The 144,179-nt window shown below is 41.3% G+C and overlaps 2 protein-coding genes, 1 long non-coding RNA gene and 1 other non-coding gene across 8 annotated transcripts; all 4 read left to right on the top strand.

Moving 5' to 3' along the window:
* The first annotated feature begins 35,857 nt into the window (after positions 1-35,857).
* On the top strand, positions 35,858-55,047 carry Hsc70-5 (Heat shock protein 70 cognate 5). Its single transcript, XM_067113466.1, has 14 exons — positions 35,858-36,305; positions 41,486-41,544; positions 43,770-43,915; positions 44,493-44,616; positions 45,137-45,338; positions 45,558-45,664; positions 49,239-49,401; positions 50,002-50,157; positions 50,913-51,059; positions 51,217-51,444; positions 53,269-53,491; positions 53,656-53,843; positions 54,008-54,148; positions 54,588-55,047. Exons 1-14 carry the CDS (start codon positions 36,225-36,227, stop codon positions 54,654-54,656), a joined length of 2,034 nt encoding a protein of 677 aa, XP_066969567.1. The 5' UTR covers positions 35,858-36,224; the 3' UTR covers positions 54,657-55,047.
* Positions 46,848-46,972, top strand: LOC136844509 (small nucleolar RNA SNORA79). The gene has a single exon (XR_010854903.1). It is a non-coding gene; the product is annotated as a small nucleolar RNA SNORA79 (small nucleolar RNA).
* An 839-nt stretch (positions 55,048-55,886) lies between the features above and the next one.
* On the top strand, positions 55,887-61,652 carry LOC136844383 (uncharacterized). 4 transcript variants are annotated; one of them, XR_010854856.1, is made up of 9 exons: positions 55,887-56,338; positions 56,450-56,502; positions 56,804-56,855; positions 57,288-57,341; positions 57,704-57,759; positions 58,296-58,337; positions 58,964-59,024; positions 59,618-59,685; positions 60,958-61,652. It is a non-coding gene; the product is annotated as an uncharacterized lncRNA (long non-coding RNA). The 4 variants fall into 4 exon arrangements; XR_010854858.1 differs by having other exon boundaries at positions 56,210-56,338; positions 56,791-56,855; XR_010854859.1 differs by lacking the exon at positions 55,887-56,338 and having other exon boundaries at positions 56,364-56,502; positions 57,704-57,763; positions 58,300-58,337; positions 60,958-61,093.
* A 3,626-nt stretch (positions 61,653-65,278) lies between these two features.
* On the top strand, positions 65,279-139,947 carry LOC136844381 (uncharacterized). 2 transcript variants are annotated; one of them, XR_010854855.1, is made up of 13 exons: positions 65,282-65,421; positions 79,974-80,054; positions 94,879-94,945; positions 101,684-101,765; positions 102,354-102,487; positions 104,735-104,825; positions 106,553-106,668; positions 107,617-107,715; positions 112,731-113,453; positions 122,604-122,711; positions 129,645-129,789; positions 129,914-130,101; positions 139,203-139,947. XR_010854855.1 is itself a non-coding variant. In XM_067113465.1 (12 exons), exons 2-12 carry the CDS (start codon positions 79,996-79,998, stop codon positions 139,429-139,431), a joined length of 1,896 nt encoding a protein of 631 aa, XP_066969566.1. In that variant the 5' UTR covers positions 65,279-65,421; positions 79,974-79,995; the 3' UTR covers positions 139,432-139,947. The 2 variants fall into 2 exon arrangements, 1 of the variants encoding a protein (XP_066969566.1); XM_067113465.1 differs by lacking the exon at positions 129,645-129,789 and having other exon boundaries at positions 65,279-65,421.
* Positions 139,948-144,179: the final 4,232 nt, after the last annotated feature.

Raw genomic sequence — 144,179 nt, 5'->3', positions numbered from 1 at the left:
CGACGCTGGTCACGTGTGTGATTTTGTTGTCGATCGAATCATGCAGTCACAGGACAAAACAGAGCGTCTCGTTTTAAGTCTACAGAACTGATTTCAACCATACAATATTTCAAGTTCTTTATCCTAAGCATTGTTCTTTGGATCATTTCGTCAATCACCACTTTCATTTTGATCAAGCGCACTAATCATGTAAGCATCTTGCTTTCGAATCTTCTTTTAAACTGGTGTTTCTGTTTGTGAAGACGATCTCTCATTTCACATTTATTGAAATTGCATTGTATCCATTAATCTGTCAGAATCTCGTGCAATTGGCCATATTCATTCCTGACCCTTCCCTGATGTATGTTTCATCACCATATGTTAATCATGTCTCTTGATATCGCCATCTGTTTGGCCAAACACGTCTGAACCTTTATCCGTTTTATATTGTCTGTGTGTAGATGACATTACCATCGCACGCGCCTAACGTCTTCCAAGATTCTGTACATCTCTAGGGGCAATGAAACAACCAATAAAACCAGTTAACATTTCAGATATTATGTCGCTCATTCCCCAGTCCTTACACTGGTGACCTGGGTCGAAAACAATAAACAATTTCTTGTGAAACAGTTTTTCTACCCGAAACATACAGAGACACAATATAGATACAGTCTTGATGCCTGTGAATGAAAAACATGTGATACACAACTGGTGACATTCGTATAAATGTATAAAGTAAAAATTATTAAAATGTGTGACCTGTACGTTTTATAAACTAATTTAGCAAAGAAACATACCAAAACAAGCTCAGCGGTGGAGACTTGGCCACGGCGCCGCCGAAACACTATCCTGGCGCCGAATTGTGACTTTACAAAAGTAAAACGAGGGACGCGCCTGTTAATAGCCTGGTGGGACGCTGGAAGGTGCAGCGGCTCCTTGAGGGATAACTGAGGGGACTGTGAGGCTGCTGTTTGGGCACTTCTGTCAAACCACGCTCTCAGTGGTGAAATGCTGGATTGCGGAAAGGGGTGCTACTGCCGGGCTCTCCAACAAAGGCGTATTACTGTGATGGAAACTATCGCATTTGGAAGTGAGCCGAAACGCCTTGCTACAGTTCCACGCGGAAGGGTCCTGTAGGCTTAGTTAGTGGTGGAAGATAAATGTCGGAGCCTTGAAAAGAGTTTATGACGCTGAGATCTTCCAAACACGGTGTGTTCAGGTGCCCATGATATTCATTTGCTTTTGGGAGCATCCAGAGGACAAAACAGGACCCGTTTTCTTGGATAAAGGATACTTTCCAACCATACAATCTCTCTCTTTCTCCCTAAGCATTCTGTCTTCTCTAATCACCACTACTTGTTGTTATGCAAGCATTCTAATCATGTACTCATAATAATGTTCCAACGAATCTTCTGTATCAAACTGTATGTTTCTTTTGTCAAGACGCCAAAGGTCTCTAAATTTCAATTTATTATGCTGTGTATTGCATCCATTAATTCTTTTGAATCAGTGCAGTTTTATGAATATGTAGAATTTTATTCACAATGTTGTTTCATCACCATATGTTAATCATTTTTCGAAGACACTGACAAGCACCATATCTAGCAACAACTTTATGCCGTTTTACCTGTCAACAATAACGCCACATTAAAACTGGCTGAATCAATAACGCTCTTCAAGATTCATAATCTCTCAACGTCGTAAACTAATAAACAGTTAACATAGACATTATGTCATTTTTGTGTCCTTACATTTATTGTAAAGAGATAATTCCGTAAGAGGAAGTGTTTCAATAAAATTAAGTCTCCCGCTGAGCTTGTTTTCTTTTGGTGACTTCTAAGTTCTTCATGGCCAATTAGTCTGGTTTGTAAACGTGCCAGGTCACTGCTTTTCATAATTTTTCTTTATGGTATTTATACGAAATGTCACATTGTGTATCACATTTCTTCATTCAAGGCATCAAGTTGTAAAATTTGTGTAAAATCAATATTGTAATTCAGACGCTGATTCTCTGAAATATTATTGTTTATTGTTTAGCCTCAGGATGAAGGACTGGGGAATCGAGCGACATAATGTCTGGGTGTTAACTGGTTTATTCAGTTTGTTCCGATTACGAGATGTACAGAATCTTGGAACCTCGTTATTCAGGTGAACCTCGTTAGCGTCTACACACAGACACTAAAGCATCGTTCAGAACATCTGACTTTGTTCAGATTTTCTTTTCTTTTTAAGAGACATGATTGAGATGCGTATTATTTTTTTATTTCAGTGGGGATGATATAACGTTTCCCTTTTGATAATCTCAAGACAGATTAATGGATACAATGCAATAGCATAATAAATGTGAAATGGAAAGAACCACAGATTAACAGAAACTTTCAGAAAGTTTGATACAGAAGATTAGCTCTGGAACATTATGAGTCATGATTAGAATGTTGCATGGCTTAATGCAAAGTAGTGAACACTGGACTTTGCTATAGTATTTTATAGACAATTCTGCAATGTTAGGGAGAAAGACTGAAATATTGTATGGTTGAAATCGTGTTCCTGTAGAGAAAGAAAACGAGACGCCCTGTTTTGTCCTGCGGTCGACAAATGATGACGATCGACGAATTTTCGAACACACACGTGTTTGGAAGAGACAGCGTCAGGCTCTTACAGGTCTACGTCCATTTTTATGAGCCTGTTATTTCGAAAGAAGATAACGTCCTTAAGAAAATTCTCAGCAAATTATATCCAATACTGTTCGTACATTCTATTATACTGTAAAACTTTATGTTAACCATAGTCATATACAGGTTTTGTAAAGTGCAGTCACTGCTTGTCATCCCTCCAAATGTGTAAATGAGTGCAATGAAATCGATTTTATGACTGTTAAAATGTAGTAAAATTTCCTGAAATCAATATGAAATATCAGTCTGCATAGGTCTGAGAAAATCTGTGTTTAAATTTAGAATGGATGAACACTCTTAACAATATCAGACGGTATTATCGTGTCCAGTGATTCAAGTGCACCGATTCACGCAGACATTCCCTGTGTCACCTCCGTATTCAGGTGAACTCCTTTACGAAACACAACACAGCAGTATGTTGGAACACTCTTGACTTCATTCATATTTTCCTTTTTTCATTTTTATTGAGATGCATATTATGATTTTATTTCAGGGGATAATATAACGTTTCCTTTTGATAATCTGCAGAACGTAATTTAGTTCCGGTACAGCAACCATTGCAATATTAATGAACATGAAAAGAAACTACACAGATTAACCAGCTTTTCGAAACTATTGCAAGCCAATTAGTTTCTAAGGGATGGTCATATATATATATATATATATATATATATATATATATATATATATATATATATATATATATATATATATATATATATATATATATATATATATATATATATATATATATATATATATATATATATATATGTATATATATATATATATATATATATATATATATATATATATGTATATATGTATATATATATATATATATATATATATATATATATATATATATATATATATATATATATATATATATATTGGCCTTTAACCGCTGGTCGTCGCCATTCCCGGCCGTGCGTGCCTCTCCAGGTTGTGGCAGCAGCTCCTTTTGGCTCGGTCCTATTGGTGATGTGGCAGTTCCAGAGAGCGGCCAGCGGCCCCCCAACTGCTGGTCGCTCTCCCTTCCCAGCCATTGCGTGCCTCTCCAGGTTGTGGCAGCGAATCTTCTTGGCTTGGCCCTTATCAGTGGTGTGGCAGGTCTGAAGAGCGCCAGCGGTCCCCAACCGCTGGTCGCCGCCGTGCGTTCCTCAAAGGTGTGAGGCGGCTCCTCTTGGCTTTCCTATTGGCGGTGGCAAGTCTGGAGCGCCCAGCGCACCTCAACCGCTGGTCACTCACCCTTCCGGCCATTGCGCAGCATCTTCAGGTCATGGCGGAAGCTCCTATTGGCTTGGTCCTATCGGTGGTGTGGCAGGTCCGGAGAGCGGCCAGCGGCCCCCCAACCGCTGGTTGCTCGCCCTTCCTGGCCATTGTGTGCCTCTCCAGGTCGTGGCGGCAGGTCCTCTTGCCTTGGTCATATCAGTGGTGTGGCAGGTTTGGAGAGCGGCCAGCGGCCCCCGAACCGCTGGTCGCTCACCCTTCCCGGCCATTGCGTGGCCATCCAGGTCATGGCGGCAGCTCCTCTTGGCTTGGTCCTATCAATGGTGTGGCAGGCCTGGAGAGCGGCCAGTGGCCCCCCAACCGCTGTTCGCTCACCCTTCCCGGCCATTGCGTGGCCATCCAGTTCATGGCAGCAGCTCCACTTGGCTTGGTCCTTTGGCTGGTGTGTGGTCGGTGAGCGCCAGCAGCCCCCAACTGCTGATCGCATTTCGCCCTTCGGCCGTTGCGGGGTCTCCACCAGGTGTCGGCGTGGCGTCTCTTGGCTTGGTCCTGTCGGCTGGTGTGGCAGGTCCAGTGCCGGCCAGCAGCCCCCAACTGGCTATCGCCGCCCTTCCGGCCGTTGCGTCTCTTACCAGGTGTCGGCGCGGCTACTTCTGGTTTTGGTCCTGTTGGTGATGTGGCGGGTCAGGTGTCGGCCGCGGCTCCCCTTGGCTCGGTCCTGTCGATGGTGTGGCGGGTCCGGTGACCGGCCAGCAGCCCCCCAACTGCTGTTAAGCTCACCCGCTTCCCGGCCGTTGAGTCTCCACCAGGTGTTGGCGGCGGCTCCTCAGGCTTGGTCCTGTCGATTGGTGTGGCGGGTCTGCGTGACCGCCAGCAGCCCCCAACTGCTGGTCGCCGCCTTTCCGGCGTTGCGGTCTCCACCAGGTGTCGGGCGCAGCTCCTCCGGCTTGGTCCTGTCGGGTGGTGTGGCAGGTCCGGTGACCAGCCAGGCAGCCCCAACTGCTGTTCGCTCGCCCTTCCCGGCCGTTCATGGTCTCCACCAGGTGTTGGCGGCGGCTCCTCGTCTTGGTCCTGTCGGTGATGGCAGTTCCGTGACCGCCAGTGCCTCAACTGCCGCTTTGCTCGCCCTTCGGCTGTTGCTGGTCTCCACCAGGTGCTGGCGGCGGCTCCTTCTAGGCTTGGTCCTGTCGGTGGGTATGGGTCCCGGTGAACGCCAGCAGCCCCCAACTGCTGGCTCGCTCGCGCCCTTCGGCCGTTATGAGTCTCCACCAGGTGTCGCAGCGACTCTCTCGGCTTGGTCTGTTGAGTGACGGGTCTGATGACCGCGAGCAGCTCCCCAACTGCTGGTCGCTGGCCCTTCCCAGCCGTTACGGGTCTCCACCAGGTGTTGGCGGCGGCTCCTCTCGGCTTGGTCCTATTGGTGTGGCGGGTCCGGTGAGCGACCATCGGCGTTTCAACTGCTGGTCGCCGCCCTTCCGGCCGTTGTGGTCTCCACCAGGTGTTGGCGTCTCGCTTGGTCCTGTCGGTGGTGTGGCAGGTCCGGTGAGCGCCAGCAGCCCCCCCAACTGCTGGTCGCCGCCCTTCCGCCGGTGGGTCTCCACCAGGTGTCGGCGGCGGCTCCCCTAGGCTTGGTCCTGTCAGCTGGTGTGGCAGGTCCGGTGAGCGGCCAGCAGCCCCCCAACTGCTGGTCGTTCGCCCTTCCCAGCTGTTGCGGGTCTCCACAAGGTGTCGGCGGCGGCTCCTCTCAGCTTGGTCCTGTCAGTGGTGTGGCAGGTCCGGTGACCGGCCAGCAGCCCCCCGACTGCTGGTTGCTCGCCCTTTTCGGCCGTTGCGGGTCTCCACCAGGTTTCGGTGGCGGCTCTTCTTGGCTTGGTCCTGTCGGCTGGTGTGGTGGGTCCAGTGAGCAGCCAGCAGCCCCCCAACTGCTGGTCGCTCGCCCTTTTCAGCCGTTGCGGTTCTCCACCAGGTGTCGGCGACGGCTCCCCTCAGCTTGGTCCTGTCGGCTGGTGTGGTGGGTCCAAAGAGTGGCCAGTAGCCCCCCAACTGCAGGTTGCTCGCGCTTTTCGGCCGTTGCGGGTCTCCACCAGGTGTCGGCAGCGGCTCTTCTCGGCTTGGTCCTGTTGGCTGGTATGGCGGGTCCGGTGAGCGGCCAGCAGCCCCCCAACTGCTGGTCGCTCGCCCTTCCCGGTCGTTGCGGGTCTCCACCAGGTGTCGGCGGCGGCTCCTCTAGGCTTGGTCCTGTCGGTGTTGTGGCGGGTCCAGTGACCGCCAGCAGCCCTTCAACTGCTGGTCGCCACCCTTCCGGCTGTTGTGGTCTCCTCCACCAGGTGTCGGCGGCGGCCTCTAGGCTTGGTCCTGTCGGTGGTGTGGTCCGGATGAGCAGACAGCAGCCCCCAACTGCTGGTCCTCGACTTCCCAGCCGTTGCGTGGTCTCCACCAGGTGTCGGGCGGCGCTCTTGGCGTGGTCCTGCCGGTGGTGTGCGGGTCCGGTGACCGGCCAGCAGCCCCCAAACTGCTGGTCACTCTCCCTTCCCGGCCGTTGCGGGTCTCCACCAGGTGTTGGCGGCACCTCCTCTAGTCTTGGTCCTGTCGGTGGGGTGGTGGGCCCGGTGAGCGGCCAACAGCCCCCAAATGCTGGTTGCTCCCCCTTCCCGGCCAATGCGGGTCTCCACCAGGTGTCGGCGGCGGCTCCTCTCGGCTTGGTCCTGTTGGTGATGTGGCGGGTCCGGTAACCGGCCAGCAGCCCCCCAACTGCCGGACGCTCGCCCTTCCCGGCTGTTCCCGGTCTCCACCAGGTGTCGGCGGCGGCTCCTCTTGGCTGTCCTGTCGGTGGTGTGGCGGGTCGGTGACCTGCCAGCAGCCCCCAACTGCTGGTAGCTCGCCTTCCCGGCCGCTGCGGGTCCCCACCAGGTGTCGGCGACGGCTCCTCAGGCTTGGTCCTGTCGGTGGTGTGGCGGGTCCGTGACCGCCAGCAGCCCCAACTGCTGGTCGCTCGCCTTCCCGGCCATTGCGGTCTCCACCAGGTGTCGGGCTCGCTCCTCAGGCTTGGTCCTGTCGCGGTGGTGTGGCGGGGTCCGTGACCGCCAGCAGCCCGCGAACTGCTGGTCGCCGCTTTCCCGGCCGTTATGGTCTCAACCAGGTGTCGGCGGCGGCTCCTCTAGGCTTGGTCCTGTCGGTGGTTTGGCGGGTCCGTGACCAGCCAGCAGCCCCCAACTGCTGGTCGCCGCCTTTCCCGGCCGTTGCGGGTCTCCACCAGGTGTCGGCAACGGCTCCTCTAGGCTTGGTCCTGTCGATGGTGTGGCGGGTCTGGTGACGCCAGCAGCCCCCAACTGTTGGTCGCCGCTCTTCCCGGCCGTTGGTCTCCACCAGGTGTCGGCGGGCTCTGCTCTAGGCTTGGTCCTATCGGTGGTGTGCCGGGTCCGGTGACGCCAGCAGCCCCCAACTGCTGGTCGTCGCCTTTCCGGCCAATGCGGTCTCCACCAGGTGTCGGCGCTCCTCTAGGCTTAGTCTTGTCGGTGGTGTGGCGGGTCCGTGACCAGCCAGCAGCCCCCAACTGCTGGTCGCTCACCTTTCCCAGCCGTTGCGGGTCTCCACTCAGGTGTCGCGACGGCTCCTCTAGGCTTGGTCCTGTCGGTGGTGTGGCGGGTCCGGTGATCGACAGCAGCCCCAACTGCTGGTCGCCGCCTTTCCGGCCGTTCGGTCTCCACCAGGTGTTGGCGGCTCCTCTAGGCTTGGTCCTGTTGGTGGTTTGGCGGGTCTGGTGACCGGCCAGCAGCCCCCCAACTGCTGTTCGCTCGCCTTTGCCTGCCGTTGGGGATCTCCACCAGGTGTCGGCGGCGGCTCCTCTAGGCTTAATCCTGTCGGTGGTGTGGCGGGTCCGGTGACCGGACAGCAGCCCCCCAACTACTGGTCGCTCGCCTTTCCCGGCCGTTGCGGGTCTCCACCAGGTGTCGGCGACGGCTCCTCTAGGCTTGGTCCTGTCGGTGGTGTGGCGGGTCTGGTGACCGGCCAGCAGCCCCCCAACTGCTGGTCGCCGCCTTTCCTGGCCGCGGCGGGTCTCCACCAGGTGTCGGCGGCTCCTCTAGGCTTGGTCTTGTCGGTGGTGTGGCGGGTCCGGTGACCGCCAGCAGCCCCCCCAACTGCTGGTCGCCGCCTTTCCCGGCTGTTGCGGGTCTCCACCAGGTGTCGGTGACAGCTCCTCTAGGCTTGGTCCTGTCGGTGGTGTGGCGGGTCCGTGACCGCCAGCAGCCCCAACTGCTGGTCGCCGCCTTTCCCGGCTGTTGCGGGTCTCCACCAGGTGTCGGCGACGCTCCTCTAGGCTTGGTCCTGTCGGTGGTGTGGTTGTCCGTGACCGCCAGCAGCCCCCCAACTGCTGGTCGCCGCCTTTCCGGCCGTTGCGGTCTCCACCAGGTGTCGGCGACGCTCCTCTAGGCTTGGTCCTGTTGGTGGTGTGGCGGTCCGGTGACCGGCCAGCAGCCTCAACTGCTGGTCGCTTGCCTTTCCCGGCCGTTGCGGGTCTCCACCAGGTGTCGGCGGCGGCTGCTCTAGGCTTGGTCCTGTCGGTGGTGTGGTGGGTCCAGTGACCGGCCAGCAGCCCCCCAACTGCTGGTCGCTCGCCTTTCCCGGCCGTTACGGGTCTCCACCAGGTGTCGGCAACGGCTCCTCTAGGCTTGGTCCTATCGGTGGTGTGGCTTGTCCGGTGACCGGCCAGCAGCCCCCCAACTGCTGGTCGCTCGCCTTTCCTGGCCGTTCGGTCTCCACCGGAGTGTGTCGGCGACGGCTCCTCTAGGCTTGATCCTGTCGGTGGTGTGGCGGGTCCGGTGACCGCCAGCAGCCCCCCTCAACTGCTGGTCGCCACCTTTCCGGCCGTTGCGGTCTCCACCAGGTGTCGGCAGCGGCTCCTCTAGGCTTGGTCCTGTCGGGTGGTGTGGCGGGTCCGGGTGACCGCCAGCAGCCCCCCCAACTGCTGGTCGCCGCCTTTCCGGCCGTTGCGGGTCTCCACCAGGTGTCGGGCGACAGCTCCTCTAGGCTTGTCCTGTCGGTGGTGTGGCGGGTCGGTGACCGGCCAGCAGCCCCCAACTGCTGGTCGGTCGCCTTTCCGGCCGTTGTGGTCTCCACCAGGTGTCGGGCGGCTCCTCTAGGCTTGGTCCTGTCGGGTGGTGTGGCGGGTCCGTGACCGCCAGCAGCCCCCAACTGCTGGTCGCCGCCTTTCCGCCGTTGCGGGTCTCCAGCAGGTGTCGGCGACGGCTCCTCAGGCTTGGTCCTGTCGGTGGTGTGGCGGGTCCGGTGACCGCCAGCAGCCCCCAACTGCTGGTCGCTCACCTTTCCGGCTGCCGCGGCTCCACCAGGTGTCGGCTCCTCTTCAGGCTTGGTCTTGTCGGTGGCGTGGCGGATCCGGTGACCGCCAGCAGCCCCCAACTGCTGGTCGCCGCTTTTCCAGCCATTGCGCCGTTTCCAACGGTGTCCAGCCATTGGTCCTGTCGGTGGTGCTTCGTCCGTGACCGCCAGCAGCCCCCAACTGCTGGTCGCCCTCTGTCGCTTCGGTCTCCACCAGGTGGCGGCGGCTTGGTCCTGTCGCGGTGGTGTGGCGGTCCGGTGACCGCCAGCAGCCCCCCAACTGCTGGTCGCCGCCTTTCCCCCGGCCGCTTTGGTTCCAATTGGTGTCGGCGGCGTCTCCTCTATTCTTGGTCCTGTTGGTGGTGTGGCCGATCGGTGACCGCCAGCAGCCCCCCCAACTGCTGGTCGCCACCTTTCCCAGCCGCTTCGGGTCTCCACCAGGTGTCGGGCGGCGGCTCCTCAGGCTTGGTCCTGTCGGGTGGTGTGGCGGGTCCAGTGACCGGCCAGCAGCCCCCAACTGCTGGTCGCCACCTTTCCCCGCCGTGCGGGTCTCCACCAGGTGTCGGCGCGTGCTCCTCAGGCTTGGTCCTGTCGGTGGTGGCGGGTCCAGTGACCGGCCAGCAGCCTCAACTGCTGGTCGCCACCTTTCCCGGCCGTTTCGGGTCTCCACCAGGTGTCGGCGGCGCTCCTCTCAGGCTTGGTCCTGTCGGGTGGTGGTGGCGGGTCCGGTGACCGCCAGCAGCCTCAACTGCTGGTCGCCACCTTTCCCGCGCCAATGCGGTCTCCACCAGGTGTCGGCGGCGGCCTCTAGGCTTAGTCTTGTCGGTGGTGTGATGGTCCGTGACCAGCCAGCAGCCCCCAACTGCTGGTCGCCACCTTCCCAGCCGCTGGTTCACCAGGTGTCGGGCGACGCTCCTCTAGGCTTGGTCCTGTCGGTGTGGCTGGTCCGTGACCGGGACAGCAGCCTCAACTGCTGGTCGCCGCTTCTTCCCCGCCGCTATGGGTCTCCACCAGGTGGTTCTAGGCTTGGGTCCTGTTGGTGGTTTGGCCAGACCGCCAGCAGCCCCCAACTGCTGTTCGCCGCCTTTCCTGCCGTTGGGGGTCTCCACCAGGTGTCGGGCGGCGGCTCCTCTAGGCTTAATCCTGTCGGTGGTGTGGCGTGGTCCGGTGACCGGACAGCAGCCCCCAACTACTGGTCGCCGGCTTTCCCGCCGCTTGGTCTCCACCAGGTGTTGGCGACGGCTCCTCAGGCTTGGTCCTGTCGGGTGGTGTGGCGGGTCTGGTGACCGCCAGCAGCCCCAACTGCTGGTCGCCGCCTTGCCTGGCCGTTGCGGTCTCCACCAGCCGGCGACGGCTCCTCTAGGCTTGGTCCTGTCGGTGGTGTGGCGGGTCGGTGACCGCCAGCAGCCCTCAACTGCTGGTCGCCGCTCTTTCCCGGCGGTTCGCCGCGGTCTCCACCAGGTGTCGGGCGACGCAGTTCTCAGGCTGGTCCTGTCGGTGGTGTGGCGGGTCCGTGACCGCCAGCAGCCCCCAACTGCTGGTCGCCGCCTTTCTGGCACTGTTATGGTCTCCACCAGGTGTCGGCGGCTCCTCTAGGCTTGGTCCTGTCGGTGGTGTGGCGGGTCCGTGATCGCCAGCAGCCCCAACTGCTGGTCGCCGCCTTCCCGGCCAAGATGCGGGTCTCCACCAGGTATCGGCGACGGCCCTCTAGGCTTGGTCCTGTTGGTGGTGTGGCGGAGTCCGTGACCGCCAGCAGCCCCCAACTGCTGGTCGCTTGCCTTTCCGGCTGCCGCGGGTCTCCACCAGGTGTCGGCGGCGGCTCCTCAGGCTTGGTCCTGTCGGTGGTGTGGTGGGTCCAGTGACCGCCAGCAGCCCTCAACTGCTGGTCGCCGCTTTTCCCGGCCGTTACGGTCTCCACCAGGTGTCGGCAACGGCTCCTCTTAGGCTTGGTCCCATTGGTGGTGTGGCTTGTCCGGTGACCGCCAGCAGCCCCCAACTGCTGGTCGCCGCTTTCCTGGCCGTTGCGGTCTCCACCAGGTGTCGGCGACGGCTGCTCTAGGGCTTGATCCTGTCGGTGGTGTGGTGGGTCCGTGACCGCCAGCAGCCCCCAACTGCTGGTCGCCACCTTCCCGGCGTTCTGGCGGTCTCCACCAGGTGTCGGCAGCGCTCCTCTAGGCTTGGTCCTGTCGGTGGTGTGGCGGTCCGGTGACCGCCAGCAGCCCCCAACTGCTGGTCGCCGCTTTCTGGCCGTGCGGGTCTCCACCAGGTGTCGGCGACGGCTCCTCTGTTTGGTCCTGTCGGTGGTGTGGCGGGTCCGGTGACCGGCCAGCAGCCCCCAACTGCTGGTCGTGTCACCTTTCCCGGCCGTTGTGGTCTCCACCAGGTGTCGGCAGCGGCTCCTTCAGGCTTGGTCCTGTCGGTGGTGTATGGTCCGGTGACCGCCAGCAGCCCCCAACTGCTGATCGCCGCCTTCCCGCCGCTATGGGTCTCAGCAGGTGTCGGCGACGGCTCCTCTAGGCTTGGTCCTGTCGGTGGTGGGCGTGGTCGGTGACCGCCAGCAGCCCCCCCAACTGCTGGTCGGCCACCTTTCTCTGCCGCTGCGGTCTCCACCAGGTGTCGCGGCGGCTCTCTAGGGCTTGGTCTTGTCGGGTGGTGTGGCGGATCCGGTGACCGCCAGCAGCCCCCAACTGCTGGTCGCCGCTTTTTCAGCCACGCGGGTCTCCACCAGGTGTCGGGCGACGGCCTCCTCTAGGCTTGGTCCTGTCGGTGGTGCTGGAATCGGTGACCGCCAGCAGCCTCAACTGCTGGTCGCTCACCTTTCCGGCCGTTGCGGGTCTCCACCAGGTGTCGCGCGCTCCTCTAGGCTTGGTCCTGTCGGTGGTGTGGCGGGTCCGTGACCGCCAGCAGCCCCCAACTGCTGGTCGCTCGCCTTTCCGCCGCGCGGTCTCCACCAGGTGTCGGCGGCTCCTCTATTCTTGGTCCTGTTGGTGGTGTGGCGGGATCCGTGACCGCCAGCAGCCCCCAACTGCTGGTGGCCACCTTTCCCCGCCGCTTTCGGTCTCCACCAGGTGTCGGCGGCGTCTCCTCTAGGCTTGGTCCTGTCGGTGGTGTGGCGGGTCCAGTGACCGCCAGCAGCCCCAACTGCTGGTCGCTCACCTTTCCCGGCCGTTGCGATGGTCTCCACCAGGTGTCGCGGCTCCTCTAGGCTTGGTCCTGTCGGTGGTGTGGCGGGTCCGGTGACGACCAGCAGCCCCCAACTGCTGGTCGCCACCTTTCCCGCCGCTTGGTCTCCACCAGGTGTCGGCGGTTAGGCTTGGTCCTGTCGGTGGTGTGGCGGTCCGTGACCGCCAGCAGCCCCCAACTGCTGGTCACTCACCTTTCCCGCCGTTGCGGGACTCACCAGGTGTCGGTGGCCTCTAGTCTTGGTCCTGTCGGTGGCGGGTCCGGTGACCGCCAGCAGCCCCCAACTGCTGGTCGCCACCTTTCCCGGCCGTTTGGTCTCCACCAGGTGTCGGGCGGCGGCTCCTCTAGGCTTGGTCCTGTCGGTGGTGTGGCGGGTCCGTGACCCGGCCAGCAGCCCCCCCAACTGCTGGTCGCCACCTTTCCCGGCCGGGGTCTCCACCAGGTGTCGGCGGCGGCTCCTCTGAGGCTTGGTCCTGTCGGTGGTGTGGCGGGTCGGTGACCGCCAGCAGCCCCCCAACTGCTGGTCGCCACCTTTTCCGGCCGCTTTGTGGTCTCCACCAGGTGTCGGGCGACGGCTCCTCTAGGCTTGGTCCTGTCGGTGGTGTGGCGGGTCCGGTGACCGGCCAGCAGCCCCCCAACTGCTGGTCGCCACCTTTCCCGGCGTTGGTCTCCACCAGGTGTCGCGGCGGCTCCTCTAGGCTTGGTCCTGTCGGTGGGTGGCGGGTCCGGTGACCGCCAGCAGCCCCCCAACTGCTGGTCGCCGCCTTTTCCCGGCCGTTGCGGGTCTCCACCAGGTGTCGGGCGACGGCTCCTCAGGCTTGGTCCTGTCGGTGGTGTGGCGGTCCGGTGACCGCCAGCAGCCCCCAACTGCTGGTCGCCACCTTTCCGGCCGCCATGGTCTCCACCAGGTGTCGGGGAGGCTCCTCAGGCTTGGTCCTGTCGGTGGTGTGGCGGGTCCGGTGACCGCCAGCAGCCCCCAACTGCTGGTCGCCGCCTTTCCCGGCCGTTCGGTCTCCACCAGGTGTCGACGGCTCTCAGGCTTGGTCCTGTCGGGTGGTGTGGTGGTCCGTGACCGCCAGCAGCCCCCCCAACTGCTGGTCGCCGCCTTTCGGCCGTTTCGGGTCTCCACCAGGTGTCGTCCAGGCGGCAGGCTCCTCTAGGCTTGGTCCTGTCGGCGGTGGTGTGGCGGGTCCGGTGACCGCCAGCAGCCCCCAACTGCTGGTCGCCGCCTTTCCCGGCCGTTTCTTGGTGGTCTCCACCAGGTGTCGGGCGTCTCCACAACTCCCTTCTAGGCTTGGTCCTGTCGGTGGTGGTGGGTCCAGTGACCGCCAGCAGCCCCAACTGCTGGTCGCTCGCCTTTCCCGCCGTTCGGTCTCCACCAGGTGTCGGGCGGCGTGCTCCTCTAGGCTTGGTCCTGTCGGTGGTGTTTGGGTCCGGTGACCGCCAGCAGCCCCCAACTGCTGGTCGCCACCTTTCCCGGCGTTTGGTCTCCACCAGGTGTCGGCGGCTCCTCCGCCAGGCTTGGTCCTGTCGTGTGGTGTGGCGGGTCCGGTGACCGCCAGCAGCCCCAACTGCTGGTCGCCACCTTTCCCGGCCGTTGGGTCTCCACCAGGTGTCGTGGCGCTCTCTAGGCTTGGTCCTGTCGGTGGTGTGGCGGGTCCGTGACCGCCAGCAGCCCCCAACTGCTGGTCGCCACCTTTCCCGGCCGCTTTGGTCTCCACCAGGTGTCGTGGCGGCGGCTCCTCTAGGCTTGGTCCTGTCGGTGGTGGGGTCCGTGACCGCCAGCAGCCCCCCAACTGCTGGTCGCCACCTTTCCCGGCCGCTTTCGGTCTCCACCAGGGTCGGCGGCGGCTCCTCTAGGCTTGGTCCTGTCGGTGGTGTGGCGGGTCCGGTGACCGCCAGCAGCCCCCAACTGCTGGTCGCTCACCTTTCCCGGCGTTTGGGTCTCCACCAGGTGTCGGGCGGCGGCTTCTCTAGGCTTGGTCCTGTCGGGTGGTGTGGCGGGTCCGGTGACCGCCAGCAGCCCCAACTGCTGGTCGCCACCTTTCCCGGCCGTTTCTGGTCTCCACCAGGTGTCGGGCGGCGGCTCCTCAGGCTTGGTCCTGTCGGGTGGTGGCGGGTCCGGTGACCGCCAGCAGCCCCCAACTGCTGGTCGCCACCTTTCCCGGCCGTTTCGGTCTCCACCAGGTGTCGTGGCGGCGGCTCCTCTAGGCTTGGTCCTGTCGGTGGTGTGGCGGGTCCGGTGACCGCCAGCAGCCCCCAACTGCTGGTCGCTCACCTTTCCCGGCCGTTCGGGTCTCCACCAGGTGTCGCGGCGGCTCCTCCAGGCTTGGTCCTGTCGGTGGTGTGGCGGGTCCGGTGACCGCCAGCAGCCCCCAACTGCTGGTCGCTCACCTTTCCCGGCCGTTTCGGTCTCCACCAGGTGTCGGGCGGCTCCTCTAGGCTTGGTCCTGTCGGTGGTGTGGCGGGTCCGGTGACCGCCAGCAGCCCCCAACTGCTGGTCGCTCACCTTTCCCGGCCAAGGCGGGTCTCCACCAGGTGTCGGCGCGGCTCCTCAGGCTTGGTCCTGTCGGTGGTGTATGGCGGGTCCGGTGACCCGCCAGCAGCCCCAACTGCTGGTCGCTCACCTTCCCGGCCGTTTGGTCTCCACCAGGTGTCGGCGGCGGCTCCTCTAGGCTTGGTCCTGTCCGGTGGTGTGGCGGGTCCAGTGACGCCAGCAGCCCCCAACTGCTGGTCGCTCACCTTTCCCGGCGCCGGGTCTCCACCAGGTGTCGGCGGCTCCTCGGCTTGGTCCTGTCGGTGGTGTGGCGGGTCGGTGACCGCCAGCAGCCCCAACTGCTGGTCGCTCACCTTTCCGGCCGTTTCGGTCTCCACCAGGTGTCGGCGGGCGGCTCCTCTAGGCTTGGTCCTGTCGGTGGTGTGGGCGGGTCCAGTGACCGCCAGCAGCCCCCAACTGCTGGTCGCTCACCTTCCGGCCGTTCGGTCTCCACCAGGTGTCGCGGCGGCTCCTCTGAGGCTTGGTCCTGTCGGTGGTGTGGGCGGGTCCGGTGACCGCCAGCAGCCCCCAACTGCTGGTCGCTCACCTTTCCCGCGTTTCGGTCTCCCACCAGGTGTCGGCCGCGCTCCTCAGGCTTGGTCCTGTCGGTGGTGTCGCGGGTCCGTGACGCCAGCAGCCCCTAACTGCTGGTCGCTCACCTTTCCCGGCCGTTGCGGGTCTCCACCAGGGTGTCGGCGGCGGATTCTCTAGGCTTGGTCCTGTCGGTGGTGTGGCGGGTCCGGTGACCGCCAGCAGCCCCTAACTGCTGGTCGCCACAGCACCGGCCGTTTTGGTCTCCACCAGGTGTCGCGTGGCTCCTCTCAGGCTTGGTCCTGTCGGTGTGGCGGGTCCGGTGACCGCCAGCAACCCCCAACTGCTGGTCGCTCACCTTTCGGCCGTTTGGTCTCCACCAGGTGTCGGCGGCGTCCTCCAGGCTTGGTCCTGTCGGTGGTGTGGCGGGTCCGGTGACCGGCCAGCAGCCCCAACTGCTGGTCGCTCACCTTTCCCGCCGTTCGGGTCTCCACCAGGTGTCGCGGCGGCTCCTCTAGGCTTGGTCCTGTCGGTGGTGTGGCGGGTCGGTGACCGCCAGCAGCCCCCAACTGCTTGGTCGCTCACCTTTCCGGCCGTTTGGTCTCCACCAGGTATCGGCGGCGGCTCCTCCAGGCTTGGTCCTGTCGGTGGTGTGGCGGGTCCAGTGACCGCCAGCAGCCCCTCAACTGCTGGTCGCTCACCTTTCCCGGCCGTTTGGTCTCCACCAGGTGTCGGCGCGGCTCCTCAGGCTTGGTCCTGTCGGTGGTGTGGCGGGTCGGTGACCGCCAGCAGCCCCCAACTGCTGGTCGCTCACCTTTCCCGGCGTTGCGGGTCTCCCACCAGGTGTCGGCGGCGCTCCTCAGGCTTAGTCCTGTCGGTGGTGTGGCGGGTCCGGTGACCCGCCAGCAGCCCCCAACTGCTGTCGCCACCTTTCCCGGCCGTTCGGTCTCCACCAGGTGTCGCGGCTCCTCTTAGGCTTGGTCCTGTCGGTGGTGTGGCGGGTCCGGTGACCCCGCCAGCAGCCCCCAACTGCTGGTCGCCACCTTTCCCGGCCGTTTGCGGGTCTCCACCAGGTGTCGGCGGCTCCTCCAGGCTTGGTCCTGTCGGTGGTGTGGCGGGTCGGTGACCGCCAGCAGCCCCAACTGCTGGTCGCTCACCTTTCCCGGCCGTTTCGGTCTCCACCAGGTGTCGGCGGCGGCTCCTCAGGCTTGGTCCTGTCGGTGGTGTGGCGGGTCCGGTGACCGGCCAGCAGCCCCCCAACTGCTGGTCGCTCACCTTTCCCGGCCGTTTCGGGTCTCCACCAGGTGTCGGCGGCGGCTCCTCTAGGCTTGGTCCTGTCGGTGGTGTGGCGGGTCCGGTGACCGGCCAGCAGCCCCCCAACTGCTGGTCGCTCGCCTTTCCCGGCCGTTGCGGGTCTCCACCAGGTGTCGTGGCGGCTCCTCTAGTCTTGGTCCTGCCGGTGGTGTGGCGGGTCGGTGACCGCCAGCAGCCCCAACTGCTGGTCGCTCACCTTTCCGGCCGTTTCGGTCTCCACCAGGTGTCGGGCGGCGGCTCCTCTAGGCTTGGTCCTGTCGGTGTGTGGCGGGTCCGGTGACCGCCAGCAGCCCCCAACTGCTGGTCGCCACCTTCCCGGCCCGTTGCGGGTCTCCACCAGGTGTCGGCGGCCTCCTCTAGGCTTGGTCCTGTCGGGTGGTGTGGCGGGTCCGGTGACCGCCAGCAGCCCCCAACTGCTGGTCGCTCACCTTTCCGGCTGTTCGGTCTCCACCAGGTGTCGGGCGGCGGCTCCTCTAGGCTTGGTCCTGTCGGTGGTGTGGCGGGTCCGGTGACCGGCCAGCAGCCCCCCAACTGCTGGTCGCCACCTTTCCGGCCGCTTTGGTCTCCACCAGGTGTCGCGGCTCCTCAGGCTTGGTCCTGTCGGTGGTGTGGCGGGTCCGGTGACCGGCCAGCAGCCCCCCAACTGCTGGTCGCTCACCTTTCCCGCCGTTTCGGGTCTCCACCAGGTGTCGGCACGGCTCCTCTAGGCTTGGTCCTGTCGGTGGTGGCGGGTCCAGTGACCGCCAGCAGCCCCCAACTGCTGGTCGGTCACCTTTCCGGCCGTTATGGTCTCCACCAGGTGTCGTGCAGCGGCTCCTCTAGGCTTGGTCCCTGTCGGTGGTGTGGTATGGTCGGTGACCGCCAGCAGCCTCAACTGCTGGTCGCCGCTTTCCCGGCCGTTTCGGGTCTCCACCAGGTGTCGGGCGACGGCTCCTCTAGGCTTGGTCCCGGTGGTGTGGCGGGTCCGGTGACCGCCAGCAGCCCAACTGCTGGTCGCTCACCTTTCCCGGCCCGTTGCGGGTCTCCACCAGGTGTCGGCGGCTCCTCTAGGCTTGGTCCTGTCGGGTGGTGTGGTGGGTCCAGTGACCGGCCAGCAGCCCCCAACTGCTGGTCGCTCGCCTTTCCCGCCCGTTTGGTCTCCACCAGGTGTCGGCGACGGCTCCTCTAGGCTTGGTCCTGTCGGTGGTGTGGCGGGTCCGGTGACCGCCAGCAGCCCCCAACTGCTGGTCGCCGCCTTTCCCGGCCGTTGCGCGTCTCCACCAGGTGTCGTGCGCGGCTCCTCTAGGCTTGGTCCTGTCGGTGGTGTGGCGGGTCGGTGACCGCCAGCAGCCCCCAACTGCTGGTCGCTCGCCTTTCCCGCCGTTGCTGGAGTCTCCCACCAGGTGTCGGCGCGGCTCCTCTAGGCTTGGTCCTGTCGGTGGTGGCGGGTCCGGTGACCGCCAGCAGCCCCAACTGCTGGTCGCCGCCTTTTCGGCCGCTGGTCGGTCTCCACCAGGTCCGGCGGCGGCTCCTCTGAGCTTGGTCCTGTCGGTGGTGTTGGCGGGTCGGTGACCGCCAGCAGCCCCCAACTGCTGGTCGCTCGCCTTTCCGGCCGTTTGGTCTCCACCAGGTGTCGGTGGCGGCTCCTCTAGGCTTGGTCCTGTTGGTGGTGTGGTGGGTCCGGTGACGACCAGCAGCCCCCAACTGCTGGTCGCCACCTTTCGGCCGTTTGGTCTCCACCAGGTGTCGGCGGCGCTCCTCTAGGCTTGGTCCTGTCGGTGGTGGTGTGGTCCGGTGACCGCCAGCAGCCCCCAACTGCTGGTCGCTCACCTTTCCCGGCCGTTTCGGGTCTCCCACCAGGTGCCGGCGCGGCTCCTTCTAGGCTTGGTCCTGTCGGTGGTGTGGGCGGGTCCGTGACCGGCCAGTTGCCCCCCAACTGCTGGTCGCTCACCTTTCCCGCCCGTTTGGGTCTCCACCAGGTGTCGCAATCGGCTCCTCTAGGCTTGGTCCTGTCGGTGGTGTGGCGGGTCTGGTGACCGCCAGCAGCCCCCAACTGCTGGTCGCCACCTTTCCCGGCCGTTTCGGTCTCCACCAGGTGTCGGGCGCGCTCCTCTAGGCTTGTCCTGTCGGTGGTGTGGCGGGTCAGTGACCGCCAGCAGCCCCCAACTGCTGGTCGCTCACCTTTCCCGGCCGCGTGGTCTCCACCAGGTGTCGGCAGCTCCTCTAGGCTTGGTCCTGTCGGTGGTGGTGGGTCCGGTGACGCCAGCAGCCCCCAACTGCTGGTCGCCTCGCCTTCCGGCCGTTTCGGTCTCCACCAGGTGCGGCGGCGTCTCCTCTAGGCTTGGTCCTGTCGGGTGGTGTGGCGGGTCCAGTGACCGCCAGCAGCCTCAACTGCTGGTCGCCGCCTTTCCTGGCCGTCGCGGTCTCCACCAGGTGTCGGCAGCGGCTCCTCTAGGCTTGGTCCTGTCGGTGGTGTGGTGGTCCCGGTGACCGCCAGCAGCCCCCAACTGCTGGTCGCTCACCTTTCCCGGCGTTTCGGTCTCCACCAGGGCCGTCGCGGCTCCTCTAGGCTTGGTCCTGTCGGTGGTGTGGCGGGTCCGTGACCGCCAGCAGCCCCAACTGCTGGTCGCCACCTTCCCGGCCGTTCTGGTCTCCACCAGGTGTCGGCGCGGCTCCTCTGGCTTGGTCCTGTCGGTGGTGTGGCGGGTCCGGTGACGGCCAGCAGCCCCCAACTGCTGGTCGCCACCTTTCCGGCCGCTTTCGGGTCTCCACCAGGTGTCGCGGCGGCTCCTCTAGGCTTGGTCCTGTCGGTGGTGTGGCGGGTCCGGTGACCGCCAGCAGCCCCAACTGCTGGTCGCTCACCTTTCGGCCGTTTGGTCTCCACCAGGTGTCGGCGGCTCCTCTAGGCTTGGTCCTGTCGGTGGTGTGGCGGGTCCGGTGACCGGCCAGCAGCCCCCCAACTGCTGGTCGCTCACCTTTCCCGGCCGTTTGGTCTCCACCTTCCTCTAGGCTTGGTCCCGGTGGTGTGGCGGGTCGTGACCGCCAGCAGCCCCCAACTGCTGGTCGCTCACCTTCCCGGCCGTTGGTCTCCACCAGGTGTGGCTCCTCTAGGCTTGGTCCTGTCGGTGGTGTGGCGGGTCCGGTGACCGGCCAGCAGCCCCCCAACTGCTGGTCGCTCACCTTCCCGGCCGTTGCGGGCTCCACCAGGTGCCGGCGACGGCTTCTCTAGGTCTTGGTCCTCCACCGGGTCCGTTGCCAGCAGCCCCAACTGCTGGTTGCTCACCCTTCCCGCCGTTTGGTCTCCACCAGGTGTCGGGCGGCGGCTCCTCTAGGCTTGGTCCTGTCGGTGGTGGCGGGTCCGGTGAGCCAGCAGCCCCCAACTGCTGGTTATTCACCTTTCCGGCGTTCGGTCTCCGCAGGAACACTGCAATTACTCAGGCTTGGTCCTGTCGGTGGTGTGGCGGGTCCGTGACCTTCCAGCAGCCCCCCCAACTGCTGGTCGCTCACCTTTCCCTACCGCTATGGTCTCCACCAGGAGGGAGAGCTCTTCTGGGCTTGGTCCTGTCGGTGGTGTACGGTCCGTGACCGACCAGCACCCCCAACTGCTGGTCGCTCACCTTTCCCGGCCGTTCGAGGTCTCCACCAGGTTGCCATCCTCCGGCTCCTCTGGCCTCCACAGAAAACACATTGAAAGCCCAGAGAAAGAGAGAGAGCCCCAACTGAAATGAAGAGGCTCACCCAATTTCCAAAATCTTGCATACTCCACCACCTTCCATCCTCTTAGTGGAGTGGGTTGTGGCCCACCTTCGGTCACCTATACCCCCTCATACACGCCTTTGATACACAGCCTCCACCATACCGTCCATGATTTACATTATTACAAGGATGAGGAAAAGACTTCATGAAGAAAGAACTATTTTGAGAGAAATGGATTATTGGAATGGGTTATCATACAATACTCACAAAATCTTGCAGTGCTCGTGGGTCCGCTACGACGCTGGTGATTTGCCGACGAGAGTCAGCACCCTCTGAACGCTTCCTACTTGTTACCCAGCCCTCATATAGTCCGTTAGGGCGTGGAGTAGTTCATAGAGCCAAGACTAAGTCGCCGTCTGAGTCACGCTAATGGCTCCGGGAACCACTCTGGGGTCACCACTTTAAGAGGTGCAAAATAATGAGCAGGAGGAAAGTTAGTGCTGATTTGTTGAGGATCTTCTTGATTTGAGGATCTTCTTCCCTTCTTTCTGCTTCTCTTTCCAGGGGATTCTGGCCTGTTGGCGCTGGTAAACTTCGCCGTCTTTCCCCAATCCCTTCCTTGTTTCACCATAGCAACTTTCGTCTGAGCAGGATCTTGTGCTTAACAACCTTGGTGATTGATGTATCACGGTTTTAGTTTTCGAATATGCCTCTGGTTCTCCCTGAAGAGGGTAGGAGAAGGAGGAGGGAGGAGGAGAAGATTCATGCAGTCTCAAGTAGCAACAAGCTTGGTGATTGAGCTTCACAGGTCTGGTACTCCCTCGTTAGTGTTATAACTTATATGAAGGGATCCTGGCTCGAATCCAACTTCATGGGGGCTTCAGAAGACCTCGCGTTAGTATAGTAATAAACTGAAGACGTGAAGGATTCTGGCTGAGAGATAGAGAGAGGGGGGGTCGGTTGCCTGATGCGCCTTTTCTCCACTGCCTTCTATCAAAGGCATCATCCTCCACAAACCTCTTCTCTTCATATCTTCCTTCACTTTATCTCGCCATTTAATTCTCTGTTTCCGTCTCGATCTTCTTCCTCTAACAGGTTCTTCCCAAGCTTTCTTCACTCCCTCCTCGTCATCTATCCTTAGCACATGCCCATACCATCTTTTGCGTTCATTCTCTGATATGTCATCTCGACCAGCCTAACCAACTTTTCTGGGGCTTTCCTCTTCCTCAAACACCAAAACGTCACTTCCTGCTTTCTCCAGGTCTATAAATGCACAATAAAACTCCTGGCTTCCCTCCGGCCTCTTTGCCTGTAGCTCTTCCTCCCTCATGAATCCATACTGCTGTTTCCTGACCTTTACAATTTCTCTTCATCTCCCATCCAGTATCCTCTCTTAAAATTTTCAATCCATGGTCTGTATTCGTTTAATTCCTCTGTAGTTGCCACATGACATCTCCCTTTTGCTTTTATATATACACCATTAGTCTCCTCACAGTCCGCTGGCATTTCTTCCTCTTCCCATCTCTCGACCTAGTTTTTTTTTATTGAGATGGAAGGTCGTTTAAAGGAGACTGTGTCTTTGATCGATTTTTGTGTACTGAAAAAATGCAGCAAATAAAAATGTGACTAAATTATTGTAGCAACACACGGGAAGTTTAACAGGGAAATTTCGGACTTGTGGTGGACCACTGCGCGTTAACATCATGTGACTTTTAATTCTAGGGTAGTTTTAATTATTCTGAATTTACGAATTGTCTGAAAGACAGAAGTTTTTACTATTTTGGTCTAAATTTTTGCTTGACACTTAACAGACTTGAATTCTCAAAATATTTCCTTTCTTTGAATCCGGAAAAGATTTTAAGGCTATAGGGTATTGTAAACAACGACCGGTCTTAAGGAACGTTCGGTTTATGGATCTTGTAATCCGTACAAAATATAGAGGAACAACCACTTGCATAACAGTTGTGGTATTCTTCATTTGAAATATAATGACCTTTTTTCAAAAAAATTAAGCGACCTGCTTATTTTATCCTCATTAGCTTACAAATTTTTCTATAATTTCAAGTCTATCATGTGCCCGATTTTACTAAGGATGATATTAACTTGCTAAGAATTTAGGAAAAGAATAATTCACTGATTATTAGTCATTCCAGAACAGAGAGAGTACATTGATAAAATGTTTAAAATGTTATCCTTAATGACTACTAAATTTAAGAAAATGCCACATGCAGACCCTACCCCAGGAATATACTGAATGAGGATAAAATAAACAGGTCGCTTAATTTTTTGAAAAAGGTCATTATATTTCAAATGAAGAATACCACAACTGTTATGCAAGTGGTTGTTCTCAGCTATTTTATACGGATTACCGAAGATCCATAAACCGAACGTTCCCTTAAGACCGGTCTTTGCTTACAATACCCCATCATATAATTTAGCGAAATTCTTAGTAACATTTTTTGAGTACTATAACAGACACTACTTATTCTCTAAAAAAATCACATGAATTAGTAAAATGACTTAAAGCATTTGAATATACCTCAAAATCATTTTTTATGCGGTTTTGATATTGAATCTGTATTTACGAACATGCCTCTTAATGAAATCACTGACTTAGCAGTGAATGAAATATGTAAGGGATGGGAACACTTCCTGAGATTTGCCTAGGAATAAGTTCAAAACACTTGCAAGCAACATGTAAAGATACATACTTCATGTTTAATGATGAGTTGTATTTACAAGTAAATGGGGCAGCAATGGGTAGCCCAATTTCTCATGTACTTTTGTTAATTTGTTTTAGGTTTCATGAGGAAAGTGGTTGGAGGATTGCCCATCACATTTCAAACCTTTGCTCTGTAAGCGATTTGCAGATGATACTATTTTAATTTTGAAAATGAACACCAGGCTAATAGTTTTCTTCACTGCCTAAATAGCAAACATGAAAATATAAAATTTACTTTTGATAGGAGATGAATAATAAGATGCCATTTTTAGATATTTTCATTGGCAAATCCGAAAGTTCATTCTATGTTTACAGAAACCCACTTTTTCAGGATTAGGTTTGAGTTTTTAGTCAGTCCAAACATTTCAAAGTAAATGCAGTTAATACCTTAATCTACAGGGCTTATAATTTATGCTCAATTTCACTTTGTTTCATGAGGGAGATGGAATTTTTGGTAAAATTTTTCATAAATAATGGTTATCCAGCCAATTTGGTCTTTAAACATATTAGGCTGTTTCTGGAAAGGTGTTTACAGTCCCTAAAATGCCAGTTGTTGCAGTTCCTAAATTAGTTTTTTATTGCAAATTACCTTACATTGGTGTACCAATGAAGCAACTTGAGAGGGTGAAATACTGTTTTGACAGATTTTGCCACGGATTGCTTTTAAATTCATTTTAGTAATGATTTTACAATAAAAGCTTACTACCTTTCAAAGATAAACTGCGTGATTTATTGCGTTCTAGTATTGTTTATTATTATACATGCCCCAACTGCCAAGTTGGGTATTTGGTAGTTCCATAAAGGCGCTCAAACGAGATACTGCCACCATGCAGGGATCAGTGACAGGGCGTGAGAGACAGCATCAACAGCAGTCTTCCATCCCGGGAACATTGCAGTAGATGCAATCAGGCAAGACTAAGTATAAGGGATTTTAAAATTTGTAGATTCTGGTTCAATAATGTCTGATTTAAGGATTTTAGAATCTATATATATTCACAAGCTTAAGCCACAACTCAACCAAGATCAGTCTTCCTTTCCTTTATCTATAATCTGCTGATTTCTATCAGCTTTCGCCTTCAGTCATTTAGCAAATTTATCTATTGTGTAATTTTTTTTGTGTTGGTCTTTTTTCATGTTTCTTAGTTTTGTGTTTTATTTGATTTTATTTTATCTCGTCTTGAGCTTGTTTTCCTTAGTTTTATTGGCTATTGTAATTCATTGAATTGTATTAGTTTTAAGTCACTATGTTTTCTTTTTTGAGTAGTGTTTTTTTATGGTAGGGTAGTTTATTAAAAATTATTCTCGGGTGTGACCTTTCTTTGATTTTGTATTTTACTAGTATAAAGTTTTATGTTTTGGTGTTTTGCCTCTATTCTAGGTCGAAAATGGCTTAGTGTGGTAAAGCCGAAACGTCCCAGTGGAATAAAAATGTTGAATGTAGCGCTTATTATTATTATTATTATTATTATTATTATTATTATTATTATTATTATTATTATTATTATTATTATTATTATTATTATTATTCCACGAGATGAAGCACTTAATACTGGTTCTTGGATATGTCAAAAATATACATTTCTTGTTCGTCAAAAAGCCTCTAAAATTGATAAAATAACAAACCCCCCAGCTGTAGGGGCTCACTGCGCTCGCCTGGTTTATCTTCCACAAAAGCGAACCCCTCACTAAATTTCTGGATACGCCAGTTAATCTATCAAGTTAAAATGTCTGTTCAGGTTATGCTGTCTGTCCAGTCTAAGCTGTCTATCCAGGCTAGGCTATCTTTTCAAGTTAGGCTGTCTATTCAGGTTAGAATATCTATTCAGATTAGATTGTCTATTCAGGTTAGGGTATCTGTTCAGGTTAGGATGCCTTCAGATTAGGATGTCTGTTCAGGTTAAGCTGTCTATTTAGGTTAGGATGTCTATTCAGGATAAGCATTCTATTAAGGTTTGGAGGTCTATTCAGGTTAAGCAGTCTATTAAGGTTAGGATGTCTATTCAGGTTAAGCTGTCTATTTGGTTAGGATATCTATTCAGGTTAAGCAGTCTATTAAGGTTAGGATGTCTATTCAGGTTAGGGTGTCTTCAGATTAGGATGTCTTCAGTTTAAGATGTCTATTCAGATTAAGATGTCTATTCAGGTTAGGATGTCTATCCAGTCTAAGCTGTTTATTCAGGTTAAGATGTCCTCAGATTGGGATGTCTATCCAGGTTAAGCTGTCTATTCAGGTTAGGGTGTCCATTCAAGTTATATATCTATCCAATCTAAGCTGTCTATTCAGGTTAGGATGTCTATTCAGGTTAGGATGTCTATTCAGGTTGTGATGTCCATTCAGATTAGGATGTCTATTCAGATTAACCTGTCTATTCAGGTTAGGATGTCTATCCAATCTAAGCTGTCTATTCAGGTTAGGATGTCCTCAGATTGGGATGTCTATCCAGGCTAAGCTGTCTATTCAGGTTAGGATGTCTATCCAGGCTAAGCTGTCTATTCAGGTAAGGCTGTCCATTCAAGTTAGTGTATCTGTCCAATCTAAGCTGCGTATTCAGGTTAGGCTGTCCATTCAAGTTATTATATCTATCCAATTTAAGCTGTCTATTCAGGTTAGGCTGTCTATGCAGGTTCGCGGGTGTCAATGTCACGCTCATATACAGTGCGTCTCTTATTTTCCGTGAATAGATCGACCGTCAATCTCACACTGTCTGTAGTCTGTCTGCTTCTGGTGTCTTTGTTCTGGGTTTCCTTGTTTCATATATATATATATATATATATTTATATATATATATATATATATATATATATATATATATATAGCCTATATATATATGTATATATATTGTATATATATGTATATATGTATATATATATATATATATATATATATATATATAATTATATATATATATATATATATATATATATATATATGTATTGTGTGTGTGTGTGTGTCTGTCTTTGCGTGCGCGCGCGTCCATGTCCTCGCTTGCATTTGCTAATACGTAACCAAGTTTATCAAGTAGTGAACTGAGCAGGATTGCGCTTGGAAGGGATAACATATTATTACTATTGTAGTCGACAAAAGACGAGTGCAATTTTATTACAGCCACTCGCCATCCTCTTTTATCGGAAGCGGAGAGAGAGAGAGAGAGAGAGAGAGAGAGAGAGAGAGAGAGAGAGAGAGAACAAAAGCCATTGTAAAAACTTGTCGACCCAATCAATGAGATTGGATTAGGGTATGAATCGGAAAAAAATAACAAGAAATAGGGGCAGTAACAGTAGAAGCCAGTAAGGTTAGGAAAGGGTCCTTTGTAGGGCCTGAAGGCCATTCTTCCAATTTTATGCCTCCATAAAGACGTTAATAAATTCCTCCTCAGTTAGTTCTTCGTTGGGTGAGTCCTTAGAGTTGTGGGCTAGCACTCGCTAGGCCCGAGTTCGAGTCTCCGGCCGGCTAATGAAGAATTAGAGGAGTTTATTTCTGGTGATAGAAATTCATTTCTCGCTGTAATGTGGTTCGGATTCCACAATAAGCTGTAGGTCCTGTTGCTAAATAACCAATTGGTTCTTAGCCACGTAAAATAAGTCTAATCCTTCGGGCCAGCCCTAGGAGAGCTGTTAATCAGCTCAGTGGTCTGGTAAAACTAAGGTATACTTAACTTTTTCCTCCTCAGTTGCCTTTCTCCTGTCTGTTCTTTGTTCGACAGACACGAGAGAGAGAGAGAGAGAGAGAGAGGAGGAGGACAGCATAAAGTCTTGAGAGAGGGAGAGAGAGAGAGAAAGAATAAAAGTCTCTTTGCAGATCGAACGAGAAAAGAAATTTTGGAACCTAATTTTTATAAGTGGCACTCGCAGTAAAAAGATTGTTTCTTTATTTTTTCTTTCTTCTCTTTCTTTAGTTTCCAAGTAACTTTTTTTGTTAATGGAAAAAAGTCACTATCAGGAAATGATTTATGTTGATTGATTCATTACCATCTGCCTGCATAGGAGATAATTTCTTATTCATCTTTTTTTTATTGAAGATGTCGATCACAGAAATTATTTCTATTGAAAAGACTGGTCAACCTTTGGGACGTTTCTTACCCTGGACATTCTGAAGTAATTTAAATCAAAACTTAATTATAATAAAGCTTTGAGATATAAAAATTATTTTATATGCTTTTTCACACTCTTCATATTTTATCTATAATGGAGACTTGACTTGATTCTCGAAACAATTATTTTGTTGTCTCCTTGACTTAGAGCCTTCGCTATTACTATTTATTTGTTTATTTATATATTTAATTATTATTTATGTTTACATAAAAACAGCCCCTTCCCAACACTTTGATGTTCACTGATGAAGCTTTTGAAGTCAAATACAGTTTTATGCAAATCATGTGTCTTGTATGTTGGTTATCCGTTGATGATGCGTTCCACTAAGACATAGTTCTCTCTCTCTCTCTCTCTCTCTCTCTCTCTCTCTCTCTCTCTCTCTCTCTCTCTCTCTCTCTCTCTCTCTCTCTCTCTCTCAGGCTTGAGTTACATTATTTATTGTGAGCGTTAATTAGGTAAAATTTTAGCGTGCTTGGGGAAGCAACAGTGTAGACGGAGAATTAATATAGGCGCTCTTAGTTACTAAACGCAGGTTCTTAGACATGTATTTTAAATACAGTCATTTTAAATCTTTGTGCATTTTTATTCAGCGTCTTTGAAAAAGTAATGACATCATTATGATGTACGGTATGTGAGATAAACACACATATGTGTGTGTAGAGAGAGAAATAGAGTTTGTGTGTGTTTGTGTCAATTGAGTTATACTTTCATACAGTGAATTCAGACATTAAATATTACTCCAACTGTCTACCACCCACCCACCCACCCACCCACCCCCAAAAAAAGAGAAAAGTTATTTCTTGTCTATTTTCTATATTCCCTCAGTCTCAAACTCTTCCAACCCTCTTGACCATTGTTAATGACGCGAGGAAAATTCTGTATTTGACCAAGAACGACGATGCCCTTGCAAGCGACTGACAGAGATTTTTCGCAATGAGGCGCTACCCAAAACGAAACGAATTATAATTGCGAACCACCACCTCATTAGCAGCGAGGCTCAACTGATTTATTTTTTCTTTTTTTTCTTAGGCGGATTTTCAATTTAGCTTTGTCCGTCGCATGCTCATCCGTCAGTAGTGTAGCGCCCTGGCTGGATTTGTTTCCGTTCGTTGGCTCTGTCAGATGAAAAATGGCTTGTTTACATTCCTTGAGGGCCCTTTGCAGTGAGTGAGCTCCCTGGTTTTGCCCTTCATTCTTAGGAATGCATGACCATAATTAAATTCTGTTGGACTTCATGAACTTTTGTTAGACTTCATGAATTGAACTGAATATAGAATTTAGGCCAGGCACCTGGTCCTATGAGGTCATTCAGCGCTGAAACGGAAATTGACAGTAAGAAGGTATGAAAGGTGTAACAGGAGGAAAACCTCGCAATTGCACTATGAATCAATTGTTAGGAGAGGCTGGAAAGTAAGATGGAGGAAAGAGAATATGAAAGGAGGACAGTAAAAGGAACGAAAGGGGTGGCAGCTAGGGGCCGGAGGCATGCTACAGAGAACCTTAAGTAATGCCTACAGTGCACCGCATGAGGTGCACTGATGGCACTACCTCCCTACGGGGGTTAGACTTCATGGACTTCTGTATTTCATCTGTATTTCGTAACAAATAATCTCATCTTTCACTCTGGTGGTCGTCCCGCCATTAACTACTTTAGGTGAAGCCTAGCATTGAAAACAAATATTTTTGGGTTCATTGATACTCACACCTTTCTGACCCTCAGTATTTCGAGATTTTTTGTCTGTGTGCGTAGGAACATAAAAAGATTCATGATTAAAGCCATACATAGGATCTACGTTCATGTGCGTTAAAGATGGTTACCAATGTATGATTTCACCCAGCTACTATTTATGAATGCTGATTTTGAGGGAAGCAGAATCTGTTCAAGATATTGAAGTAGATCTTTTTTGTAGGTGTGTAAATGTTGGCCTGTGTACCCTGAATTTATTTTAGACGGGAAATTGGTTTATATATGTATGTAATTCGGATGCTTCGACGCATTTTCATTGAATGAACGAGATTATTTTGTCGGGCTGTTGAAATATTTTAATGACACTCTCTCTCTCTCTCTCTCTCTCTCTCTCTCTCTCTATTTATATATATATATATATATATATATATATATATATATATATATATATATGTATATATATATATATATATATATATATATATATATATATATATATATATATATATATATATTTATATATAGAGAGAGAAAAGAGATAGATAGACAGATAGATAGATATTCATTCCCTCTAAGATGAAATAATATTGTTTCTTTTAGTACCAGAGTTTTCTTTCCGAAAATATGTATGTAAATTTGATGCCCAAAGAAAATTTGTACTTAGTTAACTAACCTCTCAAATTTAAACAGATTTTTATGCTAGATTTATCCCCATGATTTGTTTTTCTAGGCGTCTTTTCTAAGGCGGTTGCTGTTTTGATTTCTGTTGGGTTGGTTATTATTATTCAGAGGATGAACCCTATTCATATGGAACAAACCCACAACAGGGGACATTTACTTGAAATTCAAGCTTCCAAAGAATATTATGGTGTTCATTAGAAAGAAGTAACGGAAATACAGAAAGAAGAGATCACTTATTAAAAAAGAAAAATTAAATTGATAAATAGAAAGAGAAGCCTACGTCAGATATGAAATGTACATTATTATTATTATTATTATTATTATTATTATTATTATTATTATTATTATTATTATTATTATTATTATTATTATTATTATTATTATTCAGAAGATGAACCCTATTCATATGGAACAAGCCCACCATAGGGGCCATTGGCTTGAAATTCAAGATTCCAAAGAATAGTATGGTGTCATTAGGAAGAAGTAGCATATTTTATTAAGTTCATTTATTTGGCATTCTTTAATTTATTACAGTTAAACAAAATAATCATGAAAATGTCAATTTTCGTAACTGGTTCTGTGAAAATAGAAAGATTTCGTTTACCTTGCATCCAGGTGGTCTCTGAAAGATATTGTTGAATTAGTATTCCATGAGGAACATGTTTGAAAATGTAAAAATATATATTTTGTTGATTTTCGCTTTTCTGAAAGTAATACATGACGTGCGTCACGGAAAAAAGTGTTTTAGAAGTATCATAGAACATACGAACAGGCTGAAGTTAATTCACTGTAGACTGAAAACAATGGATTAGAATACAAAAGATTGAATTTTCCCCTCATTTGAAATGTGAGTAGATGGTATTACTCGTCATCCCCTCTTGTCAATTCTGCAAATCTTACTTGAGTTTCATTCTTTTCCTGTGCCCCATAATATTCCGCTTAGCGTCGTTTGGTAACCATAAACCTAGTATTCCCAAACTTCGGTATATGCCAAAGCACCCACACCCCGTAGGGAGGATAGTGCCGTCAGTGCATCTCATACAGTGCACGGTAGGCATTACTTAAGGTTCTTTTGCAGCATACCTTCTGTCCCCAGCTGCAACTGCTTTCATTCCTTTGACTGTACCTCCGCTTATATTCTCTCATTTCCATCTTACTTTCCTCAACCCTCTCATAACATTTGTTTCATAGTGTAACTGTGAGGTTTCCCTCTTGTTACAGCTTGAAAACCGTTTTACTTTCAATTTCCCTTTCAGTGCTGAATGACCTCAGAGGTCCCAGAGCTTGGCCTTTGGCCTGAATTTTATATTCCATTCCATTCCAAAGCAACCACAGTCTTGTGATTGCCAGGGTCCTCCAATTCCCGGAGGAAACGGGTCTTCGTCCAGCCCGTCTTCGGGATACAAGAATAACATTCCCCTGAGCGCAGCTTGGTAACCATAAACCCAATATTCCCAAACTTCGGTAGATACCAAAGCACCCACAGTCTTGTTATTGTCAGGATCCTCCAATTCCCGGAGGAATCGGGGTCTTCGCCCAGCCCACCTTCAGGATACAAGAATAGTAATATTCCCCTGAGTGCCGTTGGTAACCATAAACCCAATTTTTCCAAACGTCCGTATATACCAAAGCACCCACAGTCTTGTTATTGTCAGGATCCTCCAATTCCCGGAGGAATCGGGGTCTTCGCCCGGCCCACCTTCAGGATATTACAAGGAATAGCGGAAAGTGTTCCGTTCCAAAGGAGGCGCCTTTCGATCGTATTGTCTTATTGGACAAGAAAGCTCGTCATCGCTTTGCAGTCTGCATTGTGGTTTAAAGTGAAGTCATTTTCTTTGTCATTTTCTTTCCCTTATCTCGCGTCCTGGAAAACTGTCAGGCTGCTTGTGTGATTTTTCATTTTTTGGGAGGAGGGGGGAGGGACAATAACTCAGTCCCAGATACCGCATGTTTCCTTTTCGAAAGCTCCGTTACAGGAGAGCTGCTGTGTCGGCCACTGCTTAATTTTTTATTCTTTCATTTTTGGCAATAAAGACGCATTTTTTAGAAACTTTTTTTTTTTAATTCTCAAAAATTCCCCACTGGAAAAACCTCAGAATAACGTTTGGATACTGCTTATGTTTTTTTTTTTCCCCTTTGCAATAAGGACGCAATTTTAAGAAACTTTTTGTTCAGTTCTCAGGACTTCCTCATTTATCGTAATGACAGATCTTGAAAAGACTCAGAATAATAAATTATATATATATATATATATATATATATATATATATATATATATATATATATATATATATATATATACTACATATATATATATATACACTTCATACACACATATACATACATATATATATTATATATATATTTATTATATATATATATATATATATATATATATATATATATATATATATATATATATTTGCAGTAATACCTGGATAAATGAGACAGTCGGAACAGTAATATTTGGATAAAAGGGACAGTTAGAACAGTAATATCAGGACAAAAGGGACAGTCAGCACAAGGAGGTGCAGGAAAATATTTTGGAGTCCTTCCAGAGTTTTCCTGGACAGTGCTGGGTTAACTAATATATATATATATAATATATATATATAATATATATATATATATAAATATATATATATATATATATATATATATATATATATATATATATATATATATATATATATATATATATATATATATATAAACAGGAATGGTGAATTCCGTGATAAACCAATTTGATAATCATTCATCACCCACACATCAAAATAGTGAAACTCTGCCCCCGTCAGGTTTACCCCGAGTCATTCAGTTTGCAGCTTTTCAAGAGGCTAACGAGTCATCACCTGAGAAATACTGTTCCTTAACTTCCTTCCCTTCTTTTCTCCCTTTGCTTTCACAGAGCTGAGCTATAACGTGGACATAGCATTGCAAGTCTCAGTCTCTTAGCTTTAAAAAAAATAAGTAACGGCTAGGTACTTACCTTGAGGGAGTGCTTGTTATTTACAGGCTTTCTTTGCTGTTTAAGCAATAAACGTGAGATATTTGTTTAAATATTTTGGGTTAATTAGGTTACCTATGACCCTTCAGTAGACGATAGGAAAGCAAAATATAGTAAACAACGCTCCTGAAACTTCTCCCGGGGACGAGATGCCATAGTCTGCTGAATGGTCATTAGTAATATCATTTGCCTTTAAGATACTGGTAAGGACTAGGAAAAATATTAGCAATTAATTTTGTCGTGAATCGTCACAGGACATTCTCGGGTTGTTTTGCCCAACTCTTCTTTTGACATGCATAGCAGCTAGGTCCACAGGTTTATCATGTATATGAAGGAGAGTATTAATGACAGTAGTAATTAGTAGTACCAGTAATGCTGCAAGTGATACTGGTGATAGCGGTAGTGATGATAGTACTAATGACAGTTACAGTGATAGTAGCGTTAGTGTTACTAGCAGTCATAATAGTGTTAATGACTGCAGCAGTTAAATATTTTCCATTTGTATAAGTTTTGGTAATAGAACTGATGGCAGTTTTAATGGTATTAGCTTATATTTCACTAGTAGCGATGGTAGTGCTGTTAATTGTGGACGTATATAACAATTACCATTACTAGTACAACTTTCATTATTACCACTTACTACTTCAGATTTAGCCAGCTTTGTGCTGGCACGGGCTCTGTCACAGCCCGTATATTACCACTTGATAAGAAGAATGTTGAATCCGCGAGACAAGCTAAAGCGTACGTCCAAGAGATCAGGGAAAACAATCGAAGTATTTATGTCCATTTTAGGTTTACAGCAAAATGATGAACTACTGTAAAAATTTACATCTGTTCATGTACCCTATCCAGTCTCTATAAAAGCAAGCATAGTTCCCTGAAAGTATCATTTTGAAAGTTTTTACCAAAGCAAAAAAATTATATATCTTTCCAAGGGGAATTTGTAAGCAAAAATTTCTGATGTATTTGATAATTCACAAAATTGATCAGAAAACTCATGCAAACACGTTTAAGAAACAGTTTATATGTATATATATATATATATATATATATATATATATATATATATATATATATATATATATATATATATATTATCACACACACACACACACACACACACACACACACACACACACACACACACACACACATATTCACTAATGGATGACAATATTGTATCTGTTCAAAGTAAAGCCAGGATGTCAGCAGGTAAATGCTTTGTGATGATTAGTGCACTCTCAATAGATTCTTGATATACCTGAAATTACATGATTTTTAAAGCTTGTTTACTATTTTAAAGTTTATCATACCAGCGGAAGAGAGTTAATGTCTGTATGATTAGACCTAGTACTAGTTTTAGGGTAGAGTCTACCTGTATTCAGAAGCTATATATATACTTTATATTTCACTTTCATGTATGCTAAATGTCATTATTAATAATGTATAATTGCAACATGTAGAAGTTTGTTATTTTGTAGTGTCCCCGCGAAGCGGGTTTTCTGTGGTGGCGACCAGTTTTCTTTGCCTCTCCTAGGATCGCCGCTCCTGGGACAACGGATCACGCAGATTCAGCATACCCAATCATTTAAATTGATTTATGTAAATATTTACCTGCTGCCAACTTGTATGTTATGTGTTTCTTTTTCTCAGGTATCAGAATGTATTCAACTCTGCTATTGTCCATTTGTGTAACTCAAAGTGTGTTTGTTTATTGTATTTATTGTCAAATGTTATTGACCTCAGGTCACCCTATATAGTTCTCATTGTATTCCTCGGCGTGACGTCAGTCCGCCGCTATATAAACCGCCTGTGTCCTTAATAAAGTCCCCCACCAAAATCACTTTTATGCATCATCATAGAGTTTTCATCTAACCTATCCATCTCACAGACTCATCATCAACATAGAGTTACGGGCTGCTCTAGGAGCAAGAGCCCGTGCTGGCACAAGGCCAGCTAAATCTGAAACAACAACATCAATAAAGTATTACGGGCTGCTCCAGGAGCAAGAGCCGGGCCAGGCTGGTACAAGGCTGGCTTAATCTTAAAACAACAAATCAATAAAGTAGCGGTAACCTTATCCTGCTAGTTTCTTTCGCACCTCTTAAAATTTCATCAATAGTCACCAATAGACTAATGCAAATATTCAACCTAGACTGGCGAGTCAGTACATAACTGGTATCCAGTTATTGTTATGTTTTAAATAAGATTTTGCAATACCTAGAAATAAATAGATTTCCTCAACTTGACCATATCAACGACAGAAGTATATTTCGTTTAGAGTTACGATTAGACCTAGTGCAGCTATGCTCTACAACGACATGAGAATCATGAGATTCGAACAAGGCCATATTAATTATAATGTACACCATAAACCTCCTCAATTTACTCACGTTTATTTTCAAAGGCCCCTTCCAAGAAATCTTACTGCGTATTCTCACTCTCGCCCCACTACTCTGCAGATTTTCGTCGTGGCTGCAGCAATCACTAGAAAACACCAGCTCTAATGGCCTTGTTTGAATCTCTTTCATCCCATCGAAGACAGACTAGCTTTAGGATGGAGGCTAATTGCACTCAAAAGATACGGTACACATTTCATCCATGCTAAATTCCGTTACTAAAAATGCTCGATATGATGTCGTTGTCAATGCTAGCGAGTGACTTTTCTCAGAACCGAACTGAACCGAGATGGTTAACTGATATTTCACCAGAATTCACACAAGCGCTACACGAATTGAAACTCAGTGTCTTATTCACAAAGTACCTGTACAAGTTGAGACCTCACGTAAAATAATTCCATTATTAATGATGTTTCATAGAGGCTTATGAATGAATGGGTTAAATATATGAAAGTACGATTGCCTTACCTCATAGAGGTAGGGTATCTGGGAAATCGGCCACAGACAACAAGGTTTCTGCCTCGTCAAATTTTCCGCCACTCTCTCCAGGCAGTCAGTGAGTGATGGCCCAATTCCAAATGTAATTCACTATCAGTAAACCATTCATAAATGTAGAAACAGTTAAAAAAACTCATACAAAATTTTGGTATAAAAATTTCATTCTGCAAGTGCTATTTTCCTTTCTTGCCATGTGAATATCCATGGCGGAAAAAATTTCCGTCATTTCCGTCATCTTCGAAGTGTGTGACGTCATCATCCGTTTTTCGGACGAATTTCTGCCAAAATCCAGCACTGGATGAAACATTTCCAGTGCGAAAAAACATCTTAGTTACGTTACAAAATCTCTAGGTTACATAACGTAATTTGTATTTCCCGGGCAATTGTGTATGATAGAAAACGCCTTTATTGATACCATTCGCAATTTTAGTTCCATAAATGTTTTAAAAAGATTAAGAATGCTAAAAGACAGTCACGCCAGTGTATTTATTGTCGAAAATATTAGTATTATAGCACCCCGAAATATTTGAAAGAACCAAAAGCATTTTGTAACTGAGAAGGTTCTCGTAGCCGCGCCAGAGGTCTACCGTGCGACGAAGCCCTCTGCGAGTTACATCAGCGGTTCCTTTCCCACACGTGTTTGGTGGAGGCAAACGTCGCGTCTCCTCTCTAACGAAAATGCTGTCGAAAGCAAGGTTTTTGGCCACGAATTTGTGCGCCGTTAATGGAAGAAAGAGCATAGCCCAACTACTTCAGCAGGTCAGTATTAGTACGCTGTAAATATATCCCGAGATGTGACGTAGGTCGTTGTTTCGCTGCAAGTTTATGAATGCAGACGATGCGCGTCCCGAGCATGGCGCCGGCAACTCATGCAGACCTTAAGTCGTTAGAATAACCTTTAGCTTTTCTCGTTTTTGGTTTCTGCCATGCCAGTAATGCGCCAATTAGGCTGCAAAATTAATGTGTAGTGGTTTATTGTGGTTACAAATGATTATCCTAGTCTTAGGCTTGGGGTATCAGGTCGTGGGAGTCCGAAGGTCATTACTAAGCCGTGGCCGCCCAATGCACTAATATACCCCTATAGGTAGTCAATGTCTAGGCTGTTAGGCTACAAGAGTTCAAAGGTCATTTCTAGCCATTAGATTCATTAGATCTCGTAGAGGGTTATTGCTGTCGGTGCACTTGAGGCATTGCTAAACTGTGCTTGCGTCGTCACTTGAACATTTTGCCACTCATCCTAATATACATCTAGGCCTTTTTACACGTGTTTTCGTCAATCTACCATTCCAAGCTCTCTAATTATTACTTATTAGTGCAAACAAGTTTTTTATTTATCAGGTCCACCTTCAAATCTAACCTCATCTCGGTTTTTCTGTATTTTTTTTTTTATAATGCTATCCAACCACTTTTAGTTTTCTGTAAAAGAAAACTATTGAGATGGCTTTTTATCTGTGTGCACTTTTTTTCTGTCTGTGCTCTGATGTGAAAAACTGAGGCCAGAGGGCTGCAAATTGGTATGTTGATCATCCACCCTCTAATCATCAAACACCAAATTGCAGCTCTCTATCCTTGGTTCTTTTCATTTTATTTAAGGTTAAAGTTAGCCATAGTCTTGCTTCTGGCAACGATGGTGCCAAAAAAACCCACCACCAGGCCACAGCGGTGAGTTTCATTGGGGCTGGTGGAATGTTTTGTACAGCATTGTACGCTGCACAGAAAACTTGGTTGTGCTGAAGAAACTTCAGCGCATTTTTTGCTTTTTGTTCACAGTCTGTTGCTGAATGGCTGAAAGTTCATCAGAATTGACGAAACCCTAGAATGCCTCATGCTGGATTAGCCAATCGTAGGCTATAAAGTTGATTTATTTCATTTAGGTAATTGAGCAGTTGGGTATTACACAGATCTAAGTATAGCCTAGTATGGCAGCTATACCCAATTAGCCTAGGCCAGGCATTTTATGGCATTTTGAAAAGCCTTGGGTGGCTGCCCAAGCAAACTCTTACCCAAAGTCTGGGAAGGTTAGTTGGAGCCTTACTAAGCTACTCATTATTTTGTAAATTAAGGCTGTATAGGCTAGGTTTATTAATATTTTTCAAATGTATGATTATTTTCTATAATTTAGTCTTTGCATAATGTAGATTACCCAGTGTTTTGAATGTTCTTGATTCATTGTGTTATGTAGCACATCTTGGGCATGTCTTCCCTTGTGGTGGGGTATTGGTGTAATGCCAGTTCTCTGCTTAATGCTAAACTTGAGTTACAGTAAAGAGAGTGGTATTCTTTCTGGGTTGTATTTCTTGCTTCAGTGCTCAATTTGAAAAAACTTTGTTAGGGGGGCACGAAAGCACAACTGGTAAAGAGCTAGGTACCGGGTTTATAACCAGTCTAAAGTATATTGATTAGCACATGATGACTTTTCATACCGACACTGATTGTTATGGTTTTTATCAAATTCAATGTTTTATTCCTTTCATGTAATGCTCAAGTTACTGATATTCCTTTCACAATTCTTAGGCTATTATTTAGTGTATGTATTCTGTGACCGTGAGGCTTGGCATGTAAGGCCTGTGTAACAATAATGGGAAGTACATTGGAAAACTGGGAGAGCTGCACACATTGTGAAGGGTACAGGGTAGCTGCTAAGATTATTTCTTCCAAATAAATTCGAAATATTAAGGATCATTTGGGAGGTTAAGGGTAGGTGCTAAATTAAATGAAAACTCAGCAATAATATATATAATGTAAAGTAAAAATAAAACTGAGAAAAATTGTATTGATATAATGTAGCAAAAATAAAAGTGTAAAATGTATTAAGGGAATAAAGCCATGACCATGAAAATCGTAGTGTGCCCATAGCAACTGTGTTTGTGGAGTGAGCGCTTTAGAACCAGGAAACTAGCAAGGATAAAATTAGGAGTGGTTAAACACTTGGGGGAATATGGTTTTAAAAATTTCAAATGGGATGTGGATGAAAAGGTTAGTTTTGAAGGGTGTGATAATGATCTTTTGGTAGTTTTACAGTCTGACCATAATTAGTTCAAGAATTTTGTATAACTTGCTTTTTCAGTAATGTGGGAGCTTTTCTTTTGAAGGGGTTTGAAATTGAACTTTAGATAGTTTTGCAGTCTGCCCATACAAGCAGAGTTTTACAATTTGCCCACCATACAAGCAGCACCGTCAAACTTCTCAGTTCCAGAGGTCGTTTATTCCTCACACCGTTGGATTGTGGAACAGCCTCCCGGAGGATGTCGTGCTGTTGGAACTAAAGTAGTTCAAGCGAAAATGCTATGCATTACTACCCTAATACTATTCTTGAATTTTAATATTTTTTATGTTCATCTATTTATTAATTTTTTCCTTTTTAATAAGTGGGATCTCTTCTTTCTGCATTTCCTTTTGCTTCCTCTTCTCCCTAATGAACACCATATTCTTTGGAAGCTTGAATTGCAAGTCAGTGGCTCCTGTAGGCTTATAATTATTATTATTATATTATATTCAGTAGATGAAACCTATTCATATGGAACAAGCCCACAGGGGCCATTAACTTGAAATTCAAGCTTCCAAAGAATATTGTGTTCATTAGGAAGAAATAAGAGGAAGTAAAGGCAAATACAGAAAGAAGAGATCCAAGTTTGACAGCGAGGCACAATTACTGCACATTGGTACTGCAGTTCAGCGAATCTGGGATCAGGGATCAATTGTGAACGTTAAAAGATTCATTGAAATACAACTTACGAAAAAGTGACAAACGAGACCATCATTCGATGGTCCAACTCATAACTGCTACCATTAAGAAACAGAAACCTACCACCACAAACCACTCTGTCCGAAAGAGATAAATCTCTGCAGAAGTAGACATTACGCTGGAGAACAGTATTCCAGTAAAGGGAGTACACATGAGCGAAAACAGGTTGCATTGATTTTATCACTGTTATAAATACATGAGGACTTACGAACAATACCTAGCTTTCGTGTGGCTTTTGCTGAAACTTTCATTATCATTAGATGTTTCCCAAAAGTTAGATGTGAGTCAAAAGTTACACCTAGAATAGTTAAAGCTTCAGACTCAATCAGCAAAGTTCTAAGGCTGTGCGAGATCTACTAATCAACAGTGTTTTGTTTTACTGGTGTTCAGCCTCACACCACCGACTACACCTTTCCCTGATCTGGTCCATGTCCCGATTGAGGCTGAGGGGCAGCTTCGTTTCTCATAAGTGGAGGCTTTACTACACCGACAAGTGTTGGGTCATAGGCATATTGAACATGTTTCCCAGGCTAACAACCATACCACTTGTATACACTAAAAATAACAGTGGACCAAGAACACTGGCCTGTGAAAGTCCAGACACAATATAAATAGGTTTCATCTACTGAATAATAATAATGTTTAATTAGGTCATACCTTTAGTAGGACTTGTTTTGTCAATAATTACACGACCTGTTTTACAAAAGAAGTAAGTTGGATGCAGAAATTCAAACTAGTTATGCTTAGTTTGCATAGATGATCATATTTAGGGGTCTTAACTCCCATTTTGGGGGGTTAGTGCTGTCAGTGCAACTTATGCAGTGCAACTGTTGGCGTTATTTAATTTTCAGCACCCCTTCTACCCCGAGCTGCAACCTTTCTCATTCCTTTTACTGTACCTCTGTTCATATTCACTTCCGTCTTACCTTCCAGCCTCTTGTAACAGTTTCCATAGTGCAGCTGTGAGGTTTTCCTCCTTTTACACCTTTCAAACTATTTTACGCTTTCCGTTTTAGTGCTGAATGACCTTGTAAGGTCCAGGGCTTGCCCTTTGGCCTAAATTCTCTATTCTAATCTATTCAACTAGAGGGTCTTTACACTTAACATGAAAGAACTCTAATGAAAAATTTTTAAATTACAGGGCGCTGAGGACAGTTTAAAAGAGAATGAAATCTTAACGGTGCATGTTTTATGTATCTGGCTTTTTTAGTTGCATTTTTTATGGAAATGGTTGAGAAGAAAACTTTACTTGCCACAGTTATTTAGATTAAAAACAAAATCATATTAAATGAATGACCCAAGTAAATATGGCTATATTGTAAAACTACCAATAGATCAAATGTGAACCTTCCAGAACTAAAAGTCATGGGAGGAAGAGATTAAAGGAGACGGCATCTTAAAAATGGAGGAAACTTTTTTTTTTTGGCTTTTAGCATTTGTTTTCTAGCTGGGTAGCAGCTTGCTTAGTGATGTTATGTTAACTACAGATTTATCCTTTATTCATTCATTCCTAACCCCTTTTTTTTTTTTTTCTTTCTTTTTAAGTAGTATGCTTGCGTATAATGTAGTAGGAATGCCAGTCCTTTAATTTTGCTTTTTAGCATAGCAGTACTGTATATACTGATAAAGCCCTCACATAACTGTTGCCAGCTTGCACTTCTGCCATCGGCAAACAGACTGCCTCTTAGTATTTTTCATTAAAAGATGTTTATCCATATAATAGACAATTTTGAAAATGCTTTATTTTTTCATAGATATAGAAACCTGAAGTCTTTATTGTAATCCCACCTCCAACCGACCTGGCTTTTGTTCCTGATGCCGAAGGAAAACGTGGCATTATATACAGTGAGTGGATGGTTCCCCACCCCATCATTCGTCTGCCATGGCACTAGTAAACTACCATGTTACCAGGCTTCCCCAACTTAAAAGGGTATTCTTGAAAATGGCCAGAGGGCTACAGTTCCAATACTTGTTTTCAAAATCCATCACTGTCAAAATGAACATTTTTTTCAAAATCCATCACTGTCAAAATGATGAGTACCAAGCGGAGGCCACATACTTGTGCTTCAGAGCATTTACTGTGACATTGTTGCGGATGCCCCTCTGTCTTGATGTTTTCATTATATTTTCATTTATTTTTTATTCCTTTTCCAGTTCTACCACTGAGGATTAATGAGATTTTCTTTCTTTTCAGGGATCTGTACAAGGAATCCTCTCCCAGAAAGATGTCTTCAGCGTTCAGTCAAGACAAAAGTATGTATATTTAGTGCATACAATAATAATGTCTCATATGTATAGTTTGCTGGGCCTTAATTTTATTTTTTTACAGAAGCTAATCTCAATTTTTGACGATAAACAAAATTGAGTACAGGTTTATGATGTCTTATCCGTAATTCTAAAAACCAAAAAGCTCTATAAACTGAAATATTTTTTTGAGAAAAGTAATCATTTGCAAAAGTTAAACAACTATATTTATAATGATTTGAAAAAGGATCATGTCAGATTAGCGAACCCAACATCTCCATGTCAAGAACAGCGAACCCAATGGTCCCTATGTAAAGAATGGCTAACCCTTTCCGGTCCGAACCCCAATTCCACATGAGGGCTACTACTAAACACAGCGAAACAGTGATCTACACTGTTTCACCATGTTTAGTACTAGCCCTTGGGGGATCAATTGTCTGATACAGAAGTGTTCGTGTCTATATCAGCGAACCAAGCTATTCCCATGTAAGAATAACGAACTCAATAATTTTCTTGTGAAGAATAGCTAACCCAATAATCTTTTAAAGAAAAGCTAAACCAGCTGTGAGTGGGATCGCTAATCTTGACATGATCCTTGAAAAAAGTTGTTTGCTTGTGGTATCCAGTTACAGTATATTGCATGTATTATGTTCACAGTTAACTTTATTACAAAATATAAACATTGTCATCGAATGCATTTGTATTTGATATTGTTTACATTCTCAAAATCTTGACTGATTGAGTACTTCTGACATCTTCATTGCCATTAGTTGCTAGAAGGAATATAATTCAGAGATACTTTTTCTTGTAAATTAGTAAAGTTGGGTTTAAAACATGCACATTACTTGAGTGCATAAGCAGCAAGTGTGATTTTGCCAGTTCCGGACATAGCTTTCGCCTGCCCGTTACAGTATTCATTTATTCAGCCTCGGCTATAACCTGCAGCTTTAATTTACTGCTATTGTGTCTTGAGATCGCCATTGTGTGAAGGATAAATAATAATTTTTTAATCTTTACATATGGAAGCCATCATTGGGAATCGGCAAGTGTTTAACACCTTGACTACTTGATAGCCACAGTAAATGATTTTGGCAATCAACTGTTTCTCGATTCAGTTGTTTATGTTGGTACGGGTTGACAATGGCTTCATTTGGAATTCTAAAAACCAGTGTTTTTTTAGTGGAGGATGGAGCAACATCATAAGTATTATGGTCGGTGAAATGGAGAGAGAGCGAGAGTGTATGTTTTGTTTACATTCGTAAAATAACGAGCTGATTGTGTTTTACCATCATCATTCTCTTTAGTTGCAAAATGAGACTTAATACAGAGATACGTTTCGTAAATCATCAAAGCTGGGTTTAAAGATTGCAAATACATTATTTATAAATGCTTTAAATTAAGTAGAGTAAGCATGTGTGATTTTGCCAGTTTCAGGTCTTGCTTTTGCCTCCAAAACATTTTGGAGTCTGCTCATTATTTTTTTCTTCCGCCACAGCTATAGTAACTGCTGCTTAAAATTAGCAGCATACTGTCTTAACACCTCCACTGGGTGACGGATGAATAAAGTTGTATTTTATTTTTATTTATGGAATTACATTAAAATAAGCAAGTTTTTAACAAGACAACTGTAATACAACTCTTATTAAACGTGTTAGTTATGGTAATTAACGTTGGCAAACAGCTGTTTGTAACTCTGTTGTTGATGTCAGTACTTTGTTGTTTATTCCAGTGTTTTGCATGCAATAGCAAGTGGTTGTTAATTGTAAGAAATAGTAATGAATTCTTACACAAGCCACAGATTTGATAAGCCTGGTTAAATGTAAGATGATTTGCACTTAACCTACTGAACTTTTGCTCCTAGGCCTATTAATTGGTTAAAAGCTAACATAAGCTTTATCAGCGAAATCTGTGAAAATGGAACAGGCACAGGAAGCCTATCCTAGTATAATCTAAAAAAAAAAAAAAAAACTTGTGGGAAAAAATTTAAGGCGTGCATGATACTGGAGATCAGATGATATGTTATTATATACACAAATTACAGCTCTTTTTGATGCTGTGTATTTTTTGTTTTACATAATGTTATTGTTGGAAATGACATATGCTTTTGTATTTAAGAGCAACCTTCAGTTCTGAAATGCAAAAAAAATCCAAAAACCAAAACACAGCCTGCCCTTAGGGTTTTGGGGAAGGGATTGTGAACCTGTATAATCCAAACTCGATCTCAATTTTACCAGGTCAGATGGCGTCAAGGGTGCTGTCATTGGTATTGATTTGGGCACAACAAATTCTTGTGTTGCTGTCATGGAAGGAAAAGCTGCCAAAGTTATTACCAATGCTGAGGGGGATCGTACAACACCATCAGTAGTTGCATTCACAAAAGGTGAAAGGAATTATTGTGTTAATAAAAATAAACTGATTACAGTAAACCCCCTGTATTCGCATTCTCACGATTCGCGGACTCACGTATTCGTGAATTTCTCTGTGGAACGTATCTACCCATTATTCTTAGAAAATTCGCTCATTCGCAGTATTTTTCACGGAGAAATATTCAAGAATTATGTTATTTTCATATTTTCATGACTAAATGCACTTTTTGTGATAAAACTATTAAATGCTAGGGTATAAGCCTTTCTAGAGGGTTTTTCTTGTGTTTAAACTGTCAAAATAGGCTGTTCTAAGTATTTTAGAGGGGTTTTAAGTATTCGTGGATTTTAACTTCGCAGGGGAGGGGGAGCAAAGGGTTGGTACGCATCTCCCATGAATACGACGGGTTTACTGTACTTCTTTACTTTGACTAAGAATTTTGAGTACTGCACTGTCAAGGATCAAGTCGTGAAATGTGAGTGGTTAGATATGAGAAAATCATGCCAATTGCAAAATGTATCATTAAAGCAAACAGTTTAAGGTTTGTCATAATATAGGGTATAGTGTCAATTATCCTGATTTTGACATTTCAGATGGGGAACGCCTTGTTGGTATTCAGGCCAAAAGGCAAGCTGTTACCAATGCAGGGAACACATTTTATGCCACAAAACGACTTATTGGTAGGCGATTTGATGATGCAGAAATAAAAAAGGACAGGTAAATTTTTGTGACTGCTGTTTTGTTTTATAGGTTTTAAGGATCGTTAATAAGAAAATCTCTAGATAATTGTTTTATCAAACTAAGTCTGGCCAAAGATAATTTTTTTTCCGTTCGGTACAGTTTTTAATACTGTTAATAAATACATTAAATAATTCATCCATTAGATTACCATGGATATCAGTGGCCATTGCTGTTAGTTATTACTGCCAAAAAATCTCATTCAGTAGAGTGAGGCATTCTTATTTCTTTTTGAATTAACCACATGTATATACTTTTTTTTTGAAAGGTCTGATAAATATGTAAATGTGTTATTTTTTACTCTGCTTGTTGGCATTAAAATGAATCTTCTTGAACCCCAAATATCTCATATGCACACACACACCCAAAATTTTCATAATGATGACTTATTTTTCGTCACCTGAATTTCTTTGAGGACTCCTTGAACTGATTTTAACCATTTTAACTTTATTTACTGTCATATACCCTTGTGAATTACAACGGAAATTGCTCATTTCAGGGAAACTGTGGCTTACAAAATCGTTAAGGCTAGTAATGGTGATGCTTGGGTAGAGGCAAGTGACGGCAAAGTGTATTCTCCATCGCAGGTTGGTGCTTTTATCCTTGGTAAAATGAAAGAAACTGCTGAAGCTTATGTGGGCACTTCAGTGAAGAATGCCGTTGTTACCGTCCCTGCGTACTTCAATGATTCTCAGAGACAGGTGTGTTTTAATGGAGTGTTCTCTTTGGATGCATTATTCTTTTTCATTTTAGTGTTTGGAACACTGAATGTTCTCTTTGGATGTGTTTTTTTAATTTTTAATTTAGTATTTTAAACACAATGTTCTCTTTGGATATGTTTTTCATTTTTAATTGAGTGTTTGACATAATGACTGGTCTTGTTTCATGTGCATGCCATTAATTGCTTTTCTTTCCAACAGGCTACAAAGGATGCTGGTCAGATATCTGGTTTGAATGTTCTGAGAGTAATTAATGAGCCAACAGCTGCTGCATTAGCATATGGCATGGATAAAACGGAAGACAAGGTGTAAGTACAGTATAGTATGTGGTATTAACTTACTTTTGACAAGTATTTTATTAATCCTGTTGACAATAACAGCTTGCATTTGGTGGTATGGTTCCCAGTGGAGGTGAATGTGTCATGTTTTTCCTTTTATTGTTCAGTACATACAGTACTAAATAAGGAACAAACACATGAAGGCAGGGCTCTAAGTGGCTTACACGAGTGATAGGTGGGTACAACTCTGCATGAGGCTAGAAGAAGGACAATAGTGTCATGCAAAGGCCCAGGGTTGTGGATACTGTTGAGTACCCGGTGGAGGAGACTGAAGGGGGATGTTGGCATGCATCTTAGATTGCTGCCCATGGGACTGGTGAGAAGATGGGAAGCTTCCAATTCAGTCTGGTGGCGAACAGATTAATCATTGGCTGTTCCCATGATTGACCAGTCTCTCCTCTCCTAGGTGTAAGGATCACTCCATTCCCACGACCTGGTCCTGACGGCTCAGTTGGTCTGCCAGTTTTCTTTTTGCCTGTGATGTACCTGGCTCGATCCCTTGCATGGATGCCCATTCATCATCTGGATGGTGAATTGGCACAATGAGGGCGAGAATTTTTTTTTTTTTTTTTTTTTTTTTTTTTTTTTTTTTTTTTTTTTTTTTTTATATGTAGGCTACTATGGTGCTGTTGTCACTCTCCCCAATTTTCGCATGGGTACTTCCCTTGTTTAGTCAGTACATGGTTGGTCTAATGCATGTGCAGAAAGGTATTCCAAAAATTTGCCATTTATCCTAGGTATACAAAACCAGCCTTTCAACATATTACCTACCTCATCTACCATGATTTGCCCCTGATGCTCTGAAGGAAAAAGTGCTTGATGATGGTAGGTGAGGGAGGCTATTCTTGCATGCATCCCCTTAACCACAAGGCATATACCTTGCTACAGAGTTTAAATGACCATTTTCAGCTTTAGCTGAGGAATATTTGTAAATTAAAGGCTCTTGTTTGTAAGTATCAGAAGGGAAGTCCACTCGTGTGAATGTTTTGAGTGTTAACCCTTCAGCACGGGAGAATTAAGGAAGTCTCTAAGGATGTCAACAGTAGCCTGGTTGGTGGGTTTGATCCCAATTGACCTCTCAGATGTATGCTGCACAGCCAGGGTGAAAGGGTTAAATTGCCCTTGTCCACAATTTTTGGGATGTTGAACTTACTGATGATTTTTCCCTGCCTCTTAACTTACATTTATTAGGCAGTTTTTATTCATCAGAGAGTATAATTGAATTCTTCACCTGAGTATTTATTATTAGGTAGCTTAGTTTTGCGGATTCAAACAATTGAAGTTTTTTGGTGATGCATGTGCTGTTTTCTATCATAGGTGTGAAATCTTTTCTGGCATTTTACCCCTAGTAATTTTTGTGGTAACACTGCCCCAAACTAAAGGAAATATATTTACGCATGGTTTTTTTTTTATATATATATAATGTGAAGTACAATAGAATTAATTGTATGGAAGTTAGGTTAATTCTTCGTTTATAAATTAGAACGTGTGTGTGTGGTTGCTGGGTGTAGGTCTCTTTTAGGTTTTGTGCAGCGTGTTTGGTTAGACCAGCACTAAGCAAATAAAGAATTTCTGCAAAGTTGTGTGATTGAACTTCTCTTACTAAGCACATCAGTAGTTTTTCCTTAGATTTTGTGAAAAAATACATCTTTCCATGAAATAACACAAGGTAAAGAAAAAGCCATTAAACGAAGTGAGTGAACACTTTCAACAGAATGGTTGTGTAAGCAATGTTTCCTCCGATTTACATGAGGAGGTGATCATTGTGGCCTTAAAATTTGTCTAAGTATTTTTTCCTAGTTTTTAGAAATAGGTAAAATTCAATTTTCATTCATGTTCTTATTTTTATGTCCCATCTGAATTACATTCATCTTTATTTTCCATCTGTTTCATCGTTTTCCCCACACACTTAGCCACTCTTTTCAAGAAAAATTTTATTCACTGAACAAATCTTTCGGACAAACCATCAGTGTAGAAATCACCCAGTTGTCCCGCCACTCTTTTCAAGAAAAATTTTATTCACTGAACAAATCTTTCGGACAAACCATCAGTGTAGAAATCACCCAGTTGTCCCATAGTGAAGTAGTTTTCACACTATATTGTAGGTGCTACTTCAGTACACACAATGTATTATTAATAAAATAAAATGAGTAATTTCTTGTACATACACTCCCACATACAACAGTCATGGTCTGCAAAACCAGTGCAAGTTTGGGAGGTTTTTTAGTACAGTTCATTGGTACTGCACTGCCTACGAGGTTTTTTTTAGTGCACTGACTACTGTCATTTTGTATGAAACTGCTAAAAAAAAAATATAGTTGAGACAAAGCTGAAACTTGTCATTACAGTTCTTATTGAAATGTTAAGAGAAAAATAAGAATAAACTTCCTGAAAATAAAAAGTAAAACATACTTGATTCAGGCAATTTGTATTTTCCTTGTATTGCATGGTATGGTTTTCAGCATAAAAAATGACAAACTGGATTAATAGAATATGGAAGCTAAATGCTTTCAAAATGCCTCTTTGATGCAGAACAAATAAAGAGCGGGCCCTAGTGCCTAAAGTCAAGCCAAAATAACTATGAACACATGCATTTTAGATGTTGCCACTTTTCCTATGTATGATTCTTAAAACCTTGACCTACATTAGGATGTTATGTAGATGTGGCAGAGACATTTCCAGATCTTTTCTATACCAGGTACTCTATTCTGTGTATTTAACTGTGAGGACATAAAATGAATGAAAGAACTGAAATGGAAAATGCATAAAAGATGATTTATGGTAAAAAAAAATTTCTGTACTGTTTTGATCACATCAGTAGAGGGATGGTTAGTTTCTCATCATCTAAATGAATTTTATACAGAAACCTAAAATCTATCCCAGGCTCACAAATAATAAATGTTATAAACAAAAAGTGTTACTGAATCCTCAGATGATATAAAAAAAAAAAAAGTCCTATTAACTCCTCAGGTTTGAGTCAGCCTTGTCCCAGAATGGTCTCTTGCCTCTTGGCAGCCTGTGGAAGGGATAAGTAGGATTTTATGACTAGACTAAAGAATCCTGAATTGAAGGGGCCAGATTAACTAGTCAGATTGTAAGTCTGGAAGAAATTTGGCGATGTAGCGAGTGACATCCATCTTAATCATTTTGGTTTGACTGAAGCAATAACTTCGTGGCATGCTAATGTATACAATGATGATGAAGTAGTGACAGTAGATATCTTAAATATTATGAAATTTTGTTTTTAGTAAGAGTAGTATTGATTTATAGTTTAATTTTGTTTTTTAATTTAGACAGCAAATAATTGTGATGATATTTTCCCTGTCCTATAACAATTTATTGGGCAGTTTTAATCATCAAAAAGCAATATTGAGTTCTTCACCTGGGTATTTTTTCTTTTTTTAAGTAGCCCAGTTTTGCGGGTTCAGACAATGCTAAGTTAGATCAAATATCTTATACATTGGTATGATGTGGTAAGTCAAATTCCTTCTATTCCCAATTTTATCCATAGAGAATCTTTGTGATTTTTTTTTTTCCTGTACAGGATAGCTGTATATGACTTGGGTGGTGGTACTTTTGATATATCCATCCTGGAAATTCAGAAGGGTGTATTTGAAGTCAAGTCCACAAATGGTGATACTTTTCTTGGAGGAGAAGACTTTGACAATCATCTAGTCAACTTTTTAGCAGGAGAATTCAAGAAAGAGGTAAGAATGGGAGACCTGATTCTTTTCTCATTTGTCTTGTAAATCTTTATTCATTTGCCATGTAAATCTGCTTGATGTTATTGTTAAAAATTGCATGTATTTTTCAGTAGATTTTGATAAGTTCATGGAGGAGGGTTTTAGATGAGTACTTGCATCCAATGGTGATTCTAGAATACAAATACAGAAAGAAGCAATAGCCTACGAAGGGATGCTTGGTGGAAGAAATATGGTGATAGATTTATTCAAAAAGATGTGGTTTTTATTTATAAGAACAAAAACTTCAGGCCAAACATTTTGGGTTTTTGGTTGTTTATTGATCTAGTAGAATAGCTTGATAATTTTTTGCCATTTTTTTTTTAATCCTTCTGCGTACCTGATCTGTTGCTTCAAAGTTTTTTGAGTGTTAATATAAAGTAGACCACCTCTTTATTTTTATTAATTCTATTAGGTGTAAAATACTTTTTTCTTGGTTTTTTTATAATGTTTCTGCTGCCCATTTGCATTGTATTGTTCCTTTTTATTATTGTAAGTTGCTTTAGACATTTTAAATTCTTAGCCAGTATACAAAAGTGGTAACAAATCAATTCATCATATCTCTAGCAAGGTTTGGATGTTACCAAGGACAACATGGCAATGCAACGATTGAAGGAGGCAGCTGAAAAGGCAAAGATTGAATTATCATCGTCTACGCAGACTGATATTAATTTACCTTATTTAACAATGGATGCCTCTGGCCCCAAACATATGATGTATAAGGTAAGTTTTTGTTGATTTTTTATTTTTATATATTTTTTTTTTTTTTCTTTCCTTGCAGTAGCTTTTTGTTTAAATGAAGTAATTTCAGTTTGTAACCTATTTTATTGTTCACTTTCCTTGCCAAAGTTCCAAATTTCTTAAGTTTAGCTCATGGGAGTATCTGGTTTAATAAATCTTGAGAGAGGTGGGGGCCGTTTTGATTTTCATACTAGGTTACAGTGAAGATGATAATAGTAATGTCAGCACTACTGCATTGAACATTTTATTGAGGTTTAAAGGTGTCAATATGGGAAGTGACACTAAGATTTTACGAAGGATAAAAGAAGTCATTCAGTTTTTTCCCATAGATACTGTAGACAAATTGGTCCTGCTTTGTGTATTCTAGGTTTACAGTAAACCCCCCATATTTGCGGACTCACCAATTCGCGGATTTCTTGATGGAACATATATACACAGTATTTGCGGTATTTTCCACCGAGAAATATTCACAAATTACTGTATTTTCATGACTTAATGCACTTTTTGTGATAGAACTTTAAATACTCCACTATAAGTTTTTTTGAACTATCAAAACGGGCAGTTCTAAGTGTTTTTAGAGGGTTTTAAGTATTCGTGGAATTTAGCTATTCGCAAGGGGGTGTGGTACGCATCCCCCACAAATAGGGGTGTTTTACTGTATACCATTTATATAGTTTTATTTTTATGCAAGTTTTCTTTGGAAGCTTCAATTGTCATTCTGATTTCTTACCCAATAGCTCACACGTTCGAAGTTTGAAAGTATCTGTGAAAAGCTAATCAGACGAACTGTGGACCCTTGCATTAAGGCACTGAAAGATGCTGAGTGTTCAAAGTCTGATATTGGTGATGTTATCCTTGTTGGTGGAATGACTCGTATGCCAAAAGTAAGTTTTATTTGTTTTTTGGGAAGTCCTGAGAATCATGAAATAAATATTGTGCCTTTAATGTTATTTGATGTACTTAAATGTCTTGAAATTATTATAGAAATGTCTTAGATGGTTGCTACTACTGCAACATTGTCCTTTCTCTTAATTTTATTAGGTGGTGTCAACTGTGCACGAAATATTTGGTCGCACTCCCAGTAAGTCTGTAAATCCTGATGAAGCTGTAGCAGTTGGGGCAGCAATTCAAGGTGGTGTACTTGCTGGTGATATAACAGATGTGCTACTTTTGGATGTTACACCACTTTCTCTTGGAATTGAGACTCTTGGTGGTGTTATGACAAAGCTTATTAGCAGAAACACGACTATTCCTACTCGTAAATCACAGGTATGTCAAATAGAGAATGAGTATTTATCAGTCTAAAATGTAGCTGCAGTAATCATCTTTGGTACTGCAACTAAGAAAGTTGTCATAATTTTACATTTTTGCCCTATTTTGTATTTGCAGTAACTTTTTATCTGTTTGTTTACTACAACCCTGTTGAACTTATTGCTTGTAATGAAATCTGTCATCACTGCAATCCTATTAGTACTAAGTTGACTGGCTGTCAACATGGTCAGTCCCCAATTTTTTCTCCACTGCTGCCAATATTGATGAAGTAAATTGTAGGACTATATTGGCATCCCCATATGTTAATATCTGTTGGAATGAACTGAAACAATATAAAGATGTAGTTTTGCTTTAGTATATATGCTATTTTGATGCTCAGAAAGATCTACCATTACACAGAAATAATGATGTAGCAGACAAATTTTGGTAATAATTATATATGATAATGACTGCTGCTTTGATGGGTGATTGGTTTACATGCAAAGAATGCCTTAGTAGAATCTGCATAAATTTCTCTGAAGTTGTTGACATTGTCAAGCTCTATGAGTGGATGGTTCACTGACCTGTTGGATTGAGTCACAGACAAACCCACAGCTCTCTGGAAGTCCTTTATCTTCTTATGTGGCGTTTATCCAGCATAGGCAGAGAGATTTATACTCTTTAGAGGATGCAGCAGCTGCAATTCCATCCCCTTTCAGAAAGTTGTCTACTAATCATTACCTGGAAAAATTAGCAGATATTGTTTCTCTGTAAATGGAGTTTTCTATTTCTCATTTATAAAAGAAGGTCGTCCTGTGCTTTATGGGGATAGACGAGTCCCTTCTTACTCATGTACTGTACATTACTTGGGTTCTGACGAAGACATTATGGACTTGTAATTTTGGACAAATTTGCACTGTTCATTCTTAATTCTTCTGTGAAACCACCTAGTTGGTATCTGGTGTAATTTTACAGGGTTTGGGTAAACCATACAAGTGTTATAGAATTTTCCTTACTGGACTTGACCCCTGAAACAGTTTCTTTTAGCTCTTGTCTCCTTAAAATACATCCACAAGCTCCATGCTTTATCATTTTCAGTCCTAACTATCCGCTGTTCTGACTTTTCAGCTGGACAGCTTTCTTTTCATTCTCCTTACCTAAATTGCTCTACAGTATTACTGTTTCCTGTGTATGAAACTTATGATTAATAGGCGAAGTTGTATGCTAAAAGGTCACAAGGAAGGAATTCCAAGCACCTCTTCATTCTTCACAAAGGGGATTCACATGCACATTCCCTCCTCCTGCATGATGTGCCCACAGAATAAGGTTCTACTGCAAGGGGAGCAATAAATCAACTACACAGTTGACCACGACCCTCACAGCAGTGTTGGTCCTGTTATTCTCCTTCTAAATAACTGGTGAAAAACCCAAACATAACCTTAAAACACTAAACACAATGAAGCTCAGCAAAAACAGACACTGGCAGTATTAACCTCAAAGATGTATTTTTTTACATACTGAATTTAGGCTAGAGAATGCTTCAAGTGTTTTGACAACCTAGTTTTCATTCTAGAAGGATACACAATCAAAGTTATATCCAAAGTACAGATTTTCTATCTGCAGTTTCTTTATGGCACACTTAAGGAGACATTCTATTGTAATATCCCACATAGGTGTCAAACTAAAAAGATAAACTTGTTTCAATCTCTACATTACAGTTGTTCAAGTAAGCCTCAGTTCCACATGTATACAGACCTTTATAGACTAAACCCTCTCCTAATACTTGAGATTTTGTTAATCTAATTTCCTTGTAATAAGTCATATAGAAAAATTCTCTTCCAGGTATTTTCAACAGCAGCAGATGGTCAGACCCAAGTAGAAATTAAGGTGCACCAAGGGGAACGAGAAATGGCAGCAGACAACAAACTACTTGGTCAGTTCAGTCTGGTTGGAATCCCACCTGCTCCACGTGGTGTTCCACAGATCGAAGTCACTTTTGACATTGATGCTAATGGCATTGTACATGTTTCAGCTAGGGATAAGGGCACTGGAAAGGAACAGCAAAGTAAGTAAAGTTTCAAGTTCTTAATGAATTTTGTGTTAGAGTTGTCTTCTATTGTTCAGTACCAAATTTTTCTTTTTAAGGGTGTTGAAGGCAATTTCTGTAGTGGTAAAATGTACTTGTTTTATAGAAAACTATTACTCTACTCTTCATTTTGTTCTTTGCAGTTGTCATTCAGTCTTCAGGAGGTTTAAGCAAAGAAGAAATTGAGAACATGATCAAGAAAGCTGAACAGTTTGCTGAAGAAGATAAGAAACGCAAGGAGGTCGTTGAGGCTATTAACCAAGGAGAGAGTATTATTCATGACACTGAAAGTAAAATGGAGGAGTTCAAAGACCAATTGCCTGCTGAAGAGGTAAGTAGAATGAAAAATAAAATAGTGTGAGAAGAAACGGAAAAAAAAAAATCACCAGTGTTATGTTCATGGTCAGAGATTTGACCTTATGGCTTTCATTTTTGCTTGCTCAAGTCATTTTGAAACAGCTATACAATACATACATTGAACTGTTGTCATTACAGAGTGAGAAACTAAAAGAGAAGCTGGCTCAAGTCAAGGAACTTCTTGCCAATAAGGACAGCACAGAACCTGAGGAAATCAAGAAACAAGTTGGTGATTTACAACAAGCATCCCTGAAATTGTTTGAAATGGCTTATAAGAAGGTCAGTTTTTCATGGAATAATTTGAATGTTGATGAATTGAAAGGTTAAATATTAAGAGGATTTTCTATTCACTATATACAGTACAATATTTTTGAGCCCTGAAGGGGGCTAGTACTGTCAGTACTCCTCTCTCGATGCACTGTAGGCATTACTTAGGTTCTATGCAGAGTCCCCTCAGGACCCAGCTGCAACCCCTTTCATTTCTTTTACTGTACCTCCATTCATATCTTTCATCTTTCTTTCCAACCTCTCCTAACAATTGTTTCATAGTGCAACTGCAAGGTTTTCCTCCTGTTAAATTTCAAGCCTTTTACTCCCAATTTCCCTTTCAGTGCTGAGTTACCTCTTAAGTCCCAGCGCTTTGCCTTTGACCTAAATTTTATATTCCATTCCATTCTGATATTTCTTGAGTTACTTAATGGCTTATTAATATCCACAGATGGCATCTGAAAGAGAATCTAGTTCCTCTGGAGAAAAAGACAAAAAGGAAGGCGAGGGCCAGCAGTGAGTTGGTTTTAAATGTTAATGTATAAATGGAATAGGTATGTAATGCAGTCTTTAATTTTTTTTTTTTTTCCAAGGAAGTATATTTGCTCATATATTGAATGAATGGTTAACTATTATGCTGAGATATGAAAACATGTTTTATTAATGAACAGTGTTCATGTATAGTTTGTATCATTGGCTAAATAGATAGTGGTTACCACGTATGAATGATAGTTTTTTGTTGTTGTATAGAAGAATAATTAAGTAGTACTGATGTAAATATATATATATATATTTTCCATATGTAAATCAAATATTCCGACATAGACGTCTATGTATTAAGTTAAGGTTTGGTTTGAAAATTTTGTAAAAAATGAAGTGTAAATATCGTTAACAATAAACTTGTTTTGTTACATGTTTGTAACTTGCCTGTATAACAAGGATACCAACATCATAATTGAGTTTGTTTCAAGTGGTTTACCCCAGAGTTGCAATACATTATTGATCTGTTGATCAAAATATATACTGTACAGTACACTACTGTCAATTTGGGGTGTTCCAAAAGTTGCAAAATATCAATAAAGCATAGTTATTAGATTCTGTAGAAACAAAAATATAGCTATTTGTATTTCAACTTGTATTTAGTGATATTAAGTTTTAAGTTATAACCATACTTATTCTTGTATTTTATGAAAATAACCTAGAGAGGATTAGTTAACTAGTGATATTTTTGAGTTGCAGTGTCGAGTACAAATTAGGTTATAGATTGAGGAACCATGTTTGGTAAGGCGTGTCGGCGTGCACTCCGTCAGCAATGTTTTATTTCTTAAGTTGGTGGTTGGTAGATGTTATGTAATTTCATAATGAAGTATATTAGAGAGCTTCATGGGACCATTGTGGAAATACGAACTTCACGGAAGTAGAGATTTTTTTAATTTAATTCTTCTTTTGATTTTTTTACCAAATTCTCTTAGGAATGAGAATGGTCAGTTGAACATTTCAGGATCTGATGATGTCTGATATAGAGGCCTCTCTTGGGAAACTTGGCGCGAGTAAGTACTTAAACACTTGCCATATCCAGAGCATTTAATTTAATTGATGTTTCACTACATTTACGTGGAGAATTTTTAAAGTAAAAGAAAGAAAAGATGAAACTAGAAATTTACAATCCAGAGATATACATAAGTACATTGAAAATATATACTGCATACATATGTACACCTCTGGATAGTAAATTTCTACCTTTTGTAACTTTTTCTCTTTTTTTTTTTTTTTTTCGATTGAAAATGACACTTGTAAATCAAATGAAATACTCTGGATTGTGTTTTAAGTACTAATCCATGCTATTTTAGTCAACAAATATTGCAAGCAGTCGCCCATTTTGAATTTATATATTTGATGATGAGCAGTAAGTTTTACTTGAGGATGAGACAAAGATTTGTTTTGTACTTTAGTTTTGATGGTATTTAGTAAACACATCAGGGTATAGGTACAGTGGTGATTTTGTAAATTTTACAGTTTTAATAATGTCATTAGCTGAAATGCCAGTCTGAAGCAATTATTGTAATGTGAAATGTTAGCATTGTTGTTAGTTATAACTCTTTACATACTGAATGTATGTTTTTTCTGAGTCCTTAGTAAGGCGGTATTTCAAAGTGACCCCTGCATAATTGCTAAGGCAATTAGTTATTTCTTGCAGCAAAGGTAAGTTGTTTGTCATGTTTGTATACATTGTCTGAAATATATGAATGAACTTGTGGCATTTGAATGTACTAAATCTGAGCCATTTGATAATGTCAGTCTTTTCTCTAATAGGAAGGGTCTTGTTACTGTGATCTACTTCTTGTGTGAAACTGTAGCCTAGTAAGGTGAGTACTGATTGTATTGTTTAAGTGTGAGCAGTAATCATTGAAGGTTACCTACAGGAGCATATGAAATATGACTCTTAATTCTTTTGTTTATATTTTAAAATTTGAAATATTAACTTGTAAAAAGTCTGCTGGAATTTTTGGAAATAAGCTTCTAGTGTCCACAGAAAATTGAGACAAAGTCTTACTTCACAAATACAGGATTCCTGATTCTGGACTCACACGAAAAAATTTATATATGTATTTATGCTATTTATTTATACTGTATAATTAGAACAACTAAAACAGGTCTTTCTTACAGGAATAACAAGTTACAGTATTGGGTACCTGTTTCCAGCAAAATAGGCTATATGGTAAGTTGTGTTTTCGTTATTCTAGCATGGTGAATGTTACATTTATCCTGGATTTGTTTTAAGACTCGAATTTATACCAAATTTTCAGCCAGTTGTGGTGAATTTCAATATGAAGTTTATCTTAAATTTGTTTTATTATTGATTAATATTACAGGAAACATTTAAGTTTCTCAACTGACCCTCGTAATCCACATCTTCAGTTTTGTTTATATTGTTACAAGGGCCTAGTTCATATTATAAGAGACTAATATTGTACACATAAAAATGTTATCGTTGATTCTTGGAAATGATTTCAAGCTTAAAAATTTTTATATGAATTATTTGTATGCTGGTAGAATATCACATTTGAATCCTGATATTGAACTCTGAAATAAATGATACATTCACTTGACTGACTTCAACAACTAAGGCTAATGAGAATCTCTGTTGCAGGGAGCATCCGCCATTACTGCGACTGGTGTCAGTTGTGACATTCCAAACTCCCAGGTGAGTAGAATTTAGTAACAGACTAATAACCAGGTTTATGTTACATTGAGTACTTCAAAACAGCTGGGAGTAAGTTCATAATTGTTACAAAAAAAAAAAAAAGCCTTAAGTAATATTAAAGAGATGAAATACTTGAAATCATAACACTGATGCATGGATTTTAAGAAATTCTGCTGTAATTTGTTTTTCTTACTCCTGGCATGGTTTCTCTTAGTTCAAGCGGAGACCTAGTATTATGCATACTAAATGATGATAAGTTTTACAACTTGATTCCTGATTTCGAACTCTCTCTCTGACACAGATTTAGAATAAGCATTTTTTCTCACCTTGAATGATTAAAACATATGACCTAATTGTTGTAGGAATCCTGCTAAACGTTCCTGTGATGGGTTCTGTTTTCAAGCCTGCTACATGTATGGTAAGTAATATATTGTTTTTTTATGATTTTGAGAATTATTTTTATTGATTTTACTTTGTCCCAGTGTGAGTGGCTTCCATAGCAAACTTTGTAGAGCGAACCCATGTTTACAGAGGGCAGTGTCATTAAGGTTGGTTGTAATCGTACAGCAAGGAAAAATGTTCATGCAAGTGAGTGGGTAGTTACTGAATTTGAAAAAAATTGAAATCTTTGCTTTAGTTGATGGTAATTTAATTTATACATCAAGACCCCTGATCGTTAGTAATTTTACTAGGGAATCATGTAAGATTAAATCAAGTCCTCTTTCAAGACCCTCACATAACCGTCATAAAATATTGAGTTACAATGTATTGATATAAGTTGTGGGAAACTGTTTGGCTAGAGATGTCACGTATTTTAACCATCAGTTTTTTTCCATATGATATTTGGTGAGATATGATAATTATAAATGAGATAACTGACCATGAACTCACTCTGGACTTATTTAGGAAATCCATTTCTCTCGTCAACTACTAAAAGGAAGTTTATTGTTTCAGGAAGTGAATGATGTTGCTGCTTTCAAGCAGTTGCCTCTTATGGTAAGTGTATGCCCTGTTTTCAGGAAGTTGCTTTAGTTCGATAACTAGTTTCATGAATTATGCTGAACATCTCTAAATTCTTAGGCATTGTTGGGTAATAAATGACAATAAATTAAAACTTAAACCAACAATTGAAGTTTGGCATCTGGATAAAAAGAACCCTGCAAGTTGTAATATCCTGTCTTCAGATAGATCACTCATACCTTATCCGTGGGTACTTGATGAATAAGCCACATGACCCAATCCCTGAATCCAGAACAATTCCAGTCAAACATTGTCTAGTTTTGGCCAATTTTCAACCAATATTGTATGTCAGTTATTAGAAACAAATCCTCAAGTAAAAAAGTTTCTATTCAGCAGTTTCAGATTATCCATTAATACATTAGAATTGCAATACATTAGATAAGATTGAACAATTACCAAGAATAAGCCCTTTTGGGCACCTCTGAGCGTTAAGAATTTCAATTTGTCTAGTTACACCATTAAGTACTGTAAAATATATGATGATTTTATAACAATCCAACTCTTAAGCTCAGTAATGTGGAAATGAACTATCTGACTGACTTTTTATAATTTATTTATCTGTTGGTGGTATTTGGTGACTTATTTCTTGAAACTTTTGACAGGATATCAGGGAAGACTTGAGTGGTACCACCATGTGAAGTGAACGTCACAGCTGCATCTAAAGTAAGTGAATTTGTGTGTGCGTTGCCCTTGTAATTTAGTGGAATCTTGTCTAGCTCAAATAGCCAATCAAGCTGTCTGAATCTTGACCCAGGCAAGGACGGACTGAAGTGCACATTCCGTAAAAATCAAGTGCACCTCTGTAGACATTAGTGAATTAGGTACCTAGTTAAGTGGTTTCTGGGTTGCAGCTGTAGAGGGGAGAGAAAAATTGAAGGGCCTAGACAGGGTAGTCTTCATTCTAGGGTGGGGTAAATCATTCATAAGATATTGTGCTTGTGTGTAAATTTAGTACAGAACCCAGAAAATATACCATAATCTTAATTGGTCCTGGTGGATTTTCCAGAAGTCAGATCTATAGGTTGTAGGCCTTTAAAGTAAGCATTTGGCTTCCCTTTTTAATTTTCCAAGGATTTTAATATGTAGGCTTTTATTGGTAGACTGTGTACATGTATCATTACTGAATGTGGATGTGATGATTATCAACAATCCAACTCCAAAACATTTTGCGGAATCAAAAATTCTGATTAGGTAGCATTGCAACTTTTTTTTTTTATTTTTATCTGATTGTCTAATTCCAGTACCATTGTTGACAGGTGAGTGTTGACAAGTTTGGTGACACTATAGAGACTGTAATGGATCTCTTTCCCTCCTGTTTAATCAGGTAAGACTGGCCAACCCAAGTTTGGATTTATAATTATCCAAGGATCATTGATTTTATTGAATCAGTTTCAGAAAGAATATGTTAAGACCAAAGAACATTTATTAATTTTGAACGCAGACATTTTTAATGCATATAAGGAGACAAAATCACTTTTAAACATTTCAAGAACCTCTTCCTTCAGGTTTGCTATTATCACTTACAATTCATATGCTTGTCGCGCCTCCTGGGTCCCTTCTACCTTTACTAATTTGTAGCCATCTGCATTAGTGGGATAAACAGCTGACCCCTGGTTTGCATCAACACTTACTTTATAATCTTGATGTACCTCCCAGTCTTTACTAGATTATTATATTACAATAACATCTCTACCTCAAGAGAGGCTGGTATTTTATATCTATGTAATTGTTTGTGTTGATATGCCAAGTGCATTATCTAAGTCTTCATTTAATATGTTCCTCAGCCTCTTCATCTTTGAATGGTACTTTTCCATTAGTTGCATTATTATAGATTCCACTGTGGTTAGCCCCAGGCTTAAAGCCAAAGGGGGATTTGTCAACATCAGATTTCAGGTTCCATAGAAAAGGTATTAAATGAAAATGTTGACAGTGTCTTGGACTTTTTACCCATTGACAGATTTTATATTTAACCAAGGTCTATTACTTGATTATTAGTAATTTATTACAATTCTGTTTCCATACCATTTTTCATGATGCTAATGACTCCAGTGCCCTAGGGTCTAATGATTCCAGTGCCCCTAGGGTATCAGACCAAAAAAGTATTTGCAATATACAATGTTCATGGAAATGTGTATTTATTTTGAATAAACTTGTTCTATTGGAACACTTAATTAAACATCTTACATTTGACAAATGTTAAACTGCAGTGAATTTTTTTTTTAATTTCCTAGTTATATTGAATGGCTATATTGTTTGTCTAGGATGCTTTGTCTTGTTTGAAATGCACTCCGCCGTGTGCGGGGGTGGTTTGATTATTACCCAGAAAAGTGGCCATTGTGATTTCATGGATCCAGTGGCAATCCATTACAGTATAGTACTTGCTTTTACTGCACTATATACAGGAATGGAGTTGACAAAACTGTTAAGACCACACATGGTGAAAATCAAGGTCAGAAAGACCTTAAGCCACAACTTAGCCCTTAGATATTTTGTAATGTGTCTAATGTGAAAATCCAGCAACACTTTTTTTATATATATATATATATAGATTAGTATGGTTGTAAGTGGTGCTTATTGTCATTTTCTCCCCCGGCAGGAATGAGGGAAAGTCCCAAGAGAATCAGAATGTCAAGATCACTTGCAAATTGGACACCTCACATGAAAGTAGTTACTATGAATACAAGGGTCTAACGGGAGCCAATGGTATGGCTCCTCTTGAAGTAACGATTCACAAAGTGATGTCAACCTAAGAGCGTGTCATGTATTGGCACTGCCTCAAATTGTTTTAGCTGTCCTTGTCCATTGCTTTAGCTGTGCTTGTCTAAGTATTTCAGAAGTTGTTACCATAGGGAATTTTCCTTATACAGTATAACAGTGTATTTTTTACCATGAAATTTTGTTTTGACTTTTAAAACCTCTGAATATAGTGCTATATAATTACTGTTACCATATTGTGTTAGGTTATATGTTAATGCATTGAAAGTGTTTGTAACTGATTTTTTGATTATATAACATGTATTGTACTAATTGTAATAAAGGTTATATGTTAATGCATTGAAAGTGTAACTGATTTTTTAATTGTGTAACGTGTATTGTACTAATTGTAATAATTATGCTTTCTTATTGATCTACTGCATTATATAACATGTATTGTACCAATTGTAATAATTATGCTTTTATACTGGTCTACTGCATGCTGGTCATGTCAGTTTTATTAGTTGTAATGTCATCTTAACATTGTCATTGTACTACATGCATTGCTTGATTTTTCACAATAAACTGATGAATGTGTTTTTTTTTTATTTTTTGTCCATAAATTAGGATTTTAGTATTGGTTGTGCAGTATCAAAGATTTAGTTGTCCATTAAATTAAAAGTTACCGTCAAGGAGACTGGCATTGAGAAGGTACTGTAGGTCTGTAAGCGTTAATGAAAGGAGAGTTCAGTGAAGGAGTAATTATTCCTTTCAAAGCTCAAGATAAGCAATGTAGAAGAGAAGAGGTATTGGTTTGGTAATGATCAGCCATACTGTCAGCGATTCAAATTTATTTTCGTAGGAAGACTGCAAGAACAACACTTTGTCCATGTCCAGAGAAAAGGATTCTTCCATTTCCCCATAGGGGATGGTTTAATGCTGTTATTAAGTTAATGCCACCAGTGCATTATAGGCATTAATTAAAGTTCCGGACAGTGAAGAACAAGAGGAATTTGTTTCTGGTGATAGAAATTCGTTTCTCGCTATAATGTGGTTCGGATTCCACAATAAGCTGTAGGTCCCGTTGCTAGGTAACCAATTGATTCTTAGCCACGTGAAAATAAATCTAATCCTTCGGGCCAGCCCTAGGAGAGCTGTTAATCAGCTTGGTGGTCTGGTTAAACTAAGATGTACTTACTTTACTTCTTGCAGCATCCCTTTTTACCTCAGCTGCAACCCTTACCTCTCGTATTTTCTCTTCCATCTTACTTTCCACCCTCCCCTGACAATTTATTCGTAGTGCAACTGCAAAGTTTTCCTCCTGTTAAACCTTTAAAATCTTTTAAATGTCAATTTTCATTTCAGTGCTGAACAGCCTCATAGGTCCCAGTGCCTGTCCTTTGGCCTAAATTCTGTATCCAATTCAACTATAGCTAAAACTAAAGTTCTGGGTTTTATATCCCTGAGCTACACCCAATTTTTAATCTTTTGCCTAACTTCTATTCCCCCTTTCATTTTTTCATCTCGCTGACTAACATTTGCTAATTTTTAGTGCCACTGGGGTTTTCTCAATGAGTTGCACCTTTGGATCCTTGTGCAGTGAATGTCTTGCATTTAGGGGTTCTTGGATGTACTATAAGAGTAGCCTGCTACTTATATTGCCTTTCACCTCATTATTAGATCTGGTATTGTTATGCAGTTGGGGTTTTCTGGTTTGGTTTCTGCCATGGCTGAGAAACGTGACCAGTACCAGTAGCGGGGTCATGTCATCATTTTGCTCACTCGTGTTCATTATTGGTAGACCCACGTACTTTGCCTGCCAGGGTAGGGAGTGCACTCGCACCATTCCCTGCAACGTTTGTGTTTATTGGACCTTATCTCATTGAGAGACATACAATAAATGGAGGAGGAAGATGAGGGATATTTTGATGGGCTGCTTGGATGGCTGCAATCTTTCAGTGACACTACTAAATCCTTCCAGCTCCTTGCCACTGCCTGCCAATTCTCTTCCCCTCCTAACAGCGTAAATAGTTGTACAACCTTCAAATCCGGTCATCCCTTGTTTAAGGAGGAGTACGGCCAAAGGGAGATGTCTTCCTTTGAATACATCCATGAAGTATGACCTATTCTAACAATCCTTCCTGGATTTGCTGGGAGGAATGATCAACCAGCTACCAATGTGTCTGCTGTTCCTGTAACCACCTCATCTGCTATACTTAGTCCTCCAGTGTCTTGATGATGCCTGTGTCTGAGCCAGTAGGTGCCCTCCAGTCTTGACTATACCTGAGGAGTTTAAGGCTACCAGTAAGTTTGACATTTGTGAAAGGAGGAACAAGCATTCTAGTCACTCTTCTTCCTTGTTATTGTCACCCTCAGTTATTGAAAAAAAAAGTAATCAAAATTGATTTGTTTTATTTACGGAAAAATGTGCCTTCACTTGCGGGCTGAGTTACGCAGAAACTATTATATTTACAAGAACAACTTATAAATATGAACTTTTGTAGAATTTTATTTCCAGTTTTTTTTATTAGTGTACATTTTCACAGGCAACGCACCGTTGTGGAGAAAAAACGAGAAAATACCCTCCGCAAGGGGTTTTTCCCCAAAAGTGGGTTAAAGTGGGCAAATTTCTTGGCACTCTAGAATTCGAAATAGTATAGTATAACCTACGCCTGGGCCAAATTTGATGTTTTTAGATGAATCTGCATGATCACCCCTTCCACTGTCCCTGAGCTCCCCGACTATTCATGAAATACACTCCAATATCCAAACTGGGACAAAATCTCCTTTGTTACAAAATAGACCATGTAAGATAAGTAAATGCAGATACTGTTAAAAAATAGAGCATGTAAGATGAGTAAATATTGAAATAAATCTAGACAAATCGATATGAAATATGCATTGGCTTCACATTCCTCAGCATCATTAGCATGATACCTAAATATTTTTAATCTTTTGTTCTCTATAGAATTACACACAATAAAAACAAAATGTAAACTAAATCTGGTATGATAAATTTAAGCTTATGTTTAGTGGTAGTGTTAGGCAATAATTGGGTGCTTCTTCAAGTACAATTGAGACAAAGCAATATTATGTTGGACAATCTGCCTCCTTTGGAATGACATCACTCTTGACTGGAGAAGATTCAACAGCGAGGCCATTACATCCACGTAGGACACTCCATTACAAAAGTTTTGCATCAGTTGGGTTTTATTAGATTTTTGCTTAATGGTAAATGACCACTGCATAACAAGAGCCTATGAAAGGTGGGTCTTTATGTTTACTTTGTATGCGTAGTTCCATACATATATTTATTATATATATATATATATATATATATATATATATATATATATATATATATATATATATATATATATATATATATATATATATAATTCCTTCAACTTGTAATTTTTAAGATTTTCTGACTTTGATTATCAAATTTCAGAAAAAATTACAATTAAAAGAATTTTGGGAGTGAAGCAGAACATTTTTTCTTATATCCTCTTCTATCCCATATTTTATACGGGGTATTTGTAAGGGCAATCGGTCTTAGATCCTTATGCTGTTAGCTCTCTCTTTTTTTTGCACCAGTGCATGCAGGTTTAAATGCCCCAAGCTGTACATTTTTTCATGTTAAGAACAGTTTGTGGCAGTTTTCAAGATTTACAGCACAGAATATTTTATTGTTGACCATTGCTTTGTGGAGCTATTGTCTTCTAGTTTGTTCTGGTCCTTTAATTTCTTCAGTTGCTGCGTGGTATTATACGGTTTCCATACATTATGTCATTATTGATTTCATCATCTGTGATGCGAGTGAAATCGTCGATGATTGCGAAACGTTCCCAAGGTCCTGTGGTATTTAATTTTTCCCCTTATTGTTCATGCTTAGATTCGGCTACCTCTTTATTTCATAGATTTCTCTTTCATACTGTGATACTTTTTTCATTTCCCCGAGTTTATAATTTGAATTCCCAAGAGTATTGCGCTCTATGGTTTGACAACGCACTCGAACTTTTGATAAGTTTTCAGGTAGAACACTTTTAAGATCTCAAGCAAGCCCGTAAGTTAAGCTGTATGCGCATAAATTTGGTATTATTATTTTTTTATTGATTATAAGAATTTAAAACATCAATAATTAAGTATATTTATTCGTATTGTCGATTTTATATAAGAAATGTGCATATTCGAAAAAGATGTTGCACCCATTTAAATGTCTCGTCAGTTGTTGACTGATTTCAATTGTGAGAAGGAGGGGCATTCGAAACGCCGTCGGACATCTCCAACGTTTATTCCTTACTCTCAAATGGGAGGTTACTATTCAGAAGCTTCACCGGTGGTATAATATGTGCTCGTAGTTTCTGTAAGTATTATATACTGTTTCAGTATTTTAAAGTTCATTGGTTATTTGAAGTCGGACATTGCCTAAATTACGGTAAAGTATGATCATGGCTAGTTTATGGTAAGGTATAGTTCTACCAAGTATAGTCTTGGATAATCAATGGTAAAGTATAGTTGTGGCCAATCTACTGTAATAATTGTTTAATAATAATGTTGTTATTACTTGTGGCTTGATATGTCAATTGTCCTGACATATACATCCGGAGGCTACCATTAATTGTAGGACAACTAACTCAGACAAGCTATAAATAACAATTCAAACCTTTGACATAGACTAACACAAGTGTACCTCTTAGGCCCAGGCTAATATTCTAGGCCCATTTTTAGTTGGAACAGGTACATGACGTCGGACAGGAACGAATCTGTATTTGGTAATTCTAAGCCGTAGTTCGCGGTGAGCTAGACTATGGCAACTGACGTTTTCCTATGTTATATTTTACTTGCTTTACAAGAATTTAAAGTAATATTTTGTTGGCCGGCTGTAACTAAACTGTAATTGACCTTTGAAGACCACACTACCGACGGGGTAGATCGAAGCCGGCATTCCATGGCAAGCCCCCCACCCCCCTTCATAGCTAATATGGCAAAATTGTAACCAGTAAATACTCCTAGGGTATGTTAGGTTGGTTTTTTAGGGGTGTTTACTGGTTACAATTTTGCCGTATTAGCTGTGGAGGTGGGTAGGGCGTTTGCCCGCGGAATGTCACATCTACCAAATAACATAGGAAAACGTCAATTGCCATAGTCTAGCTCACCATGGAACTATGGCTTAGAATTAACCTTTATTTTTGGTTAGGGTTGAGGGAAAGGCTGGCTCCCATGGTTTGTTTTAATGTTTCTTAGTAGGAGGTTGCATGGTGTAAACAACTTATTCCTAGTGGATTCCTTCCATAATTGTTAGAATTGGTTCTTAAACTGGTACTCATACTGGAACCCTATACTGGTTCTTATACTGGTTCCCTTTTACAAGGGAGAAATATGGCATTTCAAATGAAAATATAGGGAGCTACATTCCTTTCCCCTCTCAAGTCGTCTTAACACGTCTTGAACAGTGCGATTTGAGCTTACGCAACTACACACTTGGTTACACTTCCGCATTTACGTACGCACACTCGATCATAGAAAATCTGAACTTCGAGTGGTTAATTTAACATCTTGATAAGATGAAAACCAATTCGTTTTTCTAGTCCACCAATTAGGCTATGAAGGGTGTTGTCATTAATTCAAAAGAAGGAATTCCATCATTACACTACGGTGAAGTATATTCTTGGCTAATCTATGTTAAGCTTGTCTGCTTGCAGCTTATCTTTTATTTTTGTGTAATTTTCCTTTAAACTATTTCTTGATAATGGAGTTTTTATGCTGTGATCTCAAGTTTCCTTAATATGATTATACGAAACGCATGCTTAGATCTATCACAATTTTCTTGTTCCCGAGATATTTCCAGCCTTTATGTTCCCCCATTAGCCTAATTCTGATGGGGATGATACTGGTATTAAAGTAAAATTTACAGCAAAAGAAACCTTGCCTCAAAAACAATCAAAATGTACACTAAAACAGGAAAATTATATTTTCAAGTCCAAAATGTGATAATGGTCTAAAGTAAAATTTTACCTTTTTTCTTGTAAATCAAGAGTTGCCAAGCTTTTGTAGAGTCCTATAGCCTACCTTAGGTGAGGTTAAATCAGAGTTGCTGCTTGATTGCTTGTAGGCCTAGGTTTAGCATTGCTTGGCCCCAGTCCCATGATATTGATTTAAGTTGAAGCTTGGCTATGTCCACCACAAACATATAGGGAATCCAGCTGGCCAGGCAAATGGGCAAATGTTACTTTTAAGATTGTATCTTCATGTAAAACTTTGAAGTGGGCTATAGTTTTTGTGATTGGTTTTAAGTGAATTTGATGACTTTGGCATTGTTTCATTAAAAATGCTTATTTACCCCATAATAACCCGACTAGGCCTAATCCATCTCTGTAGGCTAATACTTTAATACTTTAATTTCCCACCAACTTCATGCATCATATTTTTCAGACCATTTACTGTGGCTGCAGACTACTTGTTTTATGTTTTTTTTTCATGGCTCTACTGTATATGTAGGCTAACAAACAAGTGGTAAAAAATGCATAAATCACTTAACTCCTTACTAGACTAACCCGAGATATCTAGTGATCAGTGTTCTAAAAATTTTGGACTTGCCAGGAGATATCTCTTAAAAAAGTTAAATGCTAATATAGGACTAATATGAGATGTCCGTGGATCCAGTGTTGTTTTAAGGCTTTTTGAGATATCTCGCTATATTTGGCATTTGGCAGTGGTACTTTGCTACAGTCGTGAGTTATCGAGTTTGACTTTTTTTTTTTGTGCCAACTACACATCATTAGTAGCACTTCACCAGTCACCCTGGTCTTTTTTTTTTTTTTTCTTGGCTTCTTTTTACATAAGTTTGGCGGTTTTGTTTGTCATCTTAGACTGTTTATATGTTAAGTTGTTGATTTATTATATGTTATATTATTGATTTATCAGGTTGCTGTTGTGTCTTTTGTTGGCTAGTCTCTTGACTACAGTGTATTTTGTGATATGTTGACTAATCGGTGATCTTGAGACTTCGTTCCTTTGTTGTACATCCTCTTTTTGCCTGTTTGTAGGTAAGTTTAGTTGTTTTATAATTACTAAAACTAAGCATACGAGATATCTCGTGATAGACCAAAATAGGTATAATATGTACGAGATAATTTGTTAATGACCATATAAAGGTCTCAAATTGACACATTGTTAAGTATATCTTAGTTTAACCAGACCACTGAGCTGATTAACAGCTCTCGTAGGGCTGGCCCAAAGGATTAGATTTATTTTACGTGGCTAAGAAACCAACTGGTTACCTAGCAACAGGACCTAAAGCATATTGTGGAATCCGAACCACATTATGACGAGAAATGAATTTCTATCACCAGAAATAAATTCCTCTAACTCTTCATTGGCCATTCGGAGAGTCGAACGGTGGGCCAACAGCGTGCTAGCCGAGAGCGCTACCCACCCCTCCAATGAAGAACTTGACACACTGTTAAAAAATAGGTCCTTTAAGAGGTTAACCAGTCAGGGAAACTTACATGGTCTGTGCCCTTAATCAGCATCAGTCACAAAACACATCATGAAGGACAAATATATCACGTGTTAGTCATAGGGATGCATCCTAACTTTACCCATCCCAGCTAAATCTGACTAAGGGTGCTAGGTCCTTAACTGACAGAAGAGAAGAACCCTACCTAACCTGACTAAGAAGACTGTAAGTCAGGTAAAATTAGTGGCAGTGTTTACCCATACCAGTTAGCACCCAGTGAGCATGGTTGTATTTCACTTCAGTGATTTATGGTGTTCTAGATTAGGTTAATTTAGGCAAGGATATGCAAACCCACCAACCCCAGGTGATGGGGAAGTAAGAACCCAGGTTAGAGAAAGTAAGGTTAAAATACACTGCTGTATTTTACCTGACTTAGAATCTGGGTTCTTACTTCCCCATCACGTGGGGGTTGGTGGGTTTGCATATCCTTGCCTAAATTAACCTAATCTAGAACACCATAAATCACTGAAGTGAAATACAACCATGCTCACTGGGTGCTAACTGGTGCGGGTAAAGACTGCCACTAATTTTCAGGTATACCTGTGCAGATGTGCCTACACAGCTGACCTGTGCAGGCACAATAGAATGTTAATGTGTACAGCCTACACAGTTTACTTGCCTGTGCATGCTACCTAAGCAAATAGTTCATCTCATTAAATATGCCTGCATCACAACGACCTGTGCAGGCTCACGTCATCGTTAATGTGGAGAGGCCACTTTTTTGTCTCAGTTCGCTTCCCATCCAGTTTGAAACAAAAGTGCTTAACTTTATTGAATGTAAAAGTATTCATACCTAAATTGAGTGTGTATCAGATTTTTTTTTTTTTTTAATAATACAGCTGTCAGAATAATGTTTATAATTTTGCACATTTTCCACAGAAAAAATATTTGTGTAAAATGAAAGCTGAAAGTGTGAGTGTTATTCCTGATTGTCCATAATATTTCATTGAAATCTATATGAATGATCCTTGTCTAGGGCAAGTAAAATCCAAATATCACAGCTGATTAAGCCCATGCATGTTTATCATGGTTATAAACCACTTATGCAAGTTAGTTTGTAAACGAGAATAAATATTCAATTTTGTATAGCGAAGTAATGTAAAACAAGAATATAGTCAACCCCTGGTATTCACGGGGGTTAGGGACCACAAGCACCCGTGATAAGCTGAAATCCGCGATAAATTCGGTACCCCCGTAAAAACATGTATAACTGCCTCTTTTAATAGTTTAAACACCAAATAGGCTATACCTTAAACTATCATCCTACACCACGTATACTTTAAACTGTCAGCCTAAAACACTTTATTATCATTTCAAAGTCATTTTACAACATTACCCTTAAAAACACATGGCTTACAGCTACATGTGAAAACTAATCAAGTTCTCCCTATATTCAGGCACAGCCATTTTCATTCACACAGTATTCAAGTTGTCCCATTTTTTTTTTTTACAGTAGATAGGGGAAACATTGGGAATTCAGAAGTAGAGTTAAGTACTGTATCTAAATATTTAAATGTGCATTAAAAAAAATACCAAATTATAAATGCAATCAACAGTGATAAAATATTCACGTGTGTGCTGTTGTGTGTGTTAAAAATACTTAGAATCATCTAAACTTTTAATAAAAATGGTACAGTAAATCGGGTAAAGCACTCATTCGTATGTGTCGTGAACTTCTTGGAGTTTTAGTTTTGTATTTTTATATTTCATTACAGGATATGTATAGTACTGAGAAAGAGAGAGAGAGAGAGAGAGAGAGAGAGAGAACTGAGGTATGTTTACATTGGTAAAACGAATTAGGAAACGGCTGTTTTGTGATTTTGAGTGATTTTACTTTAACATAAAGTATGTTAGTTAACCTTTGTATATGGGTTTTACTTGTATGTAAAACATTAAGAATAATAATTCCATTAATACATTCGGTTCTTTTAGCGACTAAAAATTTACTTTCCTAATTCTTTTGGTATTTGGCTCAATCAACTGATTCTGAGAACGTAAACGTTGCAAATGTCGGGATAATCTTTTTTTTTATACAGATTACATTGATAATAGATCAGTATAATGATATAGTATAAATGGATTCTGTAAGTGAAATAACATTTTATTGATATTTTGCTATTTACATTAGTATTAATATTTGAAAATTAGTAAGTCATTGTAACATACATAAGTATGCATGCACTCATTAGTATGCATTGTGAACTTCTTGGAGATTTAGTTTCGTATTTTTATGGTTATGATACAGTAATTCATATTTTTTTAAAGGGGAGAGAGAGAGAAAACTGAGATATATGTTTACAGCTGTTTTGTGATTTTGAGGGATTCTACTTTTTAAGAAAAAAAAACACAGTATTTGTATTTTGCTGTGTGTACATTAATATTAATATTTGAAAAATTACTATAGAATTTTTTACCATAAAGAATGTATTTAGTCACGTAAATAACATGAAAATACAGTAATTAGGAAATATTGCTCTATGAAAAAATCTGCGAATTAGTGAATTTTCCATGATTTGTTTGGATTTATGTTCCACAGAAAAATCCGCGACTTAACTGAAGTCGCAAATGCTTAACCACTGTAGGCCTATTTGCGTCTCTTCATGATTATGCAATATGTATATAATTTAGTTTCAAAATAAAAAAAATATGATTGAATATAGTAAATGAACAAAATTAAACAAAAGTAGACCGTGTGTGTTTACTCATTGTTAACATCATCTGTTAACAATTGATAACAGCCACTCCTTCACTAGATATAATTTTTAGGTGTTTATAATTTTTAGTTGCTGTCAGCAAACCAATTATGGCCACAGCATCATCTGTTGACGGCATGGCTGCCACAGAGAAGTGAGTATAACAACTATCATTAGTGAGTGGTGCAGGTCTGCTTGTGCAAGTATATCAGAAGATTAGTGGTGGCATTAAGGGGTAGGAAATACAGTAAGGCTGTTCATGATTAATAAGTTTGTATGAAAACATGTTTTCCTGCAGCTTTTAATAAATTGCTTGTTTTATCTGGTAGTTTGGAGCTTTAGCATTAACTGTATTATGTTCTGAAGCTGGCAGCTGGATTTGGGATATGGTGACAGTATTTATACCTGGAATGAAGGATGCCATATACTTGAATTTTAGTTCAAGAAATCTATTCTAGGGCCCTTTTGTGATTTTGGCCCTTTAAGAAAAAATGGAATTTCAACTCCCCCTATACACTATTATACTGTACAGTATACAGAATATAGTTTCCAGCATTAGTCATTTTCATTTTATTTGATTAGTTGAACAGAGATGGATTTACGTGAGTTCAGTTTTGGCACAAATTTTAGAAGGAAGTATTGTATCGGGGTGTGCATGCTGTGTTAGATCTCTGATGATAGAGTGCATTCTGCTGTACTGTCCAGATATTTTGATCACTATTTTACCTCTGGTAAATGTTCAGCTCATATTCTGAAGGTTGAGGGTGATAGTGGGGCCTTCATCCAACATGTAGAGACTGGAATTTTAAATCAAGTCAAGGTTTTGTAAATTACTCTTTTGGTCCCTTGTTAGCGGCATTTGAACTGTACTACTATATATTAATATGCTGTCCAGTTCCCTCCCAACTGCTCAGATGGTGAATAATTGATAGTCTCATTGGGAACTTAATGAGTTGTCTAAAGTAGCTCATGTATTCCGTGTGTGAGGATTTTACTGTGATCAGCTTCATCAATGCAAGACTGAAAGGACAGTTTTGATCTTAATTATGGCCTGTGGTAACCAAGCAAATGTTGATGACATGCAGTAATTTGTTAGTACAAAATAGGAAGTCTTTAAAATTTAAATGAAATTTATTTTCCCCTTAGGCTTGTGTCCCTATGGGCTGTAAAAAAAAAATTGATCTACCATTTTTTCTTTTGAGCACTAAATTCATCATAACTGGCACTAAATTAAGATTACATTATGACAATTACCAAAATACTAATGCTATAATTCTCAGTTTTTACTTAAACTTTTTTTTCAGGAATTTTTCATTTTTGAGGAAGAACATCTTGCAATTAATTTCCAGTTTTATTTATGAGAAGATTAAGGGCATATGCAATTTTGTTGAAATGTAATAATATATTTCTGGAAAAAATGGATAGAGTTCAGTGCATTTTTGAAGGGTCATTAACCCTTAAACGCCGAGCCTCTATTTACAAAAGTGTTCACTATATGTCGCGGCTCGAGTTAGCTACTGGTTTAGAAAAAGTTTTAAAAAATCACAGCACACTTAGTTTTTAGGAGTTCATTTTTGTTCTTTTTGTCATTGCCTGAAGTTTAGTATGCAACCATCAGAAATGAAAAATATCATTATCATATATAAATATTGAAATATATGACAGCAAAAAAATTTCATATACTGTAATTGTATACAAATCATGCTGTGAACAAAACGTTAAAACTAATGAGTTATATTTTTTTTCTTTTGTATTGTACACTAAATTGCAATGATTATGGTATATTACAAATTAAACGATCATAAAGCAACACAGAGAAAATATTATCACAAAATGATGCATGAATTGCACGCCGCTGGATGTAAAAGTTTTTTTTCAAAATTCACCATAAATCGAAATATTGTGCTAGAGACTTCCCGTTTGTTGCAAAAACGAAGGTGATTGATTGAATATTACTAGACTCTTAAGTGTTTTAGCTACAATTGCAGTTTTTTGACCATTTGGGTCGGTTAAAGTTGACCGGTTAATTGAATTTTTTCTATTTTATCGTGATTTATATGAAAAATATTTCAAACTGATAAAACTACAACCATGAGTTATTTTTGTTGTATTCTACATGAAATTGCACACATTTTCATATATAAAACTTTATGTAATGACTAATATAAACGGTAAACATTATGACAAAGTGGACGAAAAGAATTTCTGAGATGTTCGCCGAAAGTTATTGTATGGACGAAGGGAAAAGTTTTTTCAAAATTCACCATAAATCGAAATATTGTGCTAGAGACTTCAATTTGTTGCAAATGAAGGTAAAATGATTGAATATTACTTAGAATTAAGGAGTTTTAGCTATAATTGCATTTTTTCGACCATTTAGGTTGTCAAAGTTCACCAAGGTTGAAATTTTGGCACTTTATCGTGATTTATATGAAAATATTTCAAAGCTGATAAAAGCTACAACCATGAGTTATTTTTTGTTGTATTCATGAAATTGCGCACATTTTCATATATAAAACTTTATGTAACGACTAATATAAAACTGTGCAAAAATTAGTGACAAAGTGACGAAAGAATTGAGATGTTCGGCCGAGCACGCACGTGGGACGTAAGGAAAAGTTTTTTTTTTAAATTCACCATAAATCGAAATATTGTGCTAGAGACTTCCAATTTGTTGCAAAATGAAGATAAATGATTGAATATTACTGTAAGGTGTCAAAGAAACGAGCAGGTAAAAGTTACTGCTACTTTATTACAGATCCAGGCAGTTTATAGCAGCCGACTTCACTGCCGCCCTTGAGAGACAATGGAATTGACTGTGACCTGAGGTCTAAAACAATAAAACAATATGCAGTGAACGAGTATAAATTACAACACAAAAACATACAGAACTACAATATGGATACAGTCTTGATGCCTGTGAATGAAGAGCATGTGATACACAATGTGTGACATTTGTATAAATAATGCATAAAGTAAAATGGTTAAAAATATGTGACCTGGCACGTTTTAGGCGTGACTAATTGAGTTTAAGAGAAATGGGAAGTCACCAAAGAAAACATGCTCACGGGAGACTTACCAATGGCGCCGCCAAACACTACGCCGGGCGCCAATGTGGTGACTTTACAAATACTCCCAAGATGAGGGACGCGCCTGACTAATCCCCGTATCTGCTGGGACGCTTGAAGGGCGCCGCGTCCTGAAGATAACGGAGGGGGCCTGCCCGGGTGAGGTTGTTGGTTGCGCGTCCCTTCCTGGGTGTCGCTTGCAGGGGTGAGGGCGCGGCTGGTGTGCGGTTACGGAAGGGGTGCCGCGTCGCTGTCGGGACTTCTGACAGAAAGGCGGCTTTAAGCGTCTATTGAAACCCAGTCGCCCTGCCGGGGAGTGCCAGCTGGAACGCCTTGCTGTTTCGCTCCAGCACGCCGGAAGGGTCCCCGCGTAGGGCTTGGTTATGGGATTTGATCGCATCGACTTCCACTAAGACGCGGTAGTGGATGACAGCTGTGGCGGCATGAAGGTGGTTGCTTTGTCGGCGTATGAGCGCCTCTGCAAGGGGCGAACTTGCCGCCACGCCGCTGGAGCTCTGCAGTGATGGGGAGTGGCGCTCATCCGTCACGCAGTTCTCCCGCACCACGAGGGGTTCTATAGGTTTGTTTGGCTGCAGATGGGGTGCCGCGGCTCTGGGGGCGGTTCTCAACCCGAGAGGACCCACGGCAGCTGATGTTTCAGTCCTCGGTGTGCAGCGGGCGCGAGGGATGACTTTAGGGACCTGTGGAACTGTTTCACCAGGGCCGCTGGTCGCTGGGTTGTACGCTGTGGTGGTGTGGTGCGTGGTTCCCAGCAGTTGAGCTAGGCAGACCACAACCGGAGAGTTGTGATGTGGTCCGGGCCGGGCTGCCAACCCAACTGGAGAGCAGGGCCTCGGCGCACGCCGCTGGCGGTGGCTTCTTGCATGGGTGTGGCTCGGGCCACCTCGGCCGAATGGTCTACCACCGTCAGGAGGTATCTGATCCGCCTGATGGGGAAGGGCCCCACATCGCCGATGTGGATGTGACCAAGCGCGCCCCTGGCTGCGGAACTCGCCTACCCTCGACTGCGTGGTGACGCACCCACCTTACTGGTCTGGCACCGCAGGCACTGCTTTGCCCAGGCCGAGCGTCCCTTTTGCACCGTGCCAGACGAACTTTTTTGAAAGTAGTCGGGCCGTGATCCCGCCGAGGGGTGCAGAGGCTGTGAATTATGCCCTAATACCTGGCGGCGCGTGAGGCTGGAACCAAAGGGTGGAGCTGACCTGTGCTGATGTCGCAGAGCAGGCTGGGGCCTCGGGGCGAGGGTCACGCCCCGCCACTTGAGGGACGGATGGCGTGCGGTATGTTGGGTTTCTGGGTCAGCGGCCTGTTCCTGGCAAGGTCCTGTAATCTACACTAAGCTGCACTGGCGCTCAATTCGACTCTGGAGAGGTGTCTGCTACGTATTTTTCTTTGCCAGGGAGGTACCTGACGGAACAGGTAAATTCGGCTATGGCTGAGAGGTGGCGCTGTTGTCTGAAGACCATGCGCCCCCTGCTTCGGTGGAAGGCGTGAACCAGTGGCTGATGGTCTGTGAAGATTGTGAAGGCATCCTCCAGGAGGAACTTGAAGTGCCGAATGCTGGTACATCGCGCAGAGTTCCTGTCGGCTGTGCTGTAGCGGTCTCTGCGGGATTGAACTTTTGCTGAAGAAGGCGATGGGCTGGGGCGCCGTTGATGATTTGCCCAGAACAGCACCCGCAGGCGCTTAACGCTACGGGCGCCTGTCGTCAGCTGGAGTGGGGCCTTGGGATCTTGGTGTCAAGGCGGTTGTGGGCGAGGGCGGTCTGGCCAGGGAAAAGGCCTGCTGCTGGCTGGGTCCCCAAGACAGGGACTGCTGGCCTTTTTAGGACTCCCACAGGGGCCGTGGTGTGCGCGATCCCGGGATGAACCTGTAGAAGTTTACCATCCCAAGGAACTCCTGGACGGCCTTGATGGAGGTGGGTGACGGAACCTGGCTGCGGCTGCTACTTCGGGATGTAAGAGGGCGGATGCTGTCGGAGACACCCCGTGACCCAGGAATTCTGCTTTCTGACACTGAAGGTACACTTGTCAAAGCCGGACGACGAGGCCGCTCTCTTGGAGGCGCTGGAGGACGCCCTGATGTGTCTCTCTGTGTTCGCCAGACCTGGAAAATATGAGAATGTCGCCGACTTTAGCAGACAGAACTTTAGGTCCCCGAGGATGCTGTCCATGAGCTGCTGGAAGGTGGCCCCGGCGCGCTTCTCAGCCCGGAAGGGGAGAAGGCGAACACATAGGACCCAAGGGCTTGATGATGGCTGTCTTGGCATGTCCTCTGGGCTAACAGGTACCTGGAAATAAGATTTAAGAAGGTCCAATTTAGTGAATATTTTGGCCCCGTGGAAAGGAGGCCGTGGAGGTCCTGCATGCTGGGTAGAGGGTAGTGGTCGGGCTCTGTTACATGTTGAGCCACCTGTAGTCGCCGCAGGGTCTCCAGGAGCTGTCCGGTTTCTGCACCATGGAGGGGGAGGCCCATGGACTGGAGGCTTTCCTGCAGATGCCCATCCGCCCATCTCTGCGAATGCTTTTTTCGCCTCCTGAAAGCGCTGAGGGGAAGCATGGAACTTTGCATGTGTCGGGGTCCCTTTAGTCGTTATATGGTGGTATATGCTGTGCTTGGCTGGCCCTGGGACTGGCTACGGCTCGCTTAAAATACTCAGGGAATTCTGACAGGTGTGCATACTGGCGGGGGCGACGGCGCTGATGGTGGGTCTGGGTCCCGCTGTTAACGTGGAGAGACCGGCAGAGTCAGTATCGAGGAGGCGCTTTTGCGCTCACGCCAAATCAGCAGGCCGGCGCGCCAGAAAAATCGCGCCTCAGGAGTGGGGTTCCTACGTCCGCGACGATGAAGTCCCAGGAGTAACCCTGGGCCAAGGATGGAGATCGACAGGTCCTGGTGCCGAGGGAGAGATGGGGGTTCCGCTGGCGCCGCAGAAAGCAGCCGGTCTGGTGTCTGTTGGGCGGCGTCCTCTGGATGCTGGGAAGACCGATTTAAAGGCCCCTGTGTCGATCGCCAGCATCATCCTGCCGGAGACGGTGTCGAGGACGTAAAACCTACTGTTTTTGAGGCCCTGGGTTCTTCGCCGCCATGGCGGCTGTCCTGCTGGCTGCCGCCACCCTCGCTTTTTGAACGGGCGAACAAGCAGGGCGGCAGGCAGTTACGGGGCGCTATTTCCGAACCACTTGTGGTAGCGACAGAAGCCCCGGACTTCCATCTGCTGTGGTTCGGTGGACGCCTGTTGGCGATGGCGTTGACGGGCTTTCTTCGCCCTCTTAAGGCTGGACGAGCTGACCGGCTGTGTGGCTGGTTTTAGCCGCAGTGAAGCCTTGACGGAGTCTGTGAGATGTTGCCGCCTCTATGAGGTCCTCGATAGGCATGGTGTAGGTGAGCGATCTGGCTGCGACCGGGAGGAGTTGGCTAAGGTAGATTTTCCCGTGAAGCTTATCTCCCGCCGCTTCTTTGTGCACTCAAGTCTGGTAGGGACAGAGATCCACGCACCATGCTCCAAGCGCCTCTTGAATTGAGGTCGGGCGCGGGTTTATGGGCAAGGTCGATAGCACGGGCGTGCCCGCTCGGCAATGGGCAGGAGCAAGCTTCGAGGAGGAACTTTTGTGGTGCTGTATGTGAGGGTGTGTTTCGGGTACTCGCAGATGAGTTTTCTATACACGCCCGAAGGGCGTTGAGCACTGTGTCGGCCTGTAGGATTTCGGTCTCACAGGTCCGATTCTGAATGGCTTTCCACCCGCGCAGCCACATCGATGGGTTCCCCTGCATAAACGGGCAGTTTTACGTGAGGGCGGCCGCGCGATTGTGTTGCCCGGCCGTCGGTTTTCGGGCGCTGTGTGGAGTTGTGAGGGCCTCGGCGTCGGGCGGGCGTGATGGGAGGTAGGTAAGTCTCCGAGTCCGCTGGGTCCGGCTAACTGCATGAAGGGGGGGATATCCGCGCCCATGCTCGCCTCCTTTGACCCCTTACTGGAGTGGGGTACTCGTCAGTATGCACTTTTGTGCGCCGGGTGGTTCCGCTAGTGACGCTGGTGGGGTACGCCGACGAGTCAGCACGCCAAACGCTGGTTACAGCGCCGTGTTTAGGCCGCTAAGAGCGCTTTTTGGAGAAATCCTGAGCCAAGACTAGGTCGCTGTCGGTCCGCATGGCTCCGGATACCCGGGGTCACCACTGTAAGGTGTCAAAGAAACGAGCAGGTAAAAGTTACTGCTACTTTATGGCAGATCCAGGCAGTTTATATAGCGGCCGACTGACGCCGGCCCTGAGAGACAATGGAATTGACTGTGACCTGAGGTCAAAACAATAAACAATAATATGCAGTGAACGAGTATAAATTACAACACAAAAACATACAGAACTATAATATGGATACAGTCTTGATGCTCAGAATGAAGAAACATGTGATACACAATGTGTGAGATTTGTATAAATACGCATAAAGTAAAAATGCGTGATCTGGCACGCTTTAGGCGTGACTAATTGAGTTTGAAGAAAATAAGTCACCAAAAGAAAACATGCTCAGCGGAGACTTATTTAATGGCGCCACTAAACGCTTACGCCAAGGTTAATGTGGTGACTTTACATTACTAGAATGTAAGAGTTTTAGCTACAATTGCGTTTTTCGACCATTTCGCTGAGTCAAAGGACCAAGGTTGAAATTTTGGCACTTATTGTGATTTATAGGAAAATATTTCAAAACTGATAAAGTTACAACCATGAGTTATTTTCTGTTGTATTTACATGAAATTGCGCACATTTTCATATGTAAAACTTTATGTAACGAATAATATAAAACGGTGCAAACATTATGACATAGTGACGCAAAGAATTTCCGAGATGTTCGGTCGAAGTTATCACAAGGCATGAGGTAAGGAAAATTTTTTTCAAAAATTCACCATAAATCGAAATATTGTGCTAGAGACTTCCAATTTGTTGCAAATGAAGGTGAATGATTGAATATTACTAGAATGTAAGAGTTTTAGCTTACACTATGCTTCTTCAACCGCTTCGTCGAAAGTTGAGGACCAAGGTTGAAATTTTGCACTTATCGCGGATTTATATGAAAATATTTCCAACTGATAAAAGCTACAACCATGGTTTGTTTTTTGTTGTATTTACATGAAATTGTGCACATTTTCATATATAAAACTTTATGTAATGGCTAATATAAAACGGTTCAAAATTTACAACAAAATGACGAAAGAATTTATGAAATTTTTGGCCGAGTTACCACGCGAAGGTAAGGAAAAAGTTTTTTTCAAAAATTCACCATAAATTGAAATATTGTGCTAGAGACTTCCAATTTGTTGCAAAATGAAGGTAAATGATTGAATATTACTAGAATGTAAGAGTTTTAGCTATAATTGCGCTTTTTTACCATTTCGGTCGAGTCAAAGTTGACTGAGGTTGAAATTTTTGTAGTCGACGACGGTACATCCACTCGTCACCCAACAGACAATTTTAGTCGACTTACGATACGTCCAGTCGGCGTTTAAGGGTTAATTTTATAAAGTATATTTGCCACCTTTCCTATATTTTACAGACATTGAATTACTGTTGAAAATTTTAATTATACAAGTCGTATTTTAATTGTCTTTTTTTTTTTTTCAGAAATATTTGATTTTTGGGCACAATGAATTCTGGGAAAGAAAACTGGCTGATGACAAGGAAGCCAGTTTTTGCCACAAGAAGGTAAGTATTATGCTCATTACAGTATGTGGTTTTTATATTACTGTATTAGAAATTGGTTAGGTAACAGTGAAAATTAAGCCCTTGATTTAAAGACCTAAGTTTAAACGTTACTGTATACAGCCTGACCTCTTAAATCCGGCACTCCATGGTCCAGCAACTCAGTGATCCAGAATGTTTTTGAATCGGCTCTCATTCTTGAGCGGGCACGAGGGCGGTGCCAAACGTTCTTTCAGTTTTTGGATTTTTTGGATTTCAGAACTGATTCTTGCTCCGTAAATACACAAGCACAGTTTATTTCCAACAAAAACATTTTGTGAGACTAAAAAATATACAGCATACAAAAGAATCATAATTTGCCTTTATACTCGTATATCATCCGATCTTGTGTATCATGTTAATGTTAAAATTTCATCCAAAAACCTGATTTCATCATATACATTGTTTATAGTAAGAGATGTATTTTGAGTAGATTACGCTAGGCTAGGCTTTCTATGCCGGTCTCAGTTTTAGTAGATACCACTGATGATGCATATTATATCTTAGCTTTTAACTAAGAAATGGGTCAAGAAGCAGAAGTCAATTAGGTTAAATGCAAATCTTCATAAGTACTCTACATTAAATCAGGCTTACGAACCTTGTGTCTTGTCTGAGAATTCATTATTATTTCTTATAATTAACAACCATTTACTACTGCAGGCAGGATACCCATAAATAACAACAAGTACTTGCTTTAGTAACTGTCAGATGGAGAAACAGCTGTTTGCTTGTGTCAGTTACTTTAAGGGATGCATTCCAGCTGTCGACTTGTTAAAAATTTGCTAATTTTCAATGGTGGCTTCCATAAATAAAAGTAAAGTAAATCTTCATTCATCCTTCATGCAATGGAGAGGAAAATGTTATGAAAGTTTGCCACAAAGTTGAAGGTTGTAACTGTGGCTGAAGAAGCGAATGATGCGCAGGCCACAAAATTTTTTGAAAGAGGAAAAAGCAACATACAATACTGACAAAATCACACGTGTATTTCATTTAATTTACTGCATTTGCAAATAAAGCAAGTTTAATTTTTAAACCTAGCTCCGTTCATTTACCAAAAAAACCAATTCCGAAGTGCGTTTCATTTAGTAACTAATGGCTGTGATGATGTCGGTAAAATGCAGTCAGCTGATGATTTTAAGAATGTAAACATTACGAGAATTCAGTTACTGCTTGATAACTATGTTCATAAATTATAATACAATATGACAATAATGCATTAAGTATATTTGCATACAGTATGTAAAAGACAGTTTTATTAAGTTATTATTCTTAATACAACTGTATTATTTGACTTCTGTAAATGGATATCTGTCATGTAACAACCTCTCTCTCTCTCTCTCTCTCTCTCTCTCTCTCTCTCTCTCTCTCTCTCATACATATGAAGGTGTAGAGAAACAAAAGCAGTAGATTTTTATATTTTTGTTGAAAACGAAAGCCAGAAAAGTTTGAAGTGACGAAAACATTGAAAGGTGCCAGGAAATCAGAATTTGACAATGCGCTTATGCAGTGGTTTAAGCCCTAACATTGTGAAGGTGTAAGCATTTCCAGTGAGATGCTTATGGAGCATGCCAGAATTTTTGTAAGGAACTAAACCTAACAAATGACTGGTTATTCTTAAACTTTGTTCAGCTTTTGCTAACGCAGCAATATATAGCCTATGTGGAATGAGCTTGCAAGACTTTGTTTACAAAGGGGTTTTTTAGGGGTGTTTTCTGTCGTCTGGATTTTCTGTGGCCTGGTCCCAGTGGTGCCGGTTTTAAAAGGTCAAGCTGTGCCAGCTTGTTTTACTTGATCCATTTCCACGTACTGTACTGTAATAGTGTGATTGGTTAGCCAAATACTCAGTACTGGGTATTCATTCTTGAAAGTGGATGAGCTTGTGTCATTCCCAGGTGAAAATCCCTTATCCAGTGGGAGGCTCCTTCTCACTATACAGTATTGACTATTGTGAATCTTCCCTGCTATTCAGTACTACTGGCCTGATGTGTTGGGCTTGCAATGTAATGCTTACCTTTTGTTATCACACCTGTTCATTATTTATCTTTTGATTAGTCAGTACTGTATTATTTCGTCTTGTAGCTTTTAGTATTTTTAAGAAAAACAGGAAGAGCAAAGAGGCAGGATTTTACATTCATGGTGAGTATTTGCCATTTGTGAAAGGGTTAGTTTTTAGGTCATTTGTTTGTGAGCATTTATAGTGGGAAGAATTTTGTTTAATATGTACATTTTGTTAGGAACCTGTTGCCATGAAAGTAAGTTTTGTTTTCTTTGTGTTAACCTATATTTTGCTTTCATGCTTGGCTAGATAGCTTGTGTGATATAATTTTTTATTATTTGGAATGAATGTTATTGTTAAGTTAGCTTATATCTACACGCCATTAGGTGCGATCGGCATTAAAATAGATAACGCTTGGCTAACTTGCTATGACTGTCTCTGTAGTCACCTGTTTCCCATCAGGTGGCATTGGAATGTTTACATTCTTGTCAGAATTCTTCATGCCGTATCCTTATGCAGACGGGGTGAATCGGTGTTACTGTCATCAGGAAGGAGAACAGTGACATTAAATATATGGTGGACAGTGTATGAACTTTAAAAGTATTAACATTGAATTTTTTTTTCCTTTTTTTTTTTTACAAATTGGCCAATATACAGCTACCACTTTGTTGATCTGGGGATGAAGATCAACTCTCTCTTTTTTGGTTTTTCCAGGCAGAGATGGGCAGACATTTTCTGTCACTGCTGGAAAAATTTTGACCCTTAAAAGCCTAAAGCCAAGATGTGGCTACTTCTTTTGGATCACTTGGTCTTTTTAGTGAAGTTTAACATGGTCCATCTGAGAATGACAAATTTAATTTTACCTCAGGAACTCTTGGATCAGGTCTTGTCTTCTGGACTCTGTTCCAATTGTAATTTCTTCAGATCTTTTATGTTCTCTTTGTTGCGGTGGAGGTAGGGGGAGATCTGTTGATGGGTCTGCCTCTAGACCTCTAGAACCCAGACCTTGCATTTTCCTCAGTTGCATCAGGATCAGGTTGGGAGCCATTCTAGTTGAAATGCAATGGAGAGCAAAATGCATATAAACAACCTAGAATTTTTGGGAGGTTGGAAGGTCTTAAGCAAGCAAGACATCTAACTCGAGAGAAGACAGTCATAGTCTGCTTCAACAATTTAACCCCTTATTACATAAGGAAGTACGGATAAAGAATTTTGTTCAGACTAGCAGAGAAACTTCTTTGGAGAGAGTCCACAAAAATCATTCTTCTGCCACTGTTAGTCCAAGGGGAAAATAAGAAACGTTATTGCAGACCAAATCGGCAGGGAAGGACAAATCTTCTGTCAGAATGGTTTTTACATTTGCAAGTGTGTATGTCAGAAGTTGTGGAACCTTTGGCAAGCCCCGAACATTGATCTGTTTGCGACTGTCCAAAACGCAAAACTTCCTTTTTACTGCAATCCATGCCATGTTCTTTGGCATGGATAGTCAGTGCTTTTCTTCTAGACTGGTTGAATTTAGACCATATGCATTTCTTCTGTTTGCACTTTTGAGAAAAGTTTTTAACAAGTTGTGTTTTTCTGTGTACCCAAGCCATTGTTAGCTCTTGATGGCCCCAAAGGGATTGGTTTCCTGAGCCACCTTTCCTTGCGTTAGATGTTCTTCACTTTATGCCAGTCATGAAAGATCTTAGTTCCTTTTGAGAGGATTCAATCAGAACCTCCATATGCTTCATATGATTGTGTGGAAATTTTCTTATGTCTCTTGTGAGGTCGAGTCCTTAATTCTAGAAGACCTCCACTGTTACTCCTAATCTACAACAGTGGTCAATTTATTGATCTTGGTGCTTGTCCTGAGGGATATCCAGGACCCATACCTCTATAGATAACTTGATCAAGTTCTGGTATGTCAGGTATGTGAAGCAACTTTGTTCCAGGCTTAAAGTTTATTGCTTTATGTTGTTTTCAGTTCTGGGACATGCTGACTTGATTATTGCTTGTGACTTGTGATGAGGTCTTCTGATCATTTGAACTAGAAGCCCCAAAATCTTTCTATCATTCTTTAGAATGAAATTTGGACATAGCCCTTAAATTTGACGTTACTATACTTCTTCAACAAACTTACAAAGGGGTTAGAGAGCAATTTCTCAAGAACCTTAGATAAAACAGTGGTAACTGAAACTGAAATTGACCAATTTTCAGAGGGACATAAGGATGGATAAGTCCATAAGGTAATTCAGCAGTGTTTTCGGTCCTCCAAACAGAAGGAAAACTTGCAACTCTTAACTAACCGAAAATGGGTGTAATCTTAGGAGCAATGAAAATCAGCAGTCTTTATAAAAAAGATTGGAAAGATTCTGTTAGGTTCTATGCCTCCATAACTGTCAGGGTCCAGAAGCAAAGTTTTGGCCTCTCCAGACCTTGAGGCCATTGAACACAATGCTGGAAATCATGACTGCAGCAACACCACAGACTCACTACACTGCTCACAAAGACTTCAGCTGAACGTTCAGCCTTCAGTTTAGGTCCCCCATGAATGATAAGCTGCTTTTTTTTTCATTGTAGTCAAGCATACATGCAGCATTAAACCTTGGTTTATCTTTAAGATGAAACTTGAGGATTTTAGGAGGAATTCTTCCCTTGATAATAAGTAGTCTCAAGGTGATCATTTAAACACTTTGTAATATTCAGACTTCCATAAATATTGCTCCACCTGAGCTCAATAAGAGTATGGTGAATACCATCCCAACTTGCCTGAGATTTCAAGTATACCTTTCTTGAAAAACTAAAATCAGGAAAAACCTGATGGTGATCTAAAATAATCTTAATCAAACAGTGATCAGATGAACCCATTGGCAAACCTACTCCACAAGATACAAGCTCAAGATGGTTGCCAGATTGATGTGTGGGGTTTGTTTATTAACTGCTTACAACCAGAAATAGTGGAGAAACTTAAAGCAGCAACACATCGATTATCTGTGGCAGTAACTGAGCACAACCAATTAGTGTGATGAGCATTGTAATCACCAGTGAAAATGAAACAAGTCTTGGAGTCAGCTTCTTGAACTGCTGCCATTTTTATAAGCAAGTAGCCATAAATAGTCATGCAAATCTGGGTGCTTATAGCTAGTAAAAAAAATATGGATTTATTAGTCTTCCACAAACTTTAACCACTTGTGTTTCATGACATCTACACTCACTCAGTGGCCTGTGCCATGCGGAGAAACCATCTTTATAATACAGAGCCATTCCATGGGCCCTTGGAATGGCAATACACTTGAGTAAAATGGGGTTCTTAAACCTTGGAATCAGCAGTTCTGAAATATGTTACTAATCATTCACAAGAGTGTCATAACAAGAGAGGACATCAGAAGTTACAGCAGCTACATCTGAGTCCTTTTTATTCTTATGCAATCTACTGACATTGCTATATAAAATACATTACCATTACTGATTCTGTGGACCATGATTAAGTTCAGTATTATCAGAAAGAAGCAGCATGTAAAAGGAGCATAAAGGAATATTAAAAATTTAAAAACAATAACAGGAACAATATATGCATATAAAATCAATATTGAAAAGTATATGCGCATGAAAAGACAAAATTATTGCTGGAATGATACTGGGAGTAGCTGGCGCACCCAGTAAGGACAGGTACATCTCCAGATTTGCCAGACATTGAAGGAAGGGCAGCAGTAGTGGTTCTGAAAAGAAATTCATGGGTAAAGATAAAGAAAATAATGAGGGTCAGGCATCCTTGTGCTTAACCACCAGGCATCCTGGGCCCTTCTACTAAGCCTGCTGTGCACAATCTATGAAAAACAAGAGGAAGAGGGAACTGACAGAGAAGTGTGCTTGAGTGTACCTCCAAGCAAGGGAACTCCAATCCAAGACAGTGGAAGACCTCAGTACAAAGACTATGGCACTGTCCAAGATTGAACAGCATGGGTTTATTTCAGTGTGGCTTTCTCTTAGAAGAGATGCCTGCCAGGCTAGTGAATCTCTACTATACTAAAAACAGGACAGATAAAAAAGGGTAAGAAGTGTAGGGTGTTCAGTGTTGCAAACTGGGTACCAACAGTAAAAGATTCATAATGATTATGCCAGACTTGTAAGGTACAAGTCTGGCATAGAAGTCAGTGCCCAGATAGAGACCCAACAACATACTGTACTGGCCAACCTTAGAAGAGACCATAATCTCTCTAGTGGTAGTATTTTAACAGGCAGCTGGTGCCTTGCTAACCTGCTACTATTAGATTTAAGCAACTAAAGTAATATTTCTGGGAATGACAGTTTTAACTAATGTTTATTGTGTTGAATTTAACAGTCCTAATTGTTTCTCAGATCAGTTAGTTTTTTTTCTATCTTTTACCAACCTTAGTACTGTATTCTGTTGCTGCTTCAGGTTTTCCTGTTTATCTAATCTTTCAAGAGGTAATTATTATTTTATTTTGGGATGAAACTTAACTTTTTCTTATTTCTGTAGAGCTTTTTCTAGCTTAAGGCAATGGGGTGTGTCCCATTGTTCTTTGCATTTGAATTAGCTGAAGTATAATAGTCTACAGTTGCCCTCCATTTGGATTGTAAAGAGCAAAAGTTTTCAAAAGCATTTTTCTATTTTTTCTGTGTACAAGTACTTCTGTTCCTCCCTTTTCACAGTATAATGCAACACTTCTTGGTGTACATTGTTAAGTAATAGGTAAAGGGACCAGGTGAAAGAGGGCTACTTCATATGCTAGTTAACCAACAGTAAAGAAGTAGTTTCGAATTGTGGATTTAGTCTACCCTCCAAAATCAGTGAAGAACAGCATTTAAAAAAAGGATTTTGACAAAAGAAAAATCTATTTCTGGAGAGGGGCCCGTGTCACCCGGTGAAATAGTCCATTCAGCACTTATTTCTAGGTAATTCCGTTGCTAGATACCAGAGAAAGCTAAATGAAATGCTGGAGTTACTACCCCAGAGCGAGCTCCACTAGATGGAGTCGTATGGAAAAGGGTGAACTACAAAAACAGAACCTTATCCTATAGAGATTCCCAATGTCAAAAGTCCCAACGAGAGGTGCGATACAAGCCCATGCACTACTCATCGGACTGTATACAAGGCAACACTAGCCGCATTCCATGTTAGCACCCACTCACTAGAATGAAGTTTATCAAGGGAGGAGAGAATGAAAAACAGGGGTGGGTCACGGGTGACATGGCCCCTCTCCAGAAACAGATTTTTCCTTTGTCAAATCCTTTTTCTGGATCGGGGTCCCGTGTCACCCAGTGAAATAGTAACAGAGAAATAAACATCATTCTTATGCTATTAAAGACTTAAATAGAAACGTTGAAAACTAGGAGAATTCTACCCTGAACATAAGTAAGGTCCTCTAAGTTCATGTAATGAAAATAATGTAAGTGGTCACCATTCAAGATCATGAGCTTAGAATAGCACCTGAATAGGCTTGTATTAAGAAAATACTTCCTGCCTAATAGCAGACCCAATGACAGTGCCCCCTTTTTTTAAAGGAGAGGACCCTGACAAATTATGAGGTCCTGTCTAAAAAAGCCTGCAAGGAGAAAAACTGACACAGAAACAGACCTTGTAAAAGGGGAGTACTTTCCAAGGTGACCACCGAAAATGAGGACCTTCAATTGTAGATAGAAAGTTAGGGTGAGAATTCACAACACTACCCCTGATGAGGGGAAACCAAACTGATTGGTTCCACCAGACAAACCAAACTGATTGGTTCCGCAGACAGACAGGCAGACAGTACAGGAAAACTAACACTAGAAGCTAAGCTGATTAAAATTTTGGGACTTCCTTAACAAGAAAAGATAAGAACAAGATGATTGTTGGTTACCAAGCTAACTCCGATACATTGCTCAAAGACCAGGAAACCTAATGTGGAATGAGTACTGTTCTTTACCTAACACAGACCTTAGGGATGAAAGTTTAGGGCCTGTGAGTCTGGTTCCAACAAAACACTTTCCTCGAGGCCAATGCGGTCGACATCAGTACTGTAGCTTCAAAACTATGTGAAGAGTGCTAGTTACTTAACTGCAGAACCATACTGCAGTAGAGTAGGATCCCTTAACTGATTTCAGGAAAACAGTAATAACAGGACCAATATCAGTTTCCTCCCAAACTGTAAGATTTACAAAGACCACAAAGCCAGGACATCAGAAGTTTGAGGGGGCTGACACAGGCTGAGTTTATACCAGACGGGACAGCTTGATAGTTTGTGGCTGAATTGGGTTGCAAACAGACCTACTTCCAGGCCCAGGAAAAGGTCACAAGACTACCTGAATGACGCTCCGCCTAAGGACTATTCGACACCAGGGGAGGCCCTGGGATAGGGAAAAAGCAGTGACCTTTTGGACCCCTACGAAGGGTGTGACAGAGGCACCTGCGACTGTTGGTTATGGAGAAGAATGAACCATAACCTGAACGAAGCACCGAGTCCAAAACCACTTGTTTACAGAGCGCACTATTGCTGTTTTGTTCAGAACCAGCCTAAAAGGAAACCTCTTGGGAAAGAAGTTTCCAAGGACAGGAAGACTGTCACCGCTCTCCAAAAGCGTTGATATGGAACTGCCGAACGTGACCGACTAAGTACCATGTACTTCATTGGGCCAAAATATCCACCTCACCTCCCAGAGGTGGCGTGTGGAATACTGAGGCGGAGGGGAAAGCTGAGAGGAACTGACTTCGTAAGCACTTGACAGTTGTGCAAGGCGGGCCCTATTCGGGCAGGAGGAATCAAGGAGACACCGTCCCTGACTCCACCATACCCGGTCATAAACTCCAGCTTTGACTTCAGAAGGAGAACCGTCACTGAAGCAAACTGAGAAAACCCAGGACCTTTTTCTTGGGCACGGGGAGGTATGCTTGAGATGATGAAATGATAAGATGCCCTTGCTATCTGTTTCCACTTCCACTGGATTCATAACTACGGGAAGGCTACCCTCCTGAATCAGGGATTCCTTCCTGGTTACTTAGAAGCCAAAAGACTCTAGAAACCGATTATAATGACCGGCGCCCTCAGGCAATTCCCCACGCTGTGCCCAAATGAACCAGGCAACTAGATATGCAGCTAGCATAGCCTCCTACCGGAGCTGTTGAACTACGGTATTGTTCAAACTGGCAAAAGACTCTGGAGCCGCATTGAGGAGGGCATGAACCTGAAGGGGTACGCCTGCTCCCGAGTCTGAATCCCAGAAGGGATAGGACCTTCTGCAACCAAGATGTGAAAGGAAGCGTGGAAAGGTCTATAGAGGTGGTTACGGCCCACGGCGAGTAGGATCCAACAACCACAAGACTGGGCAAAGAGACTTGCCGCATGAATAAGGAAACAAACGGGACACGCCCGAAAAATTTTCCAGTGGAAGGAACTTCCTGGCAGACTGAAAAGCCTGACAGGCCATTCGCAAAGACTCCCAGAACTCTGGCCGGAGGCTGATTGAACCTGATTGGGGAACAATAGTCCAGCTCCACCGGGCCCTGATAACCATACTCTGGGCTCAGGAACTGAAGTTCCAGTGGCCCCGAAATGGTACAGCCTCCCACCCATATGAGAAATACTACAGGGAGGGGCTTGATTGCCTCCGTGAAGCTAATGCCTTCCCAATTTCTCGGAGAGAGGAGTAGGATGCATCCCTGCTCCTATGATAACCCCGAGGGTCAGAGCCTCTCTGGGCCAAATGTCTAGTGAAAATTCTTTCCTTAGGTTTTCGTGAAGCAAAGAAAAACTCCCGGCGGCACGTGGGAGGCAGAGACACACGGGGCGTTACAAGGGGCTGATGTGTTGGCTGAACCCGCACACATCGAGAGGTGGAGGCTGGGAGTGAGAGCTGACCTGCTGTCTAGGGCAGAGACCTGAAGAGCCTGCACCACCGCCTGAGCAGGGGGCTCTTGAACTACATGAACTTCTGCCGGACTTGGGACAGGTCCCGGCAAGATCAGACTGTTTCTGGTGAGGTAGACACCCATGAGAACAGAGGCTCTGGGTAACAATAGTAGCCCCAGACGGGTTTGGTAACAACCCCACCTGGGAAAAGATTAATTCTCCAGGTGAAACTGTTCATAAGATTTTTCAGCTCAATGGAACGGGAAGCCTGACTTACACCTGTTTCAGCTTCCAAAAATTGACCTCGGAAGCTTAGGAGCTGTACGCTGAATAAATTAGCTGCGTAGTCCAGGTTAGAAGATTCACTGTGAATGTATCTGTGATATCTGTCTTCCCGGAAATGCCTCAGCGATACATTTTCAAAACAAGCCTGTTGATAAGAGTGGGCTACATTCGAGCACAAGGTAAGAAACAGGGCTCTCAAAGAGAGCAGTAAGGCCAGCTGGCGTGAACTGAATTCTCCGCCTGCCACTCCGTTAGAGTCCTCAGGGAGACGAGCATGTCCAGCCCCTAGCTGAGGCTCACTTATGGATCCTGCCAGACAGATGCCATGCTTCGTTCTGGACAGTCTGGTAAAACCCGGATAAGAGGATACCAGACCGGGAGGGAAGAAATGCCCTTCCACCAACCTCCGTGGTGCCCACACTATTACAGGAGGGTGCCTTCATGCTGGGAAGCATAAAGGAAGGTACCAAGATTCCCAGACTGGAGGGGAAAGAGGTGGAGATGTCCGAACTTATAGAATTCGGAACGGAGCAGGACTTAACAGGTGATCCATTGACAATGAGTCTGAGATTAATCTCTTGGGATTTAAGCTCCTGGGAAAGGGAAGGCATGGACCATGATGTAGATAGTTAGTTTAATAGGTTGACAATGACCTCATAACGAGCTCCTTGCAGGAGACCCGTAAAAGAGTTTTCAACAAAGGAAGGAGGGGGTAACCGCCTTGCTTTGCTTGGGCGTGTCCTTTCAGAAGACAGGCCAAACTGCGTAGATGGCACCGGATTAGAGATCCGAGATCGCTCCTTGAGGGTGCCCCGAGCGGTCTTCTTGGTTTAAAAAGGGGGGTGGTGGGGGGGTGTTTTTTTTTTTTTTTTTTTTTTCCCTTAGGACGTAGACCAGGAACCGTCGAAAAGGGATGAGAAGGCAACGAATCCCCTAAAGGAAAAGTTTGCTCCACCTAATTCCGAAGCAGCGGAAAAGGTTTGTCTCAATTATTCGCACCTACTTATCGCTCCGACGATGTTCTGCAGGTCCGAGAACGAGACAGAAGGCCGCAACGTTTTGAAAAAACTCTCCGTAAACAATTAACTTGAGGCGAAGAGTTACGAGACGGGCCGCCTCAGAGAGGGGAAAATGGACCCCAGACACCGGAGGAACAACTATCAATAAGTTTATAAGACGAGTTTGGCGAAGGAAAAACCGAGCAGGTGTATATGAACTGACCACTTACCGAGAATTCGCCTCGAAAATGAATCGGAGGGATAGGCGTATATGGCATGATCCACCGAGAATCTCGGAGAGAGCCCAAACACCTAAAGATTAACTATTAATAAGCCACAAGAGGCGGAGAACCGATAGGATTTCGATGAAACCCTGCAGTGCGAAATCCCGCTGGAGACGGAGGTTCAAAGAGCGACTATTCGCCAGCCACATGAGGCGGAGCTTGGCTTGAGGTAAAACCGACAGGTATATATGAAAACTCACGGATTCATCAGGTAGCCTGCTCGAGAGCATAGCGATATAACTAATCTGTCGGGTGCCAAACGACTAATAATAAGCCAAAGGCGGCGTTTGGCGGGATAAACCGACTGGTAAATAAACCCACGGATTCATCAGCAGCTGCTCGAGAGCATAGCGTGCTACAACCTTCCGAGTCCAATGTCACATGGGCGGAGTTTGAGAGCGAAACCAGGTATATAAAACCTACGTGGTTCATCAAGAAGCCTGCTCGAGAGAAGCAGCGCGTTGCCAACCTTCCGTGCTAAACTATAATCCAAACAGACTGCGACCGAATGGGAGCTATGAGCTCGTGATCGCTGGTTTGTTGCAGGATAGCGGAGCATTCTGCACTTGACAAAACCAGCCAAACGGCGTATGAGAAAAAGGGCATGCTGGAACGGATGCCGGAGCAGAAAACCGTAGCAGCCATAGCCTAGTCAGACCAGAAAACCCCGGAGAAACCGAGAGAAACCGGGTAACAGGACAAAACTCATGTGACAAAAACAGAGTCAACGGAACATTCCGGGCGATCATGTTTTGAACAAAATGTGGGAGGTTATGAACTGTTGCGAGTGGGCCTCGAGCCAAGAGGAAAAACCGGAGGATATCCTGAACGAAGTGATAAGCGGTGGGGAAGAAACACCGCTTAAACACTAAAACCGCCCAGCAGTAAGCAAGGAGCCGCCCAACAAGATAACGAAACACCTAACAGGTAGTAGCAAAAAGGAGGAATGCTGAAAGTAAATAAAGCAGAAGACAGTTAGATGGAGAACGCTAACTGGGCCTCATGTGAGATCAAACAGTAGGGTGAACATGTAGAATTCACCACGAGGGAGATAGTCGGCAGTAAAAGGAAGGGGGAAGGATAGGCCAGGAGGTTGGTAACCAAAAGCAGCGCCAGGGGTGGGACAGCACTCCCGAGCTGGAGATTCTCATAGATCCCCTCACTATGTAGCTGTGCACGACAAGAGCGAGAGAAAAAGAGAGGAAGGGCAAAACCTCTACGACCAGGAGAGCAATGAAAGATAAAGGAGTGTGAACAGGGTGGGGAGAGCACTCTGGTCACCTCAGGTCCAGGTGGAGTGCCAACTCAGACACACCGAAGGACAATCAATCAATGCAGAGGGGAGGATTTAGGCTAACATAAAATAAGGATAGTGCTCTCAAGCCTTGGAAAGTTAACAAACTTTGAAAACAAACCAGGGAGAGAGAGGCAAAGGATAAAAGGGAGAGAAGGGACTCTCGAAACCACAAAAATAACATATATATAGTCGGTAAAGAAGTGTGAACAGGAGTGGGAGAGCACTCCCGGGTCACCATTAGTGGCAACCCAAAGAAGGGATTGAACTAGGATAGGCTACGAGGTAAAACCTCGCTATTCAGCTTAACTTGTAGGAACATTAGCCTAAGTGAAAAGTCGAAACAGGGAGAGGGTGGGCGTAAGGCAATATATCCAAGTCAAAACCAAACAAAGGGAAGCACTCAGACATAAAACACACATGTACAGAACGAGATCACGACATGAAACTCATACGCATGAGATCGAGATCGTCCTTAATCTAATTTTCCAAGGGAAAAAGTGTTACAGCCAACCCTAGGCTAACCTAACTGAGGTGATGTAAAGGAAGGAAGCCTAGGAGAGGGTAAAAGGCTAACAATAACAAAAAAAAAAAAATTATAATAAAACAAAATTGTCTATAAGGTACATGTAGGAGGATAGGCAGGCCCAACACAACATGGACGTGAAGGACATGACCGACCTCCCAGTTAAAAGTATCCCAAAATTAACAAATTCAAAAGCATCCAAGCACAAGGTCAAAAAAATTAAATGTAACAATGAAAATCATGTTCCCATACACTTAGAAGTGAGTCTAAAACAAGGCAAATAAAGCCAAAATAAGGCGAATAGGCCTGAGGGGAACCACGTAGCCTAAACAGCAAGACAGCACTTGACCAGGAAGGAACACAAAATTCACAAAATAAACAAAATTATAAAAACAAAGTAAACCGTAACAGTACCAATGAAAAATAAGATCCCCTGAGGCTAAGAGAAGTGATGACAAAAATAAAACAATGAGGCCATGATAATAGCGAATGGGCTGAGGGAAGCTAAGTAACCTCAAACGCTCAACAACATTTCGAATGAAGCCACGACAAAAAGCGAATGGGCCGGGGGTAGCTCGTAACCTAAACACTAAACATCACTCCCGTAATGAAGCCATGATAAAGCGAATGGGCCCGAGTGGGTAGCTCGTAGCCTAAACGCTAAACATCACCGAAATAAAAATCACTCTGCAATGAAGTCATGATAAAGCCGAATGAGCCGGTGGGGTAGCTCGAACCTAAACGTAAACAGCACTTCTTAGTAAATGGGTACAGAACAAAATTAATCAAACCCACTAAAGTTAGGATCATTAATGGTAAAACATCCCAAATAAAAAGGGATACAAATAAAAACACAAAACAAATATACACCCAAGACCAAGAGAGGTCAGAGACGACGTGAGAGGGAGATCGAGACGGAGGCGTTATAAATTCCTTTAATTATTAAACTAAAGGAAAATAAGAAGCCTCAATCGCCTAAAAACAACAAAACACTGGTACTCAAGTAATTGAAGAAGAATCTTGAGGATGCCATAAAAATCAAAATAGAGCACAAAATAAGGATCACAAATAAGGATCACAACGAAATTACGTGTGAGCAAAAACGATGCTAAAATGGAATGCTGGCTAGTGTTGCCTTGTATACAGTCCGCGTGTAGTGCATGGGCTTGTATCGGCATCTCTCTCGTTGGGACTTTGACATTGGGAATCTCTATAGGATAAGGTTCCGTGTTTTTGTAGTTCACCTTTTTCCATACACGACTCCATCTAGTGGAGCTCGCTCTGGGTAGTAACTCCAGCATTTCATTTAGCTTTTCTCTGGTATCTAGCAACGGAATTACCTAGAAATAAGTGCTGAATGGACTATTTCACCGGGTGACACGGGACCCCGATCCAGAAATAATTGTTTATATCTGTGAAAAAATTATATATTTTTGTGCTAATATTTAATTTAGATCAGTATGTACTTCTGAAATTATCTTTTAAATTATATCATTTGCTATTCTATGTAAGAGTGGATTTGCAGAAGTATCATTTGCTATTTTCTTTAAGACTGAATTTGTAATTTCTGTTGCAGTTTCAAATCTGATACTCTTCCTCTTCAGCCAAATAATGCATTGGGTCTAGAATCTCAGCGTGATAAAGTAAGTAGACTAGCTTTTATTTTTAAATTTAGAAAACTTTTTGTTGTATAATTTAGAGAAATTTGTTGTAAAGACCTGTGTTTTAATGTTTTGGGGTTTTGGTTCCATAAAACTACTTTTCTACACAAATTTAACCCTTATTTTACTTAGGATTATTTCACCTGAAAGGCAAAAAGGTATATCAACCAAATTTTATTCAGCACTGAAATAAGTACCTTTGATGATATGGTAATGTTAATTTGGAAGTTTCCCTCACCTTCTGACTTTATAGCATCTTGTTCTTTCAGAAACATGTAATACAGGTACAGACATTCTCTGGCCAGCTTAATACAGTGTTTATCCTTTGTCGATGATGAAGAGAAGGAGCCCGCCTTGATTATTTGTGGAGAATGGACTCATGAATCTTCATAACTACTCTCTCAAGTCTGCAGTCCTCATCTGGGCTCTTAATTGCAGGGTCATCTGTCTTACACTGGAGCATGGTTTGCATAGGCTGCACATGGAAAAGGAGGCTGTGGTTAACTTTACAGGGGTCAAGATTTTAACTTACAACAATGCTTGAGAAAGTTCAGAGAGGATACTCGGGAATGTAACATTAGTGAGTTGTTGATAATGACTGGTGATTTTTGGTATTTGACCATGTCCAGCAAGGAGGTCAATGCTACTACCACTGCTACCCAAGATGCTTATGTTGATGGCAGCAATGAAGACAGGGACTCTGCCAATCCTGTCATGCCCAAGTTCAATAAGGTCTGGGAAGTATTTGCTGTCTTGAGTTTTCCGACTATCCCAACTATGACAGGAAATGGTTAGGTGATGCCTATGTTGTCTACCTTTGTACTACAAGGACCCTTATTATAAGGATTCATTAGTGATGATCCTACTGTCAGAAGATGATTGAGGATTTCTTCAGGACTGGCTCCCCCTTGGCATCCAAGTCTGTTACCATCTGGTCATCTACTAACCCTGTCTTTTGTGTTGGAACCAAAGCCAAGTACATGTGCCATGGTGATTGTTGTGCCTCACCCCCCACCTTGTATGCAATATATACAGTATAAGCATTCACTCACTAGCCAGTTAATCATATGGTTGACTTACAATACATAAATATATGTACATAGAAAACATGAATCAGAAAATGAAAATAACAGGGCAATCTAGCATAAGTTAAATGCAGTATCATCACATGTACATGCGCTTAAATATGCGCTGCTGTTAATCTTCAGCAGTTAGCATGTCTTTTCATTTCCATTTTTACTTATACACAGCTTTCCCTATACAGTATATATGTTGTAATACTACCTATGGATTATTTGTGATTATACTCTTATGTGATTGTGAGTCCATGATTTGGGTAGGGAAGGCTAAGCTATTTTGATTAAATACTTAAGTAAAATATTGCTTTTGCTGAAGTGTCTCATTTATGAGTATTTTTGGACTTCTTTTCAAATTAGTGTCTAGTTGTATAGGCTAGCCAGGGTTAGGCTGGGATTTTATTCACTGTGCCCATGACCGCACTTTGGACGTAAATGCAACCGTGCTGGACCTGTTACTATGGTTAAATGATGGGCTACTGAAATATCCAAAAAATTTCCAAAATCAAGGAAAGTGGATTTTATTAACTAGAACCGTAACCTGTGCTGCCTTACCATAGAGTACTCTTAGTCCCTGAGGATGACATGCCTGAAACAGTGAGACAAGCATTATTAGAGATATGCTTCATAAAATTTCTTGTTGATAGAGCAATATGGGTGAATTGCTTCTAAAATCTCTTGTCCTCCTGAGAAAGTATTGAATCGCTCTCTTCTAGAAGATAAGGAAGGAATGATGAAGGGCATAGAGGAGCAATTTTGACCACTTGGCATTTGGCTGCAAAAGACATACCCATTGAAGTCCAACTTATGGAATGAGTGACTGACCATCAGACAAATTTTGCAGCTTGTTGACCCATTTTCAAAAATGAAATGCTAGCAAGAAGACTGTCTTTAGTGGGAGATCCAACAACAGTACCTTCAAGGGCTTGCATGGAGGTTGTGGGACTCATTGTCAAGGCTGTATAAGCCTTGTTGCCTCTGGAGAGCCCACATCTAATTCATGAAATTTAAAGACTTAGTTAAGGCTGGTGTATTGCCTGAGGTGACAGAAATTAGTAATTTCTTGCCCCTTCTGAGGAACAGAAGAAAGTTGGAAATTAAAGACATAATGACTGGGGGATTGTGTATCAATGTCCTGTTAACTACATTCACAGAATTGTCCTTACTTTGCTTGGTAAAGATAGGACATTAAGGTTGGCAAGACCTGGAGATTGCTGTGGCATCTTCTTTATAAAAACCTGTACCTTGGAGATTCTTGGAGGTTTTCAGTTTGTTCAGTGCCTACCTGACGTGACCTAAAGTTGGAAAGCCTCACGCCTCCAGAACATTCCAAGAATGCACCAGAATGTGAATTCTCCAGGCTGCTTGGTTGGGCTTGACTGAGCAGTAAAAGAAGAATTCATGGCTGAGGCTCATTTTAAACAGGTCTACAAAAGGCTTTGGCCAGGGGCACCAAAGTCTTCTTAATCCCTAGATGCCAGGACCACTGTGAAGGTAGAACTTGTTTTGCTTGATTAAGGCTGTTTACTTTGACAGTGAACTTTACTAAGACAAATTTGGCTTTGATTCACACATTTACATAAGCCTCAATGATGATGTCTGTTGCTAGAATGTAAAGTAACTCTGGCCTTTTGCAACTTGACATATTCCATTCAGTGAACAGAGTTGAACAACTGCTGATGTAGCCCTATATAGACAGCTATATCAGAAGAGATTTGCTGGTTTCATTCACTGAACAAGACTAATGACAGCCACTGACAGCCCTGCCTTTAAACTCAAGAAAGATGATGTGTTGATCCCTGTCCTGCAATGTCTGGGTTCCCGTAGCTTTAAAGTCTAGGTAGTGAACTCCCAGCAGAAGTTTGATGTATGTTTGAATAACAGCACTCATGGTGAAGGAGGAACAAGTGGGACCCCTAATCTCTGGTAGCTGGTATCTTGCCATTGCCTGAGATCCGTAAGTATGATGTCTTGACAAGTGCAGTTGAAGTGACCTTATCCTCAAACAGCTGAGAGGAATCAACTTTTCCAAGGAGACCAGATGACCAATCAGTGATTGCCTGACCTTTGTGGGGGAACATCGGCAATGTTGGAATTCCAGACTCAAGACAAAAATCTCATGATCCTGTCCTCCATCCATTGAAATAAAGCAGTTTTGGTGTTTATTGTCCATCCAAAATAAGTGCCCTTCCTTGATGGTACTAAGTACAACTTCTCTAATTGCCAGTACTGCCACAATCTAATCAATCTTTGAGATAATATTTGAGCCTTATCTCATTTCTGTGGCCCCATGCAGCCACCTGTACTGAGGTTAAGGTGGAAAATTAGGGTGCAGTCTCTAGTCCAAAATGCAGAGGTTTGAATTGGTATACAATACCTTCCCTGACCACTCAAACCCAATGCATCTGTGTTCAAGGATGCTAGAAAGCCCCCTTTCATAATGGAACTTTACTTGAAAAGGATTCTGCCGCATGCTGTCTCCATTTTGAGTATGGAAATAAAATGAATGACATTAGTAGACCAGCAACCTGTTCTGCCCCTCCTTTATCACCTGCTTCTACAACATTTACCTTGTTTTGCTGCACAAGGCTGCAGCCACTAAGATTCTCAGCTAAGCCTGTTGAAGTATGTAGGCTGTGATTTGAGGAGGGATGTGACATTTCATCAGACAAGAAGCCAACAGCCAATTCTGATGACTTCTGGTACCCACTGCCCCTCTCCTAACTCCTTTCACAGTCTCCAGAACTTATAGAGACGAGCCCCTAGTGGAGAAAGAATTAGTTCTGTGGGTAGTACAGTCCTAACTTCTTTTTTTCCTTTCCTAGCATGGGAGTGTTCTGTAGGTGCTATCTCCTCACCAGAGTAGAAGTAGTAGGATAGGAGCATCTTTGATGAGTACTTGGCATCCTAGGTTGCCAGCCCCTCCAATAAGTTGACTGTAATGGTTGTGATGTCAAGGTATTTTAATTTATTGAAGGTCATGTAACTGAGCCTTGCTGTGTTCTTTGTACACCATAGATGTTCTGTCTCTTGCTCGGTTGATTGATTTATCGAAAATTACACACATTATAATGATGATCAGAAATAAATGTAATATTAAAGAATTAAAAAATTCATAGTAGTATTCATTAAGGGTTAATAAATCATAGTCACCTGAGAAATAAGGTTAATAAGGGAATAATAATGATTGGCTATGAATGTTTCATAGGATATTAGATTGAAGACAAAATAATGATGAAAGTCTAGAGTTTATGGTGTAGAGCTTATGGCAACTGTTAAGGAAGTAAAGGGAAAAGAACAGTCAGAAAAGTTGCCTTGAAGTTGTTGAAAAGATGTTTGGAGAAACTCTGTCTCATGCACTAAGAGCAACAAATGGTGTCACAAGAGGTGCTTAGGATTACAAAATGTACATGGACTAATTTTTGATGGCAAAAATGCATACAAAAGCAGTTGGGGAAGAGAGAAAAGTTAACCTGTTTTGATAGAAGGGTAGTCCTTAGAAGAGCTAAAGTAGTAGCTGTAGCATGGATGATATGGAGAGAGATGCACAGACTACTGGTTTTTTAAGTGAAATTTGAGAGAGCAAAGACGTCAAGATGAGTACATAAGGCCTGTACTACTCTATATAGAGCAGAAACATAGGCACCAATATGGAAAAGAGGTTTTGATAGAGTGACCAGTTAATTTTAAGATTCATGGCCTGAGTACAGAGGGAAGAGTGTGTTTGAATGAGGAATTGGCATAAGAGAGAGATTGTATCAAAGAGACTGGAAAAACTGAGCTGTAAGATTTAAGAGGATTTGAACATGTGATGAGGAGGGATGAGAAACAGTTGGTCAGGAAAGTAGGAGATATAGAAGTAGCAGGATGAAGACCTATATAGGAAGACCCATGAGATTCTGGAAAAAGGAATTCATTAGAAAGAGCAAAGTGCAGAAGAGAGTGGAAAGAACTCATTTTACTTCTAACCCTATGAAGGAAAAAGTTGATGCAAATAGTGATAGTGTGCATTTTTTCAGTATAAATAGGTCTGAAGTCTCTTGTTTTATGGGAGTACCTTCAGCGATAGCTGGTCCAGTCATTGAAGCTTTGCTACTGGTTAGTTAACTAGCAGTAGGTGAGTAGAGGTGGGGTTTAGTTAGAGGGGAGATTATGAATAAACACAAAGTTTGTATTTTTAGGGAAAATGCAAATTGTCTCGGAAACGTGGAATTTGTTCCTATGAGAATATAAACTTTTATGTTTTATTTGGAGACTCCTTAGGCGGGAGGTATTGTCCAGCAATCTTGACTAGTGTTGATCTCCCACCTTGAATGTCATCTTCCTGGTCACATATGTAAGCAGGGAAGGATGGCTCCTGTAACCACTTGTATAATGTGGCATATGTGATGTCAAGGTGTTGACAGGGCCCTGTGCCAGAGTATGGCTTGTTTGTAAATTTAAACTAGGAAAAAGGAGAACTTAGGTGTTTTGTGTAACAAGGGAAGATCAGCGTGGAAGGTAGAATATCATGAAATCTCAGGTAAATATGCTGTGAACCCCCCTTTGTTAAAAGGGGGATGGAGGGGTTCACATCTAACAACCAACAAAAGCCAGAGATTGCAAACTCTGTTTAACCTGCTTCTAGCCCAACCAGCAAGATTACAGCCTTTGGCTGCTTTGTGAAAGAAAATAAGAAGATGGAAAGAAGTTGTTGTCTATCTTTCATTCAACCTTTCACTACCGTAAACCGTAGGTGAGATGCCATTCTGTGGAGCTTGGGCAGCCATGTATGTTGAGCAGCCAGGACTGGTTCAAAAGAGAATATCTTGTAGGACTTGTGGCTGAAATCCTTCTGTTATAAAAAGGTAAAGAAGGGTTTGGTGATGCCAGCCACCTGCTGGTAATACCTGGTATTAAGAAATTCCTTTTGAACGTTAGAGACAGAGCAATGTCCCTGACTTCTTGAGCCCTTGTTTGGGGTATAGAGTCAGCTCCCTCACAAGACAGCTTGTAGATCGACTTGATGACTTCACATAACCAGAATGAGACTGCGTTCTTGGATATTTCCTTCTTGTTATTGGTTGTACTAATGAACAGTCTTAGAAAAAAGCAAATTTGTATGGGTTGTTTTTAAATATTTAATAAAATTTTAGTTTATATAAATGGGAACAAAAGACAAAAAGACATACTGTATTTATGGTAGCAAATGAAAGGCATTGCCAAAAATGCAATAGCAGCTGGCAGAGGCAGTTAGTGTCATCTGGTCGAATACCTTGAGATGATGGAAATATAGTTGAGCAATTTTAAATGGATTGCCAACCAAGGTATATGTGACTACTATATTAGTGAAGCAACTAGGTTTTGTGTAGACATGTAGCAGTAAATGAAACAAAGTAATATTGTCAGTCTAGGGCTATAGTGTTGTATTGCTTTATAAGATATTCTAAATCATCTATTAAATTCCCTCTTGAGTAGAGTAATTCATGTATTTGTACACGCACTGATAATTTCTGGTGCAAAATTGAGAAAAAATGCTTTTGTAGATATTAAAGACATAATCACATTTGACTACCATATGTAATGTTTGAAAGGAAAGGCTTGTAAGAATTATATATTTTCCTGTTAGTGTATAAATTATTTATGCATTGTATTTTTATTTTAGGTAACATATTTCTTAAGATCCAGTGTGTATTCAGTGAAAGAGTTGGAAAACCAGAATTCATTTTCATCTAAAAAAGTTGAAGGTAAGATCTATTGAAAAAATAGTATAGTACAGTATTTCATCATTGTGCATTGTATCTGCTGCTTACTGTGTAGAACAATAGTAGTTATCATGTAAAGGGGAAATACACTCAAGAAGTGACAAATTGGTATCTCAGCTTGGTATTGGTACTCTGCTGATTGTTAACAGTAATGTGGACCTTGTGAATGGAGATTTATATGTGAGTTTTTTCCTTTTATTCTTTCTTTCATCTTCCAAGACTGATAACAATTTTCAGCAATATTCCACATATCTTTAATTTGGAGTTGGAATATCATCAAAGTCATAAAAAGATGCAATAGGATTGTAAGGAATAAATTAAAAGGCAATGAAGTTTGAAATGATTCTAGGCAAGAAGGTACTGTATGCATTTGCAATTATTACTTTTTTGTAGGGTAGCACATATTTTGGTATGCTTTGAGTTGTGTAATGATGCAAAAATGGTTTCTTCTCAGGAACTGTGAATGAATTGAGTTAGAAGTATTGGGGAAATTATACCAGCTGCATTATTAATAATTGTTAGTCCACTCCATATGAATTTTGATTTTGTTTTTTAAACTTTCTATTCCAGAATATTACTCACCCACTGTATTGTCAGAAAGGGACCAAAGGGGACATCATGGGACTTTCCATTCATCTGGCCAAAGATTATCTCGGAAAGAGAAGGCTTCAAATAATTCTTATCAGTCAGAATACACATGGAAGGTACAGTGTTGTTAATTATTCTTTCTTTTATACATAGAAATGTAATGAGGCTTTTCACATTGTGAAATCAGTCATGACTTGATTAAGTATTCTGATTTATTTTCGTGGAATGTTGCCAAGAGATCCCCATAAAATTTTGACAATCATCTCTTGAACATGGTGTGAAGGGACCCTTCTCTCTCTCTCTCTCTCTCTCTCTCTCTCTCTCTCTCTCTCTCTCTCTCTCTCTCTCTCTCTCTCTCTCTCTCTCTCTGTAAGTATGTAAATATATAGAATAGTGTAATACTGCAGGTACTGTACTGTGGTGTAATAAAAATAGAGTAAGAGGCTAATTAGTTAACTACAGAATTTTTGTGAAACCTGTTTTGTTGACAGATTTCATAAATAATCCCAGCGCCACCATTCTCTGATTATTTGGAAAAAATCCAGATTGCTTGGAATAAAAAAATTCTAGCCACCTCACCTCTTTCAAGTGTTGTTATACTTGTGAGCAGATAACAGCTAGTCATCTAGGATAAGTGATCACAAGATGGATACTTTACTCATCTCTGGAGGCTCTACAGCTAGTTTCCAGCACTGAAAAAGTTTTGTGGGATATGAAACTCAGCTACAGATACTGTAGTAGCCCTTGTCATCTATGATTGGAAGATACAGTGATGCCAGTCTTGGAAACAAATGTGTGGTATGGTAGACCTTGGTGTGGCTCGAATTTGTCTTGCATGTAGTAACGTGTACAGAGTTTTCTAAGTTAACATGTCCTGTAGCTGAATTTCTTTATAACTTGGTTACAGTTCTGTTTTTTAGTGGAGTCTTGGCATTTTTGATATACCAAGAGTCAGAGAGAACAACTGGTTTGCATTCATGACTCAGAGAATTTAATTGATGATTTGGTAGAAATTAATAAAAAAAGCCAAGCTAGGCAAGAAGGCTCAAGTGGTGTTAGTGGTTTCCTGTTCAACATGTCAGAGGGAAACCCATCTCAGGCCCACTTATTGTTGAGAAAGAAGATGTTTTACCAAGAAAGAAAGAGCAGAGAACTGTATCCCTCATTGAATTGGTGGTTGAGAAACTATGGCCCTTCATGGAATTTGACAGTTAGAAATTAATGGTAGATGTAAGTCTGTTGATACAAATGCACTTGAACATGATCTGAATCCATGCCAAACTAACATAGCTGCTGAGATGGACTTAATGTGGAACAGGGGGTGAAATGCTGCTTAAGGCTTCAAGAGGAACAAGGAACTTTGCTGATGCCTTAGAAACTCATAAAATTCGTGCTCAAGTAACCTACAGTGGGTTTCTGGTGGTGTAAGGATTGCAGAAATTTTTGTATGCCTTACCAAATAAATAACAAACCTTTAATAAGACCTTCACGCATATACACACACACCTTCTTTCTTTCTTTCTTTCTTTTCATTAGTGTCTATTTGGAGATACAAAATAAGAGTACAGAAGTATCTACTTGCTGTATGTAGAATCAGGAGACATATGCACAAACACACACTGTAGTGTATATGTTTTTGTTATTGTAATTATTATTCTTGCATCTGTCATTGAAATTGTTACAGCTTGCAAGACGTACCTAATTAGAGCAGGCATTAACATAAAAGTTAATGATATAAAGAAAAACAGGTTAGATCTGCTAGCTCAGAACATTTCGTCTTACCTTCTTCCAGCAAGTGAAACTTTCAAAAGCTACTACTATACATATTTTTTATTCCACCCACTCCTAATGTAACAGATATTTTGTTTCACAACATTCCTTATGTAAAGAAACTATAAAAAATATACGATCAGAATACTGTATTTTGCATGTATAAAACATGTCTGGCTGTAGCGGACATGGATGTGGTAGAGTATCATTGTTTGAAAATGTTTTTGAAGTTTCATAAGAAAATTTTATATATGACTGTTGTTATATATTGTAATGTAGTGCTTTGTATTCTATTTAATATATAATTTTGAAAAAAATAAACTAAAATCTTAATGCTTTCAACTGAACATTGAAATGGACATTATTGAATGTAATTCAGTCATTTGGTTTTAAATTGTTAATTATACATTGGTTTTGTAAATGCATTGTTTCATATTTATGAATATATTCATTAATATTTTATATATGATATATATATATGTATGCATGTATGTATAAAAAATACAATTTCTGTTGAGCATTATAGTTGGTGTTTGATGGACTACAGCTACAGTACAATAAAATTTCATTATAAATGTGTTTCACATGAACAGGAGCCACCAGCACAACAAATAGCTTCATGTAGTACTGGAAATGGTTCTGCCAAAAAGCCTGGTTTCACATTAGGGAGGCCACCAATGTTAAGTAAGTGATTTGTTATTATTGTAGACTATTTTGTGTTGTTTAGACCTGTTTTAAACCTTGGAATTTACTACCCATACTTGTTTATGTTTAGTGACTTTTGTGGAGAGTGTGTTGGCATGAAGCCAAGTTATTTTCCTCATTTATGTTTTTTTATGGACAATTTTACACTCTATTTATCATCCACAGCAAACTGATTTCTCAGTTATTAATCTTCCTCTTAGGGGGATACGGTGGTACCTCAAACAGACAGATGGTGGGTGGGAGTCTGCCCCTCCCAATGGGTAGCAAAATCTCTTGTTAGGAACGAATAGTAGCATAGCTCACACAGTACATTACCCTTATTGTATAGAGCATATTCCACATAAAGCCTATCCTAACTGGTATTTTGTAATTTTCATTCAATTTGAAATATTAATTTACTGTATCAACAGTTTCAGAGACTATCTGCAAAATTATCGTTTCTAGACATATGCACAGTACAGCTCTGTACAGTTTAGCCTGGCATAAATATAGCTGATTGTGCAATACTGTAGTTCTACTTACTAATGCTTACAAGATATGTAACCACACAAAACTTATACAATTGAAAAGAAAACCATAATCTTTGTGTATTTTTTTAACATAAGTTATGAAACTCTATGAACTTATCTGCATTTAATACAATACAGTAGACCCTCCGGTATTCGTGGGCGTTAGGGGCCACAACCACCCAAGAAAATGAGAAAACCAGCAATAAGTTGTTACCCCCTTCTAAAAACACTAATAACTGCCTATTTTAATAGTTCAAATTCCAAATATACCTTAAAGTAAAATGCTTATAACTGCCTATTTTAATAGTTCAAATACTAAATATACCTTAAACTATCATTCTACACCAAATATATCTTAAACTATCATCCTAAAACACTAACATCATTTCAAAGTCATCTTAAAACATTACCCTTAAAAATATGTGGCTTACAGCTATGTGTGAAAACTATTCAAGTTTCCCCCTATATTCAGGCACAGCCATTTTTTCATACAATATTCAAGCTGTCTTGTTTTCTTTTTACAGTAGATAGGGGAAACATTGGGAATTCACAAGTAGAGTTAAGTGCTGTACCTAATTATATAAATATGCACTGAAAAAAAATTATTAATGCAATCAGCAGTGATAAATTATTTTCTTGTGTATTGTTGTGTGTGTTAATCATACTAGAATCAACTAAACTTGTAAAAACAACATTTAATCGAATTTTAATATTCATGAGGAGCTGTAAATTAATTAAAAAAGTGTAAAAAATTAATTTATGAAAATACAAAACCCCATGGGGCATTTAATAAATAAAAAATCTGAATTTTAAAAATCTAACTTATTCTGAATTTTGTCATTAGTTTTTTTATTGTGCAGAGGGAAACGTGAGTAAATGTATTTAATGTGTGCATGTGATGAACAAATTGATTTTGTAGACCATAAAGCAGCTATCTCATACAGACCCAGTAGTTTTATTTACAGTGCTTGCTTCTCATCCTTGTCAATCTTGTGATTGCACACTCAGTTTTCACAACAGATGAGGTAGCTGTTGAATGGATGGCTGAGGGTCAAGGTGGCTCTAGTGTCATTGGAGAAAGTTGAAATGTTTTATTTTGTGAGCAAAATGCTGTGAGTCTTGGGAACATTGCAGATTGCAATATGTGGAAAGACACTTTTGCATTATGAAAGTTAAGTTTTTCTTTTCATATTTCAGGTAGAGGGTTATCCAGACAGCCTCAGAAACAGAATTTGGTTACGAAAAGCACTTCAAAGGAATATGATGCAGATGGAGATTCATCAGGTTCAGACTGTAATCGAGGTTCATTGCAAGTAGGTACTGTAGTACATGAGCTGAAGTGCATCATGTAGTGTATGGGTTTTATGTTTACTCTGTGGTTATGATTTGTTCATTATCTATTATTACTCCCTTCAGTAGACATTACTATTAGTTCTTTGCAGTATCCCCTTGGCCCTTGTACATAGTTCCTTATTTTTTTTTTTGAGCTATTGGTAAATATCTGCTGTTGATGTCATAGAAACTAATCATGATTGGCTGCTGCTGCTATTCAGCACCCAATGTAATATACAGTGATATAAGCTGTAGGTATTTAAAAAAAAAAAAAAATCTCGGCTGTAGCTGTAATGTTTTTACCCCTTATTTCTTGTTTCCTTCAGTCTTTCCACCTGGCTATCCAGTTGCCTAATATTTACTGCTGCAGTTGTGACTTCATAAAGGAGGTTGTCTGAGTTGACAAGATTGTCTGTTGATGAGCTGACACTCAAAAATATGATTATGATTATAATTGTGATTTGATGGTGTGGCTAGACTTGTGTCTCTGCTGTTACAGTAAATTATTATATCTTAGGTTAGGTGTAGATTAAGTATGTTCTTCCCCTGGTCCTATCTTGATGGCATGAGCTCATAGGCCAGAAATGTAAAGAAAACTGAATATGGTTAGCAGACCATAAATGCATAGGATATACATACATATTAATCTGTTTCTCAAAATCAGAATAAGCAGATTTGAGTGCCAAGTTTAGTCCTCTGATAATCTTTCAGTATATTTTGGTAATGGAGACAGAAAAGGGGCATTCCTGCATATAAGTGATTCAGACCACCTCCTGTAGATGTAACCTGCTGGAAGTCTGTGTAGTTTATGAAGTTGCAAATTTTGTAATTGCTGTCTAACTTTTTATGGAAAGCACATGAGATTGCTGATTAAATTAGAAAAATAATTATGCCCTGCAGTTTAGTTACAAGTTTACTCTACTTGATAGGAATGTCGCCTTGCATTGTGTTTTGATGATGTTCAAGAATCTCAAGAGAATGAAGATCTGATTGCACCACTTAGAATGATGGCTTCTTCAGCTGCGCTTGTAAGTACAACTCCTAGTTACTGCAGTTATGTTTTCAAGAAGTATAAAATTTAAAATTTAGGGAACAAAATGATTATTCCTCTAAAAGACTACTGTCCAATAAAAAGTTTTCAGTCCCTCCTTGAAAAGGCATGAAGCAGTTGTATTAAAAGGAATAATTTCATGCTTATTTATGGCCGTATCAGTCGTAAGGTCCAGTTTGCAGTCAAGTCTCACATGTTCCTAGACAGTCTTTTGTCTTCTAGACAGAAGAGGAGCAAGAGTTCATGCATGCACCGTCTGTACCCACCAGTAGGAAGCAACTGTCCTTGTGAGTGTTTGTGTTTCTGTAGTGCTGACTACAATTCCTACCAGAATCTCAACTCTCTTTGCTTGCCAGTCTCGAAGGTTTTCAGTCACCAGTTGTATTGTAATAATTTTTAGTGCCTTCATTCTGCATAACTGATCATCATGACTTGAGCTCACTCTTTTTTCTTGGTTTTCTTCTGTTTATTATCCAAGTCTTTTCTGGTGTGAATTTCACCATTGTCAGTGCTGTGTATGTAAACTGGGTATTTTTTGTGTTTCCTTCAAGTTCTTTCTGTTCTTTATCTTGGAATATATTGTGGTACACTAACTAGCAAATGAATAATTGAGTCAGCTCTGAGAAACAGGTTCCATTACTAGGTCTCTTTGTATGTTGAGTGTAAAGTACCGGTTAGGTTTTCCTACTTCTTGTAGTTATCAGTGTTTAGAATCAGTTTTTGTTATTTTTTATGTATTTCTGGGTACTCCTTCCTAGCATAACAATAGCAGGGGCAATACCATGTCAGCTCTGAGAAGAAGAGTCCATTACTTGGTCTCTTATTTGTTGTGTGTAACGTACGGGTCAGTTTTTCCTTCTTTTCTTGGTCTTTTGTGTTGAGCATTAGTTTTACTTTTGTTGTATTTTTGGGTACTCCTTAGCATTATGTTAGCTTGGGCAGTACAGTGTGGTTCAAATGGTTTAGCTCTTGGCATTTTGAAGGTTTTACCTATAACTTGGATTATGACAATTGTATCTCTTTAATTGTATGTTTGTACAGTATCAAGATGTCGCCCCTCACTGTTGTCATTAGCTTGATGTGTGTGATTTTTAAACAAAGCTGCTGATCATTGGTTCATAATTATTGAGGTATAAATGTTATCAGGTGTTTGCTAAGCGTTATGATATGGTGCTTTGTGAGAGGTTGCAGCTGTGGTTCTCCCATTTTATGGAACAGGCAGTTGTCAGGCTGGAAGGGGATGCAGTGCGTATTGTATCACTGTTTATTGACTGATTTAGCAACAAGAAATAAATGGAAAATATTTGGAACATCTGTTGATTTTTAAACATATGATAAAGTCCCTAGGAATGTGCCATTTCCTGTGTTGCAGATACTTGGGGGTGGGATGATAATGTTATGTGCTGTGATAGCTCTCTGTCGAGTCACACAGTGTATTGGCACTGCTGTTGTGAGTGCCACAATAGGTGTACATAAGGTTTCTCCTACATCATGTTTGTTATTTGTCCTATTCGTAAATTACCTCATTAATATCATCAAATAGAATTGTGGAGGAAATGGGTTCTTAGCATGACTTTCATGGACAGTACTATTATTTTATCAACTACAAGAACTAGTATGATTAAAAAGATTGAGATTTTAAACCAATTTTGTGAGTCACATGGTATGGCAGTTAATGTAAGAAAAATATAATTTTTTGCGATTGGTGGTAGTGATACTGATGAACAGGAGATTTGGATCAATGACCTTGTTATTGAGCCTTTTACATATAAGGGATCCATTTCCAGTGCTATTAGAATGTACACTCAATTAAAAATGTGTCATGCACTGAAATTTGTGTCTTACATATCTAAGAATAATGATATATCTTTTATTGAAAATGTAAGGCTTTTGATGCAGCTTTGTTATCTGCCCTTTTGTATGACTGTGAATTGTGTTTTATTGGTGACTTGAAATATAAAATTATATCATTGGTGTCTTAAATAATTGTTTGGTGTTCATAAATCTATCTGTAATAACCTCTGTCTAGTTGACTGGGGCTATCCACAGCTGAAAGCACTAGTTACTTTTAGGCAACAAAAATTCTCTTTGAAGGTGTGGAGGGAAAGAGCTAGTATGGCTGGTGACCCACTTGTTCATACTATTAATATTACATTAAAGTCAAAACACACCAGCTTCTAGGTGGATGTAATATTTTGCAGAGCAATATGGATGATTTATGTATAGGTAGCCATTGACGAAATTAAACAAAATGTTTCTGAAGCCACATCCTCAAGGACGAATTTTTATAAGGAAATGAATACTGATTTTAGTGTACATGATATTTATACAGGTAAGGCTAAGGTGAATGAGATTGAGAGAGTATCATGGACTCGCATGTGGCTGAGTGCTCATTCCCTATGTACTGTGTACTTGTGGACATATACAAGCCGAAAAGAATGTCATTAAAGACTGCCTGCAAACATCGTGCATACGAAACTAATTTGGTTTTTGGAGTGTAGGCAACTTTTTTCATGAAATGTAAGATTATAATGTGGTATGTAAAATCATCCATAGCATATTGCAGTAGTACTAGGAAGATGTCGCTTATTGCAATGATAGTTCGTGTTATTCCGTTAATGTCATAGTGTTCTTATGTAGATGTATTTTGTAGAGTACAGTACTTTATCAATACGAATAATACATAAAACCTGAATAAATAAAGTAGGATAATGTCTGTATTATTCGTATTGATAAAGTACTGCTCTCTATAAAATACAGTATTGTATGTACAGTGTACAGTACTGTATTGTGTTTTAGGATAAAAAAATGTACAGTACTCTACTTGAATAGGTATGAAGAGCAACTTACGAACAATTCAAGATAAGAATGGCCGTTTGTGTGCGGGGTTGTCTGCAAGTCATCTTTATAATTTTTTTTGTGGAGTGCTTCCCAGTTTTACAAAGTTGTGTTGTATGGAACTTTTGTTATTAATTGGACCAAAAAATTATTTTTTGTCAGATATGAAAATATTGTAATTTTGAATCCTTTGTAATTATGGAGGTATTGTAATTTTTTTGGTCAGTAAATCTATTTATCTGTCTGCAAAGACATACTTCTCTTAGTCTTCAGCCTAGCATTACTTCAGGTTCCATTACTAGGTCTCCGTATTCGTTGTATGTAAAGTGCTGGTTAGGTTTTCCAAGTTCTCATAGTCTTTATTGTTGAGTATAATTGGTTTTGGTAATTTTTTTTTATTTCTAGGTACTCCTTCCTAGCATTACATTAGCTGGGCAATACCATGTCAGCTCTTGATTAGTACATTCCATTACTAGGTCTCTCATTTGTTTGTAAATACTGGTTAGGTTTTCGTACTTCTCATTAGTCTTCAGAGTTGAGTAATATTGTTTTTTTTTATTTGAGTGTTTTTTATTTTTTGTGTGTCTGTGTGTGCTCCTTCCCAGCATTACGTTAACTTGGGAAGATCTAGCTAAGAGCTTATTTTTCCATCATTGTATATCATTTATGTCTGTCTTACTGCCCACATTAATATCTTTATATAACTTACATTTTTTGTTGTAAGTAATCTGTATCTTAATGCTGTTTCATTGATATATATATATATATATATATATATATATATATATATATATATATATATATATATATATATATATATATATATATATATATATATATATATATATATATATATATATATATATATATATATATATATATATATAATATATATATAATATATAATATAATATAATTTATAATTTCATGCATTCATTGTATTATTTTGTGTTGTTTTTGAGCAGTATTTAGTGATTTTTGATGATTGTGCTGTTATTCTCATTGTCTTGTCTTCACTGTTCACATACTGTTACTAAGTAGTTAAACAAAATCACTGAGCTAATTTGTTTAGCTCTCTTAGAGCTGGCCTCTGTGTACTGTGTGATTGTTCAGTATACTGTAGTGAACTTGTCAAGATACTCTGGTAGGGGATAGGGCTGGACAAACTTTCTTGTCACCATGTGAGACGAACACACACATGTTTTGGCTGGCATCTATTGCTCACACTCACCTGTAAGTGTTGTCAGGAGAGGTTTCCTTTCATCCTTCAAGAGGCAGGTCTATTGCTTCCTTATGATTAATTCGTACCGTACTTTATTCTCCCTCATTTTGTTTGTCTTCTTTGGGTCTGAGCTAGATGAGGGCATTTGGTTTCCCTTCCCTGTGACCTTAGGAAAATAATTCAGTCGGGTATGTAAATGTTTATTATGAAAAGGAGAAATAATGCTGAGTAAAAATATCAAGGTTGATGGAGAAATAGGAAAATATAATGGCTCTAAAGTGGTTTGGTGAAGCATTATAGTTGTGTGTGCAACGTATTATAAAATTATGAAATTATATAAAAAAAATCTTACTAATAGGCAGTGAAAGTCTAAACTTTTATCTCAAATGAACAGTATTATTGTATTGTGAATTTAATAGGCTTAGTCCTCATACTTTGAAATCATGAAGTAATTAAATTGTAATAACCTTATGCTGTAATGTGCTGTAGTCTTCAGGATAACTGAATATAGTGTTTGAGTAGCAAGTGGATGGTTTTATGTTTTCACCTTGTTTTATTCTTTTACACATAATAAGGAGATTTGAAATAACATCCCAACATTAGTTTTTCTTCAAGAAATTGGGACCTTGCTTTTAGTACCACATTTTTTAAATATAACTTTGTACTTGGGATTTTTTCTTCCCTTTGCCAGAATTTTTTCTTTCCTTTGTCTGATCAAAATGTAACTTTATTTCTTTATTGTATTTTGTAAATGCAACTTTAGGAATGTATTTGACTAATGTTGCATATGGGTTTCAAATTAAATTGATCTGAAATCTATTACTTTAATTGAATGTGAATAGCTTTTGACCATTAATACAATAGTTTACCGGATTTTAATGATGTCTTTGTTGGGAATGTGCTAATTCTAATTTTTTTACAACTTTCTTCAGCCAAATGGAATGGTACGTCAGGATTCCTCACCTGAGCAGAAAAAGAATCTGTTACAAGGAGGATCAAGAAGTCGAGGAATGAATGGAACAGATAATGTTATTGTAAAAGATAAAGCAAATGTTAGAAGAGGACTTGACAGTTATTTTCGCAGTACTGAATGTAACATTCAAAAGAAAGATGAACATAAAAAATCATCTGCTTCTCCCAAAGTAGTTCTACCCCTGATAACTATATCTCAGTCAGAGGTAACCTCACAAAAGACACTAGTTGGGAGAGCAAATGTGAAACGAAGAAGTTGCATTCCATTGACTAAGAACATCCCAAAGTATAAAGTAAAAGATAAGCTGTCTTATAGTGCATCTAAGGTTACTAAGTTTTCAGAGAATAAGCATTACCAAGTAAAGTCTGTGAAGAAAATTCAGAAAGCAGGAATTCCAGCTAGTAGTAAGAAGAAGTCTAGACTGTCAGCATTATTAGATGGACCAAAGGTAGCAGTTGCTCCTCCTGAACCTGTAACAACTGAAGAGAAGCATAAACCTGTTGAACTTTGTGACTCTTCTACTAACACAGGGATCATGTTTTCATTCGGTAAATCACCTGACAAGGGGCTGGTTAAGGAAGTTGAAATGCTTATGGAAGAACAGGAAGAAATCACCAGAAAGGCACAGTTGATTTTGGATGAAACCTCAGAACGGCGGAGCAAAATTAAATCTACGAATCTTGTAAGTAATGTTTGTTGCTATATTTTTTTTTTACAAGTATAGCACACATATTTGTTTCCTTAAGTGAATGCCTTTGCTCATTATCTATGAGGAAAGTCAATTTCTGCTAAAATTTATTGGCATTATTTACTTGAAAAAGATTTATTGTTCTTAAGAACTGATGAACCTTTGCCAAAATACTCTTAACATATTTTTACAGTTAAGCAAGTTTCTATACATACACATTAATCATAATTAGCCTTATTCCATATAAAATGACCCTGTTACACTGTCTTGAAGAGTACATAGAACATAGGTTCCTCCAGATGCCTGCAGTCCACCATCTGCCTGCAGAATTTTGCATTCTCCTGTGTCAACCCCAATGTGAAAAAGTGAGAGGAAGAGAGGAAGGCACTAAAGATTTTAATTAGTGGGTCTGCATAAAAGCTACATTTTAAAAGCACAGTATGTTGAAAACCCTTGAATTGTAATCAGTCTTGATTACATTTTAGGAAGGAGAACAAAGCAGAAGAGCTTCTGAAGAAAATAGAAAGCCCTGACAGAAGAAGTTGCAGTTTCTGTAGATGGCAGACAGTGGAGCTAATGATAATCTTGGAAATCCATGTAGCAATAGAGGCATATACCTCTATAGCTCAAGCACCAATCAACTGAGGTGTACCTCAAGTAAAACACCTTTTTCTGTTAGAGAATGCCTTGTTGAAGTCACCTGGCCTCATCATAGAATATTTATATTCAATGTTGAAGCTGTGTGAGAGGTGAGGGGGCTCCTTCCACAGTATGAATTTAACTCTGTCAGTACTTTTACCCTCTTCTTTATTATTTATTACTTCAACCCATTTCATGTTTAATAATCTCTCCCATCTTGCTATGCAACAACTCTAACCACTTAGAGATCCCCTTGTTGTTGTTGTTGTTGTTGTGGTTCCCCAGACTCTGTTATGCCAGGAAGCCTGCAATCAAAGAAGGACACCACGCTTACTGGATCTGACCATAACTGTGTGGTAGTGTGGATGTTGTGTTGTTGTCTGCTGGCTGCCAAGTTAGGCAATCTACTAAGAGAGATGTGTAATTGTGTGGGGGACTAACTTGGCAGAGTGGACATATGTCTGTTTGGGTGTTGTCTATGCGGGTGTTTGTAGGTGTTTAGTGATTGGTGATGACCACAGCAGAAATCGAGGTGTATGCTCTCTCCAATCTTGAGAGCTGTGTTTCTGTACTGCTTATGTTGGGTGGGGGGGTGCCTAGTATTTTGTTGTTGGGAAGGTTATTAAGTGCTTGTCTGGTGAGGTGAGTATGGATGTGCTTTTTGTTTTGTGTGCTGTTTGTGGGTGGTGGTATAGAATTCAAGATATCTGTATGTAGTGTCTGTGTGGTGTATTCACTATTTGCCTGTGTGTTGGAGGGTGGTCGTGAAGGTAATAGCATGGGCTGTTTGTGTTGTTTATGACCGATGCCAAGAATTGTGTGCCTCTCATGTCTAAGTGTTGCCTGATGGTGAGAATCTTGGTTCATGATGTAAGTGTTCTATTGTGTGGATTGTGTACTGCCAAGGATGATTCTCAGAGCTGTGTTTTGTATTATTTGTAGTTTGTTTAGTTGTGTGTTGGATATAGGGTGCCAGGCTGGGGCTGGCGTAGTTTATTATGGAGCGGATGTATTGTTTGTATACTGTGATGAGCGTTTCTTTTTGTTGTCCAAATGTTGTGCCTGTTAGTGATCTTAGATCCCCTTGTGTCATCTTTAAATCATTAAAGATGACTTGTGTCATCTTTAAATCATTTTACTACATTTAATTTAAATTGCTTTTGATGTTGCTCTCCAACCACTCCTTCTCTTTCACTGTCTAGATTATGGAGAAAGAATATCATAGTGGGAGCTGTGGTGAGCTTGTCAATCATGCAATCATGTTTTGACCCATGAGATATCAATATGCTAATCATATTGATATCTCAGGGGTGGGACTATCTCTTAGAACTGGCCTGTGGATTCAGAGGATTGGCTGGTTCTTGGAATAGAACTCTTGGCATTTTGATAGGCTCTTGGTTCTATCCAATTAGTGTTAGTTCTTTTGTGTTTGAGTAATTTCTGTACTTGCTTTGAGTTTACTACTAATTAATTGTAATTCTTATTGCTTCCTTTTAGTTTTGTTATATTCTATTATATACTATTTCTTGTATGTCATTACATACTTGCACATCTATAATTTCCTTTACATTTATCTTTCGACCTAATATAAACTAACATTTTGGAAACATATCATGATAGAAGATATAAAACATGTCCAGCTATATTTAATATTGGATATGTTAATGAGTGTAATAATATACCTAAATGTAAGAGAACAGGAATGATTTAATTAGTTGAAATATGTGTGGTATTGAATATGTAGGTCAGATTAGTTCCCCTATATGCCTGAGAATCCATAATCACAGGAATTTATGCAATGGTAATGATTATGAAAGTAATAGTTATCATAAATATCAGTACATCGGATACTGTTGGTTATGATGAGAACAGGCTGATATTCTTACATTATTAAATTAACAACTGCAGAACTCCATGGACTCAATGATAATGTTAACAATAGTTCAGTTACTGCAGTTTTTAATAAAACTTATATCCATACTGAAGATTTTTATGATAATGTTTGCAGCAGAACTATAAGGGTAAGAAGTTGTAACAAAAATAAGTTTGTTGATTTTAATTGGGTCTAATATGAAATACAAAAATAATACTGTTCAAGTAAAAATAATTGTATAGGATTTGTTAAAGATAAGATTTTGGGGTTACTGTGAGGTAAAGCAAAAACATAAGAAAATTTTGTTCAAGCAATGAATTTGGACTGTGGCCTTTTGCAAGATTTAGTAATTGATCTGCTCAGATAGAAACTTAAAATTGGATGTTATGAGTAGATAATAATTATATAATTAAATATAAGAAGGAAGTATATCTTCTCTTAAACATACTCTCTTAAAAAAAATGGCATCATCTGTCAAATTGATTTTACATTGAGTCTTCTCAGTTCTATGTTCTTGTTTCTTCAGTGCTAATGCTCTACAAAAGCTGGCCATTGTTCATCTTATGCCCGAGAGAAATGGTACAGAAGCTGATGGTTCAGCAGTTTCATTCTGCATATATTAGGAAGTGAAATGTGGAGAGACATTTCTTTAGGATTTCTGTCACGGAGATGAATTGAAGAGGTCGTCCTCAAGCAGTAGATTGCTTTTTGGGGTGTTGTCATAGACTCAACTGAGTAGACTCGGCCAACTCGATGGCTGTTTTCAAGATGGGTGAGTCGAATCTGAAGAGATGGAGTTCAACAGATGGTATTGTCATAGTCACTTTTCTACGTGACCACCAGATTCATAAACCATAAATAAAAATGGGACTGGAATGGACTAATGGACTGCAACAACCCAAGGTGGAGGGAGCAAAAGAAAATACTCAAGTGTCTTAAACCTAATTTATTAACCTAAGTTATATACAGTAATTACAACGATTCCAGGTTTTGGAAAGCACATAGACTACATAAATGGTCATTATCATAAATTACCAAATCAAACTCATAGACAACATAAATGGTCATTATCATAAATTACCAAATCAAACTCATAGACAACATAAATGGTCATTATCATAAATTACCAAATCAAACTCAAATAACTTTAAATTTAAATAAAAGATATACAGTTAACAGAATAAACTAACCTATAAACTCGTTAAGCAGCAGCAATAAATAAACCAATATGCATATTCATTACCAATAATAATCATTAACAATAATATGAGCCATATACTTGCTCAACACAAATCACAATAACAGCATGAGCCATACTCTTGCTCCTCACTAATAAATAATCAGGTAATGAACCATCATACATCACACAGTGAAATAAACCAACATAATGATTACCCAGAGCCATACATTCCCCTCGATGACAATCTGAAGGGTACACTGTATTTCTCCCATGGAATACACCCTTATAAAACAGTGAAATGTCTTCAGGAGTGGTGAGGTGATGTTGCTGCTGATACTAGCTGTCCATGGTTTTTCTTATGCGTCGGGCAACTTTGTGATGGGCATATCTGTTATTAGGCCCTGGGCAACTCACTTGATCTCTGTTTGCGTGTGTCTTTTCAGGAAGAGCAGTGCAAGTGGGCTCATCTGATGAAGGCACTGATGGCAGTATGCTTATACCTCTCGGGGCACACACCCCATTTTAGGCAGATGCCAAGTTCATAGGCTTTGTATACACCCTTGAAATAAAGCTTTCCTCCTGTATATTCTATGAGGATGTTGAAGAAGGGGAAGCAATGATCATGGCTGTATTCTATGGTGAAATTTAGACAGGTGTGGGTTTGGAAAGCATGTTGCAGTTCCTTTATTTCTCCTCAGACCTGGTGCTGATGAAGTATTGTCAGTATATCGGACATAACATCAGTGTTTCACAATGGTGACTAATATTCACTGCTACATGGCCCCATTATTAAAGTTGGCAAAGAGCACTGCTGTGAGAGAACCCATTGCCACTCGAGCCAGTGTTTAGGGAAAGTGTCTTAATGCCATCAAATACAGTAATTCACAGCTTGAGATTTAATGTTGATTTTCCTTTTAAAAACAATTTCACTCAAATTTTATTCAAATACAAACATTGGGTAACATTGCTTCTTTTTATACTAAAACTACTAAGAATTTGGTTATCAGAGATTGTATGTGAATAGCTTTAAAAATGTAAATTGCCTGTTATAACACAATTTAGATTTTTAAATTGTGCTTTAATTTCAGAATTGTACCAAAATTTTATAAAACTAAATTCAGACCTGCACCAAAATTAGATAAAAATAAAATTATTATGAGTACAATCCAACCTCATAATTCTGGCACTCTGGGGTCCGAGAACTTCCATGATCTGGGACTCTTTTTGAATCAGCTGCCATTAGTTCTTGAGCGGACTACAAGGGTAACCCCACACGTCGTTTCAGTTTTGGGATTGTTTTGGAATTTGGAACTGAAGCTTGCTCCTTAAATACACAACCACAGTTTCTTATGAACAAAAACATTCTGTGAAACTCAAAAATATACAGCATACACAAGAACCGTAACATGCACATTGACTTGTGTATCGTGTGGTCATTAAAATTTCGCTCAAAAACATGATTTCATATACATTGTGTATAGTGCAAGATGTATTTTCACTAGATCACACAAGGCTAGGCTTTCTGTGCATGTCTCAGTTTTGGTAGATACCATTGATAATGCATATTACTGTATATCTGAGTTAGCTTTTAACTGATAAATAGACCTAGAAGCAAAAGTTCATTAGATAAGATGCGAATTATCACGCATTAAATCAGGCTTACCAACTGTGACTTCTCAAATAGTTCTTTACTATTTCTTATAATTGGCAACCACTTACAACTGCAAGATACTGGCATAAACAACAGCAATTACTGACAAACAGTGGAATCGAGAAACGGCTGTTTGCTGATGTCATTTACTGTAACTAACAAACGTTTATTAAAAGTTGCGTTACAGTTGTCAACTTGCTAAAAATATGCTAATTTTCAATGTTGACTCCCATAAATAAAAAAATTTTTATCTTTATTAAGCCTTCACGCAAGGGAAAGGAAAGTGTTATGAAAGTATGCCACTAAATTTACCGTTGTAGCTGTGGCTGAAGAAATGAATGTCCAGGCCACAAAAGTTTTGGAAGAGGCAAAAGCGGTATCAATACTGACGAAATCACAGCTTCAGTTCCTTTCATTTACTCTGATAATTTTTGAGTAAAACAAATCTCCGATATGCGTTTCATTTAGCAACTAGTAATGGCTGTGATGACTTCGGTAAAATGCAATCAGCTGATGACCTTAAGCAAGAATGTAAACATTACATGAATGCAAATGGCACCTAATCACTGTGCTCATAAATTATATGTGATAGGCAGTCCCCGGGTTATGCCAGACCCGGCTTACACCGTTCCAAGTTTACAACACTTCAAATGTTTTAATAAAAAATTATTTCCCGGGTTACAACGTATGTTTAGGTTTATGATGCTGATACAACGGAAGAAATATGGCTCCAAAATGGCAGAATTGATGAAAAACTGAATAAAAATGCAGTTTGTCATTTTCAAAACACCCAAAGGATTAAAAATAAGGTTTTATCATTTTTGACAATGTCCCGGTTTATGCTGCGGTGCTAGAAATGAAACCCCATCATAAACCAGGGACTGCCTGTAGTTTGTATTAGTTATTATAATTAATATAACTGCATTATTTGACTTTTGCAAATGGATATCTGTCAGTTTAACTAGGGCCAATAGTTTTTCTTTCTCTCTCTCTCTGACACACACATGTGCAGGTTTAAAGAAGCAAAAGCAGCAGATTTTTATTTTTTTGTGGAAAACAAAAGCCAGAAAAGTTTGAAGTGCTGGAAAACATTGAAAGGTGCCAGGAGATCAGAATTTGAAAGTGTGCTTATAAAGAGGATTAAACTCCAATGTAGTGAAGGTGTAAGCATTTCTGGAGGGATGCTTATGGAGTGGGTTAGAATTTTCATAAGGAACTATATGTAACAAATTACAGTGAGTATTCATAAGCTTTGTTTTATTTTTGATAACAGCAATATATATATATATGGAATGAGCTGGCAAGACTGTTTACAAAGGGGTTTTTTCTAGGGGTGATTTTTGTCATCTGGGATTTTCTGTAGTCTGGCAGTGGCCTGGTCCCAAGGATGATGGTTTTAAGAGGACAGACTGTAATAGAACTACAGTTTTGTAGTATGGAAAATAAAACATGAAATATTATAGGGATAAAATTAAATATGCTGGGAATAGCTTTCCTCGTAGTAGATAAAGCTGATAGTAGTTTTGGATATATCCTTTATACAAAAATATGCTTAAGTTTTAATTCAGAAATAGAATCTAGTTACATGTTTGAGAGGCACAATATTGATCTAAAAATATTAATAAATTTTATGTAGAGTGACTTAAGTCGCATAAAGTGGTAGTCTTAATATAATTTACCTTTTGTGTATACTGTACCAAAATTTTATAAAAGCCCTACAAAATTTAGATCTTTAACGAGCTCAGTCAATTCCATTAACATAAATTTAATTTGAGAAAAATTTTATGACTGATGATACATAAAATAGTACAGGTAGTTTATCACCAATCCAGCATCATTGGGACCAATAGGACACCATATTGTGCTAGATCACAGTGTGGTTAGGTTACTCTTAATTGGGACGAGCAGCAATGAAACTGGTGAGATAGTTTATTATTTCTTTGTGGTTTTGTGCTTTACTGGGATACTCTTATTTCTGTTTCATTCTGCTGCCAAGACTATTTTCTTAATGCTCTCTTGTTGAACTTCTACTAAGGTATGGTCCTCATCTCTTTACCATGCAGTTATACATTTTAGACAGAAAATCCCCTCTTCGTATATGTTTTGTCGTCCTAAGGGTTACTTGTGGTTTTATTTGTTACATTTGGTACTTAGTGTTGTATTTACCATTCCACCACTCCAACAGTATCCACATTAGTACTTTGCCCACAGTGTTATTTTCATTTACTTTCTCTTAGGTTGTCATGAGTTTGGTTCTCTTAGGTTGTCATGAGTTTGGTTTTATTTATATTGATTTTTTAACACTCTTCTTCAGTCCACTCTTCCATATTTGAAGCATTCGTAAGAGCTCTTCTCTTATTCTTTTATAATTAGGCTCTTCCATATTTTAAATGTTTTTTTAAGACATTTTCCTCATATTCTGCTATTATAATCAGGCTGTCTGTGGCCTCTTTTCTATTACGTTTTTGTAGATTCCTTCACTACTATAATAAATGACATGGAGTTACTGTTGATTCTTGATGGATTTATCATAGATTTTTTATATGACGACCTTTGTCGTCACTCTAGATATTGTTACAATGTACAGTAGTAACTTAACCAGATGAGTTAGTCTTTCCTGTATGTCTTAATTTTCAAATACCTCTCTAGTAGCTTCATTTTAAAGACTGCCTCCAGAACAAAGTAAAACTGACAATTATTAAAATTTCTTGCAACTTTTCATCTGCCTCTAGAACAAAGTAAAACTAACAATTATTAAAATTTCTTGCAACTTTTCATCCTGCAGTACCTCAGCTGTACTGGTCATACTTTTCATGCTGCAGTTAGAACTTTATTTCGTTGTATGTTATTTTAGTCTTCCCTCTGTTCTTGCCCCATCTCTTCCTGTATCATGTTTTCTTGTATTCTGTTCAGCTCAACAATGACTTCACCAACTGTTTTTAGCTCATACTTGTTACTTTTTATGGTTCTGGTGCATGACATTTTCATCTAAGTCTCTCCTAACCCCCTGAGCTGTCACATATTGTTTTATTTGCCAGGTTAACATCATCTAGTTCATCATATTCATTGCATAATATCACCCAACATAATTGTCCTTATTCTAGTATTCTTTTCTATTGAACTGTAATATCACCTTATTCCATAGAGCAGTCCCAAAACCACAACAGTCAGTAGACACTGACACATAGAAATAAAAGTTCTGTTGGAGAGGACAAAATGGAGTTAGTATACCAGGCCAAGTTCAAATAGCAAAGGAAAAAATACGAGTATAAAAAATATGCCAAAATGTAAGTTTCAAGTTGGCATCAGCCCAAGTTACAGAGGGTAGAAGGCACAAGACAATTATTTGAGTTACATCATTCGTATCATTCATAGGCGTAGGTCAGTTTTGAGACCATCCTCGAGGCCTCCTACACTGACTTTGATAGTTAGATTCATCCCTACTGATGAGTTTCTTGCAAAACAAATGTAAGATTTTTAAAGTAAAATTTTTCATACAGACTCATCACTTACAAGCTTTCCCACTTTCCTGCTGCATGTTCTCTCTGTCTCAGAGGTTCAAATTACAAAAGGATAAAGCTGGGTTGAGTGTGGAGTCTGTAGGTCTGTATGTGCATGCACAATATCCCCCAAACACCATTCTTTTCTTTCGATCAGGGAATGTTATCTGGGGGCATTTTGTCACAAGTGGAAATGGTCCATATGAGGAATTGATTTGTGTGAAAAAAAGTTATTAATTAAAAATATAATTTGCAATCATATAAAAAGAAGAATTCAGTAATGTTTGTTCTTGACTTCCAGTTGGAAAGTTTCAAGACATCTGTTTCTCCACTGAGAAGGATATGTGGACTTATTCAAGAAAAAACTTCATTCTTAGATGTTTCTTCAGGTGCCTCTGAATCAGTAAAGGTATGCTAACTAATTAAAGATAAGTTTTTCTTTGTTTTAAGGACAATTTCTGTGTTTATTGGTTTAGTTTTGTTGCTTATAAAACATGCAATATTAGTTATAATTTATCCCATATTTTTGTATCAAATTGTTCCATATTATTTAAAAGGGATTAGTTTTGAGATGTAGGAGTCTTGTTAGTGTTTTGATGTTAAATTTATACCTCTTAATTTTTGGTTTTGTTGAAAAGATTATAAATTAATTGAGGGAAGATGTAAACTTCCAGGCTATCACAGTAGATAGTAGCCATGCAGGCTGCTGGTAAGTGTAGTTGGGCAGTTTTGTTGAAGAATACGCAGACAGTTTCACCTAACAGAAGTGTTCTAGATGTTAATCTTACCAATGTTAAATTTGAGGACTGCTTTGAGGCGGAGACTCAATGTTCTCTACTAAAAGAGTATGTGATAATTACTGTTTGTTGTTTCTTAAAATAAAGCATGGTATAGGAATACCCATGGACTCTGGAGATCATAGTTACTAATTACCATTTTGATTATCAGTATTTTTTTTTACTGTATTGTTAGTCTTCCCCTGTTTTATCTGTGATTTTTATTAAATTTGGTACATTAATATTTTAGGGGCTATTATATTCTTAAATATTTTTATCTGTCTTTTTCAGTGTTGAGGTAAGTTTTATTTATGGTTGTACCAATATGTTTTGGGAGGTTGCCATGATAAAATGAAGTTAGGTAACTATCAGTTAAAAGATGTTGCTAAGAGGTCCACATGAATTTTCCCTGATGAAAGATATTCCACCACCACTAGATTTAGGGACTGCTCAGAGGCAGTTAATTCTTTGTCTCATATCAACTACTTTAGTCACTAGCTAATTCTTTGTCTCATATCAACTACTTTAGTCACTAGGCCTGTGTAATTCCTGTCTATCTATCTTTTAATTTTACAGTGCCTGTAAAGTTACTTATCCATGCTGTGATAATATTTTTGAGTCATTTCAAAGCAAAGTACCAGTAAATTATTATGGAATGTTGAAAAAATGCAAAAACAAAAAAACAAAAGATCCATATGAAGAGTTTAAAATTTCTGACAGTGACATGTAATTGTCTCTGAGGTTGAATTGTATGTGATCGGAGTGAAAGAGAGTACATAGTGATGAGACTTTCTGAAATGAAGAATGGTGTACCAAGGATTATAGAGTTCCTGGTTTGGTTACCTTCAGTGGTCTGTCTTTACAGTAATATCTTAGAAATGGACAGCCTAGTTATGGATTGTGATTTGGATGAATAAAGATATGCAAGCTTAGAATCCTTTAACCCTGTGGTGATCCGATGATGCTAAACTGTGTCAATAAATTTTTTGCTGCTAAGTGCTCTGATGACGCGATGCAATTTTCAGCGTCATCCGAGTTATTTTCGGGGAAATTCACAAAAAAAAAAATTCATCCGAAGAAAATGATGACTGCCATTCTTGTGGGCAGATCTTGGACCTACAAGAAAAACGTAAACAGGAAGCCGATAGCCATCGTGACATGCGCCACAGTCCTCCCCCAACCTGCTAACGCCACCTCTCTTTTGACTGAGTTCAGCATGTCTTTTAGCATTCATTGTTTTTGCTTTGTTGTCATTTATCTGCGTTTGTAAGTGCTGCACTTTTGTTATTGTTATAGTGTTTATAAGTGGTTATTGAATATTTTGAATAATATTTCAAGTGTTTTTTGATAAGATAAATAGTGAAGAATTTACTTATTTTTACATATATTTCTCTTTCAACAACATTTCCGTCTTTCAGCTTCAATTGCTCAATTTTTTTCTGGGAACTTTTATTGTTTTTACATGGGCTATTTATAGAAAAATTTATTCAGCTTTCCATTGCAATTTTCACTTTTTCTTAGCGTTATTCATTACAGAGTAGATTGAAAAATGTAAGCATAAATATGAGCACTCGAGAACCCAGTCGAGCAGCGTAGTTTAGCTAGGTTTACGAAGAATAATTTGTATGCCTGTTTGTGCATCTGTAAATAACTTCAATGTGCACGTATTATATATCATTCGAATGGCCATTCTTTGTACTTTATTGTGCTGAATGGCAAAATGTAAAAATATCAACGTCTATATAAAAATCTTTAGCAAACAATTGACTTAATGTGAAAAAAAAACAAAACTTACGTCTTTGAGCTTCAGTTGATCTATTATTTATGGGAACACTATTGATTTTAGGTAATATATATATAGGAAATTTATTCAGCTTTCCATTGCAGTTTTCACTTTTTTTCTAGCATTATTTATTATAGAGTAATTACGAAAAATGTCAGCGTATATATACACACGTTGAAGCGTATATATACACACGTTGAATGCCGTAGTTCGGCCAGAACTTATCGTGCGTAGATAATTTTTCGTATGCCTGTTTGTGCATCTGTAAATAACTTCAATGTGCATGTATTATATATCAATAGAATGGCCATTCTTTGTACTTTATCATGCTAAACAGCAAAATGTAAAATTATTGTTTCTATATAATAATCATTGCTGTATATTTTCTTAGAAAAAAAAAATTGTTTGTAGTCTAACGACAATTGCTCAGTTTTATACTAACAATACATATATCTTTCTTTTGTGCACTTTTCAGGAAATTTATTCAGCTTTTTAATGCCACCTTTATTTTTTTTCTATCTTTATTCCTTACTTAGGTATGATACGAAACATCAACATAAGTAGGTTGGAAAATCTGAAAATTGCCCTCTGTAAAAAATTAGCATTTTTTAATCGGTAACAGCTAATTAGCAAATGCATTTATCATTTCTAAGCCTTGCAAAGATTTTCTGATTGCTTTAGGAAAAACTTTAATCATTTGCCGACATCATAAAACAAACCAGAAGCCTATGTCAGTTATGGTTTGGATGTATCGATTTTTACAAAGACACTCTTCCACATGAGCTTCACTTTTCCCTCCACGGCATAAGTCGCATACCGGGTAGCGCTATAGGAACCCCCATAAGTGCGAGAGGGTTAAGAGGCTACTTTAATAAGCCAAAAATTTTGCTATGTCATACATTGCTAATGTACCCATGGGAGAGGTATCTCTTTAAATAATGCTTTCAGTTGGTTTGCACAGAATAGGAATGGTAACAGGAAACTTACAAATCAAATCAACACTAAAGGGCCTAAGACTAATCAGTTTTAACTTTGGCAGTAACAGGCTACTCGAAATATTACAACAGGACAACACTATCTAGCCTTGCCTGTGACTGTGTGTTCATTTTTATGAATATACAAATGCTACTTAGTTAAATAAGTAAAAAAGCTAAATTTCATTAAGAGCTAAATAAGAAAAAAGCTAAATTTCATTGAGCTTAGGAAGTCAAGCCCAGGTTGTCTATGAGAGAGCTTATAACGAGGCTGCAAAAGAGATCTTGCTGTCCAGTGGTGATGACCATAAAAGGCAGTCTGCTCTCAAGTCATCACTCTTTGGAGTTGATTCAAGCTTGCCTCCCCTTGTAAGAGCTGATGGAACTGCTGTACATTGCCCTAAACAGAAGGCAGAACTTTTGGCTCAAGTCTTTGGAAGCAAACAATGTGGTGAGTTGGTGGTGTTGCCTCAGTTATGTTTTCCGTAAGTTGTGTTCAGTGGCCTTCAGGTCTAGAGAAGTCAGAATTTTGTTGTAGGGCCTTGACAGTTATGGTGGCACAGACTTAATGGGATCTTTCTCATCTTTTGTAAAAAGACTGTTGAGTTCATTGCTCCTAAGATTACTACTATTTTCAGAAAATGAGTTGAACTTGCAAGTTTTCCTTCTGTTTGGAGGAAGGGTAATGTTTCTGTATTACCTAAGGGACTAATTCTGTCTTCATGTCCCTCTGTATTATCTAATGTTTTTGAGCACCTGCTCTCCAAGGATCTTTGTAGGTTTGTTGAAGATAGTTTACTAACAGCATTACTGTTTGGATTTTGTGTAGGTCTTGATACTTGTGATGCACTCTTGTCAAGATCTACTGTCTTGCAAAGTGCTCTTGATGGGGGTACAGAGGCATGTATGGTTGGTCTAGATTTTAGTTCAGCCTTAGACCATGTGAATCATGAAGCACTTATCTACAAGCTAAGATGATTGGGAATTGGTGGATCTTTCATTAATATTTTAAATGAATTTTTAGTAAAAAGCCCAAAGGGTCTGTGTTGATGGCCAGTAATGTCATTTCAGGTGTTCCTTGGACCTCTGCTCTTTATTATCTATACCAGGGACACATGGTAAGGTCTTGATAATAAACTGATTGCATACACTGATGATGTTGCTCTTCGTGCTGTTATTCCTTCTCCATGTCTGTATCCTTGAATAGAGATCTGAAATTTATTCATGGGTGGAGTAGGCTTTGGGCGGTGAAGCTTAACTCTTCTAAAACTAAAGTATGATAGTGGATCCAGAATACTTTTGCCTTCGCATTCCTCTTTATATTTAAATGGTATGATTTGACTTAAGATTTTGGGTGTAACTTTTGATACCTTGTTTGAAGTGCTGTTTCTTTAGTGTGGTCTTCCAGTGTTGACTCTTATCTCTATTTTGCCAACTTAATGTTGACTTATGTCATAGATGTAATGTGAGTTTATGATGTTTGTAGCATAAAATGTACTACAACAGCAAACATCCTCTGCACTTTTTGTTTGCTGACCTAGTTATTTTTGCTTGCAATACTAGGCAGGCTGCAGCTGAAGTGTGTTTAATAATATGAAGTTTGTTAGGACTTTTATCTTGGCCACAACTAAAATGTGGAATAATTTTGCCTAATGCAGTTGTGGAATCTTCCAATCTCCAAATATTTAGGCAAGGAATAAATTCATTCCTGCTTTCTACTGATGTCTCCTGAATTTCATGTGTCTGGGTTATATTTTATATTCCGTCATATTAATTTATCACTTTTTCTTATAACTTGTCTCTCTTTGGTGGCTGATATCCCTTTGGAGCCCTAATGGGCTTATAGTTTGTTGACAGTCCATAAGGATTTTCAGTTGAAGACTTAAAGAAAGAAAAAGCAAGTTGATTGCAGTAATATAAATCCTTTAAAGGCTATCAAGTGTTGAAGCAGTTGATTAAAATGTTGGTGGGATTGATTAATGGCACACAATACAGTTTAAATGAAAGTAACAGTATCTTAGAGGAGAATTTTTTTAATTACAGTAGTTGTCCATGTAGTGATAGCAAAAAGGTTAAACCCAAGACTAACATGGTCTTAACAAGCAACATTATTTCCCCAACCCAAGACATACGTAGAAAAATAGATCTACACTTAACCCATTATGTTTCTTACAAGACTATAATTGTAAAAGCTTTGAATACAGAAAAGTTACTAATGCCATATTCTTTGACATCCAGAAGGCATGTACTGTAGTACTTCATGGAAACAGTATTTTAAAAGCACCATATCAGTGGTATTCAAGGCCATCTCTTTTCTTCCTTAATAAATGCATAAATAAATATATTTAATAATAATACTCATATACTGTATCAAACATTCCAGGTATGATACAAAAAATGTTTAGACATAAATTGGGAAATGATATCTCAAGTGGTTTCGAGTACTGGACCATATTGTTCTCTCTAGTAATCAACATTACAAATCAACAGGAAGTGCTATAGTGACTTGGCCATATTGTACGCCTCAGACTTACAACATGCTCAATGTCTTCTTAATGTTGTTGCAGACACCTGTGCTCAGTACTACCCAAAACAATAGCAATCATGTTTTTTAAAGATGTCACATGGAAAAAGTATTATATCTAAACCTGAAATGAGAAACATACACATAAGCCAACCTGAAATTCTCAGGCATAGTCTCTTTGTGGCTTAATCATTGATTCACCCTTGAACTAGAAATTACACATTGCATGCATAAAGCTAGAAGTAAAAATGAGTTCAAACTGATACAAAAGATATCTTGTCCAACCTGAAGAGCTGATAGATCAACCATTATGTTATTATATATACTAGTCAGCTGTTTTGTGTTTTTTAGATTATGGAAGCCAGATATCTGGTTAATCATCAGACACAATATTAAAATGCTATATCCAGTTTATATTGAGGGCTCAGAATTGTACTGGAAGTCTTCAAATCCTCCCCAAGTCTGTACTGGTTGATAATGGTGAATCATCTCTCTCCTTCTCTGTCTTCTTAGCCGTACTAATCATGTCAAGTGCTGTATAATGGAAAATGACTCCTCAACTGACAAAAATATAGTTAAATTTTAACATTTTTTCCAATAACAGAACTCACTCCCCCTTTTGGGTTACGCAGAAAGTATGAACACATTTTTGCTAATACTATTTATCCAAATAATTATGTATATCCCAAATATTGTAGGTAGTACACAGTGAAACAGGCTCACACTGCATTCTATATTGATAGGCCCAAATATTTCTTTTGGTGCAGGATTTGCTGTAGTTATCATCCAGCTAGACCAGTTGGTACTTGTCTAATTACGCTTCCATTTTTGCATTGGAAACATTAACAAAATGGTCAGCGCTTGTAAATTTCTGTGATTAAATTTGCTGTGGAGGTCTTTCAAAATTGTTCTAAAAATCTTCTTTTCCAAGAGGTTATATGTTCAATCCACAAATTATATTAAATTATATTATGAATTCATACTCACATAGGCATTTATATAGAACACCGATCATTTTTAATCAGTGGCAGGGGTTGTGGAATAAATAATCTATAAATAACAAAAAAATATTAAACCCATTTGCAAATTATTTATTATTTATTTATTTATTTTTTTTTTTTTCAAAAAGTGCCTTACTGAATTGCCAGTAACTATCCCATCTTTTAATATAGATATCTAATGGATAATCCACATGACCTAATCCCAGACTGCAGTGAAAGTAGAACAACATTCACTCTTTAACATATGTTAGTTTATGTGATTTCAAATTTATCAAATTTTTCAGGAATAACAAACATCAAATGCCTGTATTGGAAACAATTCCATTAAGAAAATTTATCAGATTCTTCAGCACAGTATATTCCTTGTGAAATTGAAAGTTGTAGCCTGGTACGAGTGTTAATCCCGACAGCAATCACGTTAAATCACAGGTATTTAAATAAAAATAATATGACTGGCCTCCTCTGAGGTCATTATATGATTTACTTAGTTGTGTCAGTCATTGCTCAAGGTAAAATTGTGAAAACTTGAATCACATGCATTAATCTTTTTCAGGTAACAGAAATGGAGACACATGCCTGTGCTCCATGTGATGATAAGTCTTCCTGTTTTGAAAACAGCAGTATCGATATTTCTGTTGATTCTTCTTTACAAGATGAAAGTTTGGGTTGCAGTATCCTCAATAACACCGATGACTTTACCTCAAAAGCCGTGAAATGGAAGCATCTAAAGTTAAATAGCAGGTAAGTTTTAAAAATTTTAAGATGATTAGTGCTCATCACCTTCAATTGTGTTTTACATAAGGATTTCCATTATGGATTTGCTCATCTGATATATTCTCTTTATTCCATTTTTAATTATTTTATAGCAGAACTCCCTGCAGTATGGTCAGCAGTTTAGATGGTTGAAAAAATGCAATTAAAAAATTGTTGCCCCCCAAAAAAGTTTTCAACATGTTTTCCCCATAAATTACTGTATATGTAGTTTGTATATATGCAAAAATATGGTGGATCTGTACTCATGTAAGCATTAAAGGAAATGAAGATGCAAGTTATTCCTAAGGTACAGTGAATTTGATATAAATAGATAATTTGTGGCTTAATACGTGAGTATAAAAAAGTTGTGTATAAGTGACAAAACTTCACAAGCCAAATGTTACAAACTTATCAAGTAGCTATTAGTGAGGAGATTGATATTGTGATTCTAAGTACAGATTCGGCAGGAAGATTGATATCTATTCTCAGTATAGAACCTGAATTCAACAGTACCATTAATGCATCTAAACTTGGCTGGGGCAAATGCACTTTTCAATTATAATTCCCTTTGGGAGTAAGTTCTTCCCAAGGCATATTGAATTTCACATGTGGCATGAGATTTTGTGAGGCTTTGTCCCTTTTCGTCATCATGAGATTAATGAGTAGACAATATTTTTAGCATGCATTCACCACTGAAGCATGACCAGGAGGAATAATGAGTTAACAGACTGTGGTAGAAGGAGAACCTGAAAGTAGAATAGAAGCACTGAGGATCTTCTCTTGACAGTTAAGAAACATGTGACTTTCCCTGCAAAATCTCTTGCTGCAGACAATATCTGAAGCTGACCAGCTGGAGGAGACCAAAGCTTTCCTTGTAATTGATTCCATCATCAGAAGGGCAGGTGTGCTTGAGAACATCCTTGGATCTAGTAAAACTTCTGATCTGGAAAAGGCAGCTGGTGACCTGAGCTTTTGGGCTTGTTTCAACCATGATCCAAGCTGCAGTAACGTGCACACTGCATTATCCTCATCTGAATTCTCAGTCAGCAAAACTAAGGGGATAGGGATATGCATGAGAAAAAGGCCAGAGCAAACAACTGATAAAAGTGGTTGATGAAGTGGTAACCTTGGGTTGTTTAGGTGATAAATCCCTTGGAAGAGGCAACTGAGGACATTATAGGGCTCTTGAGCAACTCATGATCATGAGCAGCAAGTAAGGAACTAGTCAAATGATGAAAAGTAGATGCACCAGGAGAGCAGTGTCAGAATAGGAGAGTGATGGTAGAAGCTACTAGGATACTTCAAGGATTGAGAAACCCCATCAGTGAGGATGAATCATAACAGCAAATTCTGTAGGCTCAAGGAATGAGGAACTCATTTTGTAGCTTTGGGATACTTTTAGGTCTCCCAGGGCTGTAGGAAGGCTACTGGGCTAAGGCATCTTACAAACATCTGGTAAACTTTAGAGGCATAGACGGGGAAGCTATCAGAAGCCGAGGCTGGGGCAAGGTGCAGGTGGAGGCATCTCTGGAAGACAGGAGCCACAGAAACTGGAGATCAGGAGCTGCAGAGGCAAAAAAAGTAAAGGACATGGTGGCTATGGACACCTAAGTGGTCATGGTACTCATGGAAGGAGCAAGAGCAGAGGAAGTCCTAGTCATTATGGGAACTGAAGCCAGATACAGTGGCGCTGGATGAGTGGTTAAGGCTGTACTGCTTGAGGTTGCAGGATGAAGTTGGAATGTCAGAATATGTGAGCATGGAAAGGTATAGAAAGTAATGTTGCTCTAGGAGGTCACAGGATTGGACACTTTGAGTTGTAAGAGCCACAAACATGGCAGCAGTCACAGACTAGGTGGCATTTGGATACACGGAGACAGTCAAATATATAGGTAATTTGTCATATTCAGAAGCATAAGAACAACTGATGGGATTGGATACATGTAAAGAGGTTGATTAAGTATATCTTAGTTTAACTAGACCACTAAGCTGATTAACAGCTCTCCTAGGGCTGGCCTGAAGGATTAGATTTATTTTTACATGGCTAAGAACCAACTGGTTACCTAGCAATGGGATCTACAGCTTATTGTGGAATCCGAACCACATTATGACGAGAAATGAATTCCTATCACCAGAAATAAATTCCTCTAATTCTTCATTGGCTGCTTGGAGAGTCGAATGCTGGGCCAACAGCGTGCCAGCTGAAAGCTCTACCACCCCTCAAATGAACTATAAGTGGCTAATTCTTGAACCTTTGAGTCAACAACAAGGAATTATTTATGAAGATCTGGGGCTTAAGACAGTACCCTTGCAAGGAAATCCTCACCCACAGACCTAAAAAACCAGATGAGGAACCTAGGATCTAGTCTGTCGACTATTGAGTGAGGGAGACATCAGTTGAGAAAAATCTACCTGGAAAGTAAAAGAGTAGACATGGGTTATTGTCTACTGCAAGGGAGAAACCTAGTAGTAGCACATAAGAGGAGGAAGCCCTGTTTGAAGACACCCTCTATTTGAACCACAGAGCAACAAACCAGCTCAGTGACACTAGCAGAGGAAAAGTTTGTATCTGGACACAACACAATTTTGCACAAAACAATACTGTTAGTCTTAGTATTTAAATCAGTCCTTGCAAACTATACATGTAAGGGTGGGGTAACACACTTGGACTTTTCAAGAAAGGCACTACAAATGGGGTTCCCCCTCTAAGGATGCAGTAAAGGTGCTGTAGGACCTACCAATCTTGCCATCTCAAGTATATTGAGGCATCCAGACCAGACCAGGGTAAAAGTTCTGTTAACACCTCCCCTCAAAAAATGTATTTTGAAAATAATGTGTATTTTTTTAGGTACATAAACCAGAGCCTTTTATATAGGAGTGTCCTTCAGTGTGAGCCAGAGTGGTTGTTGTTCTTGGTCACAAAGTTGTTAACTGGTGGAGATGGGGGTTTAAGCGGAGAATACCCCTCCCTAGCCTTATGTTACCACTCACTTTTTTTCTTAGCCGCAGGGAGGCTGATTTGTATATTTAGGAAAAACCAGATTACAGGCAGTCCCTGGTTATCAGCGATCCAGTTTTACGGCGCTTGTCTGGTGACGAAAATCACCAATTTCCGCTCATTGGCATCGATACATACCTAACGGGCAGATTTTTAGTTATCGTTATGCCATCAGAACGGAACCCCTGCCGATAACCAGGGACTGCCTGTGCTTTTAAAAAATTTACTCTTTGCTAAGGAAATACATACCATCTTTTATATATGTAACTCCTTAGGTGGGAGGTTCTCTCTCCACCTGACTGGCATTGAATTCCACTTGTGAATGCCAAGCTTCAGTTGTGCATGCAGAGGGTGGCATTTACTAGTGTAACCTAGCGGTTTGGTGAAATGGTTGATCAGAGCTGTAGGGCTCTTTGACAGGAGGGTACTCAAGTAAGGAAAACCGAGAGAACCATGACATCCCCTGTAGAGGATCTCTTGCCGGAAAATACTTTACTTCTGGCTGTTACCAAGTAATTGGTTTAGAATGAGCTCCATCACTCCCCCCCTCTTTGTTAAAAGTGGAAGAACATAGGGAGATGCATCCTAGTAACTAAGGCTTGTCTACTCACTTCTATCTTGTCTGACACTTGCTGGTACTTTGCCCAGGACACTGCTCTTGGAAAGAGACAAAAAGAAGGAAGGAGAGTCGAAAGTCCAGTCACACCTCCAAACCTACTCAAGGCTTAAGTACTCTGGTGAGATACTTTTCTGTGTAATTGGCACTTGGGTGCTTACACAGCTTGCTAGCAGACCCCACAGGTCCCAAAGAGAAGGTTTCTAAGGACTAGTGGGTGATGTCCCTCAGGTAGAATGAGGTGAAGTAAGTCTGCCTATGCCAGACACCTGCTATCATTGCCTGAAAAGCCAAAAAGTTGTTCTGAAAAACAAGAGATGGTCTGTGCTCCCAACTGTGTGCCCTCAAGTGAGAAGGGAGGCTGACCTCCCTCTTGCTTACCTTATGAAGCTAGAAAGAAAGACATTCTTAGACACCTTGCACTTCCCTGTAGTAATGAAAAATCTTTTGTTCTTCAGCCTCGAGGAGTTGGTACTTTTCAAGTAGTATCTCAAAAGAAGCATTATATCCAGGTGGCATCCAACTAAGTCCCAGAGGTAGGGGATCTAAGAGCTCTTCATCTCTTGTCTGGAATGAACAGCTCTTCAGTTTTCACCACAAACTCAGGAATGAGAGACCCCCATCTGTCCAAGTGCCAAAGAAGATCAGAAGGCATGTATAATTCCCCTACCCTTTTTGCTGATGCACATGACAGAGGTTTGAAAAGTTCCCTGAAGCTCTCAGAACCAAAGAGACATCCCACTTGGATGCATGGGGTTCCCGAGGTGTCAAAACTGTTTCTAAACTTCTCATTAGTATGAAAAACTCCACTGAAGTAGAGTTCCCCCTTCAGTTTGAAGATCTTCAACAAGGTGGAGCTATAGCCTTTTACTCGAGAAACAGAGGAGCTTGTCTTGGTGAAGATAGATAAGGAGGTTTGCAATCTACTGCACAGATGCTCTTTCTGGAGAGGTAGCCTTTCTGTTACACCAGTGACAGAGGATGGCCCATTTTTCTTTGGTACATATTTATAGAGGAATGACAGGGGTACCCAGATATCTCCCTTGCTGCCCTGCAAGAAACCCCACCCTCCTCTCTTGCAGGACACACTAATAACCTCCACACTTACAGGTGCAAGGTGTGAACCATCTGGTGTTACCTGTGAACATAAGGCTAACGTTAACAGGAGGGTGGGGCATGGGGAAGCTCTCTTGGTGCCTCAACCAGAAGAGTCAGTGTATTGGAGTACCAATATGGCTTGCAGCAAATGAGGAGCCACCAAGTCTTTATGAGATGGGGGTGATGAACTCTGTTGATCACCCTGTGGAGGAGACTGAACAGCATCCTTGAGGTCCACCAAAAGTATGAAGTTGCCCTATCTGGAGTCCAGAACTGAGAGCATAGTTTCCATTCTTGAACCTGGTTTGACAAATGAACTGGTTCAATGGCAGTGACCGGTCTCCAACCACCTGATGCCTTCTCTACCAGAATCAAGTGGCTGTGAACCCTAGCGACCAATTTTGAAAGACGTCCACTGCGAGGTCCTTCTGTGAGCCTAGTACATAAATACAGAAATGGTTATGGTGAGCAAGCAAGGTGAGGCAGTTACTCTAAGGGCTTCAAGTAGATATCCTTCCCTAAGGACACCTACTACCCAGGTTTCCATTCTGTGTTGCCCAATGGCTTGACAGGCACCTCCCCCTCCCCGCCCCTTATTGACAGCAGGCTGGGAAGAATGCCGCTTTTAGCGCCTCCCTCTGCATCCCTTCCGAAAGCGGATTTTGAGTTTGAAAGCAATGCAACCGAATCCCTATTCCCCCAGGGGGAGAAGACTGTGATCCTCTATGGGGAGCAAAAGTAGCCTGGGATTTCTTTGACTCAAAGAGTAGGGACTAGCTGAAGCTGAAGGTTTGGCTGGAGTGCCTCTCAAAAGCCCCAGGAGCCTTGTGGGACACTGCCTGGTGCAGGAGTATGTTGTCAACATACACCCTCTCCACTGGGGCCTCTACCTCATTCCAAGGGAATAGGGAAGTAGACCCCCGGACTGGGCTATTCCTGGGTGTCAGTACAGACTCTAAGCACCTGGAGAGGTGGGATAGCACTGAGTCCCACTTCAGTACTAGGTTGATCACAAAGTTAAGTATACCTTAGTTTTACCAGACCACTGAGCTGATTAACAGCTCTCCTAGGGCTGGCCCGAAGGATTAGACTTATTTTACGTGGCTAAGAACCAATTGGTTACTTAGCAACGGGACCTACAGCTTATTGTGGAATCCGAACCACATTATAGCGAGAAATGAATTTCTATCACCAGAAATAAATTCCTCTAACTCTTCATCAGCCGGCTGGGGGAATTGAACTCCGGTCCATCGAGTGACAGTCCGCAGCTCTACCGGCTCACCCAACGAAGAGCTAGGTTGATCACAGGTTCGCTATCTGGTGGGCTAGGTAAGTATTCACTCTACTTCCAGACAGTAGTAGTCTCTTGAGGGAGGCATCTCCGTCTGGGGTATGACACTCTGAAGAGGATGCCACTTTTGCAACCGTGAAAGACCCACGTCTAACCATGAGATTGCTTGAAATGCTGCCATAACAGTCACCTCTCAAGCTGCCACATCTACGTGTGAGGAGACCCATTTGCATGGAGACAGTCCAGCAAAAGGCCAGGACACAAACTAGTCAGGAATGGCACTACTGGTTGGGATATGGTATTTCCTGACTAGCCAGGGGTGCAGGAAGTAACTTACTAGATTGGGTGGACTTGGAGTGAATTCTCTTGCCTAGAAAGCAGAGAATTTACTTGATCCAAAACCCTGCTAGCAAGCCAGGACCCTGGAAAGCTGATCTAGGGCCTGGGTTATCTCTGAGAACTCATTTGGGTCTTGATGGCTGAGAAAAAGTGTTCTGACGTAACCATGGTCACTTCCTGGAAATTATTTTGCTCACGAAAGAGGTGGATGACCTCTTGAAAGTGGCTCTGCACTTGTGGCAAAGGACCTTTGGGTCTCCCTAGTTCTTGGTCCTCCTGGGATAGTCCCTCATCAGAGCCCCGAGGGGATTGCTCCACCACTCAGGCGTACAACCTTTCTGGACCTAAGACCAACCCAGGAACATCATTAACCTCCTTGGGAGGACTGGGAAGAGAGCTGCAAATGCTCATGATACCAGACCTTGTACCTGTCCAACCCCCATTTCTCAGAAATACCTGAAGAAGATGAAGCAACAGGTGAGCGAAGTCGTGGGCTGCAAATGCTCATGATACCAGACCTTGTACCTGTCCAACCCCCATTTCTCAGAAATACCTGAAGAAGATGAAGCAACAGGTGAGCGAAGTCGTGGGCAGTCATCAACTTACAGTGACATCTACATGGGTGAAGGAGAGCAAGCTCGTTCATGCTAAGATAGGTGAGGGCTGTCCTACAAATGTGTCCCAGCCTTCAGAGAAGCCAAAGCTTCTGCAGGAGGGGAAGGCTGAATGGAAGAACTTATGAGGTCTGGATGATAAGGCTGTTTGAGCCATGTCACTTTCCTAGGACCCCAGATTACTTCTCATGGTAGAATGTGGGGGGGGGGGATAAGCACCTGCTTGTTCAATTCTCACATGCTCATGTTGTGTCTCCCTGGCAGAGGGTCCCATATGGGTGATAAAGGTACCCTAGCCAGGTTGATACTGGTATGCCTGGGTTCTGAGGAACCCTGGGTAGCAGTTGCACCTGTGCACAAAGCAATAGCGAACACTGCTAGTGTGAGCCCTGTCAGTCTTCTTCGCAGAGGAAGACAGACTGCTGGAAGCCTTAAGAGACTTCTTGCAGGGAGAGCCAGATGTAGCAGCCTTCCTCATCCACTTAAAGCTTTGGAGGAAGGTGAGTAAGTGGAAGAACCAGACGACAAAGTTGACTTCCTCTAATGCTTCTCCAGCTACTACTTGCCCAGGCCAGCCAAGGTCAGTGCTGATGAGAATGTACAGAGAATTGCCCCCAGGATGGATGAAGACAACACCTCAGGACACATAACAGATGTTAGCATGAGGGGATACCATGTAGGTGGTGGTGGTCAGAGAGCCAGTGGAGACTATGACTGCTGGAGTCATAACAGTCACAGTAAATGTAGTCTCAAAGGTCACCCTACCACTTCCTTTTGCCCGAGAAATAGCGCTCACCAGATGAGATCTCAAGAGAGATGCTTCCCCCTCAGTGCACTATAGCCATTAAGGTTCCTGGCAGCGTTCCTTTGGCCCCTAGCTGCAACCCCTTTCATTCGTTTTATTGTACCTCCATTCATAGTCTTTCTTCAATCTTACTTTCCACCCTCTTCTAACAATTGTTTCATAGTACAACTGCAAGGTTTTCCTCCTGTTACACCTTTGTTACCTTTAACTCTCAATTTTCCTTTTAGTGGTGAATGGCCTCATGGGTCCTAGTGCTTGTCCTTCGGCCTAAATTGTATATTCTATTCTATCCTCTGGTTTTCCACCGGATGATCAATGGGAGTCAAGGGCAGCAACAACGGGTGGAATTGGCAGGGGAGGGAAGGCACTGAAGACCTCCAAAGGTGTCACCGGCATTGTATCACCCTCTGATGACACGGGAGAACTTTTCTCTTCTTTCTTGAAGCAAACTTCACCCATTGTTTGTGGGTTCACTTTACCAGGACAGTGTCTAAGGTTGGTGAGCTTCCTCGGGACAGGGGAAGATGGCATAGATAAGTCCTCATTATCAAAAAAGATAATGGCAAAACCAAGACCAACAAAAAGCAAGAAACTTAAGAAAAACAATTCAATTGTAAGTAAGAAAACGGCAAATGGTGGCCAGAAGCAAGTAGGGTGCAGAAGGTGGGTGGGACTTACCTGTCGATAGTTAACTACCTTGTCAGTAACTTTGAACAGCTGTTTCCGGCTTGCACAGGAAGGTATATGTAAAGAATGAAGGTTTGTATACGCATAGGAACAAATAAAAGTTTATATATCCCACATATTGTGTGGGCAAGGACTTTCTGCATTTGGAATGGTTTTTCAAGTGATAAATTTTATATGGATAGAAAGTAAAATAACAAGTAGTATAGAAAGACAGATATTAGAGTAACTCTGTTGCCTTATGCAGACCATATGTGCTAGTTCTGACTTGCATACAAATCTCTTGCCCAGTATGCCAATTCCATTTTACTCTGTCTTGCTCCCAACCCACTGAAATTTGTGTTATTTGTTTTTACCAGCTAGCTCCTTGATATCGGACTGTATACCACTGCACTATTTCAACACTTATTTTCTTGTTCATTCATTGAGCTTTTGTCTGTGTAATTTTTAATTTTTGTATGGATTCATTGTACAGTCCATCTGTTTTAAAGGTAGTCAGGTATTATGGGTATCATTTCATTTTAAGGAGGTTTATTTTTTTTTTTTTTCTGACGCCCTTAATTTTGATTTTGACCCTTCCTATTTGTCTTGACATGGAACTGGCTGAAAAGCCACTAACACATTTTACATCTTATTTTTTCCAGAGTTTTTCAGTCTCCTACATGTTACTCAAAACCTGCAGAAAAAGGAGCTAGTCGTGTCACAGATGAAGACAAATTTATTGCGATTGACAAGGACATATCTCCCTTTACAGAAATTGCCGGGTGCATTGAACGTCCATCACTTGCACCAATGACTCCTCATACTCATCATCAAGTGTCTATGATAAAGCTGAGTCTAAGAAAGCAGTTGAACCAGCTGTATGAATCTTAGAGATATAACTAGCTGTATGAATCTTGGAGATATAATGTAAATTGTATAGAACTTGTATGTAAATTATTTTCTTCATAGGCTGTACTGTATATTTGTAGCATATGCTTTACAGATTATACCCATCTTTCCACTAATTGCATTTGCAAAATTGGTTCTAACCTTTAAGGTACATAAAAATACTGTTTATTTTATGGGCAAAATGTATTTGACATTTGTTGCAGTGTATGGATGATTTAGAATAGAGAAGGACTGTAAGAAATGGTATATTCTTTATGATAATGATTAATTATTTCACATCACTGTTGTAAACTTTCATTTTGAAAGTTTACATGAGTTTTAAAATGCCAATGGTATTTTAAAGTACTACTGTACTACAAAATTTTGTATATGGACACATTTTGGGTCTCCTCTGTAAGAAATAAATTATTTTATCTGTTAAATATCATTTGATGATACACTCCTATTTCAAGAGAACTGCAATCATGAATGGAGTCTTAAATAAATTTAGGATTTTCAGAATTTCTTTTTACCCTTTAATTTATGAAGCAGTTTTACCAGACTCCCAATAAGATAATAAAATATGACAAATGTTTAAGGAAGGAGCAAATTCATTCCTGCTCTCTGCTGACATCTGTATTGATGTATCAGTTTATTTCCTGTTCCATATTTATTTGTCACTTTTTCCCATACAGTAACGTGTCTCTCTGCAGGCTGATTTCCCTTTGGACCCCTCTTGGGGTTAAAGTCTTTGACTCTGCCTGTAGGTGTTTTCTGCTGAAGATTTAGAGAAAGAAAAGTTATAAGGCCCTCTTCATCACCTTATAAAGTCAAAAAAAAAAAAAAAACAGTTGCTCCTAGACACCTTCCCATGCCTACCTCAGCAAAGTCTCATACACTCTAGCTTCAAGGGGTGGGTTGATATTACTTTGATGTGCAGACCAGGCACAGCATCATCTCATCCAACACAGTCGCAGGAGGAGGGGATCGAGAAACACTCAAATCTCTCGTTTGGAACCAATGGGTTTTGAGTCTGCCACAAACTCAGGTACAAAAGAGTCTGCCACAAACTCAGGTACAAAAGAGTCTGCCACAAACTCAGGTACAAAAGAGAAAGAGAACACCATCCTTCTGAGTGCTAAACAAGATGGAACAGGACATGTAACTCTTCCCTCTTTGCCAAGGGTAAAGCAAAGAGAACAGTCAGAAATGTCCGATCACTATCCAAGAAACTCAACAGAAGTTTGAAGGAAGTCTCGTAAGGCTCTGTAACAATAGCGGCTGCTTCCCATCCAAGGCTGGAGCTCCTGAGGGGGAGAAGAGTGCTCAAGTTTTTCTAAGCATAAGTGGAAAGATCAAACTTTTTTGTTTGATCACTTAAGATAAAGCTGAGTGAAAGATCTTTCCTTCAGAACTGAAGTGATCAGCCAGAATGTTGTACCTGCCTGACAACTTGGTAGCTTGAAGAGCTACAACTTGTGCCTCTGCAATGCCAGTTGGCACAGGGTCTCAGACACCATTCCTGTTTGTTGGCATAGACATCGGTGGTGGTGTTGGCACATTATCAACACCACTGAGTGTCCTTCATATGATCTTGGAATGCAGCAATGCAACCAAGCCTCTTGCACTTCCACAATGTTGAAACGAACTCTTCTCTCAGGTGTGTGACCCAAGCCTTCTCCAGTATGTACAGAAATAGAGATCAGACTTCTGCCAATTAATCATGATTCATAGATTGTGACAAAAAGGCAACAGATATCCCTGTCCCTAAGAAGGCTTTCCCTGGGGATGCCAGGACAAACCAATCACCCAAGGTGAGACCAAGGTGAATACCTGGGTAAACACCTGAGGAGATGTTGCCAGTTTGAAGCACAAAGCCTTAAACTGGAGGACTGTCTTGCTGCATACAAGGTGGAAGTACTTACAAGTCTGTTGAAGGGTACTTGAAAGTATTCATTTTAAAACTGAATGTAGTTTCCATCTTGAAAGGAGTCTGCTGAATGTACTTGTTCAAATCTGAGAGGTCAATTACCAGCAGCTGTAAAACTCCAGAGATTGGTCTATGACCTCTGCTGAAAAGGCCTGAGATTCCCATGAATCTGGAGAGCAAGCAGTTTATGATGTATTTTGCAAGGGGTAAGAATTTCATAAATTTTCATATGCCATTATGATTAAATAACAGTACTGAATATAAATTTTGAATACAATTTGTATTTTCCCTTGGTAAAGAATCAAGAACCTTTTATATAAGAGTATCTTTCAGTGCAAGCTGGAAACGCATTGAAACTTTATAACAGGGTAGTTAACCAGGTGGAGCTGGGGGTGGGTGGGGGAGTATCCCCAACTCACTGACCAAATGGGGCCAGTTGAGTTGTGACTAAAAATATGAAAGGCTCTGGTTAATATACCTAGGGAAAATAACTGTTATTCAAATTTTATTTGCTTCTACAGGAATACAAACCATCGCCTTTTATACGAGGCACCCCTTAGGTGGGCAGTCAGTCCCCACAACTGACTGGAGAGAACTACCATGGAATTGCCATAATCCTGGATGTCTTGCAAGTAGGGGAAGTCATGGCTCCTGTAAATTCCTACTGGTTTGGAAAAATGGTTGGCAGAGTAGTAGGGCCCTGGGTCTGAGTGCTCCTCCTAAAGCGAGATGGGGTTACTCAAGCAAGGAAACATCTAGAGAACCATGATATCTTTCATATGAAACTTCATGTCAGAGGGCAGTTTAGTAATGAAAAACCCAGTACTATGTACCAGACAAAACTCTACCCAGTTCCCTCTCCCCCATCTTATAAAAGAGGGTGAGGGTGATGCCTTCTGTCATCGACCTGGCGAGGATGCTCGAAGTGTAATCACTTGTGCCTGCCTGACTCCAGCATGTACTTTGGCCTAGATGCTGCTGATGGAATGGAACCCAGTCATTCCACCTCCATCTCCAGACTTACACCAGAATTAAGTACATTGGAAAAGATACTGACCTTATCCAAAACAGAACTAGGGTGACTGCATCACAACTATTAAGCAGCCACCACAGGTTCTGAAGAAAGTGTTAAGAACTTGTGAGCGACATCCCTTGAGTAGAATGAGATACAGGGAGTCTGATATAACAGACACTGAACCTCATTACCTGGAAAACTGACAAGGGGGAGTGGATAGCTTTAAATAGTACAGTGGGTCCCCAGTAATCGCATGGGTTAGGAACCACAATCACCTGTGTTAAGCAAAAATCCATGATAAGTTGGAACACCCCTCTAAAAATGCTCATAACTGCCTGCATTATAGTTCAAATAACAAAGACCCCTCTAAAAATGCTAACAACTGCCTATTTTAATAGTTCAAACACCAAATATACCTTAAACTATCATCCTAAAACCCTTTAATATAATTTCAGTCATCTTACATTACCCTTGAAAATATATGGCTTACAGCTGTGTGAAAACTAAACTCAAGTCCCCCTACATTCAAACACAGCCATTTTCTCTCATACAGTATTGAAGCTGTCCTGTTTTCTTTTCTCAGATAAGGGAAACATTAGGAATTCACAAGCAGAGTTAAATATTTTACAGTACTTGAATATTTAAATATGCACTGAAAATTAATACCACATTATAAATGCAATCAACAGTGATAAAATATTCTCTTGCATATGTACATGTTACAATGATTTACAAATTTTCAAATATTGATATAAATGTAAACACAGCAAAATATCAATAAAATGTTATTTCACTTACAGAGTCCACTTGTAGTGTACAGTATTATATTGAGCTGTCATCATCGTAATATGTATAATAAAAATTGATCGTCCCGACATTTGTAATATTTACGTTCTGAGAATCTGCTGATTGAGCCTGCTACCAAAAGAATTATGAAAATAACTTTTTAGTTGCTAAAAGAAATGAGTTTATTAATGGAATTATTATTTTTAATTTTGTAAATAACAGTTAATGATACAGCAATTCATATTTCATTGAGAGAGAAAGAGAGAGAGAGAGAGAGAGAGAGAGAGAGACTTGACTTGACAGACTGGGGAGGAGAGCACAGTATAACCTTGTGTTGCTTACGCATGAAATTCGGAATTTAAATATTTTTATGGTGATTAGAGATGAAACATCAAGTGATAAAATATTCTCGTGTACTATTATAATGTGTGTAATCACAGTCAACTGAACTTGTGATGAAGTTCAGTTAAGCAAATCAGAGAAAAAAAAAAATATGGCAACACGTACCTACAGTAAAAACAATTACAAATGTCGGGACGATCGTTTTTTTTTATATATATATTACGATGACAATACATCAATAAAATACATTATAAATGGATTCTGTAAGTGAAATAACATTTTATTGATTCTGTAAGTGAAATAACATTTTATTGATATTTTGCTGTTTTTGGATATATATACTGAGAGAGAGAGAGTGTTTATGAACATTTGTAAGCTGTTTTGTTCTTTTGCAGGATTTTAATTTAGCATATTATTATTTTGCTGTGTTTACATTAATATTAATATTTGAAAATTAGTCAATCTTTTTTTATCATAAAAAATATATTTAGTCATGAAAATAAAATGAAAATACATTAATTAGTGAATAATGCCCTGCGAAAAATTCGTGAATTAGTGAATTTTCCATGATATATTTGGAGATAAGTTCCCCACAAAAACCCATGAATAACTGAAGCTGCGATTGGTGATCCGCTATCTAGCGGGGACCCACTGTACTTGAAGGTGTGAGGCAGCAAA

The sequence above is a fragment of the Macrobrachium rosenbergii genome, chromosome 12 (genome assembly GCF_040412425.1).
Source record: "Macrobrachium rosenbergii isolate ZJJX-2024 chromosome 12, ASM4041242v1, whole genome shotgun sequence".
In the NCBI taxonomy this organism is placed as follows: Eukaryota; Metazoa; Arthropoda; class Malacostraca; order Decapoda; family Palaemonidae; genus Macrobrachium; species Macrobrachium rosenbergii.
Note: the sequence above shows the minus strand (reverse complement) of the source record. Positions and strands in the feature narration are given on the sequence as shown.

Coding starts and splice junctions, on each gene's coding strand:
- LOC136844381 (XM_067113465.1), top strand. CDS start 79,996: ATGAATTCTGGGAAAGAAAACTGGCTGATGACAAGGAAGCCAGTTTTT. Junction 80,055..94,878: donor CCAGTTTTTGCCACAAGAAG/GTAAGTATTATG, acceptor TTTCTGTTGCAG/TTTCAAATCTGATACTCTTC. Junction 104,826..106,552: donor AGGGAGGCCACCAATGTTAA/GTAAGTGATTTG, acceptor TTCATATTTCAG/GTAGAGGGTTATCCAGACAG.
- Hsc70-5 (XM_067113466.1), top strand. CDS start 36,225: ATGCTGTCGAAAGCAAGGTTTTTGGCCACGAATTTGTGCGCCGTTAAT. Junction 44,617..45,136: donor GCAGAAATAAAAAAGGACAG/GTAAATTTTTGT, acceptor TGCTCATTTCAG/GGAAACTGTGGCTTACAAAA. Junction 49,402..50,001: donor CAGGAGAATTCAAGAAAGAG/GTAAGAATGGGA, acceptor TCATATCTCTAG/CAAGGTTTGGATGTTACCAA.